Genomic DNA, 121,896 nt, shown 5'->3' on the forward strand with positions numbered 1-121,896 from the left:
AAAATGGCGGACAGTGCCCCCGCACCAGTAGTATCAGTAATTTGGTGGGGAAATTCAGTAAGACCCAATATGAATGCCCCATTCATTCACAACACATCATTTGTGCTGGGACGTAGGAGCCTCTACACAATGGTGAGAACGTTAACTGTTTCTGAGATGTATGTTGGAAACAGGACATTATGATTTCCAGGAAGGGTAGCAGGGGATGTCTCGTTAGCACTATCAGGAAGAATGCATTCAGTGTTATTCTGAGCTATTTTCGTAAACAGCTCCTGTTAGGGAAAGAATTTCCATGCAGATAAGCTGTGTAATATCTCTTTATATTCTACTAATTATCCCTGCACAATTTTATGAGTGAATTACGTTTCCTACTTGACCATCTATATACTCGTAGAATTGATGCGCAAAGTAGTACAGTATTATACTCAAAAAAATATATACTGCGCATTTACATCAGAGGTATGTAAGGAATTTCATTATATATATATATATATATATATATATATATATATATATATATATATATATATATATATATATATATTCTCTAATTGGAAATTTGCACGGAGGTGTCGTTTCGTTGGTAATCAGAAGGGAACTTCCGATGAATTGGAAACGAACCTGCAATTATTTGATTCAAGAGCTCCATTATTTCATCGGATAATTAAACTCTATCAAAGCAAACTTTCCGCTTGATCTGAGGTTTCCTGACTGACTACGCAATGCAAGAAAACCAAGAGATTTTATTTACACGGGATTGCAGATCGCTTCGAATCATCGAGACTGTGGACAAGGAGAGTAATCGTGCGATTCTGATTAAACAAGTAAAGCTTAATTATAACTTTCTTGAGCGACTGTGATGACTGTAATATGGCTGCTTATGAATGAGATCATTAATAAAATATAAATAACAACTTTCCTCCTTACCAGCAACCAGTATAAACACAATATTAATTAAAATTATAACTGAGATATCACGGAAGCTCCTACAAAAGCGTCTGTCAACTATTTCTGTGGCACTTTACTATTTCCGAAAGGTAGACTTGGCTCTTATTTACATAAACATTTGACATCAGTGTAACACTGAGAATCTTTTAGCTGCACCTGTACAGGTGAGTCGCTACACAAACATCTCATGCTTGGCAATTAGACCTGCACTGGACAGGCAGGTACATGTGGTGGCTGAGTAAACACGTATGCGGCTGGAGCTGTCTTGCATGTCCCATTAGGATCGCTAGAGAGAATGCACCCTGTGTTATTCTGGGAAGCATTGCAATACATTTCTATATAGCGTACAGAGGAAGACTTGGCTTTTATTTACATAGACATGTGGCATCAGTAGTATAACATTGAGAACCTTTCAACTGCATCTGCGAGGGTGAGCTGCTATCCAAGCATCTCTCTTGGCGCTGGACTGGCAGGTACGCCTCATCCACAGTGGTTAGGCGAACATGTGCACTTCCAGGGGGTGACTTTGCTCTTATGCACCTAGACATCTGAAGGCAGTATAACATTCGAAGAATTCTAACTGTATACCCGAAAGTAGACGCAACTTTCACCTACTGGCTGTAGGTGGCAGCGGCCAGAGAGCAATGGCTTGCACCCCATCATTTGTCTCTCCAACTGTGGCTCGCGTCCGGAGTTGGCGACGTCAGTGCGTGCACATGTTGGAATCATTGTAGGGGACAGTTTGCTGATACGTTGTGATGGATGATAGTTTTGATACAAAATTGTTAAGGCTTTCGTGGCCACTTGTTGACAAACTGCCTATTGGCTTCTGTCTCGGGTTCTTCGGCCGACGTTCATTTAATGATTTTTCTGACGTTTCGTGACGACATCCTGGTCGACATTCTGGTCAGTTTTGATGTTGTTTCATTATTTACGAAAGTGCCACTCAGCGACGCTCTGGAGCACATCGGTTCCATGTTCCCGCAAGACATCAAAAAGCTCTTCCATGCACGTCTCACCACGAGCTATTTCACGTGGAATGGGACTTCTACGAACAGCTGGAAGGCGTCGCCATGGGTAGTCCTCTCAGTCCAGTGGTGGCCAACTTCTTCATGCAACAATTCGAAGCACAGGCACTGGACGCGGCGACTTGCAAACCTAAGGTGTGGTACAGGTACGTCGATGATACTTTCGTGGTGTGGAGCCATGGTGAAGAACAGCTCGGTGAATTCCTGAGACACTTGAACAGCGTCCATGCCAACATAACATTTACCATGGAAGTAGAAAAGGACAAGAAACTGTCATTTCTAGATGTGCTGGTCACAAGGGACGGCGAAAACCTGGGACACAGCGTGTATCGAAAACCGACACACACGGACCGATACCTGCACAAACTGTCAAACCACCACCCGAGCCAGAAAAGAGGCATGATTAGGACGCTCGTAATGAGAGCAGGACGAATATGTGAGCCTCAACACCTCAAACGAGAAATGCAACACCTGGAAACTGTTCTGAGGAGCAATGGGTACTCCACAAATTACCTTAGAAGTGTAACAGAGCCAAACACTCGGTGAAGTAAGGAACCAGAAAAAGAAATGTCGGGTACGGCCTTTCTGCCATACATTCCCAGAGTGACGGACAGAATCGGCCGTATATTGCGCAAACACGGCGTAAAGACGATTTTCAAACCGACAAGGAAGATCAAAGTGTGTTTTAGATCGGCGAAGGAGAAAAGACACCCACTTGCAATGTCGGGAATATACCGTATACCTTGCACATGCGGAAAAGTTTATGTCGGAATGACTGGACGATCCATTAACACCAGGATCAAAGAGCATAAGCGACATTGCAGGTTGGGGCAGGTGGAGAAATCGGCCGTGGCAGACCGACCACGTAATAAAATTCACCGACACGGAAGTTCTGGCTGTAGAGAAGCACTATCACAAGCTGTAGAAATCCAAAAACACGCGAACAGTTTCAACAAGAAAGAGGAAAGCCTTAAGGTAAACGGATCCTGGCTTCCTGCACTGCAGCGAACGACCGTCGCAGGTAGCAAGAGGAGAACCGCACCGGAAATGACCGCGGAGAAGCCCTCGGACGTTGGCGCGCCAGGTACATATAGTCTGCGGCCGCGAGCTCGCCTCCAGTTCACCACCGGCAATGGAGGGTGAAGCTTTGACAATGCCAGCCACTCGTGCTGGCGAAACGTCAGAAAAATCATTAGATGAATGTCGGCTGAAGAACCCGAGACAGAAGCCAATAGGCAGTTTGAAATAGTTTTGATAGTTTGAAAGCATTTTCCACGTGCACTGAGTGTTTGTGCACTGCATCATTCTCGCCTATTTAAGCACTGTGAGCGTGTTTGCAAAGCCCTTTAGATGCATTTTTTGACAATTTACGAGTTGTTTGCCTGTCTGTACATCAGTATACTACATTATTTCGGTAATTTACGATTAGTTTGCAGGTCTGTAATCTGATAATTGCATTATTTGGACAGTTTAGAATTAGCGACCGTCCCTGCAGAGCGTTTTACATGCGTGTTTTTGATCATTTACGAGTTGTTTTCGTGTCTGCACATCAGTGCACTGCATTATTTTGTTGATTTATGAGTAGTCTGGAGATCTTAGGCTATGTAGTGTGACCCCAAGCATGCCAGAGCGAGTGTTTTGTTTCAGTGTAATAAATATACCATGTCAAATCCATCGTTAAACAAATTGTTCCAAAATAAATAAAGTACAGTCCTTTATATCCAGCAGCCCAGAATAGGCTTTTCCTGCCATTTTCCCCCAGAGCACCATGGGATGGCAGTACCCTCTGGTGGCAGTATTGTGTACTAGGTCAGTTGGTCTCCAGACCTTATGGTGAACACACTGGATGGAGCTACTGCCTATGATATCTCAAATTGTTTAAATAAAGCGTGCCTGCAAAATAAGACCTATGTCCATCCTGTCCAGCAGCCCAGCACAGCCTGAGTCCTTTTCGCACCAATTCCAAGGAAGATGAGGCAGTCATATGACTTAAGTTATTGGAGGTAGCCCAAGTGACCTATTTTCCTGCCATTTTCTCAGGTTAGTGGAGGAAGCCAAACTGCCATTTTTCCACCAAATTTGAACTTCCGGCCACTTTCTGGGGGGAGGAGACTGGGAGGGGAGGGTATTGTGTTAGGTTAGTGGATGTAGCCCAATAGACCTATTTTACCATCAAAATTTGAACTTCCCACCATGTCTTCATTGCAATGTTGCCACATCTATCGCTGCCATCTTGGATCCGTCATCTTGAATAAATTTGGCAACAGTGCAATACGGGATGGTACTTATGTTGTCCTACTACTTATATTGGGTATATATGTACTGATGTGTGTGTGTGTGTGTGTGTGTGTGTGTGTGTGTGTGTGTGTGTGTGTGTGTGTGTATGAGGATCGTTATTCATTTTGCTGCCGATAGGCTATACATAAAATACAAGTTCATAGAAAACAATTATTTTACTAACAAAAGTAAGTTTTGTTCATTTATGGTTACTTTTCAACATAATCACACACACATACACAAATATATATATATATATATATATATATATATATATATATATATATATACTTTAGCTTCGAGATCTATCACCCTGTCTGTTACCATATTAAATTATTCTATTGTGTTCCTTTTACACGTATTTTGTGCTTCATATCAATACATAATATTTTTTGTAGATCTACAAGAACATTAATTGAAGGTTAAGTAAATTAGCTTGCATCATTCGATCGTTGTTGTCCATGGTATGTTAAATATTGATGCACTTATATGTTGCTGTGTTACCTTAAAGAAAAACTCCTAGAATTTTCATATCTAATGTCTATCAACAGCTGTCACGTTTAGTCAGTAACAAAAAACACATACTGTGTGTGATTTCAGCACTCTCTACATGTAGTTCTAAATTCGTTGAATGTCATGTCAGTTCCTACGTGTGCTTGATTAACGAGTGTTCAATTTATATTCTCTTGTTTGAATGAGATAATGAGGATTGTGTTTCACCTTGTTTTAAGATCCTTAAGTACGTTTGATTCGAATGTAAAACATCTACCACTATATGATGACTGAAACAGAAATACGTTTGTACCTGTTGTTGGTTTTCTACACCGACCATGTCAAAAATACAATATTCAGCTATACACTTTGAAGTGATGGAATACATCTCTTACTTTCATGAAATATCTTGTATGTTACAATATCAGTGTGTGATAATGTCTCTTGTAATAGTCAGTACCTGTGCTGAAATAAAGTATTTGAAAATATGTGTACATGCTAAAGTGAACTTCGTGATGATGAGTAGCAATGGCACGATAATGTACATCCACCACAATGTGATAGTCCCTCAATTACAAACTGTATATTGCTGGGCAGAACTGGGCAATTTTTTTTTTTTTTAATACTGCAGGACCAGTGCTATGAAGTCCTGTGATGTGAGTGTTCCACCCATCCAATCACAACATTAACTATTGGATTACAGTTGCAGAAAACTGCTTTTATAGAGAGAAAAAAGGGAAAAAACATGATTTACACTTTTTTATATACTGTGCATAGATACTTTATAAGCTTTCACCTATAGCTGGATATGTGAACATGCTTAAATATGATTATAGTTCGTGACTGCATTTGGAGTAGTGGATTCATTCATATTATTACATACTGATGCACAACATGCATCAGAATGATAGCTAATGGCCTCTTTTGTTGGTTGTATATTCTGATATGCAATCTCCACTAAATTCCTCCTTGCTTTTCATAGTAAGCTATTTACATATGGCTGTTATCGGATGCCTTATCAACAGTGTACTGGACTGCATAGCTTGCATATATTAAATTCTTAAATTGTGTTCTTGTGAATGCGCACATTCTGTGTCGTTACATATATTCACTGTCCACTGGACGTCGACTCTGAAGACACTTCGGTCATCTAATACAAGTGAGAGACATATTGTCAGTTGGCTTCGGTCCTGGTTCTTTGGCCCCATGGGGATGCCTTCCAGCTGTGCATAGAAATCGCCATTCCACACTAAGAAGTTCATAGTAAGATATGTCTGAAACAGCTTGGTGATGTCATGTGGGAAAAAAGGATCTGATGTGCTCCGAGAATCACAGAGCGACACTTTGACAAAGATAGAACACCAGAAAATGCCTCACACAAATGTCGGCCAAAGAACCAGGACCGAAGCCAACTGACAATATGTCTCTCACTTGTATTAGATGACCGAAGTGTCTTCAGAGTCGACGTCCAGTGGATAGTGAATCCAGAGGTGATCAATTTTTTCATGGAGCATTTCGAATGACACGTGCTGAACTTGGCACTTTGCAGCCCTAAGGTGTGGTAGCTTTGTCATGCGGAGCCATGGTGAGGAATAGCTCGGTGACACCCTAAGCGACCTCAACAGCTCCATCCCAACATAAAATTTACTTTGGAGGTAGAAAAGGACCAACAGCTACCATTTCTAGATATGCTGGTTACGAGGAATGGTGGGAACCTGGCACACTGCGTGTTTCAAGAACCAACACACACGGACTTATACCTGCACATCCTGTCAAATCATCAGCCGACCCAGAAAGTGAAATGATTAATAAGCTCATAATGTGTGCAAGACGAATATGTGAGCGGCAGCACCTCCAATGCCAAACGTAAAACTTGAAAAGTATTCAGATGAACAATGTGTACGTCACCATTTGCATAAGGACTGTCATGAGATCTAGCAGTTGGCGAAGTGACACGTCGGAAGAACAAATATTAGGTACAGCCTTTCTGCCATACATCTCCAGGGTAATTTAAAAAATCGGCTGTATATTATGCAGATACGGCGTAACGGCTACTTACAAACTGATCAAGAAGATCAAAGAGTGTCTCGGATGGGTAAGGGACAAAAGGGGCCCACGTTCAATGTCTAGAATATATTGCATACTCAGTACATGTGGAAAAGTCTACGAGAGAATGACTGGACGATCCAACAACACCAGGATCACCAAATATAAATGATATTGCAAGTTGGGATGGGTGGAGAAATCAGTGTGGCAGAGCATGCGCTGTGTGAGGCTAACAACCGACATGGACGTTCTATCTGTGGAGAAGAGCTACGACGTCCACTTGTTCAGAGAAGCCTTACAAATCCACGAACATGACAATAGCTTCAACAATAGAGAGAGAGAGGGAGAGAGAGAGAGAAAAGCCTCAAGATAAATGAATCCTGGATTCCTGTGCGACAGTGAACGATTGTAGCAGATAGCAATTGGAGAACCACAGCGGTAACGCCAAGAGAACTAACGTTGAAACGACAGGTATATATCATCTCTGGCCGCGAGCTCGACTCCAGTCCGCCACCAACAGTGGAGGGTGAATCTTTGAAAATGTAGCCACTCATTCTGGCAAAACGTCAGAAAAGTCAAACAAAAATCGGCCGAGGAACCCGAGACAGAAGTCAAGAATTGGTTAACGAAAGCCTCAAAAATTTTATGCTGCTGAGGAATTTCGAGTATCCTTGCTGAAGGTGGCTCTAATTAGCATAGAATTATTGCATAGATGGAGCCACTCAATGTGGCATAATGTCCCCTTACTTGCGCAATACCAAGGATTTTCTAAAACCATTATTGGACTGAACAGGCGTTCTGATGCTATTCTGACATGAACTCGTTTATTCTTGTTGACATTCAAATTGTATGTTATATTAAAGAGTTATACTTTTCACCACTGAAGGTTCATAGTGTGGTTTCATCAGAAGATACTCAATGTTGTCACCTGCAACAACGACAACAATGAGCTAAACACACGCAAACACACACACACGTCGACAGTCATTTATTAGTCATTTATTACAATTCATGAACTAATATTTTCATTCTGTCTGAAGCTTCTTTTTTTTTGCTGATGTAATATGACAGATGGAAATGATGCTGCTGCCGCACATTTCATGCCTACAGTTTGGCTGCTCATATGTAACTGATAATGTTTCATTCTAGCATGTTATTATTATTATTATTACTCCATAGCACATCCACCTTATTGTAACTTTAAAAAATTCGGAGCAATACAACCTTGCAATTTATCACTGGGACATCTCATTATTATGCATCCTATTCACAAGACTCACACCTCAAGATCACATCTAACTAACTGTATGTGGAGACATGCAACATACACAAGGCCATACCACACTGTACCGTTTTTCTTTCAGCTCATGTTCATGCTCATGTGGAAAAATGTAGGACATGTTCCCGGTATTTTTAGCTTATGCAAGAGTGCTACATAGTCGTAGATCATCCGAATAAAAATTGTCCTGGATCCTGGCCACAGAGCGCTGGAGTTATGGACAGAGGCCCTGACCACGCTCCCTCTAATGCTTACCCGGCCGACTGCTGCGTCCCTCTTGTAGTAACCCAATCGACTGGAAGCTTGTGCTTCGGATGCTGCCTGCTGATGCACATCTACTCCAGCTCTCACAACAATGTCTGCTCCAGCGTAATTTTTTAAAAAAATTATAATAATAATAGTAGTAATAATGATGATGGCGGCACACAACTCCAAACACACAGACAGTGTGTGGAATGGGAGAATGGTGCAGGTGAGGGAATTTTGGACAATTTTTAAGTAGCTCAAGTGAGATCTAACAACAGCAGCAACTATACACTCCCAGAAAAAAAAACAGCGCACCATGAGGAATTATCCAAGGGGTACATGGTATGGAAATTGGTAGAACTACGTTACAGAGAAACAAATGGTTACATTTTGAGAGAAACTGGATGATTTATTGAAGAGAAAGAACTTCACAAATTGGGCAATTCAATAACTCATTGGTTCACCTCTGGCCCTATGGAAGCAGTGATTCGGTTTGGCATTGACTGACTGAGTTTTTGAATTTCCTCCTAGGGATATAGTGCCAGATTCTGTTCAATTGGCTAGCCAGACCGTCAAAATCCAAAGCTGGTTGCAGAGACCTGCCCATAGTCCTCCAAACTTTCTCAATTGGGGAAAGAACGGGCGACTTTGCGGATCAAGCTAGGATTTGGGAAAGATGAAGACAAGCAGCAGAAACTCGCGCCATATGCAGGCAGGCTTTTTATTGCTAAAATGTAAGTCTAGCTAGGCTTACCATGAAGGGCAACAAAACGGGGCATAGAGTGCCGCCGACGTACCGCTGTGCTCTAAGGATAGCGTGGATTACAATCAAAGGGATCCAGATATGAAAAGAAGCGGCACCCCAGACCACTCCTGGTTGTTGGGCCATGTGGCGGGCGACAGACAGGTTGGTGTCCCACCACTGTGCAGGACGTCTCTAGACACGTCCTCGTTAATCACCTCACAGCCCTTCGTGGTAAGCCATCCTGGGCTTAAGTTTCAGAAAGATCATGACCATCCACACACGGCGAGTGTTTCTGCTGCTCGTCTTCATGCTTACCAAACCCTATCTTGGCCAGCAGATGTAGTGGTTAATTAAAAAAAATGATGAAAAATGGGAGAAGAGAGACCGTGAAAAAGGGAAAGAATGAAAGAAATGCAGATCGGACTTCGTATTTCAGAATAGCTATAGTTGGGGTGGTCCTTGTGGCGTTTTTGAGCAAAAGTTAAACCAATTTCCACTACAAAAAGTATTGAAAAGAAACAGAGAATAACAGAATGTAACTGACAGGGGGAAGTGGCGTAGACGAGAGATCATCCTTTACCAGATTAACTTATCTTCTTTCGGGCGGCGTCCACGTCTTCAAAAATCTCCTTCATTTCAGCGTGAAAAAATCTGCTCCGAAATCTTGCAATAGTCCAGGGATCACTAATTTATACCAATTAAAATCATCTTGATACTGTATGCAATTTAATTCACTTTGCTACTTCCATCCACCGAATTTCTTAATAACTTCCACAATGTCTACACATTACAATCAGATCAAGATTAGCCATAAAGTTTTTACGTCAGCATCCGATCACGCCTGCCTTAAGCTACCGCTAACAAGAGACAACTGAAAACGGATAGAAAACAAAAAAGGTTACAATTTTGGTATTTTCTCTGCCGTCGAGCGCTCATACCGCTGCGACGGGATATTTTTATCTGAGGGAACGAGTGTAGCGCGGCGAAATTTAAAGCCCCGCTACACAGAGTCGCCGTGTATCTCCCCAATAAAAAACGTTTGGAGCATTATGGTAAAGTCCCTCAAACCAAGTCGGGTTTCTGACGGTCTAAAGCGTCAATTGGGCAAAATTTTACATGATATCAGTCAGGAGGAATCTAACAACTCTGTCAATTAATGCCAAGCTGAATGACTGCTTGCAAAATGGCCAGAGGTGGACCAGCGCGTTGTTGACTTGCTCAGTTTGTGAACCTCTTTCTCTTCAATAAATCATCCAGCTTTTTTCCGAAATTGTAATAGGTTGTATACCTCTACAAGTACATCTATCGGATTCTGTCCCATTTGAATAGTTCTTTCGTGGTACGTCGTTTTTTTTATGTTAGAGTGTATCTAAAATCTGACAGTGGTGTATGGGAGGAAGCAGAGGGAAATGGGTAACAGGGGAGCTGCGAATTGGAGGGGATGTCCTTGAGGGGTGATACTGAGGGTAGGTTGGGGACGGGTCGGACCCTTATGACACTGATGTAGCTGGATTCCTATTGTCTGTTCTGGATACTGCTTTCATCCACTACTTACACCTAAGATAGTTTGCGGAGTATACGTGTAGCTGAAATGTGCAGCTATGTTTACCATTCGCCATAAAGAGATATTGCTCTATGAATTTCATTTGGAAAAGGGGTACAACTTTAGAAAGGCCGACAGGAAGATATTTTCTTATATGCTCATTGAAAAACAAAAAAAGAGTACATTCCCTCCAAACTCTGTTGATTATAAGTGCTTTAAGGAAACTGAAAAAAAAAAAAATCACTCAACGAGACATATGCTAATAGGTTTGCAGGACAAGTACGCATTGAAAGATGGCATGTAATGCCGAAGTCATGCTATAGGAGCACATTTGACTTTAAAATGAAGGCTCCTCTAGCCAAAAAGGTTTGTAAATAAGGTATACTCTCATCCATCTTTCAGAGTCAGTAGAATGTATTGCGGAAACTGGCAAGAGCAGGAACAGCCAGCAAGCTTGGGGGTCGTTTTCTGTACTTAATTTTATTGGGATTTGATGTACATACTGTACAGCCAGCACCTTATTCCTCTGATGGTTAAAATAAATCCATGTTGGTATTCATACAGCACACATTAAACGTTCGGCTTGCAACCTCTCAAAATATCCATGAAATTCTGTACATTGCATTTTCTGGTGCGAGGATAGACGTCATTCTAGTGGACAATTGATATTTCATCTTGGATAGTCTTTTGAACAGCCTTTCAGTTATCTGCGTTCGGACTTAGGAGATACCTTAAAAGCTGTTCTTCGAATCTCTATTAATGAATCTTTTATTTAGGTAATTCGCATCTCGATCATATTCTTCTTCATTCTTAAAACCTCTAACACTGGTTTCTCAACGGAAGTTAGCATGTTATTACATGAATATCTTTAGCATTATCCTTTGTTGGTGAATTTGATACGTAAGAACTTTATCCTTTCCTCTACGAAGAGATGTACTGGGTGGTTATAATTAAAATGCAGCAACTGACAGAGATCCAGTGGGGACTGTAATTATCTTATAACAGCAAAGCTTAGTAGAGATTCTAATCGGTTAACGCGGAACCGACAACAACGGGAAAATTAATTCTAATTTTGCCACTAGGTGCAAATCTGACGCTGTACAACATCTCGTCGACGTCTCGTACTGAAAAAATTTTTTAAGTGGCGGTTAATAATAATCTCACTGGTTTGAACTTTTCTACCCACATCCCGTTCCTAATCCATTACAAACGGAAACATTTCTATTTGTCTTTTTTTGCATTCATAGTGCCAGATTTGAACTGATGGCCAAAATTGGAACTAACCTTTTTCCAGTGTAAATCGGTTCCGCATTAACACGAGGCTGCTGACGCTGTTGCCAAGGCTGCAGTCCTCGTATCTCAGCCCACTAGCTCTTATATTCCCTCCGATGGTCTCTGTGTTGCCGTCTGTCAGGAGGTGGTGTCACTTTGGTGTCGCCACTGGTCCTCCCTTCATAGGAATAAGCTCCAAGTTACTAAGCCTCTCCCAGAGGCTTGGACGACCTCCACTCGGCCCTCCCGCCGAGGATGTCATTTTAACTAGGTAGCATATTGGGCACTGCCTTTTTAGTCATCGCCATTTGTTAAGTGGCGCTTTGTGCACATTGCGCCCAACTTTTAACTGTCCGCCATTTCGTGACGGAATACCCATATTTTAACAGTTTAAGTTCCCGCTTGGCTTTGGCGTCTGAGTTACCGGCCGTTTTAACGAACGACGCTCGGGCTGCCGACCGCGTTTTACTTTTCATCCGTTGTAGCAGTGTGGCGAAGACCACTTAAGTTTTAGTTCCGGACCTCCGCTTCTCTAGGGCGTATTTTATGGGCCTTTCTCCGCGTCACTGGTTTTAGCTGTCTTCTCTTCCGTCGATTCGGACTGACGTGCAGTCGTTTTTAGCGCCTCTCTTTGTCTTCATGTTTCATAGTTTTGACATGGGCGCGTACGACTCTAGTTGTTTTTGCGTCCTAAAACAAAACAAAATAAAAACGCGTTAGAACATGTGTTAAGTTCCGCTTCCATATGGTAATTACAGCCCACACTGGCCCTCTGTGAGTAGCAGCTGTATTTTTAATTATAACCGCCCTGTGCTTCGAATACATATTCCGTAGTGTTTTTATTTGCCGGTCGAAGATCCTTCCTTCTCGTCAGTCACCTTATAGTCACCAAGACTATGAAGCCAACATTGCCTTTGTTTTTAGACTAGAGTACCTTGGATTATACACAATAATTTTTCATAACCACAACATATTCCATACTTGTACATTTATTTATTCAAGTAGTTTTGTGAACACTGTATCAATTCGTTCCATATTTCTTTATTTTATAGTTTACATTTTCTCATCCACTTGGGTTTACCTACACCATACTTTACTTTGTTGGTATGATGCCTGCACTGAATACGATGAGCAATGGCTGATCGATTTGTCTAGTCTCCCTCAGTGCATAAATAAGTACCACATACTGCACTTGTTTTTAAGTGTGTAAATCATTACTGACATGCTGATAAAACCAAGTATTCAGTACTGTTAGTAAAAATATGCTCAAAGGAATACGGCCAATAGATGCAGTGATACGTAAACGATAAGAAACGAAATGTACACAGCGTGGTCAGAAACTGTCTAAAATACCTGTAAGGGTGTTGCAGGTAGGCTGTGCTGAGAAATAACTGTTAAGAAAAAATTCGATACGCTGAGCCGTTTTCGAGTCAGTTAGCACTGAAGTTAGCCAATCAGGCGGTTGCACGAGGAAATTCAAGCGGCCCGCCGTGACGGTGTCGCCAAAACAAGTTATTCGTTTGGTTTCCTAAAACCGAACGGGAGAGCGATTGCAAATTCATTTTCAGCTACTTCGATCTCTGCATAAATTATCCACTGCAAGGGCAAGTTATTGTTAGCAGGCATCAGAAAGTTCAGATTTAAGTGAGTAGAGCCTATTGATGTGAGAAGAGAAACATTGTTTTGAGTATCATTTACAAAATCAGATACAGGCTCCAAATAATTTCGCGTATCGTAAAATATTATGATCTATTACGCATCACAACGAAAAACCATTCATAAGGCATACGAAACACAGTATATCAAAATAAGGAACCAGAAGAGCCATATCTTTATCCTAGACGTCACGTAGGAAACAAATACGATAGTGTCGTCTGCAACTAAGCTTCTCATCGGCTCGTATTCAAGCGTCTTTCTTGTTGACTGTAGCGTACGTAAGACAACTCTATGCAAATTTACATTTGCTTATCAGAGAGTACATAATTTTACCATCTCATAAGCTTAGTACTTCGTGACCTATGAATTTAGGCGATTACCTCATGTTGACTCTCCGACACCACCTGGAGGTAGCAAATAGAAGCTCGTAATAGGACGTATTACGTGGAGGAAAGTTGCATTTTGACATGTGTCCAGATAAAGACGTACTGTTCCAGCTATTCTTCTAATCTTACCTGATAGCAGCAGGCCTCTGACGATATGAAGCCCGACTACATGCTAATCGCTGCATTGTTTCGTAGAGCCAAAGAAAGCGTTGTAGAACGCTGGAATGCATAAGCAAAGACGTGTTCATACGAGTGTGAGAAGAAGCTGCGGACAGCAATGTGATCTAATGGAAACCAATTTAGTTCGTGTCAGTTTTTCTGCCGCTGCTGATACATCCGTGTCTACATCATCTACATCTACGTGATTACTCTGCTATTCTCAATAAAGTGACTGGCAGAGGGTTCAATGAACCACCTTCATGCTGTCTCTCTACCGTTCCACTCTCGAACGGCACGCGGGAAAAACGAGCACTTAAATTTTTCCGTGCGAGCCCTGATTTCTCTTATTTTATCGTGATGATCATTTCTCCCTATGTAGGTGGGTGCCAACAGAATGTTTTCGCAATCAGAGGAGAAAACTGGTGATTGAAATTTCATGAGAAGATCCCGTCGAAACGAAAAACGCCTTTGTTTTAATGATTGCCACTCCAATTCACGTATCGTGTCTGTGACACTATATCCCCTATTTCGTGATAATACAAAACGAACTGCCCTTCTTCGTACTTTTTCGATGTCATCCGTCAGTCCCACCTGATGCGGATCCCACACCGCACAGCAGTACTCCAGAATAGGGTGGACAAGCGTAATGTAAGCAGTCTCTTTGGTAGACCTGTTGCACCTTCTAAGTGTTCTGCCAATGAATCGCAGTCTTTGGTTTGCTCTACCCACAATATTATCTATGTGATCGGTCCAATTTAGGTTATTTGTAATTGTAATCCTAAGTATTTAGTTGAATTTACAGCCCTCAGATTTGTGTGACTTATCGCGTAATCGAAATGTAGCTGATTTCTTTTAGTACTTATTTGAATAACTTCGCACTTTTCTTTATTCAGGGTCAATTGCCACTTTTCGCACCATATAGATATCTTATCTAAATCATTGTGCAAGTCGTTTTGATCATCTGATGACTTTACAAGACGGTAAATGACAGCATCATCTGCAAACAGTCTAAGACGGCTACTCAGATTGTCTCCTATGTCGTTAATATAGATAAGGAACAATAGAGGGCCTATAACACTTCTTTGGGGAACGTCGGATATTACTTCTGTTTTACTCGATGACTTTCCGTCTATTACTACGAACTGTGACCTTTCTGACAGGAAATCACGAATCCAGTCGCACAACTGAGGCGATACTCCGTAGGCACGCAGTTTGATTAGAAGACGCTTGTGAGAAACGGTGTCGAAAGCCATCTGGAAATGTAAAAATATGGAATCAATTTGACATCCCCTGTCGATAGCACTTATTACTTCATGAGTATAAAGAGCTAGTTGTGTTTCGAAGAACGATGTTTTCTGAATCCGTGCTATGTGTCAATAAATCGTTTCCTTCGAGGTACTTCATGATGTTCGAATACAGTATATGTTCTAAAACCCTACTGCAAATCGACGTTAGTGATATAGGCCTATAATTCAGCGGATTACTCCTACTTCCGTGTCTGGGTATTGGTGTGTCTTGAGCAATCTTAGAGTCTTTAGGTACATATCCTTCTGTGAGTGAGTAGTTGTATATAATTGCTAAATATGGAGCTATTTTATCAACATACTCTGAGAGGAACCTGACTGGTATACAATCTGGACCGGAGGCCTTTCCTTTATTAAGTGATTTAAGTTGCTTTGTTACACCGAGGATATCTACTTTTATGTTTCTCATCTTGGCAGTTGTTCTTGATTGGAATTCAGGAATATTTACTTCGTCTTCTTTGGTGAAGGAGTTTCGGAAAACCGTGTTTAATAACTCTGCTTTAGTGGCACTGTCATCAATGACTTCACCGTTGTTATCGCGCAGTGAAGGTATTGATTGTGTCTTGCCACTAGTGTGCTTTATGTATGACCAGAATCTCTTGTGTCCGATATGGACACATTACGGACAAAGAAGGTACAGAATTGACACACGCTTGCCAGTGTAGGCAAGTGTGCGTTCGTTCTGTATGTTCATTCTCTTTTGGAATTGTCTACAAAACAACATTACTGCATCCCAGAAATAAAGATTACTTTCTAATACAAAATTAAACATTGCACTGTGGAAACCGATTCTGAGAAGTCACTGGTTGATGTGTAACATTTTTCTATCATTTGTTGATCACTTCTGCGCTCTCAGGTCCATATCTTTCAAGTCTGGAGAAATTTCAGCGTACGTGACAAACCGATGATGTACTTGGGGGAATTGGAAAATAAGTTTCTCCTGTCGGCAGAGTTGTGTGATATGGGCGAAAGACAACACGGCAGGTGAACACGCACGCGCAAGACACCGATACACCATTGGGTAGAGGTCGACCGCGATCAAGCAGATGGTGCTGTCGCGGTGCCTGCGCAAAGCGGAGGCCAGCCGCTCAGTCTTTTCCCTGAGCTATGGAGAGAAGGTGCGTTTTGGAGTCGTGGTCAAAGGCGGAAGTGAGAGCTGTTATCCGCTATGAATGGGCACGTGGAGTATCAGGCACAGAAATTCATAACCGCCTTGTTGACGTGTATGGGTCAGGAGTGATGTCGAGGCAAATGGCGCGGAGATGGTGCCAGCAATTCAGTGATGGCCGTCAGCAAGTGCAGGACATACCGAGACCTGGACAGACGGGCACGACCGCTACAGATACAAATGTCAGGAAGGTGGATGGCATGATTAAAGCGAACCGGCGTATCACCGTCGATGGAGTAGCGGCAGAACTTGGAATCGGACATGAGCGAGCTCACAAGATCATCCACAACATTCTTCGATACAGGAAGGTGTCAGCACGAAGGGTACCCCGCCAACTGACCCCGACACACAGGGAACAACGCATGGCGTTCAGCCTGGAACAGCTCGTGCATTATCATGAGTCTGGCAATGACCTGTTACGGATTGTGACGGGGGATGAAACGTGGGTCCACCATTACATGCCCAAATCGAACGCCGCATCCATGGAGTGGAAACATCCGTCATCACCTGTCCGAAAGAAGTTCAAAAGCACTCCGTCTGCAGGTAAAGTGCTACTCACCGTTTTCTGCGATGCCTAAGGGGTTTTGCTGCTGGACTGTCTGGAGGATGCAACGTGGTACTGTGCCACTCTGTCGAAACTGAAAGAGGTGATTCGGAAAAAGCGGCCTGGCCTTCTCAGATCTGGCGTTCTGCTGCTGGATGACAATGCGAGACCACACACGGCGACGGCAACGCAAAACCATATTGCAACTCTTGGTTGGGAGCGCCTACACCATCTGCCTTACAGTCCGGATCTCACGTCAAGGGCTTCCATCTATTTCCTGCTTTAAAGACGACTCTAGGCGGAAGGCACTTAGGCAGTAATGCTGATGCCAAGCAAGCCGTTCAACACTTCTTCCGTACGCAACGCCCTGATTTTTTCTTGGAAGGCGTTTTGAAGCTTATAAAGCGGTATGACAAATGTCTCATTGTACTTGGAAATTATGTAGAAAAATAAAGATAGGTCTTATCTTTAATGTCTCATTCTCTTTTTTTCCTTTCACACACAACTCTGACCACTGTCGACAGGGGAAACTTATTTTCCAACTCCCCCACGTAGTAAGAACGTGGCAATAGATATACCGGTGCTTGGCTATGATGAGCAGGACGTAACAATGAGTCTGTTGATCATTGCTGTAACGTCCTTCGGATCTTCGGTCTTGGCTAACACTCAGCCGTAGAGCAATGAGATTGTTATTTCTTATGTATTGGTATCGACGTTACAAAAAGAACATTGATGAACTGAACTCGCGACTTGTGCGAGATATTTACTTCACCAAATGTCGTAATTAAATCGTTTATAATCAATGGTTTATCAGTTGCTATTTAAATAGTAATGATAAGTTGAAATTAGTTCCAGCGACACGAAATTCCCTATAGACTGGTTGTAATCTCAAATCTATAATCAGTAGTAACAGTGTTATTAATTCCTAACGTCAAAGAGTTTCTATATAAGTGCCGAGCGCTTCAGTAAAATAATGTCGCAGCACGTTATCTCTATAAATAATATTGTAATACTTGAATGATAATTGAGTGAATTGACATGATATGCTGGTTTATTTTACAATATTAGCCACTTCCTAACAGAGCCGTGAGGAAGAAGCTTTCCCAAGTGTTGGGTGGAAATATAAATTATATGCTTCGTAACTATCGCCATGTTCCATAGTACATTAGTTATTACGAATGAAATTGTCTATCTGTGTTCACTTCCTAAATAGTGCTAACTTCAGGTTATCTAACTAAAAGTAACTTCTGTCTAATATATGCAAGTCCTCTATCTGAATTCTAAATAACGTAATATTTGAAGTCAAAGTATCGTTTCACTGCGTCATAGTAGATCGCAATTCTGAAAAAAACAATCTAATTGCGCCTACATATACGAGCATTCAAAAGTATGACCCGCTTCGGCTAACTCTCGTAACATAGTGACAATGGATTGAATTATCCTTAGCCATTACTCACGAATCTCAAAGAGTACTCGCACGGAGTATTCTTTGGGAACGTTGGTTCTACTTTGCGAATTTTAATTATAATGATTTTGGGATTTACTATGATTTTGAATTTTGAGTTTGATTTTACTGCAATCCTATCTTTCTTTCGTATGTTAATAAATTATTAAGTATTAGATTCCTGATTTAATTACTGGTTAATATCCAAATAATAGTGTTAACTGGAAATTTGTTTGCTTGTTCATTTTTCATGGAATTTGGAACTTGTTTTGGGGAAATATTTGGGAATTTTGGAACTAATTTTTTTAGTTTTTATGAAAAGATTTCAAAAAATAGGTTGCATGTTATTACGACAGGCCATGTCACTTTTTGTTCAATGCTGCACTACACTTCAAAGTCACACCGATATTTTACAGCATAGTCACCAAGTCTCTGTGGAAAGCGGCCGTTCAGTTCCTCGACGTTAGAAATCCACTTCTCGGTCACGGAATCATTCGAGAACCGCTATTTGTGAACGTCCCCAATGTCGGGAAAACTCTTTCCCCAGATGTTCTTTCAGCTTTGTGCGACCTTGGTCAAATTGCTGCTAACGTCAATTCATTACGGCTGGACGCGACACTGAATTTGATTCATGTGCTGCCACAGTTTCACGGTATCTGTATGCAGTTTGGACGTTTTGCCACCAAGAATCGTACTGCCCCTGCTACGGTTTGCGTTTCCGGTAGCAGCGCCCTTTCAGTCGTCCAATTTGTGTTGTACCTGTCGTCCATACAGCAGCAGAGGTGTTCCTGCAGGGAACTCGGGGGAAGTACTCTCTTCCGACACTCCGCCATTCTCATTGCGCAATCATCTTAACGTGAGGCTACATGAGTAACTTCCCTTCTGAACTCCTTACTGATATGCGAAGCATGTTATAGAGGGTGTTGAGTGTGGATAGATGAAGAGAGCCAACATAAAAGCTGCGGAAAGGCTGGTGACCTCAAAACAATTAACTTCGTGTGAACACAATAACAATCCTTGTAACACTGATTATAGTTAACAACATATCATTGTGTTCGATACGTGTGTTGTACGAAGGCCTGTAACAAATTTTCCCACCGCTATTAGGGAACTCGTAAATTTGTGCCCCCGCGACCATTAGCATGAGACGCTGCCAACAACGTGTTGCTGTTTACCGCGGAGCGAGCTTGCCTAGCAACGCGAAAGTTGGCAGTGATCCAAATTGTTAATATGTTTCTGATGTTGACCCATTATCATAAAATTAACACATTATCAACGCAACTTACGTTAACTCACAAGTAAGTGGCAATGAGATTAACACTGGAGTTAAAATTGTGAATGGTATGCAACCCACGTGACGTAAGAGGTTTCAGTTTATTGTACAACATTGTGCAACAGGTAAAATAACTGTCTTACAATGACACTGCGTACCAATTATGACGATTGTTAAGTGTTTAAAGAAAAAATATCCGATACGTCTAAGAAACTGTGCTTAAAGATTTGTTTATTTACAAATTATAAGCTGTCAACTAAATTTCTACAATAGGTTGTATTTTCCGTCTATAATTATATTTCTAACTGTACTTCACCTTATATGTATAATAAAGCCTCCACGGTTAAAAACGCAGCAAAATATTACAGTTACTACTGCTAACAGTATTGCTGGGTTCAAAAAAAATCCCGTTTACTTATCATTCTTGAAAAAATTCGGTCTCTAGCTGGAGAACATTGTTGTTTTTTCTGTATTGTAATTTCATTGCCTGGCCGCTCACTGAAGGCGGGACCTGCTGTGCCGTTTAACGCGCAGCTAGCTATGGTTCGGGGCAGGGAGATGGGCTAGGTGCTTATTTTATTTTTTACAAAAATATTTGGGGTATGAATAAATGATTGATACATGCCACCACTATAAACTACTCATAATGTGATTATACCACTACAGTAAAAAAAGGAAATATAACATACAAGTATCCACACATGATGTACACTCTGTGTCTAGGTCTATACTGTACAGTGTGATTCACGAAGATATGCAAATATTTTAATGTTATTCTACAAGTAAAACTAAAGAAAAATGTTCATACAAAGATAGGTCCGCAAATGTTTAGTTACGGAGTTATGGCTAATGAAATATTTTGTCTGAAATTTAGCAGCTTCGCTAATATGAAGCCATCGCAAAACTGTTCGAGGTTAAAGTAAAGCACTATTTCCATTTTTATTTATTTTTTGTTATTGAACTGGTGAATCTAATAAAACATGTTCCGGACGTGTATCTGCAGTAGATTTTCCAGAACATGCAGAGAAGCAAAGACGTAGTTTTGTAAAATGTTTAGTTTGTTAACTACTTGGCCCAATTTGTTTTTTAATTTCCAGACAATTTGCACAAAGTTTTCAACAGAAGTTGTACAGAATTTAATTTGGGAAAAATGGTATTAACGTTAACTGAAACTGTATGAGTGTGTCAGATAATCTGCTTTTATTAATACCATAGCACACGTGAATTCATGTTAAACCGGAAAAAACAAAGCTCATTGTTAAGGAAGTTGTATAGTGCACACAATAATTGTTCAAAAATGTCTCCACCGATTTCAATGCATTTAGCTGCACGTGTATGAACATATTTTGTTGCTCGTTTCAGTTTCACAGGATTGTTATTAATTTCGTCTATTGCATTCATAATGCGAGCAAGTAATGCCTCGCGTGTATTGACTTTGTCCTCATAAAATATACACTATATCGGCGTATTCCTCTTTCGTAAATTTGAAAGGCATCCCTATTTCATAAATAATCTACAAACTACAACAGTTACTATGTGTGATTCTTGAGTTTTTCCCGGCGTATTTGATAATCAAAATATTCACGGGTGTGCTGCCGGTCTATAGTGTCCAACGGGCATGTGGTTTCATTCAAATACACTATAGTTATTATGTTCTTTCACTGAACAATACAGAAAACTAACTCAATTCAAGGTTAGGAAACGACTGAAACAATTCACTAACGTTTGCCAACAATGACATAAACGTTTCTACATTCTTAATGGAAAGTAAAAAAATTTACTTGTATAATAATCTTTGCTTCTTTAAAATATTTGTATATCTTCGTGAACAACCTCTGTAATCACGTCACATGTATTTAGGAGGTTGACATCACATTTGAAAACAGTGCCCTCTTTTGGGTCGATAGCAACGCTGCAAGGGGAACCTTTGCATTAACCGACACTCTGATTAAGGAGTTTTGTTGTCTCCTGTATCTGGTACACGAGAACAGTAGATGATTCACATCTCCTTCGTCACTGCATAAATCGCATTATAGAGATTCCTTCAGTCCTATTCGGAACTTGTGGTTTGGGAATTTACCATGATTTAAGCGCGTGCGTGTCATCGTTATTATGAATCGTCTGCTCCTATTTCAATCAGTAAACCAAGTGGGGCTAACACCATTTTAGGGTACAGCTAGCCGTATTTACTCCTTTTGACACCACGAACGAATCCCATTTCGTCTGCCAGTCGTTCCTCGCTTTTTCATTAATTAATCTCAGAATTTCTTGATAAGGAAATGTCTTATTTAGCATGCTCGCTTCGCTAAGCTGTCTGCTATTTCATTATGAAAGGTAGCACTGTGGCCTGGAATCCACAAGAAATTGTTACTGTTCCTCTTGCTCATTTGTAACGACTTCTTTAATAATAATTATAATTTTAGACGACACACTTTTGATCCATTTTAGTTTTTTAAGGCTGTTTAGTACACTTAGGGAATCTGTTAACATCACCGTACTGCCTCGTCTGCAAGATCTACCGTGTTTTACTCTAATTGCAATGGCTCCCGCGTAATATATTGTTGTCTCCTTAGATAGAGAAATAAGAAATGATAATTTTCTGCAGTGTTGTATATTGCACATCCCAGTTAATCGCTGTCGATGGTCTTGGAGCCATCCGCACAAATCTTCGTCGGATTCAGGAAGATAATACTGAGCGAAACGTTTATTTCAGTCTTCAGATCTGGAGAATCTGGGCTAGACGTTGGTCGAAACCCCATGTCGGATTAACGACCTTCGTTGTGGTAGACTGACGAACCAGAATGTGCTTCTTAGGCTCTTTCACACTCTCGTTTACACTAATGCCGCGCGGGTCTCTGACATATGGCTCAGAAAACATGATAGAAAAACAGTTAAAATATGATAACAAGCAGATTGAAGTTCTTGCGATTCACAGACTCATGACGCATAAGACTTTCGTCTTGTATGTCAGCTGTCTATAATTTTAAAAATCAATAAATAAATGCTGCCCAATAATGAAACAGGCGAATCCCATAACCACAGGAGAGAAGAAATACAAAAATAAATTTGAAATATTTCGCAAAATTTATTATGTGTTTACATGTTTAAAACCAGTAACCTAGAAATGTCAATGTGGCGTGAAGGACGTAAGAGATGATCAGCTGGAGAAGGATGATACAGCAAATCGGAAATCGGTCGTAGTACACCCCCCCCTTTTTCTCTTTTTTTAAGTGTCTTCCCGCCGTTTGCCTAATTTGCAACAAAACCACGAAAAGTAGCTGTATGTATATGGATGGCTGGATGAGGATTTGAACTTTGTTTCTCCACTGCATAGTTGCCTTCAAGACTGCGCGGCTTAGCTTGATTTTGAATGTGCTGGAAAGATGGTAATCTTAAATGCTACTAAAAACTGCTTTGAACCGCTAGTATTTTATAAGAAAACCGGAGTTCAATAAATGAGGAACATGAATATGACGACTGGAGCACTGAAGGATGATTTGATAGAGAAGAGGTTGGTCGCTTGTATGGAGCTGTAGAATGTGAGACAGAAATGGACCAAGCAGGTTGGGTTATGAAGTTGGCGGTAATGCGAACAGTTGATGGTCAGGGAAAGATGGGTTCCGCAGCAGGCAAATGCCTAATGCTCGAAGTGCAGACGAAATAATACTCTCTGATGGGTCGTTGCCTAGTTCAGTCTTTAGTGTTGTAGTTGAGTGTGTTGACTGCTTGTGGATTGCAGTCTCGTATGTGTGTTGTTGATGATGAAGATGAGAGGGAGCGGAGGGTGTGTACCACCACTCTTCTGAAGCAGCACCGTCAGGCCTAACGATCTCATTCGACATTCGTCTTATCATCTTCTTTCTCACATACTTTCACTCCCTGAGAAACTACAGAGAGATCTGGATGGTAGCTCAGCACATATACATAGTATGAAATTTTTTTCTACCAGTGGGATTCGAACGATCTGCTACCGAGTGTATCATCACCGCGTACTTTGTCAACGTAACATAGTTACCCTCTTATGATAAATGGAGGTAATTACATCTTTAATGGGAATGTGGAGAAAATATTTGATCTCCGCTTTAAGACAGCACGAAGAGGGCTGGGGAAGTGAAAATGAGTTAAAATTGCGTGAGTGATGATTTGCAAGATGTTTTCGGGCAAGGTAGAGGGGATGTATTGATGCTGGCTCGACATCGTACAAATGTTTGAAATTTCAAGGGTAATAACGTCTTGCTACATCTGCATCTGTACTCGTCAAGCCACTTTGTGTTGTGTGGTGGTGGGTATTTCTGATACTAATATCATTTCTCCCTTTCCTGTCCGTTTCAAGATAGCGCACGGAAAGAAAGACTGTCCTCCAGCCTCAGTAATAATTGCTCCTATTTCCCTGTCATGATCATTTAGCGACACATAGATGGGAGGAGCCCCGCCTGCGTCGCCAACGCATGCCTATGTGGAGGAAACGTGGTGGCGCAAGGTTCCTGACCAACAGTTCGAGAAAAGAAGGCTATGTGCTGACACCAGATTCCCCTCTCCCTCCCCTTCATCCACAGAAACACGAACCCTACACTGTACAACCACTCACTATTATCATCCACACAACACAGACACACACATGAAACTGCAACAACACAACAGAGGAAGGCAATGGCAAACTACCTCCACAAGGACCTTGCCTAGCACACGATGCAGAATATTACTGGATCCCTGGATCGGCTCCCCTACGCTCGTTCCCCGACTTCTGTGACTTTTTTGAGATGGACGAAGGAATACATTAAAAATGCAAATTGTTCACAAAGTGATATTCATACAGGTATCGTCGGAAAATACGAAACAGTAAACTTTGGTGGCCGATGGATGAATTTGTGGCGCTGCAGTGCAGTTTCACCGCGTAGCTGGCAAGGTGATAACATCTTTGCGAACTGCATTCCGTGAACTCAGTTAGACAATAACTACGTCTCGCAGACAGGCGCATGAACAATACACACAGATGAAACTTCCTGGCAGATTAAAACTGTGTGCCCGACCGAGACTCGAACTCGGGACCTTTGCCTTTCGCTTCTGTAAAGTTTGGAAGGTAGGAGACGAGGTACTGGCAGAAGTAAAGCTGTGAGTACCGGACGTGAGTCGTGCTTCGGTAGCTCAATTGGTAGAGCACTTGCCCGCGAAAGGCAAAGGTCCCGAGTTCGAGTCTCGGTCGGGCACACAGTTTTAATCTGCCAGGAAGTTTCATATCACCGCACACTCCGCTGCAGAGTGAAAATCTCATTCTGAATACACACAGATGTCATCATTTTAGAGACGATGTGTAGCTGGGTCCAAAAAAGCTGGTTGGAGTAATCGGCGAATAGCTCGACATTTGAATAGGAGCAATGCCACTATTCGACGATTTTGACCGGAATGGGTGAATCATGGCCGAACACTGCGGCATGGATACTCTGCAAATCACATTTAAGTGCCTGGCAGAGGGTTCATAGAACCATCTTCGCAATTCTCTATTATTCCAATCTCGAATAGCGCGCGGAAAGAATGAACACCTATATCTTTCCGTACGAGCTCTGATTTCCCTTATTTTATCGTGGTGATCGTTCCTCCCTATGTAGATCGGTGTCAACAAAATATTTTCGCATTCGGAGGAGCAAGCTGGTGATTGGAATTTCGTGAGAAGAATCCGTCGCAACGAAAAACGCCTTTCTTTTAATGATATCCAGCCCAAATCCTGTATCATTTCTGTGACACTCTCTCCCACAGTTCGCGATAATACAAAACGTGCTGCCTTTCTTTGAACTTTTTCGATGTACTCCGTCAGTTCTATCTGGTAAAGATCCCACATCGCGCAGCAGTATTCTAACAGATGACGGACAAGCGTAGTGTAGGCAGTCTCATTAGTATGTCTGTTAGATTTTCTAAGTGTCCTGCCTATAAAACGCAGTCTTTGGTTAGCCTTCCCCACAACATTTTCTATGTGTTCCTTCCAATTTAAGTTGTTCGTAATTGTTATACCTAAGGATTTGGTTGAATTTACGGTTTTTAGATTAGACTGATTTATCGTGTAACCGCAGTTCAACGAGTTCCTTTTAGCACTCATGTGGATGACCTCACACCTTTCATTATCAGAGTCAACTACCACTTTTCGCACCATTCAGATATTTTTTCTAAATTGTTTTGTAGTTTGTTTTGGTCTTCTGATGACTTTATTGGTCGATAAACGACAGCATCATCTGCAAACAACCGAAGACGGCTGGTCAGATTGTCTCCCAGATCGTTTATATAGATAAGGAACAGCAAAGGGTCTATAACACTGCCTTGGGGAACTCCAGAAAACATTGCTGTTTTATACGATGACTTTCCGTCAATTACTACAACTGTGACCTCTCTGGCAGGAAATCACAAATCCAGTCACATAACTGAGACGATATTCCATAAGCACGAAATTTCACTACGAGCCGCTTGTGTGGTACAGTGTCAAAAGCCTTCTGGAAATCCAGAAATACGGAATCGATCTGAAATCCCTTTCAACAGCACTCAGCACTTCATGTGAATTAAGAGCTTGTTGTGTTTCACAGGAACGTTGTTTTCTAAACTCATGTTTAGGTGTCGGGCACATTCGGCCTGGAATCCCTTTGACTGAATTAGAAGTGTCTTCAGTGTCTTCGAACTGAGACCCGATTATCAGCGAAGACGCGTCTGGAGACGCCCTGGGCAGTGGTGGGATACCAACCTGACACTCACCCACCACCCGGCCCAACAACAAGGTGCGATGACCTGGAGTTTATTTTTTTTATTTTTTTTTAAATAGCAGGTTTCTTTTGGTTGTCATCCATGGCACCCTTACAGCACAGCGGTACGTAGATGATATTCTACGCTCAGTTTTGTTGCCCTTCATGGCAAGCCATCCTGGGCTTAAACTTCAGCAAAATAACGCCCGTTCGAACGCGGCGAGAGTGTCTACTTCATGTCTTCGTGCTTGCCCAACCCTACATTGGCCCTCAGCGTCGGCGTATCTCTCACCGATTGGAAACGTTTGAGCATTATGGGCAGAGTCATCCAACCAGCTCGGGATTTTGTCGGTCTATCGCGCGAGTTGGACAGAATTTGGTACGATATCCATCGGTAGCAAATGCAACAACTATCAATCAGTGCCAAATCAGTGCCAAACCGAATAACTGCTTGTACAAGAGCCAGAGGTGGACGAACGCGTCATTGCCTTACTCAACTTGTGAAGTTCTTTCTCTTGAATGAACCATCCAGTTTTTTTTGTGAAATTGCAATCATTTGTTTGTGTGTACATGTAGATCACATCTACCGATTTCCATCACTTTCGGATAGTTCCTTCGTGGTGTGTCTTTCTTTCCCTCTCTCTTAGTAAAGCCGACTCTTGATTGAATATGAACTCTCGGAATTTCAACAGCAAATCTCTGCGTTATGCCAACTCCTCTCTTAAGCCTTTCTGTATCGCTGTCGTGCTTATTAAACAAACGTGTGACTAACCTAGTCGCTCCCCTTTGGATCTTCTCTATTAACCCTACGAGATAAGCGCCCAAAATTATTGAACAGTAGTCAAGAATTGGTCAAAAGAGTTTTTCATTAGCCAGCGCATTCTTGCGCGAGTTTTTTCAGGACTCTTCTAATCAATCTGCCATTTGCTTTTCCTACAACTAGTTCTGCGTGGGTTTTCCATTTTTGGTCATTTTGGACGGTTATTCCCTGTTATTTTACGTTTAGGACTGTTTTTCATGATTTACTGTCAATAGTGTAATCGCACAGTATTGGGGCTTTCCTCGTGTTTCTACTCAGTACGTTACTTTCATTTACTCCAAGAGTTAACTGTCATTCCCTGCACCAAGAGTCGATCCTTTGCAACTAATATTTCTTATAGACAGTAGTACCATCTGCCAACATCCTCAGGGAGCTTGCAACGTTATTTAAAAGATCGTTTTTATATATTGTAGTTCATTAACAGTCAGGGCCCTGTCTCCATAGCGAAGCTTCTGCTTTTATTTTTAGATCTGACGCTGTCGCCTGGTCAAGCACGACTACATATGGTCCGATACTCTGAAGTTCATTAATCGAACAGTATCCATTGTATTCCGAAGTCAAGGATAAAGCATCAACTTGAGTGCCTGTATCTACGGCCCTCTGTATCTCATGGACGAACGGAGCAACTTGAGTTTCTAAGATATCTGTTGCGGAATCCATATGATTTCGATGGAACAGATCTTCGTTCTCCATAAAGGACAAAACACGAGAAAGTAAAACTTTCAATGCAATGAATTATATACATTGTCTGAGAGAAAAAAAAAATGTGAAGCACTCAGAGGACATGGCCAGGTGTCAATGTAGCTTCTTACACATATACGCACAGAAGCTATTCTCTGTGACCGGAAGAATGATCACTAGAATGCCTTGGTGTCTTCGTGTTCAGTGTTGTTACTAGGCCTGATAGTGTTTATAAGGGTCGTCAACAGCGTCAGATGATGGGTGATCACGTTAGAGGACACGAAGATGTCGCGTAACCCTGTGAGATAGCGTTACCAGCACTTCACGGAGTTTGGAAGGAACCTCAGTGTTGGTCTCCATTTGACAATATCGAGATCTGAGGGACATTCGAATGTGACAGTTGCCATTGTCGTACTGCGCGGGTACGTTAGGGCAGACATCCTCGTCGTCGAGCTACTGGTCGATAACGTCCAGGAAATAATCACTCTTCTGTGCACAAAGCACATTGACACCCATTCACAACAGCTCCTGCCATCCGAGAACAAATAGTGGACGGCAACTGTGGCCGAGCGGTTCTAGGCGCTTCAGTCCGGAACCGCGCGACTGCTACGGTCACAGTTTCGAATCCTGCCTCGGGCATGGATGTGTATGATGTCCTTAGGTTAGTTAGGCTGAAGTAGTTCTAAGTTATAGGGGACTGATGACCCCAGATGTTAAGTCCCATAGAGCTCAGAGCCATCTAAACCATTTTTGAACAAATAGTGTATTCTGTGCAATATTCAGTGTCACTCTGAAACATTGTTCAGAGACTAATAGTAGTCGGGCTGGGGGATAACAGTCCCACGTGTAGGCTGCCGTTAACACCACAACCCAAACAGGCTGGATTTGGAATGGTGCCGTGACTGGGTAGCACTGCCTTTTGATGAATGACAACGCTTTGTGTTCATTGACGAATCTTGCACCACCCCGAATGACCTTCATCGGCGAATATGGCGGGGGCTTTCTTCCAATGTTTTGACTACTGCTGCCGTCTTGTTGTGGAGAACTATCGGGTACGACTTCAAGTCGCGACTGATAGTGACTGAGGGGCCGGCTGGTGTGGCCAAGCGGTTCTAGGCGCTTCAGTCCGGAACCGCGCTGTTGCTACGGTCGTAGGTTCGAATCCTGCCTCGGGCACGGATGTGTGTGATGTCCTTAGGATAGTTAGGTTTAAGTAGTTCTAAGTTCTAGGGGACTGATGACCTCAGATGTTAAGTCCCATAGTGCTCAGAGCCATTTGAACCATTCAAGTGACTGAGTGAACTCTGACGGCGTGACAGTACCATGGTGTCACTTTTCAACAGGACAATGTCTACAACATGGCGTGTGTCTCTGAACTGTTTGTGCGACCATTCCCATGCCCAGCGAGATTCGCACATCTGTGGGACCACCTAGGACGTCAACTCCCCCGTTGTGCCAATATCCAGGATGTCGAGGGCGAGTTACAATAGTTGTGGGCCAGCTTGCTCAGGAGTGGATACAAAGGCCTTATGGTAAGCTTCCCAGGCGAATCGTGTGTGTATCCAGGCCACAGGGTAGTGCAATTCAAACTGATAAGTGGACTCGTGCTATCACGTTCTTTGTAAATGTGACTCGATTTTGTAATCTACATCTACATCTACATCTACATCCATACTCCGCAAGCCACCTGACGGTGTGTGGCGGAGGGTACCTTGAGTACCTCTATCAGTTCTCCCTTCTATTCCAGTCTCGTATTGTTCATGGAAAGAAGGATTGTCGGTATGCTTCTGTGTGCTCTAATCTCTCTGATTTTATCCTCATGGTCTCTTCGCGAGATATACGTAGGAGGGAGCAATATACTGCTTGACTCTTCGGTGAAGGTATGTTCTCGAAACTTCAACAAAAGTCCGTACCGAGCTACTGAGCGTCTCTCCTGTAGAGTCTTCCACTGGAGTTTATCTATCATCTCCGTAACGCTTTCGCGATTGCTAAATGATCGTGTAACGAAGCGCGCTGCTCTCCGTTGGATCTTCTCTATCTCTTCTATCAACCCTATCTGGTACGGATCCCACACTGGTGAGCAGTATTCAAGCAGTGGGCAAACAAGCGTACTGTAACCTACTTCCTTTGTTTTCGGATTGCATTTCCTTAGGATTCTTCCGATGAATCTCAGTCTGGCATCTGCTTTACCAACGATCAACTTTATATGATCATTCCATTTTAAATCACTCCTAATGCGTACTCCCAGATAGTTTATGGAATTAACTGCTTCCAGTTTCTGACCTGCTATATTGTAGCTAAATGATAATGGATCTATCTTTCTATGTGTTCGCAGCACATTACACTTGTCTACATTGAGATTCAATTGCCATTCCCTGCACCATGCGTCAATTCGCTGCAGATCCTCCTGCATTTCAGTACAATTTTCCATTGTTACAACCTCTGGTTATACCACAGCATCATCTGCAAAAAGCCTCAGTGAACTTCCGATGTCATCCACAAGGTCATTTATGTATGTTGTGAATAGCAACGGTCCTACGACACTCCCCTGCGGCACACCTGAAATCGCTCTTGCTTCGGAAGACTTCTCTCCATTGAGATTGACATGCTGTGTTCTGTTATCTAGAAACTCTTCAATCCAATCACACAATTGGTCTGATAGTCCATATGCTCTTACTTTGTTCATTAAACGATTGTGGGGAACTGTATCGAACGCCTTGCGGAAGTCAAGAAACACGGCATCTACCTGTGAACCCGTGTCTATGGCCCTCTGAGTCTCGTGGACGAATAGCGCGAGCTGGGTTTCACACTATTGTCTTTTTCGAAACCCATGCTGATTCCTACAGAGTATATTTCTAGTCTTCAGAAAAGTAATTATACTCTAACATAATACGCGTTCCAAAATTCTACAACTGATCGACGTTAGAGATATAGGTCTACACTTCTGCAAATCTGTTCGACGTCCCTTCTTGAAAACGGGGATGACCTGTGCCCTTTTCCAATCCTTTGGAACGCTACACTATTCTAGAGACCTACGGTACACCGCTGCGAGAAGAGGGGCAAGTTCCTTCGCGTACTCTGTGTAAAATCGAACTGGTATCCCATCAGGTCCAGCGGCCATTCCTCTTCACTAAAGCAATCTTTGAACCTGTAAAGTTTCACTTCGTTTCCTCCTCCACTTTTGGGTGCTTTACCTTTTTTGTCACGCAGTGTAAAAAGACGGCGGTGTTTTCCCAAAGAGTACTTGAGTGAAACCTCCGGAAGCCTAGAGCATAGCCGAAATTTTTATCGGCCCTTTTCCGTCAGCAATCGTAGTGGAGGTGGTGGCCTCATCTTCCCTGTTAAGGGACTGTACTTAAGTATTGGGCCGGGTTCCGAATGTTTCAGCAGTCTCTCGTGGAGTGACAGCACGTGGTTTTAATGCTTATGTCGGTTAGAGTCGTGAAGCTCAGAGGGCCCTCGGTGCTATTTCAGAGGAGATTCTGCACTTGCTGCGTCACCGCAGCCGCACGAGGTGCACCCGGCCGAGCGCATAATAAAAGCAGGCGGCAGCGACGGAAGGTGGGTCACGCGCATCAGGACGCCGGCGACGCACGAGGCAGTTAGCGCGCGCGAACACAGCATGTCGGCGACCGCACCGCCAGCCAAGCCGCAGGACTGCGACGGTAAGCGTTAGCAGCGCCTACACACTGCACGGCGACCACACGCACTGTGCGTAGCCGCGCCCGTTGTGCAGGAGCGAGGTGTCGAGATACGACGCTCTCAGGTGCAGCTTTGTCTTGGCCCTTCTAAAAAGTTGCAAATATTATTTGTAACTGAAAATATGCCTAGGGAAAGTGAGCGAATGAGCTACGAATGTACGTTTCCCGACGTAGACATTGCTCTCGTATTAAGTTGGTAGAAAATCCGAAGAAATTCTGGTCGTATGTAAAGTACACAAGCGGCAAGACGCAGTCAATACCTTCGCTGCGCAGTGCCGATGGTACTGTTACCGACGACTTTGCCGCTAAAGCGAAGTTATTGATCGCTGTTTTCCGAAATTCCATCACCAGGGAAGACGAATGGAATATTCCAGAATTTGAAACACGAACAGCTGCTAGCATGAGTTTCTTAGAAGTAGATACCTTAGGGGTTGAAAAAGCAACTCAAATCGCTTGATACGGGCAAGTCTTCAGGTCCAGATTGTATACCGATTAGGTTCCTTTCAGATTACGCTGATACAATAGCTCCCTACTTAGCAATCATATACAACCGCTCGCTCACCGATAGATCTGTACCTACAGTTTGGAAAATTGCGCAGGTCGCACCAGTGTTTAAGAAGGGTAGTAGGAGTAATCCATCGAACTACAGACCTACATCATTGACGTCGGTTTGCAGTAGGGTATGGAGCATATACTGTATTCAAACATTATGAATCACCTCGAAGGGAACGATCTATTGATACGTAATCAGCATGGTTTCAGAAAACATCGTTCTTGTGCAACGCAGGTAGCTCTTTATTCGCACGAAGTAATGGTCGCTATCGACAGGGGATCTCAGGTTGATTCCGTATTTCTAGATTTCCGGAAAGCTTTTGACACCGTTCCTCACAAGCGACTTCTAAAAATGGTTCAAATGGCTCTGAGCACTATGGGACTTACATCTATGGTCATCAGTGCCCTAGAACTTAGAACTACTTAAACCTAACTAACGTAAGGACATCACACAACACCCAGTCATCACGAGGCAGAGAAAATCCCTGACCCCGCCGGGAATCGAACCCGGGAACCCGGGCGTGGGAAGAGAGAACGCTACCGCACGACCACGAGCTGCGGACGAAGCGACTTCTAATCAAGCTGCAGTCCTATGGGGTATCGTCTCAGTTGTGCGACTGGATTCGTGATTTCCTGTCAGGAAGGTCGCAGTTCGTAGTAATAGACGGCAAATCATCGAGTAAAACTGAAGTGATATCAAGTGTTCCCCAGGGAAGCGTCCTGGGACCTCTGCTGTTCCTGATCTATGTAAATGACCTCGGTGACAATCTGAGCAGTTCTCTTAGGTTGTTCGCAGATGATGCTGTAATTTACCGTTTAGTAAGGTCATCCGAAGACCAGTATCAGTTGCAAAGCGATTCAGAAAAGATTGCTGTATGGTGTGGCAGGTGGCAGTTGACGCTAAATAACGAAACGTGTGAGGTGATCCACATGAGTTCCAAAAGAAATCCGTTGGAATTCGATTACTCGATAAATAGTACAATTCTCAAGGCTGTCAATTCAACTAAGTACCTGGGTGTTAAAATTACGAACAACTTCAGTTGGAAAGACCACATAGATAATATTGTGGGGAAGGCGAGCCAAAGGATGCGTTTCATTGGCAGGACACTTAGAAGATGCAACAAGTCCACTAAAGAGACAGCTTACACTACACTCGTTCGTCCTCTGTTAGAATATTGCTGCGCGGTGTGGGATCCTTACCAGGTGGGATTGACGGAGGACATCGAAAGGGTGCAAAAAAGGGCAGCTCGTTTTGTATTATCACGTAATAGGGGAGAGAGTGTGGCAGATATGATACGCGAGTTGGGATGGAAGTCATTAAAACAAAGACGTTTTTCGTCGCGGCGAGATCTATTTACGAAATTTCAGTCATCAACTTTCTCTTCCGAATACGAAAATATTTTGTTGAGCCCAGCCTACATAGTTAGGAATGATCATCAAAATAAAATAAGAGAAATCAGAGCTCGAACAGAAAGGTTTAGGTCTTCGTTTTTCCCGCGCGCTGTTCGGGAGTGGAATGGTAGAGAGATAGTATGATTGTGGTTCGATGAACCCTTCGCCAAGCACTTAAATGTGAATTGCAGAGTAGTCATGTAGATGTAGATGTAGAAGGACACGTTAAGCACTGTGTGCTTCTGGTCTACCTCTACTACATGTACATATTAACTCCGCATGTCACTTTACTGCGTGTGTCAGAGAGTACTCACCTTTCCAGTTCCGTTCTCGAATGGTGCGTGATCCATATAATTTCTTTGATTTTTCCTGCCATGTTTATATCGCGAGATGTACGATGGAGGAAGGAACATGTTCGCTGACTCAGAATGTTATCAGTAAATCTCTCCGTGACGTACAACGCCTCTCTTGCAGCAGCTACCGTTTGAGCTCTTTGAGTATCTCCGTAACACACTCGCGTGAAATAAATGAACCCACCTATTAAGTTTACATGCTTCGGGTCATAGACCCACGAGCAACACTCAAGGGTTTACCGAATGAGTGATTCCTAATCTGTTCTTCCGAAGGAGAATACATTTCCTTGTGATTCTTCCAATAAATTCCAAATTGGCGTCTAATTTTCTGGACCTAGGTTTATATGGTCGCCACTTTAGGTTGCTCTGGAGGAGTGTTTCTGAATGTTTTACTGTTGTCACAGTTTCTGTCCACGGCATGACATAAGGAATGGACAACTTTCAGAGAGCTGGAGACGGATGGGAGGAGGAAATTGGCAGTGACCTTTTCAAAAGAAATGTCCCAGTATTTGCCTTGACGTTTTAGTAAAATCACAGATAGCCTAAAATGTTCTACCAAACGATAATACGAACCACCACCCTCCCGAATTCATTGGTCTTCTGCCGACTAACGTGAACGGAAGAGTGAATTTTTATGCTTAAAGTATGTAATTACTTCATTCCACTGATTTATAGATAATTTTGATAAATCGATATGGGTGTTTTTTGCATTGTATTAAAGTGTGAGATTGTAACAGTATTGCCTGACTACCCTCTAGACATTAGTGCAAGGCTTGAGCGATCTCTTAATTATCTGTAAAAAGGTGCCAGTTATTTACTGATACTGCAGAAATACTCACAAGTTTAAGCCTTTAAGGGAACGCCAGATCACAGTGTAGAATGCCGAAAGTGTACCAATAAGAGTTGAAAGTATTGGTAATTAGAGTAGATCAACAGTTGTGATCGGCAACTTTATTTCCTGAATTAAACTAGCCCAAAGCATGCCATGTAGATTAAGGATAAAAGTAAAGCTAGAATATTGGTTTGAACGCCATAGAGCATTCCTAGGTATCCTCCGATGGGAGGCGGTATGTCCTTCCAGTCCCATGACTGAACTGACTTACCCAGTTATGTGAGATCCCACAGTTTTACGTGAACCGTAACTACATTCTTAATTAGGCATTTTTGATGTTAAGAAATCATTTGACACAGCTGAAAGAAGCTGTACTTGAGAGAAAAAAAAATCCCGGGACAGACTGTGGAGTGAATACCAGACATTTTAATCTTTAGTCTGATACTTACTTCCGATCCCCAAACTCTAAAACAACTGTGGTGGAACGTTTAGTGTACTCCCAGCGAAAACGAGTCCTTAGATATTTGCTTTCAAAGTGTTACTCTTGGCATGGATGCAGAATTGAAATTAGCGACAATAGGACAACCGTAATTTCACAAAATAGCCGAGGGGCAGTCAGTATTATTGGCTTGGTTCAAATGGCTCTGAGCACTATGGGACTCAACTGCTGAGGTCATTAGTCCCCTAGAACGTAGAACTAGTTAAACCTAACTAACCTAAGGACATCACAAACATCCATGCCCGAGGCAGGATTCGAACCTGCGACCGTAGCGGTCTTGCGGTTCCAGACTGAAGCGCCTTTAACCGCACGGCCACTACGGCCGGCTAGTCAGTATTATTATTATTATTATTAATATTGTTGATATTATTGTGGTTTTCAGTCCGAACACCGGTTTCATGCAGCTCTTTACCATAATCTGTTCTGTGCAAACCACTTCATCTCTGCATAACTACTGCAACCTACATTCTTCTGAATCTGCTTAATACATTGGAGTCTTGCTCTCCTTCTACTATTGTTACCCGCCATCCCCCCCCCCCCCCCACGCCAAATTTCCAAATTTGCCTCAGTTACTAAACTGATGATTCGTTCAACACCCTACCTTGATATATCCAAAAATCGATTGCTTCTTATAGTCAAGATGTGCCATAAATTCCTTTTTCCCCATTAGGCTCAATGCCTCTTGATTATTTATCTCACGTACTTACCTAATCTTCAGTATTGCTCGGTAGCACCAAATTTCAAAAGACTCCATCCTCTTCTTGTCAGCACTGTTTACCGACTCCTTTTTACTTCTGTACAAGATTATACTCCAGACAAATAACTTCATAAAAGACTTTGTAACCCTTAAACCTATATTCGGTTTATTTCAGCAATGTTGTTCTTGCTACTGCCAGTCTGCATTTACATTTTGTGTACTCCTGGTAAAATTTAACTGGCGGATTCCGCGTCAAATTTGTTATTCGTGCTGCAGACGCAGAAAAAAAAAAGACTGCTAAGCGGCAACTGTATTTTCACAAATAAGTTAAGGCGTAGTCAATGTTTTGTTATTATTATATTATTATTATTATTGTCGTTATCGTTTCATGTCTTTCCATAATTCTGACAATCTGTTAATTTTTTATTGCTCTGCTGTTTCTCCTGTCTGCAATTAAATCTCACTTATTGTTACTAAGCTAACTTGTGATGTCTTATGGTCCTTGTGTAATCCATCAAAACAACGTAATATACACTCAAATGGCTCTGAGCACTATGCGACTTAACTTCTGAGGTCATCAGTCGCCTAGAACTTAGAACTAATTAAACCTAACTAACCTAAGGACATCACACACATCCATGCCCGAGGCAGGATTCGAACCTGCGACAGTAGCGGTCACGCGGTTCCAGACTGAAGCGCCTTTAACCGCACGGCCACACCGGCCGGCAATATACACTCAGCAAAAAAAGTTTTGATCACCCCAGTTCCCATGACTCCTGAAGATAGACGTTGACTATGGATATTGTATCACAGATACAGTCCTTGTGACTGTTCAGAAATGTCACTAAACCCGCCCAGAGATGTAAACAACCACGAATGAGCAGCGCCTATTAGACGGAGGGGGTCCGACAGCCGATCAATTCCAGTCTTTCCCGGAAGGACGTACACGGTTCGTGTTGTCTGTAGTTCAACCATGCCTAGACGGTCAATACCGCGTTGTTACTTAAGGGCCAGGAAGGGCTCTCAACAAGAGAAGTGTCCAGGCGTCTCGGAGTGAACGAAATCGATGTTGTTCGGACATGGAGGAGATGCAGAGAGACAAGAACTGTCGATGACATGCCTCGCTCAGGCCGCCCAAGGGCTACTACTGCAGTGGATGACCGCTACCTACGGATTATGGCTCGGAGGAATCCTGACAGCAACGCCACCATGTTGAATAAGGCTTTTCCTGCAGCCACAGGACGTCGTGTTACGACTCAAACTGTGCGCAATAGGCTGCATGGTGTGCAACATCTCTCCCGACGTCCATGACGAGGTCCATCTTTGCAACCACGACACCACGCAGCGCGGTACAGATGGGCCCAACAACATGCCAAATGGACCGCTCAGGATTGGTATCACGTTCTCTTCACCGATGAGTGTCGCATATGCCTTCAACCAGACAATCATCGGAGACGTGTTTGGAGGCAATCCGGTCAGGCTGAACGCCTTAGACAGACTTTCCAGCGAGTACAGCAAAGTGGAGGTTCCCTGCTGTTTTGGGGTGGCATTATATGGGGCCAACGTACGCCGATGGTGGTCGTGGAAGGCGCCGTAACGGCTGTACGATACGTGAATGCCATCCTCCGACCGATAGTGCAACCATATCGACAGCATATTGGCGAGGCATTCGTCTTCATGGACGACAATTCGCGCCCCCATCGTGCACATCTTGTGAATGTCTCCCTTCAGGATAATATCGCTCGACTAGAGTGGCCAGCATGTTTTCCAGACATGAACCGTATCGAACATGCCTGGGATAGATTGAAAAGGGCTGTTTCTGGACAATGTGACACACCAACCACTCTGAGGGATCTGGGCCGAATCGCCATTGAGGAGTGAGACAATTTGGACTAACAGTGCCTTGATGAAAAAATGGCTCTGAGCACTATGGGACTCAACTGCTGAGGTCATTAGTCCCCTAGAACTTAGAACTAGTTAAACCTAACTAACCTAAGGACATCACAAATATCCACGCCCGAGGCAGGATTCGAACCTGCGACCGTAGCGGTCTTGCGGTTCCAGACTGCAGCGCCTTTAACAGCACGGCCACTTCGGCCGGCTGCCTTGATGAACTTGTGGATAGTAGGCCATGACGAATACAGGCATGCATCAGTGCAAGAGGACGTGCTACTGGGTATTAGAGGTACCGGTGTGTACACCTCTGAAATGTATGTGAATGTGTACTTTTCATGAGCAATAAAAACGGCGGGACTGATGTTTATGTTGATATCTATTCCAATTTTCTGTACAGGTTCCGGAACTCTCAGAACTGAGGTGATGCACAGATACCGAACAAATTTCGAGTTTAAGGCACCAAATACTTAGTTCCCGCCTTGCAAGGTCGTAGTCTCGGATGTCACTGCATAATGTTCACAGGGTGCTGGAAGACGCGCTACACTATGCTGCTGTTAAATCTTCTGGGGCTGGCCGTCAGCTACGCGACGCGCGTCAACTTGTCAATGGCCATTGTGGACATGGTCAACAACACGGCGCTGCTCGAGTACTACACCGCCGCCGGCGTCGATGTCGTCGCTGTCGACGACTCCTGTCCGAGAGAAGTGGTGCCTGCGGCCTCAGCCGCTAGAAAGGTACGATGCTGCCTGCAAGATAGTGGGGTAACTCTCCTCTCCACTCTGCATGGTTTTAGGAATGCAGTACGACGTCGAACATACTCTATCACTTCTTTCTTTACATTTCTTGCTTTATTTTCTCACGGTACCGTACATAATAAAGTTATTTCCAGTTGCTTCTTGCAAAATCGTGTCCAGGATTGTTTTGTTTTATTTTCTAATGGAAACATGACAGTTATTCCCAGTTGCAACTAGCAACGATCGAGTCCAGGATTAAATCTTTGTATTACAAAAATTCGTTTGTCAACATACATTACTTACCTATTTTAAGTCATAAACGATTTGTTATAAATTTTTTCTTTTATTAAGAGAAAAAATATTTCAGAATTATATAATCAGACGAAATGAGAGCATATTGTATGTGGTGGAGCATGTCATTTTATTAAATGCTTCAGATGACTCTGAGCACTATGGGACTTAACATCTGAGGTCATCAGTCCCCTAGAACTTAGAACTACTTAAACCTAACTAACCTGAGGACATCACACACATCCATGCCCGAGGCAGGATTCGATACCGTAGCGGTCGCGCGGTTCCACACTGAAGCGCCTAGAACCGCTCGGCCACAGTGGCCGGCTTTAATTAAATGAGCCGATGTTTGCGAACTTCTGAAAGGTATGATATCAGTCACAATATCATTAGCAGTGTTAACAATTACTTCATAGCTGAGTGTTCTCCGTAATTAATGGCTTCGAAGTTTAATTAAGTCCTCATCTTCTCCCAGTCGCCGTGAAAAGACTCATATTGCATTTAAAAGTGAGACACAGAGCATACGTTTGTCATTTAACCCAGCACATTCGCCCCGTTTACATGAGGCTCCCAAAACTGGATTTCGTAAAACGATTTCCCAATACCGCTTCTGAATGCTCATGTAAACACTTCAAAATCGATTCTGGCAATCCACTCCTAGTTACCGGTTTTCCAATTCCGCAATCGATTTTCACTTCCATGTAAACGCAAGCGGTGTTGAAACGTGCTTGGGTTGTCAAATTAAGTCTTTTTTTAGAATATTCTGTAAATATGGACTTGTTGTGTAGTGAAGGAGAAGCATAAATATTAGAATGAGCATAGAGCTGCCTACCTGTAATATTTAAGTGAAGAGAAATAACGATTGTGTTGACCGTATCAGGAACTTGATCAGCTGTTTTCCAGGCGTCATATTTAACTGGGGTAGCAAATCAGCTTCAGACCTAAACAGGTAAACGCGACAGCGAAAAAAGGTTTCCGAAATTCCGTTTTCGTCTCCCGGAAGATGTGTCGATGGAAACATAGTGATTGTCTCCCAGGTCGGTGATATGCAACTTTAAGCGGCAACCCTTGACTACCAAATGCTACTGATGATATTTTCTTGCAGTGACAGGACTCAAACGTGATGCGTCCGGCACGAACGACGCGCGCTCACGTGCCTCGCCAAATGGTTCAAATGGTTCAAATGGCTCTTAGCACTATGAGACTTAAATTCTGAGGTCAGTGCCCTAGAACTTAGATCTACTTAAACCTAACTAACCTAAGGACATCACACACATCCGTGCCCGAGGCAGGATTCGAAGCTGCGACCGTAGCGGTAGCGCGGTTCCAGACTGTAGCGCCTAGAACCGCTCGGCCACGTGCCTCGCCACATCGGATGTTGTACTGCTGAGTGTTTCTAATACTAATACAGTTCATGAAGCAATGTGAAGCATCGAACATCCGCTTTTGTTCTGATGACACTCGGTGTTATAGTCATCATGACACGACAAATGGTTCGAAAATCCATGCTGTTTGATGACGATTCGTCGGATCCTCATGTGTTATGGAAATCGACCAAACTGAGCACATACCTAACGCCAGTATGCAATAATGATTAATATTTTAGGGCGATAGTTTGGATACACAGTAAGTACTTCTTTTCACTGCACTGTAGTCGAACTAATATAATTCTAGAACGATGTAAGGGTACATTTTCTTGCTGCACTTTCTGGGCTCCAGCAGGGTCCGCTAGATGAGCAACGCAGAGTTTGAGACACAGTCGGGAGATGTAGGGATTAGACCCTGTTCCAGTCATCCAGACATCTAGTTTTTTGGCGTCGCTAAATCTTATTGGTGTGCAAATCTTGAGGACGAAAGTGATTTTCGCATGGAGTGTGACTACCAAGTAACATAGATCGTTACATAGAAAGCACTGCTACAGTACACTATTGTACAGAATGTAACCGAAAGATAACCGAAAGAAATTCGCAATAAAAGGACAGAAATAACACTTTTGTTCAAAGTCAGTAATTAAACTGAAGTAATCGCAATTCATGATGGTCCCCTGGACATTACAAAAGGCGGACACGGTTCTTGATAGGGTGTGTGATCACCATAGACAGCAGTGCATTCTCTGCAGCGTTTTCCCACACTGACCACGAGTCTGGTAATGAGTTGTTTTGTTAGGGTGTTCCATTCCCCCACCAGCGCTGTTGACACCTGGTGGAAGGACTTTGGTGCAAGTGGACGCTTTGCAGTACGTCTCCCCAAAGCAACCCAAACGTGTTCGATGGGATTTAGGTCGGGGGAACGGGCAGAGCAGTCCATTCCGTGAATATCCTCTCGTTCCAGGATCTCCTCCACATGCGCTGTCCGATGTGGTCGCGCGTTGTCATCCATAAAAATGAAGTCAGGGCCGAGGGCACCCCAGAAAATGCGTGCATGGTGAAGGAGTACAATGTCACAATAGCAATGACCGATGCACATATCGTGTTCAAAGATGCAGAGGTCAGTGCGCCCATACAACAGTATGCCTCCCAACACCACATCACCTGGACCACCAAAACGATCGTGTTCGACAGTGCTGGACGTACCCTGTGATAGCGAGAGGTGGGAACAAATAATGCACCCAAGAAGATTATCGAACATTCAGCTTTAGCGGTCCAGATGTTACGGTGCGGAGAGCAATTCTCAACCGCACTGTTGTCTGAATGGAACGCCCTAACACGAGAACCCACTACCAACCTCGTGGTCAGTGTGGGAACACGCTTCTGAGCATGTACTACTGTCTGTGATGACCACACACCTTATTAAGAACCATGTTCCACCTTTTTTAATTTCCAGGGAACCATAATGAATCGCGGTGACTTCAGTGCAATTATTATTTCTGGATAAAATGTCATTTCCGTTCGTCTTACTGTCTATTTCCTTCAGTTATCTTCTGTACCATACTGTAGCAGTTCTTTCTACGTATGGCCCAAGTTTCAACGAGCTATGTTACTTGACAGCAGTCCGCCCCGGATAGCTGAGTGGTATGCCGGCACGGTAACTCAGCGTGTTCGGTCAGAGAGTTAACTGCCCTCTGTAACAAAAAAAAACTGAGTTAATGGATCAACCACGAACTGAAACGGGTGTCTTGCGACGTCAGCGCGACAGACTGTCAATCCCAAGGGCCCGGGTTCGATTCCCGGCTGGGTAGGAGATTTTCTCCGCTCAGGGACTGGGTGTTGTGCTGTCCTAATCATCATCATTTCATCCCTATCGACGCGCAAGTCGCCGAAGTGGCGTCAATCGGAAGACTTGCACCCGGCGAATGGTCTCCCCGACGGGAGGCCCTAGTCACACGACATTTTTTACTTGGCAGCAACACATCATGTGAAAGTTATTTCGTCCTGAGGGTTTGCATACCGTGTTTTTTTTAAACATACGTCTCCAACATCTACGTCATGTCTCCTTACGGTTTGTGGTGGACTGTCTATTTCTTCCCTCTTTCTCGCCCAGTTACGCGTAAATACTCCAGTATTAATGATCTCTGTGTATATTTGTATTTTAATTGAGTGTTGCGTTTCAAAATCTAAATGGAGTGTTGTTTACTTTTTAAAAATGATACTTTGGCGTGCCATCGTCCAAATCTTTTGTCGATAATTCGTTGGTCGAATTCGATGAGGAACTGACTCCACCACAGGTGTATCGAGCTAACATCCAGCGTCTTGCTTGGTCGGCAGTAATAAAGAATATAATATGATCTGAACCGAGTACTACGCCAATAAAACACATACAGTTGGCGAGAACTACAGATCTACCGAAGAGGAAACACAGTGTTTACTTTAAATTAATTGAAAAGTCTCAGAGAATATCTACAAATTGCCCTGATTCGTCCAACTTCTCCATTTCTGAAAACATGGTAAATGATACTGGAACTTTTTCAATTTCCTTCCGTTGTTTGTTTATATTACCTGTATGGCTCTTTATTAATTTTTATTAATTGATCACTTAGAATTCGATTAGCTGTATTAGTGGCAGGAAAATCAACAACCTACGCTTTGCTAAGGATACTACCTTCATTGCAGAAATGGAGGAACAACTTAGTGATGGAAATGCCGGGTAGACCGTTCACCTGGTGCAAGTTGACGCCACTTCGGCGACTTGCGTGTCGATGGGGATGAAATGATGATGATTAGGACAACACAACACCCAGTCCCTGAGCGGAGAAAATCTCCGACCCAGTCGGGAATCGAACCTGGGCCGTTAGGTATAACATTCCATCGTGCTGACCGCTCAGCCGCCAGTGGCGGACAACTTAGTGATTTGTTCCCCAGAGTGAAGAGTAATAGTTACAGTTTGGATCTAGAGATCAACATGAAAAGATCCAAACTAATGGTTACAAATCGACAAGCATTCTTAAAGGATCAGGAGGTAGTGAGTGCTTGTGTGTATCTGGAATCTCTGCTCAATGACGCAGAAAAGTGTGAAAAAGGAATACGAGGGGCGTCCCGTAGTAATGCAACACATTTTTTTCTGAAAGCAGGTTAGCTTTATTCACGATTCTAGTACACCATATTATCCCCTAATCTTTTGGGTACAAAACCCTTTTTTTCAACATAATCTCCGTTCAATGCGACGGCCTTACTCTACCTTACTGCGAGGGCCTGTATGCCCTCTTGGTATTACTCTAGTGGTAGACGTCGGAGCGAACGTCTTGCTGCATGAATAACCTCCCCATCATTCACGTACTGCGTCCTACGGAATGTATCCTTCATTGGAACAAACTGATGGAAGATGCGAGATCCGGGCTGTGCAAAGTGGATGAGGGAGAACAGTCCAATGAAGATTTGTGTGCTCCTCTCTGGTGTGCAGACTTGTGTGAGGCTCTGCGCTGTCATGGAGAAGAAGTTCGTTTGCAGTTCTGTGGAGATGAACACACTGCAGGATGCACAACCGTGTGCAACCGGCCAGCACGCGGGAGATCGGACAGCTTTGCGTGACCTTGTTGCGATGATGGCAGACGAGGCGCCCAACGACTCACCGCGCTTTTATTCACTGCCAGGTCTCCATAGATATTCTGCAAGCGCCTACGACTATCTGCGATGCTCTGGTTTTCCGTCAAAAGAAATTCAGTGACAGCTCTCTGATTGGAACGCACCTCCGTTACAGACGCCATTTTGAAGGCAACGTAAAACGCTGCTACCTGTCGGAAATTCATGAAACTATAGGGACTGAAGCGGGAATATTCCACGATGTCCCACAACAAATTCTGCATTTTTTTCAATAGATATTGGCCGAGGAAAAAATGTGTTGCGTTAGGTATTGAATGCCCCCCGTAAAAAGACGAATCATCGTTGTTCGAACAGCAGCGGTTAAACTCACTAGGATATGGCAGAACCAGGTAATATTCAAAACAACGGGAATGTTCTTGTTGGAATCATTGGTTTTCCCAGCGTTCTTGTATGGCTGCGAGACTTGAACTGTCTCCCTCCCCCCTTCCATCCTCTTTTTTCCCCACCTCCCCTCTCTCTGCCCCCTTCTCTCCCCCAAGTCCTTCTGCATTTCCGTCCTCTGCCTTTTCCCATTCCCTCTCGCGTCTGCCCTGCCCCTCTCCCCCCTTATGAGTCCTCTCCCTCCTTTGGTTCCCCTCCCCTTTTCGTTTTTTCCTCTCCTCCCTCCTTGTTTTCCCCCTCCTCCAGGTCCCCCCCCCCCATCTGCCCTTGGCTAGGGAGTGTCATCTTTCTGCCGACGTTTTCGTGTCGTGTTTTATAGTGAGTGTTTTTAGTGAGTGTTCCGTGTTGTGTGTCTTTTGGGAAGTGTTGCGAACGGGCATCATACTGTCGCTGGGTGCGATTTTTTATCTCTTGCGAACAGAAACCAGACTGTCGCCATGTTTTTTTAATTGTGTGTCTACTATGTTACTTGTCTGATTCCTGTGTATTTTATTAACATTGCCAACCCCTTTGCTTTCTGTTTTAACTTACCACAATTTTCCACCGCTTTACTCTTTAAGTCACCGTTTTATCGCCTGTTTTTCTTGTTTCTTTTCTTCTTCCGTTTTTAAAAGAGTCTGCAGGCTGTAGAGCAGCGTACTAAGCTGCTGCCAGCCCGCCCCCTTCGGGGGGAATTGAAATTCAATAAAGGAAAAAAAACAAAAACTTGAACTGTGAAAGCTGTTGACATGCTGGACTGATGCCTTCGAGATTTGGTACTGGCAGAAGATGTTACAGGTGCCATGAGCAGAAAGAAAACCAATGCTTCCATTACAGAAAAACTTTACAACACAAGAACTTTATCTTCTCGTGACAATCAAAGATACTTCCAGTTCACTGAGCAAATTTTGAGAAGAGACGAGGATAATTTAGAAAAGACCATCTTGCAATGCAAAATCGAAGGCAGAATATCACAAGGAAGAGGAACTTATAGATCAGGCATAGGCAGACATTGGTGACGCAATGGCCAGTTTACGTACTTACGTAAGCTTGTGGGCCGCCTCGTCACGTGAGACGACAGCAGCGCTCCTACCGTATAAAGTCAAAGCTATAGCGTCCGTGACGTTACTGTTTATGGGATAACTCACCCATATCAATGGCACCCCTTTCCCGACACGCCGCGCTAACAAATTATGCCTCAAAACAGTATATTCGTTTTACTTTCAGCCGTCTTCAGATGTTTCATTAATTTACGCGTCGTTCACATTGTTTCTTTCAATTTTAAACATTTTGTTGGCTGTGAGCTAGCAACCGTGGATGTATATACAAGACGTATATACAGCCACTTCGGTTGCACAAAATTATGTCAATTCATCACGGTTTCGATTGCACTAGGGCAATCTTCATCACAATAAAAAGTTGCCTGGAATACATGTAATCGCACCATGGTTTTGCTCAGACGTTAAAAACGTGGCGTGATTACATGTATTCCACGTAACTTTTCATTCTGATGAAGATTTCACTAGGGCAATCTTCATCAGAATAGTCCGCCTGCTTAGGTGAGTAGCGTGTTCGGTCAGATGGTTAGCTGCCCTCTGTAATGAAAAAACTGACTCATGGATCAAAGATGAACTTGAACAAGCGGCATTGGACGCCCGCCCCGAACAAATGTGACGAAAAATAACGAACGAAACGAGATAAAAAAAAAGAAAAGCTCAGTGGTTACGTTCTTGCCTCCCATGCAGCAGGCCGGCGTTCGATTCCCGGCCGGGTTGGAGATTTGGCTCTGCTCGTGGATCCTCTGTTGTGTTGTCCTCCCCGTCATTCCATTCTCATCACCGGAACGCGAGGCGCAGTGTCGCATCGACTCTAATAAGACGCGCCGCACTCGGCGGCCGAACTTCCCCGGATGGGGCCTCCCGGCCGGCAATGCGGTACCATCATTTCATTTTTTTCATCGGAATAAAAAGTTACATGGAATACATATAATTTTGCTCAGACGTTTTAAAACATGGTGTGATTACATGTATTCCATGTAACTTTTTATTCTGATGATTTCACTTGTATATTCGTAGTCGTGGTCAATTGACAGAATTTTGTGCAACCGAAGTGGCTGTGTATACGTCTTGTAATCGTTTCTTTACTTACGACGTTTTGCAGCAGTACCTTAAATGCTTCCGTTGCAAAATTCTGCAACGCCGTTAGTAAGGAAATAGTCTCCATTTCAGATGGTTATGATGCTAAAAATTCATCGATAAACTTACTTGTGCGAACTCGTTTTTATTTGTCAATCATTGCGCACCTGCAATGTCCAAGAAACACGTCTTTACAAATGCGTCTTCAGCAAAAGACTTTAATGATTTGGCAGTTTTTCTATGCACTATAAAACTAACTTTATTGAACTGTCACACTGTGTCCCCGGTTTGAGAAACATATGCTATTGCTTGTCCAAATGGGAAATTAATACTTTAATTTTGTCTTCCCGCAATTGTCCTCTAAGCTGTTGCTGAGCAATGTGTTCTGTATAAAAGTGCCTTTTCACGTTATATTTTTTCACAGTAGATAGTGATTAACTACACAACAGTCAAAGAGGTTTATCTTTCTAGACGGTAAAGAAGTAATCCACCATCCATTTCTCCTGGAACTGGTGACATTCAGCATCTACTTTTCTCTTCTTATTGCCAGACTTCTTGCGAATAAAGTCAGTAAAGATAAACGGAAACACTAGAAATTAACAACCAACTAGCACAGAACTTTACACGAGAACCAACTGATAACCAGTTTGTTCACCAAGTTAGTGTCCATGCTGCCGCTGTTCAAATCTACATCTACATCTACATTTATACTCCGCAAGCCACCCAATGGTGTGTGGCGGAGGGCACTTTACGTGCCGCTGTCATTACCTCCCTTTCCTGTTCCAGTCGCGTATGGTTCGCGGGAAGAACGACTGCGGAAAAAGGCTCCGTGCGCGCTCGAATCTCTCTAATTTTACAAATCAGCACAATGGAGAATAGTTGATAATTTTCGTGGCACTGTCGCCTACTACCAGCGTCTGCAATCTATCAGTGTGCAGCTGAGACGTAGGCAGTAAATAAGGTTTGCGTGTGTGTATGTGTTGTTAGCACTGATCTAAGAGGCGAAAATACTTCCCGTACCCTTCAAAGTAGTGTGCTTTTTCCATCACTCTCCGCACGCACATATACACTACGCGCTCAGACTGGAAAGTGTTTCAATTTGCTGTTCAAATCCCATGGCGGCGAAATAGCATTGCGCATGCGCAAATTAATAAAAATTTTCAATTCTCTGTGTAATGAGCTGCAATCCCGAGGCGAGCCGAGCGTCGGCGGAAATATGGAAAATGTGTCCCGGGCGAAGTTCAATGCGAACCCAACGCTTTCTCTCCTATGAATTACTTCCGCAGGCCGGACTGAAAACAGTCGTGGGTCTGATCCGGTCTGTGGCCCGCCAGTTGCACACCCGTGATGTAGATGGAGAGTTGGATCGAGTGAAGAAGATGGCCGGTCTTCCTCTTCACATTATATGACGTAAGAAGAGCTGAAGATCGCTGTGGATGGAGATGTCTAGCCCAAGATTCAGTTTCTTAAGAAATGAATGAAGAAATAGGGTAACGACACTAAGCAAAGAGCAAACCAGCTTATGATGATGATACTTTTTTTACAATACTTGTTATAATATCTCTTTCTTTATTGTTTGTGGATGAACATCATACTAAAATTTATGTTAGCGGTCATGACTTGATATCATGAACTGATTTCAGTTGCTACTACTCACATAAAGGATGTTCCAAACTTTTAACGTAAACAATATACAGATGGCAGAAGGTCCTTGATGTAATTAACTAAAGGCCGAAAAGGAATATCGTTTTTAAATGACAATTATTTCTCGTACGAACAGCTTAGGCTCATACAAGAGTTCAAAGTGACAACCGCCAGTAATGGGGTGCATAACATTTCACCAAACTCTCTCAGCATCACGAGACTGACAGCTTAGATTCTAACAACCAGTTATTCATATTTATACTGGTGTTTCATATACCAACGTATCTACATACTCGAAATGTAGAAATCTGCAGGAGTGAAATCCGACGATCACGTTGACTAAAGAAGAGTGCACCCTCCCATCCTTCCAATCCAAATATGGAAGCTTCTCTTGTTCGGATGCGAACCGCCATCTGTTCCTTTGTATGACACTGATATCTTTGTTTAATGATAGCTGTTGGTTTTGAAGGAAATTTGTTTTACTCTCTGACAAGTGTAGTGTACTTCACTATCGTAGGATATGGCTTAGAACTGTAATCAGTGGCTCAGTGTTGATCTAATTGTGCACGAAAGGAAACTATCAGATGTTTCAATTGGACGACCTTTTTTGTACGTGATCTAATCAGCCACACAGAAGCACAATTTTCTACCACAGAATAAACCAGTCCCAAGGCAGAATAGCGAACCATGGCAATGAAATCACCATGCGAAACATCTCCTAGTTTTTGCATAATGTTTATTTATCGTCTGAAGATGTGTGGCAATGTTAGTTAGGTGTCGCTTAAAATACAGAGTTCTATCAAGCGTGACTTCAGAGAAGTTGGTATCGATTGTGGTGCAGGAGCCTGTTGCTGTAGTTCACACAGATTCTCTATTAGTCATGAGGTTGTTTAAATGAAGCATGCCACCTGCAAGTCACTCTCACTGGGTTAGGGGCTCCTGTTGCAGAGGAACTGTATTTCTATATGACGTTCAAGGCATCAGCATTTCCTTGTTTCTTCCACTAATCTGGTTGCGGTTGCTCTTGAAAAATCATCAGTATAGCCAAATTTGGTGGATCTGGTTATGGGAATACCAGTAACGTAGCAGTTGAGCAGAAGAGTTGTTCAAATTGAGCCTTGAAGAAGGCCATTATCGAGGTTTTTTTCAAGGCGCTCCATGTATAATCTATAAAAACGCAAAATTATATTACTCAAAATATTGTCTATTTACCTGAGAGTTGTTTTACAGGGTATTTGGCGGAGGAGTTCATAGAGCAGTTGTTTTTCCTAGAAAGTGTCGTATGTTGCAATTTGTTCGATGAACGCAACGCAGGTTTTTAGCCGCTTCTTATATCCAGCATCAATATAGATTGTTGGTGCCAGGAACTGACCGACGTAGCTACACTTTAACCTGAAACCAGCTTGCTCCAGTGGTATACTTTCATGGATCCTTTGGCATACTTTTGTTGCATAAGTACTCGAGGAAATATATTAAAAGCACCTGATGTTTAATGTTCAAAGTAGCGAGGTTATCACAAGTATTGTCCGCAGGCAAGGCACCACAGCGCTCTGCTCAACACGGTGATAGAAGATCGCTTTTCAGTTTGTATCCTACAAAAACCACATAAAAATCTGTAATTCACTTACGGCATAACTCGACAGAGTCTTTAAATACGCCAAAAATTATTAATTTTGTTTATGACCAGGCATGTGGCAGTTTTTGTGAAATTTTCCTGTTCAGAAGACAGATCCAAACTTATCTCGTCATCTCGAAAACAACTGAACGTACCGAAATCCTTTCCTTCCATTGTTTACAAAAGTACCTCGCTCGGCAACGAATATTTCCAACGTCGGGTATGGCATTGCGTTTGCTATGAATAAGCTACGGAAATCAGCCTTTTGTGCATTTTTTTCCAATATTTATATCATAGTAAGTGTGAAACTGACGGTTTCCATCACGTACAAAAACAACATAAAAATTATGAAACGAAGGGTGTAGATCTCTACAGCGCCTGTAAGTACGTTGAGAAATCTGTTCTCAATTTTAGTTAGGGTCGGAGCTACGTTTGTTCATCAGATAGGAGCAGTTTTCACAACAGGAAGCCGCGCGGGATTAGGCGAGCGGTCTACGGCGCTGCAGTAATGGACTGTGCGGCTGGTCCTGGCGGAGGTTCGAATCCTTCCTCGGGCATGGGTGTGTGTGTTTGTCCTTACGATAATTTAGGTTAAGTAGTGTGTTAGCTTAGGGACTGATGACCTTAGCAGTTAAGTCCCATAAGATTTCGCACACACACACAACAGGAAAAGGTCCTACCTACTTTCGGAGTCGGGACCGATAACATACGCTTGTGAGGTGTGGCTTTCGACTCTTGAGGCACGCCGATTCCAATCCTGGTGGTGAAAAATTTTCACAGTCAGTATTTGGCGGATATTGGAAGGAGTGGTGGTGATTCAAAGTTCCCGAAAATGTGGAAACGTGTGTGATCACCTATGGGACCAAACTGCTGAGCTCATCGGTCCCTAGACTTTCACACTATTTAAACTAACTTATACTAAGAGCAACATACACCGCCATGCCCGAGGGAGAACTCGAATCTCCGGCGGAAGGGGGTGCGCAATCTGTGACAGGGCGCCTCAAACCACACGGCCACTCTGCGCGGCAAAGTTCCTGATCACCAGTCATTGCACTAATGTCCTGGATTAAATTCCAAACCTTTCAGTAGTGTCTCATGAAGAGAGGGCGTGTAATGCTGTTTATGACGATCCGTTCATCGGACGCGAACGTTCAGCTTGATGGCTCGATAGCTTGCCTAGAACACCGATGCTGGAGTTCTGCATGTCTGCGTCTGCTCTGTTATTCTCTGAGTATGGGACGACTTTGACTTGACATGACTCGAGAAGTTCCTACGTGAGAGTTGGATGCACTACGCGTTGCGCAGTGGAAGAGACAACACAGAGGGAACCGACAACGCCAGCATTACACTCATTGGTGCATTGCCGGCGGGAACCTGTCTTGCCCTCTCGCTCTTAAATGCTGTCTACTTTAAATCAGGTTATAGAAGTGCAAAGGGACGATAAGCCTCTAGCCTGTCAGTTAGCTTTCCTGGTTTTAGGACCGATATTGGATTTATTAGTGAGGGACTTAGTCAGTTACGGCCATAATATCACAGGTTTATGAGAAACTCTGGTTGAATGCCGTGAAAGCATACAGCTATGCCTGACTTGACATCCTATAGTGGCTTCGTATTACCTTCAGGGATGAAGAGTCGAGAGTACTTCAATTGTGAATTGGTAGCGGATTTTAGGTTATTAAGCTGCAGCTCTGGTAGTAAGCTCTCGGTCTTTTGGTTCCCTAAAACTAGACAATATGGCTAACGGGAGAGTTGTAATGGATTGGCGCGTTTGTACTTCCTAGTTTTCGTTACTTTCCTGCTATATTGCGTGGAGTCCGCAAGCTTAACAGTTTCATTTCACTTTCATCTGCATGTGCCATCTAGGACGAGTAAAAGGTCATTCGCTATTTCCTGTTCATCATTCTGGAGAAGTTCTTGTTATAGCTTTTCACTTGCGTTGCTCCAGCCGAGAATATATTTTCGTAACCTTTGTGTATCACGATGGGTAACTGCACAGGAAGCCGTGGATATTCCCAAAACCATACAAAAGAAAAGTGTGAGTTGGACATGCGCTCTGAAGGTTCGTACAAACTTATATATGTATACAAATAGTTCATCTATAAGTTTTGATGAGTGAATTTGCGAGTATCAAAATATATGGCATGAATGGCCATGTCTTTTGACTGCGTTGACTTAGAGTTTTAATTTGTAACACCGTCAAAGGTCCGTAGACCTCGGTATTTGACATAAATTTCAATTTGATACCTCTACCCGTTCCTGATGACCGGCGTGCAGACCGTTCGCCTGGTGCAAGTCTTTCGAGTTGACGCCATGTCGGCGACTTGTGTGTCGATGGGGATGAAAGGAATTATGATAAGGACAACACAACACCCAGTCCTTGAGCGGAGAAAATCTCCGACCCAGCTGGGAATCGAACCCGGGCCGTTGGGTATGACATTCCGCCACGCTGACCACTCAGCTACCAGGGGCGGACACCCGTTCCTGATAAAAAGGATCATAACTGAAGGACAAACAACAAAGATATACTACGAGGTGCATTCAAGTTCTAAGGCCTCCGATTTTTGTTCTCCGGACTGGAAAGAGATAGAAACATGCGCATTGTTTTAAAATGAGGCCGCATTCATTGTCAATACGTCCCAGAGATGGCAGCACCGTACAGCAGATGGAATTTTACCGCCAGCGGCGAGAATGAGAACTGTTTTAAATACTTAAAATGGCGATGTCTTCCTTACTTGAACAGCGTGCAATCATTCGTTTTCTGAATTTGCGTGGTGTGAAACCAACTGAAATTCATCGACAGTTGAAGGAGACATGTGGTGATGGAGTTATGGATGTGTCAAAAGTGCGTTCGTGGGTGCGACAGTTTAATGAAGGCAGAACATTGTGTGACAACAAACCGAAACAACCTCGGGCTCGCACAAGAAAGTCTGACGACATGATCGAGAAAGTGGAGAGAATTGTTTTGGGGGACCGCCAAATGACTGTTGAACAGATCGCCTCAAGAGTTAGCATTTCTGTGGGTTATGTGCACACAATCCTGCATGACGATATGAAAATGCGAAAAGTGTCATCTAGGTGGGTGCCACGAATGCTGACGGATGACCACATGGCTGCCCGTGTGGCATGTTGCCAAGCAATGTAGACACGCAACGACAGCATGAATGGGACTTTCTTTTCGTCGGTTGTGACAATGGATGAGACGTGGATGCCATTTTTCAATCCAGAAACAAAGCGCCAGTCAGTTCAATGGAAGCACACAGATTCACCGACACCAAAAAAATTTTGGGTAACCGCCAGTGCTGAAAAAATGATGGTGTCCATGTTCTGGGACAGCGAGGGCGTAATCCTTACCCATTGCGTTCCAAAGGGCACTACGGTAACAGGTGCATCCTACGAAAATGTTTTGAAGAACAAATTCCTTCCTGCACTGCAACAAAAACGTCCGGGAATGGCTGCACATGTGCTGTTTCACCAAGACAACGCACCCGCACATCGAGCTAACGTTACGCAACAGTTTCTTCTTGATAACAACTTTGAAGTGATTCCTCATGCTCCCTACTCACCTGACCTGGCTCCTAGTGACTTTTGGCTTTTTCCAACAATGAAAGACACTCTCCGTGGCCGCACATTCACCAGCCGTGCTGCTATTGCCTGAGCGATTTTCCAGTGGTCAAAACAGACTCCTAAAGAAGCCTTCGCCGCTGCCATGGAATCATGGCGTCAGCGTTGTGTAAAATGTGTACGTCTGCAGGGCGATTACGTCGAGAAGTAACGCCAGTTTAATCGATTTCGGGTGAGTAGTTAATTAGAAAAAAAAAAATCGGAGGCCTTAGAACTTGAATGCACCTCGTATAATTATTCAGTGTTTACCGATTGAAGTATGGACATTAATATCGAAGTCAGATGGAGGGCCGTCGCATTGAAACCACATCTTCTCACGGGCAAGAGGAGACACAAACTCCAGAAACTGACAGCACACCCCGAACGAACGCCAAGTAATCTGGACCGCTCAAAATGCACCAATTCGAAGTTCGGTTTGTTGATCTCGTACCTTTAAAGCCCAACTCTACGACGATCAAAGATATTGTACTGTTTTTCAAGGTAGCTCCACCAACTTCAGTTCGGCCGGCAGACGCTTGTTACGAAACATTATCAGTTTACAAACACGTGTTAAATTGCATTGCACACTCAAGATCTCGTATCGTCGGAATTGTTCATTTCCTACCAGGACTTTCTTATCGAAAACTACTCATTTTGGGATCCACTACTGCCCCTAATACACTGATGGCCATTAAAATTGCCACACCACGAAGATTACGTCCTACAGACGCGAAATTTAACCGACAGGAAGAAGATGCTGTGATATGCAAATGATTAGCTTTTCGGAGCATTCACTTAAGGTTGGCGCCGGTGGCGACACCTACAACGTGCTGACATGAGGAAAGTTTCCAACCGATTTCTCATACACAAGCAGCAGTTGACCGGCGTTGCCTGGTAAAACGTTGTTGTGATGCCTCGTGTAAGGAGGAGAAATGCGTATCATCACGTTTCCGACTTTGATAAAGGTCGGATTGCAGCCTATCGCGATTGCGGTTTTTCGTATCGCGACACTGGTGCTCGCGTTGGTCGAGATCCAATGACTGTTAGCAGAATATGGAATCGATGGGTTCAGGAGGGTAGTACGGAACGCCTGCTGAATCCCAACGGCCTCGTATAAGTAGCAGTCGAGATGACAGGCATCTTATCCGCATGGCTAGAACGGATCGTGCAGCCACGTCTCGATCCCTGAGTCAACAGATGGGGACGTTTGCAAGACAACAACCCTCTGCACGAACACTTCGACGACGTTTGCAACAGCATGGACTATCAGCTCGGAGACCGTGGCTGCGGTTACCCTTGACGCTGCATCACAGACAGGAGCGCCTGCGATGGTGTATTCAACGACGAACCTGGGTGCACGAATGGCAAAACGTCATTTTTCCGAATGAATCCAAGTTCTGTTTGCAGCTTCATGATGGTCGCATCCGTGATTGGCTACATCGCGGTGGACGCACATTGGAAGCGTGTAATCGTCATCGCCATACTGGAGTATCACTCGGCGTGATGGTATGGGGCACCATTGGTTACACGTCTCGGTCGCCTCTTGTACGCATTGACGGCACGTTGAACAGTGGACGTTACATTTCAGATGTGTTGCGACCCGTGGCTCTACCCTTCATTCCATTCCTGCAAAACCCTACATTTCAGACGGATAATGCACGACCGCATGTTGCAGGTCCTGTACGGGCCTTTCTGGATACAGAAAACGTTCGACTGCTGCCCTGGCCAGCACATTCTCCAGATCTCTCACCAACTGAAAACGTCTGGTCAATGGTGGCCGAGCAACTGGCTCGTCACAATACGCCAGTGTTGTGGTGAACTGTGGTATCGTGTTAAAGCCGCATGGGCAGCTGTACCTGTACACGCCATCCAAGCTCTGCTTGACTCAATGCCCAGGCGTTTCAAGGCCGTTTTTACGGCCAGAGGTGGTTGTTCTGGGTACTGATTTCTCAGTATCTATGCACCCAAATCGCGTGAAAATGTAATCACATGTCAGTTCTAGTATAATATATTTATCGAATGAATACCCCTTTATCATTTGCATCTCTTCTTGGTGTAGCAATTTTAATGGCCAGTAGTGTATTTTGACCCTAAAACGGAACTACGATAGTCCCTCCCAGTGGTATTGATTGTTTGCTCTCGTGTTTTAGGACGGGGAGTTCGTGTGGGAGAAGCAGAAGCAGGGCGAGATCCTGGCGGCCTACTACTACGGCTACACTGTCGGACACGTGCCTGGAGGCGTGCTGGCCGATCGTTTCGGCGGCAAGCTCGTCTTCGGGTGCGGCATCTTCCTCTCGTCTGTCCTCACTATCCTGACTCCGGTGTCAGCCTGGGCTGGCGATTATGTGCTGTTCGCCAACAGGGTCGGCCAAGGACTAGTACAGGTATGTATATCGTCCTCTCGTTTATTTTCTTACTTTCCTTTAGCTAAGCATAGACTAGGGTATAATGTGAGGCCAGCAAGATATGAGATGAGCAAGCTAACACTGAGTTCTCATTGAGCGTCAGTGAGTACTACCTTTGACAGTTTACAAAAGCTGACGAATACGATCTGGATTCTTTACCTACGACGTTGTAGGAAAAGATTGTGGTAGACCATAATCAATACCACTTTTTTATCTTAGGGCAAAATCTTCTGTTGTTTTACAGGGTCTGTATCCTCTTATTTTCATTTTCTGATTGTGTTTATCGATATTATAAAACGGTTAAAAACTCCAGTTTCATGATGTCTATATAGTGACTTCCACGGAAAAGAAAAAAATTGATTTTCTATACTTTGCACAATCAGTGACCAAATTTAAAATACTGTCATAATCTACTTATGAAGAGATATAATCTTACGTTAAAGGTTTAATACGATGTGTGAAGTATGGGTTTCTTTCAAAAAGAACGACCTGATTTCAGAACTCAATAGAAAAAATCACATGGGGACATGTCTGGCGCTCTTGGAGGACAAGAATGCACGTCAGTGTCTCGAGGTTTCATGTGCCCTATCCAGCGTTGAGGCAGAGTGTCATTGAGAAACTGACGTACTTTGTTGGCCACTGTGGTAGAGTTCCATCCTGTTGTAAAATGAAGTTCAAATAGTTCAAATGGCTCTGAGCACTATGGGACTTAACATTTGTGGTCATCAGTCCCCTAGAACTTAGAACTACTTAAAGCTAACTAACCTAAGGACTCCACACACATCCAAGCCCGAGGCAGGATTCGAACCTGCGACCGTAGTGGTCACCTGGTTCCAGACTGAAGCGCCTAGAACCGCACGACCACACCGGCCGGCGAAAATGAAGTCCTCAGAGTCCTCCTGAAAGATGTAGAGTCCCCATATGCACACGTTGAACGGTTTACTTTACGCTAACATAAAAGTTTGCTTCGTCGCTGAAAATGAACCGTGGTAAAAATGTATCGCGTTCCATGTCCTGTATCAGAGCGTTGCTGAAGTCGATCCGTTTCCTCTTACCACCAACTCGAAGACCTTGTACTAATTGTTGTCTGTATCGTTTATAGACCAAACGACGCCTTAACACTCACCCTTTGTCGTATGAGACATTGCCAGTTCTCTGCTTATGCGGCGAGTAGACCCTGCTCAAATGTTTGCCGAATTCTTTTCACCATGTCATCAGCAGTTCGAGGTCGAATTGGAGACCTTTGCACAACCATCCTGTCTCTTCGAACTGGCGATTCCAGCGACGAATGAGCTTGGCTGTAGACAGATGAATGCCAAAACGCCGACAAAAAGCACGCTGCACCGATATCACTGACTCACTCTCTGTAAACCGCAACACACAAAACGCCTTCGGTTGAGAGGACGCCGTCTTGCTTCTGACTGACTGCGAACTGAGAAGACTCACTGCTGACATCTTACGACAATTTTCTGAATCTTAGGCAACACCCATTCGAATAACACACATTTCGTTTCCGCCACGTCCCATTTTTAGTAATTATTACCGCCCAATATCAGGTCGTTCTTTTTGAAACACCCATATTAAAGTTTAGATCTGTGTATATGTCTTGAAGCAGCTTACAGATTATAGTCGTCCAGTATTTGAGAATGAGAGGATTTAGCAATTTCCAACAAACTTTGCATACAATTTCAAAGCTTTTCGAAAGTTTGTGTCGGTAACGCCCCTGTAAAGTACTTTGGAAAATTTTTTATTGCTCACTACATTTTCGCTGTTCATGATTTAATTTGTTACTTCATTACTACTAAATCTATTCACATCACATTTTGCAGACACTATTCATACACACTACTCAATGTGCCAGCGAAATTATATTACTTTACGACACATAATTCAGGAGATGTGGTCACAAACTTTGAGATGCACGTAAAACTGTTCTTAAGAAAGAGTGCAAGTCTGCAGAGTGTACTCATCCAGTGAATAAAATGGTTCAAATGTCTCTGAGCACTATGGCACTTAACATCTGAGGTCATCAGTCCCCTAGAACTTAGAACTGATGCGCCTAGAACCAATCGGCCACGCCGGCCGGCTTCATTGAATATTTAGTGTAATCTAATAAGGGAGACAGATCAGCTGGAACAGCTGAATCCGAGAAAAATTATTTTAAAATACGGAGGTGTGCCTTTCTTCCACCTATCTGCTATTTTTTTTAATTTTTTTAAATTCTGACTTGTTTGATGCTGCTGGCCATGAATTCCTTGTTTCCTTTCCACTTCACTTCACTGACCCCGTACTGAATCTAGATTGTGCTTTATCATTTCCCTTTTCGTATTTTATAGGTTCCCTAACATGTTCAAACTTCTGACGTTCCACGCCCTGAATCGTAGAACGTCATCCTTTCGTTGGTTATTCGATTTTTTTCTCCTGGTCACCTACCCCTTGTCGTTTCCTCATGATACCTACCCCTTGGCAGTCCCCTTCCGGAGATCCGAATGCGGGACTATTTCGGAATCTTTTGCCAATTGAGAGATCATCATCACATTTTCTCAGTTACAGGCCCCGTGTCTTGTGGATACACGTTGTGTGTCTTTAATGCAGTGGTTTTCATTGCCTTCTGCATCCTCACGTCGTTGATCATTGCTGATTCTTCCGCCTTTAGGGGCAGTTTTCCACCCCAAGGGCAAGGAAGTACCCCGAACCTCTGTCCGCTCCTCCTCTGTCTTTTGACAAGGTCGTTGGCAGAATGAGATTGACTTCTTACGCCGGAAATTTTTATTCAAAATGTAAGCGGGACCGAGGACGTTTTGATTACTAATCAGAGACGCTACTCCTAGACCACTGGTGTGATCCTCCTGTACAACTCTCATTGTGGTGAACTGTCGATGTGTGAAAGTTCCTGTGGGATCCTGCCCATTCGTGTAATATAAGGTGCCTAGGATGCTGCTTTCTCGGATGGTTAAACAAAAGCGATTGGAGTTTATTACGATAAGTTAAATGACAATACTTAGCTTGTGTTTCTACAAAGATGGGTGACAAGCAAATGGCGACGTGGAAATAATCATCGCAACCAAATGGCGACATGCAAATAATCAGTGTCCTTCGAGATATACAATTTCTATGCAAGCAAATTACACAAGTTCATGTCGCTGCTCTATGTACTTTTACATATTTGTACAGCCGGCCGGTGTGGCCGAGCGGTTCTTGGCGCTTCTGTCTGGAACCACGCGACCGCTACGGTCTCAGGTTCGAATCCTGCCTCGGGGATGGATGTGTGTGATGTCCTTAGGTCAGTTAGGTTTCAGTAGTTCTAAGTTCTAGGGGACTGATGACCACAGATGTTAAGTCCCACAATGCTCAGAGCCATTTGAACCATTTTGTACACAATCGTGAGGTCATCAGAGACTAAGTTTAACGGGGTTGGGCAAAGTTCGCCGCTTCTTTGGGGGTGCGGGTGTGTAGAGTACCTGCTGGAGGAATGTGTGAGGGTCAGGGGAGGGAGGCCTCTCCACTCGTTTCCCGCGTCCTGTCTCATTTACAGATATGACCGCTAATGGACAATGCGTGGACTGGCGCCGAGGAGGCAATAATGTACAAGGTGCATTCAAGTTCTAAGGACTCCGATTTTTTTTTCTCCGGACTGGAAAGAGATAGAAACATGCGTATTGTTTTACAAAGAGGCCACATTCATTGTCAATATGTCCCAGAGATGGCAGCTCCGTGCGGCAGATGGAATTTTACCGCCAGCGGTGAGAATGAGAACTGTTTTAAATACTTAAAATGGCGACGTTTTCCTTACTTGAACAGCGTGCAATCATTCGTTTTCTGAATTTGCGTGGTGTGAAACCAATTGAAATTCATCGACAGTTGAAGGAGACATGTGGTGATGGAGTTATGGATGTGTCGAAAGTGCGTTCGTGGGTGCGACAGTTTAATGAAGGCAGAACATTGTGTGACAACAAACCGAAACAACCTCGGGCTCGCACAAGCCGGTCTGACGACATGATCGAGAAAGTGGACAGAATTGTTTTGGGGGATCGCCGAATGACTGTTGAACAGATCGCCTCCAGAGTTGGCATTTCTGTGGGTTATGTGCACACAATCCAGCATGACGACCTGAAAATGCAAAAAGTGTCATCCAGGTGGGTGCCACGAATGCTGACGGACGACCAAATGGCTGCCTGTGTGGCATGTTGCCAAGCAATGTTGATGGACAACGACAGCATGAATGGGGCTTTCTTTTCATCGGTTGTGACAATGGATGAGACGTGGATACCATTTTTCAATCCAGAAACAAAGCGCCAGTCAGCTCAATGGAAGCACACAGATTCACCGACACCAAAAAAATTTCGGGTAACCGCCAGTGCTGAAAAAATGATGGTGTCCATGTTCTGGGACAGCGAGGGCGTAATCCTTACCCATTGCGTTCCAAAGGGCACTACGGTAACAGGTGCATCCTACGAAAATGTTTTGAAGAACAAATTCCTTCCTGCACTGCAACAAAAACGTCCGGGAAGGGCTGCACGTGTGCTGTTTCACCAAGACAACGCACCCGCACATCGAGCTAACGTTACGCAACAGTTGCTTCGTGATAACAACTTTGAAGTGATTCCTCATGCTCCCTACTCACCTGACCTGGCTCCTAGTGACTTTTGGCTTTTTCCAACAATGAAAGACACTCTCCGTGGCCGCACATTCACCAGCCGTGCTGCTATTGCCTGAGCGATTTTCCAGTGGTCAAAACAGACTCCTGAAGAAGCCTTCGCCGCTGCCATGGAATCATGGCGTCCGCGTTGTATAAAATGTGTACGTCTGCAGGGCGATTACGTCGAGAAGTAACGCCAGTTTAATCGATTTCGGGTGAGTAGTTAATTAGAAAAAAAAATCGGAGGCCTTAGAACTTGAATGCACCTCGTAGATGAAATTTGCCTTTAATTATGTTGGTACATGTTGCATGATACGGTATGCTAAGTGTCAACTCAAGCTGTGTTAAGAGAAGGAACGGTTGGAATCGAGAGCCACAGTGTATATAAAAAACCGAAGCGCACTGATCTCTATCTCCACGCATCGAACCACCATCATTCGTCACAAAAAAATTCAGTGCTAAAGACCCTTTTCCACAGAGCTTGATCGTTTTCGGACAAGTAGAGCCTCACTGAAGAACTTCTCTTCTGAACAGTGAACAGTGTTCCGAAGGAACGGGTGCTCAGATCATCAACACTGAACGGGCGATGCAATAAAAATCAAAAACGCCTGAGAAAGAAGCTGAGACTGACACCGAGGAAGAAAAACAAAAAACCGTTTATTTACCTTGTGCTGGTCTAGTACCCGGAAAGATCGGTAGACTCCAGCGGAAACATTGTATCCATTGTAGTTCGTTCCCTTCAACTACTCGTAATATAAAACGTATTCCTCGTAATGTTGAAATAACTTGCGGGAACGCAGCCGGGTGACGTCGTCGACAACCGCCGATTTTTCGATAGCTGCACACCCTGCCATTTTCAGGGCAAAACTGCAGCAAGTAAGCGCCATGCAAGGGAATTTAAAACCTCGGTTTCCAGAGAAACTCTTGAAAGATAATACGCACGATAGCGCTACGACAAACCAAATGTGACCGACGTCAGAAGGTGTAGATAGTGAAATTAATAATTATTAAAACTTGGAAAATTGATGCTCTCTCTTTCTATACAAGTATATGCTGGTTCCAGCTGCCAATAAGTTCTTTTCTTTTAATCTAGAGCCAAGTAATTCATTTTTTTCTTTCGTTAAGCCCAGATCGCTAACCAAATCGTCAAGCTCGGTCTGAGTAAACAATTTGGGCTCTAGACTTTCTGTATTACAATCGATTCATCATCATCTGCTTCATCTAAATCACATTGTACATCAGAAAATACTTCTGTTGGAATAGAATTTAAATCATCTGGTGGTTCAGGAACCGGCAAATCTACACCATGCCCTACTGGTCGGATGGCGGACGGAAGGTTAGGGTAGCTTATTACCTTCTTGCTTTTCGAATTATGACCAGTAACATCAACACTGCAAAAGAAGCAATCATCGGAATGATTTCCTGGCTCCTTCCATATCATAGGAACAGCAAATCTAAAGTGTTTTTTCTCTTTTTTGGACCATTTTCTCAGATCTTCAGCACACACATAATATACCTTATGTGGAGCCCAAGATTTATCTTCATCACAAAGTTTAGATCCAAAGTATGATAGATAAACCTTTTTCACAAAGTCTGTAATGTTTCTTTGGTGTTTTTAATCACAAATTCACCACAAATATAACATAAATTGTCAGCAGAGTTTTTACAACCACGATTAGACATTGTACTGAGCATATGTACAGGAAATGGGAAAATGAGGTTAGGTTGACAGTAAACAAAACACCATCTGTTAACACAAAAATAGAGTCGACCTTCTTTTGCCTGCAAATGTTTTTCAGCATTGCTACCAACGTCATCTACATTCATTATACCACCTTTTAAAATTATTTTTACTGTATGAAAGCTGTTAAATTTTTTTAAAAATCGTTAATTTAATAAATTTAACTGTAAAATATGAAGAAAAGGTGGGTGATTCAGTTTTTTAAGTATCATATTTGCATTTGCCACCCTAAAAAACACAAGAATAAGGCAATTTCAGCAAAAACGTTTTTCCATCGTTGGCCCGTGTAATCAACGGGTGAGGTAGCATAAACTGTAACCCTCGGCTTTTGGATAAGGGAGAGAGCGGGATTCCTTGCAGAATTTAAACAAAAACCACTGTCTCTATTTATAAGGATACTTGCTAATTTAATTTCAACAGCTTTGTTAATAACTCTATCCCAATAGGTGGAAGTGCATGTCAGAATCTCAGTGTTGTTATACTGCATAGGATGACCGGTACCAAGATAATGTTCTGCATTGGCACATTTACTCGGCTGCTGTAAGACTGTGTGCCCCTTATGCTCCACAGTCCTGATAGTCTGACCAATACATGACCTGCCATAACTGCAGGGAATACGGTAGACACTCGCCTTACGCATACCAAGATCATCCTTTACGGAACCTAAAAGGACCTCGATGTTAGATGATGGTCAGAAAACACTTCATACCATATTTCTGCAAAATACGACCAATCTTGTTCGAAAAGAAGACCTAGACTTTTGTGCCAACTTGGTATTATCATCACTCATCTGGTGCATAGTTGGTCGGTGGTGCAACGCAGGTCTGATCTGTCTTCCACTGTAGCCATTCTGACGAAAGGCATCTTCGAGATGGGCTAACTCAGCTGACAATTGCTCAGGGTCCGAGATAACATGGGCCCTATGAACCAAGAGACCAAGTAGGCCTTCACGTTGAGCCGGACGTGACTACTGTCTGCCCGCAGATACAAGTCACTGTGAGTAGACTTCCTATAAACGGCATGTCCCAACGTACTAGCCACCTCCCTCCTGATCAACACATTAAGAGAGGGAAGATAGCCTTGCTTTTCCACCTCTATCGTCAAACAAATATTCAGGTGGATTGAATTCAGATGTTCTAAAATTCGTTCAGATTCTTACTTTCATGAGATCAAACAACAAAAGTATCGTCCACATACCTGACAGAAAAAGAAAGAAAGAAAATACGCAGGTTTCAAAGCCGCCGACTCCAAGGGACGTTTCTCGAAATTTTCTGTAAGCAAATTGGCAATAATAGGTGACAATGGACTTCCCATTGCAACTCCATTTGTCTGCTCGTAGTACTACTCATTGAATAAAAAGTAAGTGGGAGTGAACACAGGTCAAAATAGATTCGTTAGTTCCTCACCAAACCTAATCTCAGTCTGCCGTAAAGATCAGAGGATCACGAGAAAAGAGACAGACCACCTCAAAACATACTAGAGTATCAGAGTCATTCAAACTCATTCCCCCTAACAGACCTAAGGAATCCGCCGCGATCTTAATGTGGTGCTCGCACCGACCTACGAGTAGTACTGGGCTCAAGAGAGTGGCAAGGTGTTTTGCTACACGATATGTCGGAGCGCCAATGTTATTCGCAATCTGACGAAGAGGAACCCCTTCGTTGTGGACTTTAGGGAAGCCATATAGCCTAGGAGGAACAGCACAATAAGAATTAAGACCCTTGGTAGTCTCTTGCGATAAGAAACTTTTGTTCAGTAGGCTGTTGGCCTTTCTCTCAACACTTTTTGTGGGCTCAGCACCGATCCCGTGATACGCTGAATCAGACAGTAAATACTGCATCCTCCGAAAGTAATCATGTTCGACCAAGACAAACGGTAAAATTGCCCTTCTCCGCAGGTAAAATAACAGTATCCGGATCAACTCTAAGTAAATTTAATCCAGCCTTCGCAACAACTGTGACTCAGGACTCATATTATTTGTAACGTTAAAGAGGATCTAGCTCTCCGAAAGTTGGGTGTCTATCGCATTCCATGCATGCGGCAGACTGTCAGGACAGTCTAGGAGAGATGCAAGGGTTATCAGAGACACGTCCGACTGAAACAACCGAGCAAATCAGCTGTCGCCCAGCATTGCCTCGAGTATAACGACGAAAATTCCACGATTCATTTAATAAAATGCGTGGTGCAAACGCCATGTTCTTGACACAGCGTAATTAAGGAGTCTATCGAAATAAAGATGTCAGAGAGCTTAATAAACAGAGATCACGGTTTCAATTTAAGTAACGCTTGGGGTCCGTCACTCAGTTTATTAAAATCTCGCCGGCCACCACACCCATCGGAGAGAATTTGGAGTCCGGGCAGCGAGTGCACATTAACAGTAAAACTCGCACCTGAAGCAGACGGCTGTGTCGGCCGCCGAAATATTGTAAATAAATGGGACAGAACGCCCGGAAGCTTAGGTTTAATCAATCGCGCAGAGAAAACCTGAGAGATCACAGGTAACAGTACAGTTGTTTTGCGCATGTACTGAGATGACAGAAGTCATGAGATACATTATGTGGCCAAAAATATACGGACACCCACAAAAACATACGTGTTTCATATTACGTGCATTGTGCTGCCACCTATTGCCATATACTCAATATCAGCTACCTCAGTAATCATTAGACTTCGTGAGAGAGCAGAATGGGGCGCCCCGCGGAACTCACGGACTTCGAACGTGATCAGGTGCTTGGGTGTCACTTGTGTCATACGTCGGTACGCGAGATTTCCGCACTCCTAAACATCCCTAGGTCCACTGTTTCCGATGTGATAATGAAGGGTCACGTACAGCGCAAAAGCGTACAGGCCCACCTCGTCTGTTGACTGACAGGGGCCGCCGACAGTTGAAGATGGTCGTAATGTGTAATAGGCAGGCATCTATCCAGACCATCACACAGGCATTCCAAACTTCATCAGGATCCACTGCAAGTACTATGACAGTTAGGCGGGAGGTGAGGAAACTTGGATTTCATGGTCGAGCAACTCTCATAAGCCATATATCACGCCGATAAATGCCAAACGACACCTCGCTTGGTGTAAGGAGCGTAAACATTGGACGATTCAACAGTGGAGAAACGTTGTATGGAGTGACGAATCACGGTACACAATGTGGCGATCCGATGGCGAATTCCTGGGGAACGTCATCAGCCAGCGTGTGTAGTGCTAACAGTAAAATTCGGAGGTGGTGATGTTATGGTGTGGTCGTGTTTTTCATGGAGGGGGCTTGCAACCCTTGCTGTTTTGCGTGACACTATCACGGCATATGCCTACATTCATGTTTTAAGCATCTTTGCTTCCCACTGTTGAAGAGCAAATCAGGGATGACGATGACATCTTTCAGCACGATCAAGCACCTGTTCATAATGCAAGGCCTGTGGTGGTGTGGTTACACGACAATAACATCCCTATAATGGAGTGGCCTGCACAGAGTCCTGACGTGAAACCTATAGAACACCTTTGGAATGTTTTTGAACGCTGACTTCGTGCCAGCCCTCACGACCGACATCGATACCTCTCCTTACTGCAGCACTCCGTGAAGAATAGGCTGCTATTACCCAAGAAACCTTCCAGCACCTGATTGAACGTATGCCTGCGAGAGTGGAAGCTGCCATCAAGGCTAAGGGTGGGTCAACACCATATTGAATTCCAGCATTACTGATGGAGGGCGCCAGGAACTTGTAAGTCATTTCCAGCCAGGTCCCCGGATACTTTTGATCACATAGTGTACCTCTCACTATTGCGTCGGACATTTTTTTCCGGTGTAGTGCAGCAACTCGAAGTGGAATGGACTCGACAGGTTGTTGGAAGTTCCGTGCAGAAATAGTGGCTCAGACTGCTCCTATAGCCTTCCATATTTGCGGAAGTGTTGCCGGTGCATGATTCTGTGCATGAACTGACCTCTAGATCATGTTCTATAAACGTTCGATGGGATTCATGCCGGGCGAACTGGGTGGCCAAATAATTCTCTCGAATTGTCCAGAATATTCTTCAAACCAATCGCGAACAATTGTGGCCCGCTGACGTGGTGATTACATGAAGTCCATGAATGGCTGCAAATAGTCTCTAAGTAACCGAAATAACCATTCTAGTCAATAATCAACGTAAACACAGCCTACGCCATTATGGAGCCACCACCAGCGTGCACAGTACCTTATTGACAACTTGGGCCCATGGCTTCGTGGGGTCTGCGCCGTGGCTGAACCCTACCATCAGCTTTTACCAACAGAAATAAGGACTTAGCTCACCAAGCCACGGTTTTCCAGTCGTCTAGGGTCCAGCTAATAAGGTCATGAGCCCATGAGAGGCGTTGCGGGTGATGTCGTGCTGTTAGCAAAGGCACTGGCGTCAGTCGTCTGTTGCCATAGTCCATCAATGGCAAATTTCGCCGCTCTGTCCGAAAGGATACGTTCGTCGTACGTCCAACATTGAATTCTGCGGTTATTTCACGCAGTGTCGGTTGTTTGTTAGCACTGACAACTCTAAGCAAACACCTCTGCTCTCGGTCGTTAAGTGATGGCCATTGCGTTGTCCGTGGTGAAAGGTAATGCCTGAAATTTGGTTTTCTCGGCACACTCTTGACACTGTGCATCTCGGAATGCTGAATTCCCTCACGGTTTCCAAAATGGAATGTCCCATGCGTCTAGCTCCAACAACCATTCCGCGCTCAGAGTTTATTAATTTCCGTCGTGCGGCCATAATCACATCGGAAACATTTTCACGTGTATCACCTGAGTACGAAAAACAACTTCGTCAATGCACTGTCCTTTTATACGTTGCCTACGCGATACTACCGCCATCTGTATATGTTCATACCGCTATTCCATGATTCTTTCAAATGCATAAACTGGACACCGCGCCATCATAAAATTCTTTGGTTTGGATAGCTGATCTCCAAAGAAATCTATGTCTTTATTTTATACAATTAAGAAAAGAGATGCTAAATTCAAATCTATTGTACTTAATGCACGCGAAGGACGTCTCAATATGTAACCACACTTGGAAACACCGAGCAAGTGCAAAACATGATTTTGAACGATCAGCAGTTGCCTAAACGTCAAGTAGTTGACGCTGTAAACAGAAATGTTGCATTTAACATGGCGAACTATCAGAAATTGTTTGTATACTGCAGTTTTTCAATACTCGCAAGAAAAAAGTTAAAAAAAATTTTTTCAGCAATGTTTGGACCATTTTAAGAGGAATCAGTCTTATTCTGTTAATCGGCGCGCTATTGGTAAAAAAAGGGAAAGATTTTTAAAAATTAAAAAAATTATATTTTATCACTAGAATACACCTGTCTACACAGGAGATTTCACAATGGGAGAATGGCTATTTGTTGGAATAACCATTTAATTTAGCAGATTTGGCGCTCTCAGACTCCTGTCAAGTATCACATCTAAATATATTGTTGGCCGGAATGTTTTGGCTCTATTGAAGGAATCACAGTGGACCTACTGAAAGCGCACTTAAAAAGATCAATATATACTTGTTTTAATAACACCAGGTAAAATTGCAGGATCTTGTAAGGAGACCATAATAAACGTATTGTTAAATCTATATTTCTTCAGACCAGATCAGAATGTTTCACTTTGTAATAACAGTTAAGCACCTCTGTATAGGTCTGTTACGACAAGAACACCGTGCCGAGCCTGGGTGTGTACAGCAGCCTTAGGATAAGGAATTAATGTCTCTCACTGCTTTCAAAGCAGAGAAGCCCGAACATTAAACGTCCGCAAGTTCCACATTAAAGATATGAAGTACGTTGATAGTAGTATGCCAAGTGGCTAAATGTTTGAAGTCAACAGGCTGTTTACGGATCTGATGCTCTCTGCAACCTTAGCTCCTATTTTTAACGGCCTGGCAATGAAGAGCATCATCACTATCCCCGAAACGGATAACTACAAGACTTAGTTTAGTGCACCCCGGATAACTGACGAGATGATTCACCGACACTCACACAGACGACACACATATGCACACACAAATTAACGGCAACGCGTTCCTAACTAGTCGACTGGACACTGCTAATTGAGCAGCGCCGGACTACAGTGTTTGGCGAGTCTACATGCTAGCACATCGCACACGGAGCCTCATGTTTATTACGACACAGTGGAACTAACGGGATACTTTCATCAAGATAATATTAAAAGGTTATTAAACTGAAAGAAACCTTTTGAACGGAAGTAAAATGATGACAAGAGACGACAGAGGCATTATGGACATAAGAAAGATGGAATATAAAAACTGATGCTGGACAGTCTAACAGGCATAAAATTTTCCGCAAGACGCAAACGAAGAAAATTATATTAAAAAAATAAGTGAGGTAGTCCTAAGGTAGACTTGGCAGAAGTTTGTGTTACTGTACTCCTGGAACACTGCGTTTTATGAAGGCTGATGAAGAAACGGAATATTTGATAATTTGTGCCACATTAGAAGATATTCAATATTAAGCAGAAAGATAAAGTGCAATACAAAGACATATGAAAAAGAATAGGTGAAGTGGTAAGTAGGCAAAATGGAGCGTTGTTAACGGAACAGTAAACAGTGTAACAGGGCTGGAAGGAGCAATAGAAGGGGAGAGATAAGTAGGACAAAATTTAGAATATGTGATTTAGTGTTTGACAGTGTAGACTGTAATATTCTCACTGGAATTCTGAAGGTAGTCGGTATAGTGAGCGAACGGTATCCACAACTTGCACAGAAACCAGAAAGCAAGTGAAATAGTCGGAGATCATGAAAGGGAAGCAGTGGTCGAGAAGCGAGTGAGAGAGGATTGTAACCTTTCCCGGTTGTTATTCAATCTCTGGAATGAGGAAGCAGTTAAGGAACTCAAAGATAAATTCGGAAAGTGAATTAGCGTTCATGGAGAAGAAATAAGAATATTGAGGTTAGTCGATGGTACTGTAATTCTATCAGAGACAGCAAAGAAATTAGAAGATTATTTGTTCGGAATGGGTTTTCTAAAAAAAGAAAGAAGAGATACTTTAACATGAAACATTAATTAAAATGATAGGAAGTATTTTCTGAAAGTATTTCTCTGCAGTATAGCCATGTATGGAAGTGAAATGTGGACGATAAGCAGTACAGGCAATAAGAGAATAATAACTTTTGAGATGTGGTGCTGTAAAAATGCCGAAGATAAGAGGGAAAATCGAATAACTAGCGAAGAGGTACCGAATCGAATCAAGAAGAAAAAAGAGCTTGATTGGTTGGTAGGACACCTGCTGAAGCTTCAAGATACACTCCTGGAAATTGAAATAAGAACACCGTGAATTCATTGTCCCAGGAAGGGGAAACTTTATTGACACATTCCTGGGGTCAGATACATCACATGATCACACTGACAGAACCACAGGCACATAGACACAGGCAACAGAGCATGCACAATGTCGGCACTAGTACAGTGTATATCCACCTTTCGCAGCAATGCAGGCTGCTATTCTCCCATGGAGACGATCGTAGAGATGCTGGATGTAGTCCTGTGGAACGGCTTGCCATGCCATTTCCACCTGGCGCCTCAGTTGGACCAGCGTTCGTGCTGGACGTGCAGACCGCGTGAGACGACGCTTCATCCAGTCCCAAACATGCTCAATGGGGGACAGATCCGGAGATCTTGCTGGCCAGGGTAGTTGACTTACACCTTCTAGAGCACGTTGGGTGGCACGGGATACATGCGGACGTGCATTGTCCTGTTGGAACAGCAAGTTCCCTTGCCGGTCTAGGAATGGTAGAACGATGGGTTCGATGACGGTTTGGATGTACCGTGCACTATTCAGTGTCCCCTCGACGATCAGCAGTGGTGTACGGCCAGTGTAGGAGATCGCTCCCCACACCATGATGCCGGATGTTGGCCCTGTGTGCCTCGGTCGTATGCAGTCCTGATTGTGGCGCTCACCTGCACGGCGCCAAACACGCATACGACCATCATTGGCACCAAGGCAGAAGCGACTCTCATCGCTGAAGACGACACGTCTCCATTCGTCCCTCCATTCACGCCTGTCGCGACACCACTGGAGGCGGGCTGCACGATGTTGGGGCGTGAGCGGAAGACGGCCTAACGGTGTGCGGGACCGTAGCCCAGCTTCATGGAGACGGTTGCGAATGGTCCTCGCCGATACCCCAGGAGCAACAGTGTCCCTAATTTGCTGGGAAGTGGCGGTGCGGTCCCCTACGGCACTGCGTAGGATCCTACGGTCTTGGCGTGCATCCGTGCGTCGCTGCGGTCCGGTCCCAGGTCGACGGGCACGTGCACCTTCCGCCGACCACTGGCGACAACATCGATGTACTGTGGAGACCTCACGCCCCACGTTTTGAGCAATTCGGCGGTACGTCCACCCGGCCTCCCGCATGCCCACTATACGCCCTCGCTCAAAGTCCGTCAACTGCACATACGGTTCACGTCCACGCTGTCGCGGCATGCTACCAGTGTTAAAGACTGCGATGGAGCTCCGTATGCCACGGCAAACTGGCTGACACTGACGGCGGCGGTGCACAAATGCTGCGCAGCTAGCGCCATTCCACGGCCAACACCGCGGTTCCTGGTGTGTCCGCTGTGCCGTGCGTGTGATCATTGCTTGTACAGCCCTCTCGCAGTGTCCGGAGCAAGTATGGTGGATCTGACACACCGGTGTCAATGTTTTCTTTTTTCCATTTCCAGGAGTGTATTAATTGAGCAATGGAGGGAACTGTAGTTGTAAAAATTGTTGAGGCGCCCAAGGCTTGGTTACAGTAAAACAATTCAAGAGGATGTAGGATGCAGAGGTAAATAGGCTTGCGCGACGTACGAGGCGTGTGTTTTTTTAAGTAAGTACCGTTTTGAAATAAAAATAAAACAAGTAGACTTTCCTTAGCAATTTATTTTTACATGAAAGCCTGTACTTGAATCTACTTTTCTCCATAATGCCTACCCATATTAAGGCTCTTACCGTACCGTACAACCACGTCTGCATACCATACTCGCAGAAATCTGCCGCCTGAGCATAACTTTCGATGATGATGAGCGTATGGCATTGGTGGCCGGGAGACCACTCGCGGGGCGGTTCGGCAGAGAAAATCCCTGACCCCACCGGGAATCGAACCCGGGACCCCATGCGCGGGAAGCGAGAACGCTACCGCAAGACCACAAGCCACGGACATAACTGTCGATAATTTGAACGTTGTGCAGCAACTGCATAAAGTACACATCTTGATACTTTAAGAGTCATGGGATGGTACGGAATATGTGAGAGCTTTTAAAGGTGTTCGTACGAACGTGCATAATGAGGAACGAAATGGGCGACCTTCAGTCATTACTGACGATTTGGAGCAGAAGGTTGATAAAAACTGAGACGGAACAGACGCTTTGCGATTACGACGTTGTGTGATGAGTTTCCTCAAGTGTCAAGACGTGTGCTTAATGCAACTGGTACAGAACGTTTGAATTATCGAAAGCTACGCTCAGGTGGCAGATTTATACAAGGATGGTATTGAAAGCTGGTTGTACTATACGATAAGTGCCTTACTATTGGTGGCAGCTATGTAGAAAAGTAGGTTAAAGTACAGGCTTTCATGTAAAAATAAAACTGGTAAGAAAAGTCTACTTGTTTTATTATTTATTTCAAAACGGTACTTACTAAAACAAAAGTGCGACTCCAAGACTGGAGTGGAGAGCTGCATCAAACCAGTTTTCGGACTAAAGACCTCAACAACAGGACAGCATAGCCTTCAGAGGACATTACGTGTAGTATGTGTGAAAAGACGACGAGGTAAGAACAGATGGAAGACGCCGTCAAATCTAGTGAAACACTGATGACTTGTACAGAGCGAACCACATTTATTTATTTATCTTATTATAGCACATACACAAAGGTAACAAAATTACTACACGTTAACATGTAAGCACAGCTCTCCGGCATAAAATAACACAAATGACAACAGCTATATACGGATATTAAGGTCTTTTATGTATTTTATAACATCATTCGTCGCTGTCAAGAAATCTTTGAAAGGACCTTTTTAGGCACGTTTGGGACATGTCGATATAACACGAGCAACTGTTTGTCGTTCCGCACCACAGTCATACGACGGTGATGAAGATTTGCTCAACTTGTAAAGAGCATCTGTTTGCGTCCGCGACATACCATACGTCACGCGTGTACTCTGGGTGGTGCTAAAGAACAGTCAGTTCATAGCAAATATCAAAAGCCGAGAAACAGAGACAGCCAGATAATCTCAAAGATCTCGTGGCTAAAATGAATTTGCCACAAGGCATGGAGTGAACCGACAATTTTACACTGAGCAGGTTTCTGACGGAAAGAGGCGCCGCGCATTTGCCTGCAGTGATGTCAGAAAACTGCAAGTAGATTACAGTTTCCGCACACAAGAGAAATGGGAACTAATGTCTTCGTCAGCCTCGTCTGTAAATATGCTCGTATAAATAAAATAAACAACAGTGAGCTTCACATTTACGTTTACTAAGGTCGCTAAAAGGAAGCTTATTAATAAACTACTGAAGATACATTTCAATAATGTAACAACAGCATCACCACACAAAAGCTCACATTTCGGCATGAACAACAGCGCGAAGAAATGTGAATAGCAAACAGTACGGTTATTGAAAGAATGCCGATAGGTGAAGGCAGATAATGGAAAAATTTGATTCTGTGTTTAATATGCTCAAGTGTGCTGCAAAAGGACGTAGATAAACGGGCAAGGGATTAAAGTGAAGCTTCTATGAGGTATAGCGTCTCTAACGTAGTAATCAGGATAACTGTACAGTAAGGTTGTTTACTCCCAAACTAACACTAATATAGTTATCAGGATAACTGTACAGTAAGGTTGCTTACACTCATCACACAGGAGTTGGCAGTTGCGTTACGGAATGTTCTGATGTGTTTTCTTCTTCTTCTTTTTTTTAAAAATTTTTTTTGAGTAGTCTCGACAGATGCACGAAGGAGGGCAATGGACTCTAGAGGCAGTGAATTACATAAACTGGATGTCAGTTTTACCAGACACGTTGCAATAAAGAACAGTAGCCCACCGCATTTGATGATCACACACTTGAATGCTTTTGTGGATCGCTGTAAGAATAAAACTAACTCCTTTTACAAATTTTACCTTTGGATCATCGACGTCACTTGGTATCCTTTGAACACTTCAGTTAGAATAGAAACTGGTGAAAGGAACAGTGAGACAAAATGTTTTCTTTAAGCTTAATGATTTTGCTTTTGTGCACTAGATAATTCCCTTAGGGTTTCTCGCCACAAATAGTGGTGTAATAATTGTTCATTGCACTCAGTACTAGGCCCCTGTAACATTGTAGGTCGCAGAACTGTCCCTAATGCGCAAGAAGAATATTTCTTATGTCCATACAGCTGGCGCACAACCAAGAAATCCTATGAAGTGTTGTTCCAGTAGCTCGGTCGTTAGTTCACTTACTTAACAGTATTACACACATGTTGGCGTGTGAGCCAACTGCTTCAACATGCTTTTAGATGGTATATAACAATAATTAAAAGCCCTATACCTTGAAAGGCAATGATTCCGTTTTTCGGGCAATGACACAGTTGCCGCAATTCTCAAGTCCGAGAGTTTACAGCTCCTGGAAGTACCTCTTTTATATATCACTGTTTGTTACTAAACACACAGTCTGAACACTTTTTGCAACACTCTGAGAACGTCTTATATCTCGAGAACACAAATGGTCGGAAAGTTAGCTACACATCTTCGACGCACCTCGACAATCTGCAGAGTTCATCTTCAAAATTCAGTTCTGGTAAAAAAAGGTCTACCACGAACACTAACGCCTATTACTCCGTTAACTACATTGTAATTCCTTACAATGCCTAAACTTAACTTATTCTTATATTACCGAAAACATCGTCTCAAAGATGAGATCGACAGGAAGTGCAAAATGGCTAAGCAGGGATGGTTAGAGGACAAATGTAAGGATGTAGAGGCTTATCTCAGTAGGGGTGAGATAGATACTGCCTACAGGGTCTATACAAGGGCGATGTACTTGAGGACAATATAATAGAAATGGAGGAGAATGTAGATGAAGATGAAATGGGAGATACGATACTGCGTGAAGAGTTTCACAGAGCACTGAAAGACCTGAGTCGAAACAAGGCCCCGGAAGTAGACAACATTCCATTAGAACTAATGACGGCATTGGGAGAGCCGTTCCTGACAAAACTCTACCACCTGGTGAGCAAGATATATGAGACAGGCGAAATACCTTCAGGCTTCAAGAAGAATGTAATAATTCCAATCCCAAAGAAAGCAGGTGTTGACAGATGTGAAAATTACCGAACTATCAGTTTAATATGTCACAGCCGCAAAATACTAACACGAATTCTTTACAGACGAATGGAAAAACTGGTAGAAGCCGACCCCGGGGAAGATCAGTTTGGATTCCGTAGAAATATCGGAACACGTGAGGCAATACTGACCTTACGACTTATCTTAGAAGAAAGATTAAGGAAAGGCAAACCCACTTTTCTAGCATTTATAGATATAGAGAAAGCTTTTGACAGTGTTGACTGGAACACTCTCTTTCAAATTCTAAACGTGGCAGGGATAAAATATAGGGAGCGAAAGGCTATTTACAATTTGTAGAGAAAGCAGATGGCAGTTATAAGAGTCGAGGGGCATGAAAGGGTAGCAGTGGCTGGGAAGGGAGTGAGACAGGGTGGTAGCCTCTCCCCGATGTTATTCAATCTGTATGCTGAGCAAGCAGTAAAGGAAACAAAAGAAAATTTCAGAGTAGGTATTAAAATCCATGGAGACAAAATAAAAACTTTGAGGTTCGCCGATGACATTGTAATTCCGTCAGAGACCGCAAAGGACTTGGAAGAGCAGTTGAACGGAATGGACAGTGTCTTGAAAGGAGGATATGAGATAAACATCAACAAAAGCAAAACGATGATAATGGGATGTAGTCGAATTAAGTCGGGTGATGCTGAGGGAATTAGATTAGGAAATGAGACGCTTGAAGTAGTAAAGGAGTTTTGCTATTTGGGGAGCAAAATAACTGATGATGGTCGAAGTAGAGAAGATATAAAATGTAGACTGGCAATGGCAAGGAAAGCGTTTCTGAAGAAGAGAAATTTGTTAACATCGAGTATAGATTTAAGTGTCAGGAAGTCGTTTCTGAAAGTATTTGTATGGAGTGTAGCCATGTGTGGAAGTGAAACATGGACGATAAATAGTTTGGACAAGAAGAGAATAGAAGCTTTCGAAATGTGATGCTACATAAGAATGCTGAAGATTAGATGGGTAGATTACATAACTAACGAGGAGGTATTGAATTGAATTGGGGAGAAGAGGAGTTTGTGGCACTACTTGACAAGAAGAAGGGACCGGTTGGTAGGACATGTTCTGAGGTATCAAGGGATCAAAAATTTGGCATTTGAGGGCGGCGTGGAGGGTAAAAATCGTAAAGGGAGACCAAGAGATGAATACACTGAGCAGATTCAGTAGGATGTAGGATGCAGTAAGTACTGGAAGATGAAGAACCTTGCACAGGATAGGGTAACATGGAGAGCTGCATCAAACCAGTCTCAGGACTAAAGACCACAACAACAACAATAACCAAGAACATCACAAAAACTTTCATCGTCTCACTTACCATTGCTATGGCAGTGATATTAGTTAAGTGGAGGTTAGGATATTGACTGTCCGGTGTCTGAGATATCGAAAACATTAAGAGTAGGCCTATTACAGTGTTCTCGTGCGCACTATCAATGACAGCCATTTTATGTACGCGTATAAACCAGGTGGTTATAATTAAACTGACGGTGTTCCGAATGCTGCAAAGTGAGCTGTGTACATGGCAGAACACTGAAACACCGCAGGTATGTTCATCGGTCGGTGCGCTCATCGAGTACGCTGAAAGAATAATGCTTCCGCTTTCTGCCACCAGGTGAAAATAGGGCGCTGTAAGCAGTCAGCATATGAAATATTTTCTGTTTTCCCATCAGTATGCTGTCTGTCGGTTGGCAACGCTTATTGATTTCTTTTGTGAAGTGACTACTGGTGTAACGAGTTAAGAAGGTTGAAGTTTTCCGTACGAAGCGCAATACCTGCCGAGAAGAGAGACAGTGCACTGTTGATGAAGGTTTTTTTTTATCAGAACAACAGCAATAGCAGCGCTGCAGTACTGAATATCGTTGTCAGAAACAGCTGCCAATGTCAATAACGGGCTAAAGAATATGATTAAATAATTCGGAGAAATAGGTGAATTAGGTGGTGTAGCAGGGAAAGGCGGTGGCCCATTCCCCCGACAGTTCTCGATGAAGCAGTTGTAGCTATAGTCGACTGTGCAGAACATGCCTCAAATTCTGCTACCAACGCTCGAGATTTGTCCCAAGAATTGTTTTTCCTGTGGTCAACAGTTCAAAAAATTTTGCAGCGCGGTTTATACTGGCATCCCTACAAGATTCAGAACGTGCGCAAAATGAAGCCCCAGGGCAGGCTACAAAGCCATGACTCTTCCCTTCGTTTTGTAGCACGCATGGAAATGGATAACATGTGGCTGGGGAATATTCTTTTGATGAACGCGGCACATGTTACTCTGCGCGATGCCTTGAAGCACAGAACTGTCGCATGCGGGGTTCTACTCCGCCATATGGCATACAGGAACATCCACTGCCCTCAGCTTACGTGACTGTGAGATGTGGTCTCACAAGCTCCTTCATTCTCGGTCCATTTTTCTTCCAGGAGATGACTGACACATTGTGGACTAGTAAGATGTACAGTGAAATCTGCACGTTATAAGGACCTTCTTGTGCAACATCTGATTCCAGCGCTGCAAGAATGCAACCTTGTTCACATCACTGTTTTCATGCAAGATGGGGCGACACCACTTTTCGCTTGCCACATGAAAGATTTGCTTTGACAGAATCGTCGGTAATGACTGCATCATCTATAGGCAATTTTGAGACGTGTGGCCTTCCAGATCTCCCTAAATCAATGTGGCTTCTAGTTGTGGGGATGTTAGAAAGATCGTGTCTATCAGGAATGTACCTGGACTATTCCTGATCTGAAGGCTGGCATACGGCGACATATCGCTCTGATTACACTGCATATACTGCAAGCAGCCGTCGACCGTGCCGTGTTACGGTGATGATGATGTTTGGTTTGTGGGGCGCCCAACTGCGCAGTTATCAGTGCTCATACAAATTCCCAACCTTTGCTCAGTCCAGTCTCGCCACTTTCTTGAATGATGATGAGGACAACACAAACACCCAGTCATCTCGAGGCAGGTGAAAATACCTGACCCCGTCGGGAATCGAACCCAGGACCCCGTGCTCAGGAAGCGAGAACGTGACCGCGAGACCACACCTTGTTACGGATGCAGCAGGTTGCTGAGTCGGGAGACCATACTGCACACATGTTGTAGCTTGTGACCATATCCTAATAAACATTCCACCATCACCGTTATGATGTATTTGATCGTTCCTCCAATTTTCCTGCAACCACAACACATTCTGCCTGCTTACAGCGCCATATTGTCACTTTGGAACTATTATTTTTTTCAGCATACTCCGAGAGCGTGCCGGTTAATGAACATTTCCACAATGTTTCAGCGTCCTTCGACGTACACCGCCCACACTGTAGCACTCGGAACACCGTCAGTTTAATTATAATCACCTAACACTTCAAATTCCTCCTCTTCTATTAGCTGACCTTCGTTTAAGATGAAATTCTCTCACTAAACTTGGGTGACTTTGCTGTAACACGGAGATGTTTACCTAGCATTTGCCAGAAATTATAACTTGCTAATTATTTGGTGATTAATTACTTGTATTTTCTTCATCTATACGCACAAATCACTAAACGCCGACGTACTATTGTTCATGAAACAAAAAATCACATTAAAAGTTTAAGCAAGTTGACGATGCTGAAATATATCAACAGCATGTGACACACACGAGAAGCTATATTTTATCAAAGATATGTAAGTATACCGTTTCGATCCATCAGGACCTCTGTCAATGACAATACCATTGCACTCTATTACCTTCTCTGTTGGGGTTGTCCGTAAACCCGTACTGTTTTATGCACTCCAGTTATCATAGAGCAGAAATGGCTGGAGAATGTTAATGAGGTGAATAAGTGCAGTCTATATTGTATTAACTCCGTCTAAGAGTTGAGGTGCATATCCTCTATTTAGCTCAAGTAATAGCTTCACATTTTTTGCAGAGAAAATTCATAAAATACTTTCTTTTTATTTCCAGGGTGGTATTATACCGGCTATACAAACAATTATATGTAGATGGGCGCCTGATCACGAGAGAAGCAAGTTTTCTGTCATTTACCTTGGTAAGTTAAATATTTTACATATGACATAATAGTAATTGTGGGATTGTGCAGTATAGAATACGTCGATCAGTGCTGAACTTTCAGCGAGGGTTTCATATGTACAGGTGGTTTTGCAATTTTTAAATTATTTCCCAAATATCCTCTCAGTTTCTCTAACAGTTTTGCCATGACTAGCTTCTGTTACTTTAGTCACTGTTGTCTGATTTCCATGGACGCCTCTATACTCCAACTGACTTAACGAAACATTTTCACTGGTATTCTTCGCTAGTCTGTTTTGCTTTTACCGTCGGCACTTTCTCTCATTGTGAATAAGTGGGATTCAGATAACTGTCCGACTACCAGAGTTAAGTTTTTCGTGGCTTCTCTAAGGCGAATTCAGAGCCTGTTCTCATCAGAAGGGTAGGTACAGCAGACTTCTTTTCCCATCCTCGCCCTCTCTGAGGTCATGGTCGCTTCTAATGACATCGCTATCGACGGCGTTTTAAACACTAATCTTCCTTTTTCTCCTTATAGTTTCTTCGTATCAATTTTCACTGTGCGTGCAAAGAGTCAACGGTCACACGAAATTCTAAAGAGGTTTATAACCATCAGATGTATTCATTGTTTCATAGGATACACTCAACATAATTTTTAATTTAATTTCGTCCTGGTAAGACTTCTTTCATTTTTATTTCGTCTGTAAGAATGTGTTAAGGTCAAACATGTTGCTATTCACAGAAAGTTCTACTACGTCTAATCTATGTCGTTTCTCCTACCATACCTGAAATTTTCCTATGATAAATCGCTCTTTAGATTCTCTCCAATTTTCGCTTTAAAATATCTAATTATCACGTGGCGGACAGATTTTATGTCTTCCATCAGTTTCTGTAACTCTCTGCATAGGTCATAGTATTGTTTACAATATTCTTATTTGTAACAAAGTATAAACCAGAATTTCCTCCTTGCTCTGTCCCTCTCTTTTTCGCCGCACTTGTAATGATCAAATTACATCACACTGTTTTTCCGACTTCACTATTTTAGGAGTTCGAAGTACTTCATATCAGACAAAACTGAAAAAAAGCAATTGCATTTGGGCGTCTAAGGTCCATGTTATTATCTGTTTTTTAGCCAAACTTAATGTAGCAAGCTATCAGTGCGGAAGTAGTATATGTAGCCTGTGTTCCCTCTTAACATCACTCGCAGTATTCTTTCATATTCGCACGCGTCAGTAAGATCTCGAACGAGCCCATCCAAGGTGCATTAGCCTTGCAGGGTCCGAAGAGAAGAGTCTGGCGAGACGCGACAAGACTGCTAATTCTTGCAGCAGTTTCAACCTATACCAGAGTTCTGAATGACCAACACGACCAGGTAGGATGTCGATCATGTACTCTAAAGTTTCCAACCAACATCGTGTGGCAGTCAGGAGTGCAGTTTGGTGAGCAGCTTAACCTGTGTAGCGACCCGTTATTTCGTGTCCTTGTGGATGCTAACAGCTACAAGCTGTGAGCCTCTGGACAGGACACTGGGGTCTTCTCTGATTGGTTCCATTAATTGACACTACGACGTAACTTAGCCTCTACCTCCAGGTCCTAAGAATTAGTATTTTATTACTATTTACATATCTTGCACACGTTTCTTAACGTTACTTGACGTTGTTAGACTTATCATACTTTATCTGTTTGCATTTGGTTACTCAGAAAGACAATAGTGTCGATAATGAACTGTTGGCACGGGCTCACTTTTTATGCAGTGACAGCCTCACCGATGCCTCATCCAACGCTACACCTGCCTCTTACGTCCCTTACATGGTGGAGGAGGGCTGCAGCAACGTCACACAGACACACAAAATTAACACAACTGAAATTAAATCTGACTGACTGGGCAATCTAGTGTTAACGTGGCATAGTGGTGGACCTTCCACTGTGTGGAAGACGAGAACATTGTGTCATTACTTTCTGGCCCAACTGGCTCCCTCTCGGGGTCGCATTTTAATACAGTGCCCAGTTGCGTTAATTTGACCACCTGTCAAAAGTCCGAATTACTGCCTTTTGCAGCGCGGACTGCTGCGAGACATGTAGGAAGAGAGTCAGTGAGGCTATGGAGGGTACCAACAGTTATGTGGAGCCATGCTGCCTCCAGTGCCATTTACAGCTGCATAAAGTTTCTCGGTTGAGAAACCACGACGCGAACAGCCCGATTGAAGTTGTCCTACAGATTCTCGATTGTGGTTAAATACGGGGAGTTTGATGAACAGGAGATTACTCGTGGTCCACCATAGTTGCTGCGGCGCCGTTTTTTGGTACAGCCATTTTGCCGTACACGGTATACTTTAATCATGGCGGCACATGTACAGTTTCCAAATTAAGCTGTTTTGGAAATGCTTCCATCCTTGGCCCGAAAGCCAATGATCGTGCCCGTTTGGACGTCAGATAAATCGCATTGGGACAACGGCTGCACTGTTTTCCATCCCCCGCCCCCGACAAGCTGCCAACTGCCGTCTGTGAGTGGGTGAAGCACGTTGACGTCGGACATAGGGGACATTAAGGGGACGTTTACTATCTTTGGCCCGAAAAAAGCATGTTCTTTGAGAATTTTTTTCTTGAGATGTGTTATAGATATCAATGTCAAATTTGCTCAAAATATTTATTGATATTTCCTCTACAAACTGGAATTTTTTCGACCGGAAATGTCGAAGAGCAAAGGCGGAAGTGCCGTCGGAACGAAACAAAATTTCGATGTAGACCTCCACGCGCGGTATGTCACAGGTCAGCCTGCTCGTCTGAAATCAAAATTGAGTTGACGTTAGCGAAGTATATAAGATTCTTTAGGAGCTGTACCTCGCTTAAGTTATTTGGACCTTAGGAAACGAAATGGCGGCCATTTGAAAAAAAAGGGTTTTTTCATCGATTTTTCGACTTCGTCGACCAAGTAAAAATATTTATACTTGATGGATCGGAGTAAAAGTGGTACAACTCCTAGACAATTTAGTTAGCTTCGTCGGAAACAAAGAACCATGCCAATCGGTTCAGTAGATTTGAAGTTACCATATCGCACGATAAAAAAAGTCATTTTGAGAAATACGCGTTTGAACTTTTGACTACATATAAATGCAATATTATGCAACATACGTTCAATCTGCTATTCCGGATCCATAAACTAGTCCTTCCTCTTCCTCCTAGAGGGAGTTCTGCTCGATCTGGGCCATCCTGCGCTGCTCCAGAGCCGCTCGTACGGCCGCTTGAATCTGGTGGTCGTCCGAATGCATCGGCCAGCCTGAGTGTGGTTTTTAGGCGGTTTCTCTCTCTCGTTTAGTCAAATACTGGGTTGATCCTAACTTCCAACTCAGAGGACGCGACAATTAAAATACGACAGCACACAGAACGAAGCTTACACATTCGAAGACAGACGGCGCACATAATTTGCCTTCCTTAGGTCGCCTTGACGGCGGTAGCGTCAGGAAGAGCATCGGGCCACGAAGTTAACAAAAATAAAACTTGCCAAATCCTAAAAAAGCCGACCTCATAGAGGGGATAAACTTTAGGGCAAACAAAAAGAAGACACAATGGATCTAAAATTTCAAGAGTTGGCTTTCTGCAGAGACGGTGATGCTATCGCTCTTTGTGGACCCAATCTGGCATATACTAGTAACGAATATTTATTTCATGGCACATGCACATTTGTGCTAGACGGGGACTCGATAACGGATCTCTTGCTTTACGCAAACAGTAGTCTTAACCTTTAGCCTACATGAACATGTCTCCAGGCATTACTCAAACTTCTATGGCCGCTTATGTTTGCTGCTATTACTTTGGAAAACTACAGTCAGATACTCCCTCAAGCGATATGTTATAACAGCACGAATATGTGACGTATTTGATGAAACACCGTGACTTACCCTGCCACAAAAGGATGTATTCCAATTAAATTAAAGTGGAAATGAAATCAATGACGATGCAAAAGTATCGGATGACATCAGAGAAAATGCTTCATTAATGCAGTGCAATAAATATGTCGTAGCTAATGGAAATGTATACCAGATTGAGACTCTAACCCAGATCTCCACTTCATCGGAGGAAGTCGCCTTAATCACCTACGCCGTCCAAGTAGGTCCTTAGGATAACATATTCATTACATTATAGGTTTAGCATTACTGAATAAATTTTCCGATTTCATTTCGCGTCATTTTGTTTTCATATATTTCATTCAGATCGTTTATAATCATTTTATTTAGTGAGTTTAATGCTGCTGGTATATATTCCTGCAGTAAGGTAAGCTGCAGCCCTCCATACAATCTGTTCACCCATAGGTGCTGTTCTCACAACATGGGAGAGCCTCCGGATTTAGTATTCACGAGCAATAAGCGGAAACGTCAGTGACAGCGGAAACTTGAATGAGCCTTGAAACAATACTCAGTAATTAAGGCGATTAGTCATGATAAGCAGGGAATTCGAGCTAGAATCCTAGCTGACACGAATTTTCTTTTGTAAGTATCATATCATCGCATTGCAGGTTCAGCATTTCTGGACGCATTCAGTGATATCATTTTATGTTATAGCGTCTTTATTGATTCTGGATTCTATTTCGTTTAACTGAATTTAATTCAATTACTGTATATCCAGATAAATTGCCTTAGAAGCAGAGTACCATCAAAACTGTAAATTTCAGTGCTATGCCAGCCAATAACCGGAAACAAGAAATTCAAGCGCCAGATTTCGAGATCTGTTTTTAAGAAAGTCTGTTTTCGAGAAAAGAGCTGTTTCTGTTGTATACTGCTTCAGTCATTTTGCTGAATCCATTTATTAGCTTTCTGGTGGTACTTTCGACGACCATAGCTTTGGACGAATCAATGGCGTCGAGGTAATAGTTTCCCCACAGCCACAGAGAGATTGAAGTGGTCATTATTTCCACTCACTCTTCGAGAGTGGAACGATAGAGCAATACTCTGTAAGTGGTTCTATGAAACCTCTTCCAACCTCTTAATCGTGAGTAATCATGCAGATGTAGTTGTAAATGAAGAACGAAAAGCAGTGCCTACATGGTTGTGTGACCAGTGGGACGCCTTATGATGCGAAACAACACAAAAGATTGTCGGGAACTGGAGTATGAGCATCGAATGAAGGCTACCAAACAGGCAAATGATGTGCTTACCAGATGATTGCTTTAGTGTAAATATATGAAATAAAAATATTAGAATTTTTTTATTTGCCTCGTATGTTTCTACAGAGCCTACAGGGTGTTACAAAAAGGTACAGTCAAACTTTCAGGAAACATTCCTCACACACAAATAAAGAAAAGATCTTATGTGGACATGTGTCCGGAAACGCTTAATTTCCATGTTAGAGCTCATTTTAGTTTCGTCATTCCAACGTGATCAAATTGTAAACTTTCACAATCAACATGTGTGGGCTGACGAGAATCCGCACTCAATTGTGCAATCACGTGATCAACACAGATTTTCTGTGAACGTTTGGGCAGGCATTGTTGGTGATGTCTTGATTGGGCCCCATGTTCTTCCACCTACGCTCAATGGAGCACGTTATCATGATTTCATACGGGGTACTCTACCTGTGCTGCTAGAACATGTGCCTTTACAAGTACGGCACAACATATGGTTCATGCACGATGGAGCTCCTGCACATTTCAGTCGAAGTGTTCGTACGCTTCTCAACAACAGATTCGGTGACCGATGGATTGATAGAGGCGGACCAATTCCACGGCCTCCACGCTCTCCTGACCTCAACCCTCTTGACTTCCATTTATGGGTGCATTTGAAAGTTCTTGTCTACGCAACCCCGGTACCAAATGTAGAGACTCTTCGTGCTCGTATTATGGACGGCTGTGATACAATACGCCATTCTCCAGGGCTGCAGCAGCGCATCAGGGATTTTATGCGACAGAGGGTGGATGCATGTATCCTCGCTAACGGAGGACATTTTGAACATTTCCTGTAACAAAGTGTTTGAAGCCACGCTGGTACGTTCTGTTGCTGTGTGTTTCCGTTCCATGATTAATGTGATTTGAAGAGAAGTAGTAAAATGAGCTCTAACATGGAAAGTAAGCGTTTCCGGACACATGTCCACATAACATATTTTCTTTCTTTGTGTGTGAAGAATGTTTCCTGAAAGTTTGGCCGTACCTTTTTGTAACACCCTGTATAATCGATTTTGCAGTCGTGTAGTACAGTTTGTCATTCATTTGCCGACAGGAGTGTTTGGAGGAACTCTGGTGTCGATGGCTGTGTCGGGCGCGCTGTGCGAGACGGCGGTCGGCTGGCCCCTGGCCTTCTACTTCTTCGGCGCCGTTGGGTTGCTGTGGTGTCTTCCGTGGTGTCTGCTCGCTCAAGACTCGCCAGCGCAGCACCGGAGGATCGATCCGGCGGAGCGTCGCTACATTGAAGCTACAATCGTGTCTAGTGCCAAGGTTTCACTGCCCTCTACATTATTTTGAATGGTTCTTCTGTTATGACAGGATTGTTCTCTAAAGACTGAAAAGAAACTGACGGCACATTCCATGGTACATGTAACAGTATGACGTTGAGCAAGCAAAGATAATACACTACTGACTATTAAAATTGCTACCCCACGAAGATTACGTGCTACAGACGCGAAATTTAACCGACAGGAAGAAGATGCTGTGATATGCAAATTATTAGCTTTTCAAGCATTCACACAAGGTTAGCACCGGTGGCGACACCTACAACGTGCTGACATGAGGAAAGTTTCCAACCGATTTCTCATACACAAACAGCAGTTGACCGGCGTTGCCTGGTGAAACGTTGTTGTGATGCCTCGTGTAAGGAGGAGAAATGCGTACCATCACGTTTCCGACTTTGATAAAGGTCGGATTGCGGTTTATCGTATCGCGACCTTGCTTCTCGCGTTGGTACAGATCCAATGACTGTTAGCAGAATACGGAATCGGTAGGTTCAGGATGGTAATATGGAACGCCGTGCTGGATCCCAACGGCGTCGTATCACTAGCAGTCGAGATGACAGGCATCTTATCCGAGTGGCTGTAAAGGATCGTGTAGCCACGTCTCGATCCCTGATTCAACAGATGGGGACGTTTTCAAGACAACAACCATCTGCACGAACAGTTCGACGACCTTTGCAGCAGCATGGACAATCAGCTCGGAGACCATGGCTGCGGTTACCCTTGACGCTGCATCACAGACAGGAGCGCCTGCGATGGTGTACTCGACGACGTACCTGGGTGCACGAATGGCAAAACGTCATTTTTTCGGATGAATCCAGGTTCTGTTTACAGCATCATGATGGACGCATCCGTGTTCGGCGACATCGCGGTGAACGCACATTGGAAGCGTGTATTCGCCATCGCCATAATGGCGTATCACCCGGCGTGATGGTATAGGGTGCCTTTGGTTACACGTCTCGGTCACCTCTTGTTCGCATTGACGGCACTTTGAACAGTGGACGTTACATTTCAGATGTGTTACAAGCCGTGGCTCTACCCTTCATTCGATCCCTGCGAAACCCTACATTTCAGCAGGATAATGCACGACCGCATGTTGCAGGTCCTGTACGGGCCTTTCTGGATACAGAAAATGTTCGACTGCTGCCCTGGCCAGCACATTCTCCAGATCTCTCACCAATTGAAAACGTCTGATTAATGGTGGCCGAACAACTGGTTCGTCACAATACGCCAGTCACTACTCTTGATGAACTGTGGTATCGTGTTGAAGCTGCATGGGCAGCTGTACCTGTACACGCCATCCAAGCTCTGTTTGACCCAATGCACAGGCGTATCAAGGCCGTTATTACGGCCAGAGGTGGTTGTTCCGGGTACTGATTTCTCAGGATCTATGAATCCAAATTGCGTGAAAATGTAATCACATGTCGGTTCTAGTATAATATATTTGTCCAATGAATACCCGTTTATCATCTGCATTTCTTCTTGGTGTATCAATTTTAATGGCCAGTAGTGTATATGAATACTTCTAAAAAGGAAGAAGAAAATTCAATGACTAGAAAACCATGAAAGAATGAGACTATGTTAAATTCCCCTAGCCAGTGATCAATAGCACAAGTAACTGTTGAGAGTAATATATTAGAAAGTTGGTACGTAAAACCAAAGATAATAACTAAACAGAGCAGACTCCTACCAAAGGTATGGTTCAAATGTCTCTGAGCACAATGGGACTTAACTTCTATGGTCATCAGTCCCCTAGAACTTAGAACTACTTAAACCTAACTAACCTAAGGACATCACACAACACCCAGTCACCACGAGGCAGAGAAAATACCAAAGGTATAACGGAAACAGAGATGACGATACTTTCAATAACTCAGGAAACTATCTTATCGATAAAAAAAGAAAATAAAAGAAAATATAAAGGATGGACAAGCGGACGAAATGAAATTAACAGAAAGTGTTAAACTTTAACTGATGAAGTATGAGACAGGTATGTAAAGAAATTGAGACGAATATGGGCAGAACAATATCAGTGCCGCTTGGGTGAAGTTGAAATGTAATTCAGCTGCAGAGGGGTAATCTATCTCAAGCGTAGAAAAAAGAGAAAATAAAAGAGAGCTGTAGATTCAAAGCCTGCTTGGAGAAGGAAGGAAAGAATTTTTATGGCTGAACGTCCTTTTCAGAGGAACCATTCCGGCATTTGACTCGTGAGATCTAGGGAAACCACTAAATCAGGATCGCGGAACACGGAATTGAACTCTGCTCTTTTCGCATAAAAGTAGAGTGTCCCACCTGGAGAATACTGCCGAAATGTAACAGAAGAGCGGAAGAAGGTTGAAAAGTAAGAAATCGTTATTAGTGTAATGTGTTACTTATTTCATACAGCATTGAATTATCAAAGCTAAAATAAATCAAAAGGTGCCTACGATACACCTTCGGAGTTTCGTTAATCAGAACCCTAATAAGAGTAATGTGGAAAAGAAGGGAGTGAAAAGCTGAAGATACACTGCACAAAAAGCAATGAGGTGTCAAAACAGGCGGAAAAACGTAAAGGAGAAGCAATTCTTTCTTTGCGTTTAGTAATGGAAGTACAGAGAAACAAAGAAAACTCACAGTCCGTTCCTAGCCTTTGTGAAAAAGAGAAAGCCTTCGAAAATATGTGGTGGCGTCAAATGTTGGCGGTATCGAAACGAATGGAGATAAAGTGGTGAGATGTATAATTGTAAAAAATGTTCGAAGGTGTGTGAATTTCTAAGGTACCAAACTGCTGAGGTCATCGGTCCCTAGACTTACACACTATTTAAACTAACTTATGATAAGAATAACACACACATCCATGCCCGAGGGAGGACTCGAACGTCCGGTTGAAAGGGGCCGCGCAATCCGTGACATGGCGCCCCAACCACGCGGCCACTCCGCGTGGCTGTATAATTATAACATATACAGGAAGCCAAGAGGGCATGGTATAAGAGTGTTTCACAATTCTTATCACAGGCTCCTAGGGGTTGTGCATATTGTGTATGGAGCCAGGGACCTAGAAACGACGGAGAGGCTTCGACCCGCCGTTGCCCACAGTGGTCCACAACCCTACAACAGGCCACAGCAGTCCACCCACCCCGCCGCCTCCCCACTTCGAACCCTGGGTTATTGTGCGGTTCGGCCCCCAGTATGTTGAGCCCGTCCTTCCGGCAATCATTTCTTTTTCGATTTCTTAATATCTTTCAAGCAGCCATTTTGCCTTAGCTTACCTGCCATTCCTACTTATTTCAGTCCAAAGTGACTTGTATTCCTGTGTTCCTGAATTTCCCTGAATACTTTTGCAGTTTCTTCTTTCGTCGATCAACTAAAGTATTTATTCTGTTATCCATGATTGCTTCGCTGTTACCTTCCTTGTACCTACAGTTTTATTTCCCACTTCTGTGACTGCCCTTTTAAGGGATGCCCATTCCTCTTGAACTGAACTGCCTACTGACCTGTTCATTATCGCAGTATCTATAACCTCAGAGAACTTCATGTGTATCTCTTCATTCCTTAGAACTTCCGTATTCCACTTCCTTGTTCATTGATTGTTCGTGACTATTCTCTTAAACTTGATCCTAGTCTTCATTATTACTGAATTGTGATCTAAGTTTATATCTGTTCGTGATTAAGCCTTACAATCCGGTATCTGATTTCGGAATTTCTGTCGGACCATGATGTGATCTAACTGAAATCTTCACGTATCTCCTAAGCGTAAAGCTACTGAAATGTGGTTATGTGGCCATTTAGTATGGTGCAATATTGGAGACTATCACAGTGAGGTATCAGTTAGAGTACATAGGCTAATTAAAAATTTGCTGACACTTCTGGGGTCTTAAAGGCGACAATCTAACACCTAGCTCAGAGTTGATGTAGATGAAAGTTCCCTCAGGATAAAAGTACAAAAAAAAAAGAAAGAAAGTCTTAGATTCGGCTAGAGTGCTCCCACTTACACACGTAAATCAAGGCCTTGTGTCTTTGTCACTTGGCTATCAAGCTACTATGAAAAACATGGTATGTAAGGAACATGGACGTAAAACCAGTCTATAACCAGTTAACAGTGAAGTCAGCAACTGCGATAGGTTCCAGCTGTGTCCAGCTCCTTTCCCGATCTGAAGATGGAGGCGTGGGATGATGCGACCAAAGTAGACTGTGCTCACACGGGCGACTACCTCCGTCAATCACCAGCTCCATCCTCTTCGTCTGATCGAAGCTGGGCTTTTGTTGAGTTTATAATATTTCCTCCGCCTCACAACGTGTCTAAAATCTGCTCCTAGAGTGCACGATTTTATTGTCTGAACAATGCTCACAATACTCAGTTCTGCATGACGATAATACAGTAGCAAAGGGAAATAGGTGGCAAAATTTCTGGACACGGCGTGGCCTCGTGCGTCGCAGGTGTCCTAGCAGAGATACTAAGGAGTATTTTTCTCCTCAGCTTATATCGGCCTAAGACTCCAAAAGAGACTTCAGGGCTCTAAACTCACCTTCAGATTGTTATCTTGGCTCTTTGTTCACTAGACTTGTCCTGTAATTTTGCACAATGAAAGGTGGTAAGATAATACGTTGACAGTCTCCGCTTGTCCTATTAAAGTCGTTCCCTTCACGAGCATATTAATTAAAATTTAAAGCAGCCCTCATATTTTAATAATATGTTTGCAAGGCTATGATTCCACAGTTTGAATAAAAACGGTTGTTGTTAGATTAGGAAGTAATGGGGGAAATACATGTATGTCTGGCTCAAGCGTTGAGTCAAATCAGGTGAGTGAAAGTGTTCCTCTGATGTTACAGAAGAAGCTGCCTGTGCCTTGGAAGAGAATCCTGCTGTCACCACCCCTGTGGGCTTTCGTCTCACTTATGATTACCTTAGACTGGACGTACTACCTGCTCATCACTTCGCTGCCGCTCTACATAGCCAACATTCTGCACTTCGACGTGCGAAGCGTGAGTTGTCTATCATAAAACCTGGCTAAAACATTCTACAGACATGTCTGACAATATTGTTTTGTTTTTTAATTGTCTTGTCAGTCTATAATACCACAAATAATTATTCGGCAATAGTAGTTATCATTTTTGTCGGTCTACTTGGCTTCCTTAACTAAGCGCTAAGCCAAGAGCCAGAGGATCGTTTGAAACATAGAAACTATTGTTTATATGCAATTCAGTATAAAATCAGTTCTCTATTTACTATGGAGTACAAACTTCTAAACGCTTTCTATCAACTGCAACTCTACGTTGCTTTATATTTCCACATTCTGACAAATTTTTCGGATAATAGTTGTGTTGTATTATTGAGTACGTGGGCTGTAGATATCTGGCATTATATTACCCTAGCAAAGATACGTAATGTTCTAACGCAGAGTGTAGAGTACCTCACGAGATCTGTCATTAATCATTCGCGGATACAGATTCAGAAAACCGCATAGCACACAGTTCGACTCTCTTTGGCGCAGCGCAAGTCACTGTTAATAGCAGAAACGTAGACCACAAATCCAGAAAGGAGACTGACCAGTCGTACCGCACATTTTTTTCGTTCGCAAACTACAAATTCCTTTTTAACAGAATAAATAAATTTCCGTTCTTTTCACTCTGACCATTACAATCACTAAGCAATTACAGGACGTTAATGAAGAAAACTTATTTCTCAGTGGACCCTTGAGAGAAATGTAGTTACAGCCCTTCTTCAAATAGGATTACCGCACTGATCGGAATACAATGAGATGATTACATATCAGCACAGTACCACGACCTCTCTCATTGAATTCCTTACATTACTAGTTCAAAAAAAAAAGTTCAAAAGTGTGTGAAATCTTATGGGACTTAAGTGCTAAGGTGCTGAGTCCCTAAGCTTACACACTACTTAACCTAAATTATCCTAAGTACAAACAAACACACTCATGCCCGAGGGAGGACTCGAACCTCCGCCGGGACCAGCAGCACAGTCCATGACTGCAGCGCCTTGACCGGTCGGCTAATCCCGCGCGGCTTACATTCCTAGTCCTCACAACCCATTCAGATTTCTCATTTATAGATAGTGGGAAGAAGGAAATTAAGAAGATTAGGGTTTAATGTCGGGTCAACGTCGAGGTCATTAGAGACGGAGCATAAACTCACACTGCTTCAAAGGTGGGGAAGGAAGTCGGTCGTTCCCTTTCAAAGGAACCATCCCGACCTTTGTCTGGAGAAATTTAGAGACATAACGGGAAACTTAAATCTGGATGGCAGGATGAGGATTTGAACCGTCGTTTTTCCGAATGCGAGTCCAGTGTGCTAACCACTGCGCCCTCTCGCTCGGTAGGTACTCGGAGTATATCTTGAGGCATTAGTGAATTGTGTCTAGAAAGAATCTGTTAAATATATCACAGGCTGTGTGATATGAGTGCTCTAACTAAACTAGAAAGTAATACATGATGCACAATATTAGTGATGTATGCGGGCACTGGTAACAAATCAGGGATTTAATTTTTTTGCCTGGAATTGAAGGAAGCATGTTGTAATGACTGCGGAAAATTGCTGCTTAATAAAACTGTTCTTCATAAAGTTCCTACACATTATTATAAGGAAACTGTTATTATAATGGACGATCAAGAAGTTTCTGCTCAAACGCCGTGCAGACCAGGATCGGTATGCCAATCAGACAAAATCGCCGTAAATATTGAGGCAATCACGCCATCAACGCAGCAGTTTGAAGATACCGATTGGCAAAACACCGTGTCCTGCTGCGTGAAGAAGTTCGTAATTGCCTGCTCTACATCCTCGCCCGACTGGAATCGTCGACCGTTCACAGCCTTTTTTAAGGGACCAGTTGCGTGATAATCTCACGGGGAGAGGCCAGGACTACAGGGTGCATGCTCCAGTGCCTCCCACTTAAGTTGTCATAATTCTGCGTACGACATTTGAAATATGAAGACTTGTGTTATCATGAAGCAGCAGCATTCCGCAATGGTGGTTTTCAACGGAGATACTGCTCCATACACATTCTTCACTCTCCGATGGATGTCTACAGGTGTTTGTTCGTCGACAACGAAGAAAAGAATAGCAGCACGTTGGTTCTGTTAGGACACATTTGGTAATAGCGTCATCATAGTTTACGTTCCACCATTTACCACACTCACGTCGGAAAGTCACGAATGTCATCCTAATCCGTTGCCTATACGTCGGTGCTTATATACACTCATCAGAATCGCTCTACGTTACATATATACTGCAGCAACGCTCTTATAAGCAAACTTTTTGATCGCTTCTTACAGTATCTGCCACTTGCTGTAAATGTTATAAGCACTAATAAGAATTCTTGTCAGTTATATTCAAAATGGCTCTAAGCACTATGGGACTTAACATCTGGGGTCATCAGTCCCCTGGGCTTAGAACTACTTAAACCTAACTAACCTAAGAACATCACACACATCCATGCCCGAGGTAGGATTCGAACCTGCGACCGTAGCAGCATCTCGGTTCCGGACTGAAGCGCTTAGAGCGGCTCGGCCACAGCGGCCAGCCAGTTATATTCCCTTAGCATGTAGACCCTACTTCTTTATTCCTTCAGTTTGTTGTCTGATGCTTCTGACATGAATTTAAGGAATGAAAATATTAATCCATCAGTATGACAGGCTAGCCATAGCCACCAGCTTCCTTCCCTCTAATTTCAAATTATGTACCTAGTCACATTTTATATCAGGTGGCTTGATTTTAATTAACAAATATTAAACGTAAGACACTTGCTGTAAAATTGTAATTGAAATAATTTCGGATTATCTGCTCACCCACATTTAGTAACACGTTGCTTATTTCTAATCTTCATCAATTAGAATCAAGTCACCTTATTTGGAATGTGAGGCATTAGAAAATGTTAAATAAGAGAGAAGGAGACGGATGGCTTTCTTGTCTTTTGGAGGAAGCATTGAGAAAAAGGCAGACTGAATACAATTAATTACAGAGCAACATCACGAAAAGTACGTATTTTAAACATTTGTGTTATTAAAGTGTCGGTTAAAGCTATAAAAAGAAATCTAAAACTTGAGAATTCGATCCCCAGCCGGTTCAGTAATCATTCACCTCTCAAAATGGTTTTTCTGTCAAAAAGCCGAGCTGTACCGTGGTCGGTATTCCACTTTAAACTGTAAATCCAAATGTAAGAGACTAAATGTGTCGAAGGAAACAAGTGAATATCATCTCCAGAAGAATTCTGGCTAGAAAAACACTGCGATAAAACAGAACTTCAACTTTGAGTATTTAAGACGTTTTCGAAGTATCACTACAAATCAGTTTTCTTATATGTACACCCACCCCTTACTTTTAATTGAAATATGGGAAAAAATTGCACAGGACGCTACGAGTAGTTTATAAGCGCAATTTTACAGTCGAATTTGCCAAGTACATTTCCGATGTCTTCAAATGTCTGTTGTTTCCGCAGAACGGTTTCCTGTCCGCCATTCCGCAAATCACCGGTGTGATTGGAAGCCTGCTGTTTGGTTGGGCTGGCGACGTAGTGTTTCGCAAGGGCTACATCTCCAAAATCAACGGACTCCGCGTCGTCAATGGGCTGAGTAAGTTCTTGAAGGTGTTGCGTTTTTATGATGTTTGGTTGGAAATCTTGGATATTTTTCGTAATTTTCAAGTCCTGAAAATCTAGTACGATATATTCACAGATGTGTCACGTCATTTATGCACTCTGTAGTTCTCTGTATCGAAGAAAGAACATATCGTTAATGCAGACTGTGTGATTGACTAACTATATTCTTTCGTTCTTTCAACAGCAACCACCAAAACATTCCTCTTTTATTTTCTTACGACAACAATCACAAAAGCGTTTTAAGTGCCATAACCAATTTGGACCAGCCCGTGCTCATCGTCAGACTGAAGTGCATGCTACAGGTGGTGACGTCAAGTCATATTGCGTTGTAAACACAAGGAACCTTACGTCACCATTCGCAACATGCGCTATTAGTCTGACAATGAGTACTGGATGGTCACAATCGGTTGCGATACTGTGATATGTTTTTTGTTAATGTTATCATAAGAAAACAAAATTAGTGATCAGTTTAGTTCGTTATCCGTGCAGTAGAACACAGGTGTTTCACCCTATTGATAGTGTAACACAATCTCTTTTCTGTCTCCTCCACCCCCCTCCTCCCCCCACTCCTTTACATCATGTACACTTCCGACATTCCCAAGTTTCCACCCCCACAACCTCCTGAAGCTGATAACACTGCCTACATATCTACCCGCCACAATCTCCACTTGATCTTTCTGACTAAGTGGTACAAGAAAAAGGGAACTTTGAGTACTCGTAAATCCACAGAAAAGCCAAGCCGCTGTCTTTGGCCGCAACACACAGCGAGTCCATCGTCCTCGCTATCCACAACCAACACACTCCTCTCACTGACACAACAAAGCATTGATGACTATCCCTTGACAGAAAACTATCATGGAATGCACACCTCCTTACAGTCCAAAAACAACTACAACTACTCACAGGCCGCACTCGTGCTTTACACGCTTCTACTATTGTCCTCACCCATAAATATCTAATCCGCCTCTCTTAGATCACACAAAGCTCTTGAAGCCCTAGAAATACATGCACTCCACCTCCACTTCCGCATACGACTTCGTCCCTCCTCTCGCATCCTATACCAACTCATCCGTTTACCACACATTCTTCTCTTTTTGGAGCTCCGTCCCAAGCAATAAACTAACTGGAAAACTCATTCCCAGCAGCCAATGTCAGCGAAAATCATATCCAGTAATCATCAATTCAGGTACGTCGCTACACCACTGCTCCCCTATCGAACTTTCCATACTCTTACGTGTCTATCGTCTCGCGCCGAAATTCCAGTAAACGTGCACTGCCAAACGGTGAAATTCGCTCTGAGATAAAACATTCCTTCTGGCCCTGCACAACACACCCCATCTCACTTCGTCTGTCGTTTTCTCATTTTTCCTCCTCCTCCATCAATAACATACCGTGGTTCCACAGGATCCCATTGTAGTACTCATTTCTATATCTGCATCTGCTCTTCGCAAACCACTGCGAAGTGTATAGCAGAGGTTATATCCCACTGTACCAGTTATTAGGGTGCCCCCTCCATTCACGTGTGTAGTGCGGGGAGGCTGACTGTTTAAACGACTCTTGAGTGAGCTGTAATTGATCTTATCTTGTCCTCGCGGTCTCTACGGGAGATCTTGAGGTACCTTTGATATCTCTGGTACGCGACTCTCGGGATCCCTCCCAGCACCGCCACCCGCAGTAGCTTCCAATCTCTTGACAGAAGTCAGGGTGATTTCCAGCTGCTTACGAACAGACACTAACTTATCCCGTGTTCTGGAACAGCAGCCATAGTGCAGCCAAATCGTGGCTGGTGCAATCTTTTACAGGGCGGTAAACAAATAACTCTAATACAAACTTATTGATTCCATTTTAGTGAATGGACCTGATACGCCACAAGTGTTACCAGTTGCCTTTAACAGCCAAAACCAGATACCTATTATGACAATTGAAAAACATGGTGTAAAATTTATTGCCTGTGACGCGATATGATAGTTACTTACAATAACTGCAAAACACAAACGCATATTTTTTACGAAATCAGTTATGCACAACACCCTTAACTTAAGAAAATCCTCAAAATATAAGTTTAGCCACGTGTGTGTGCACTGAAATACACCAGATAATTAAGAAACGATTGTTTTTGAACTGGGTAATGTTACTAAAAGTTTCCGAAAGGAAGAAATTAAGTTTACAGTCGACGATATAGTAAAATTCTTTCACGATGGTGTTCGAAAATACACGATATATTCTGATGTACATGAGTACCGACACAATCAATCAAAGATTACGCGAAAATGACACAAACAGAAAAATATTAGAATCTAGTATTCGAATCGGACCTACCTGGCAAACGCAGGCTCACACAATGGAAAATTCGGAAGTCGGTTTGTATATGTAAATAAACGCGTAAATTGCCAGCATCAGTTTATCACTGCCAAACTTACTAAAATTGTGGAGCACAAACAAAGCACATGTGTTGCTTGGAATAGCTAACAAACATCATAAGTATGATCAGTTCTATGCACCACCAACATTACCATTATATCAATATAACTGAAATAATTTTAACCACAATGTTAAATCAACTCAAAGTTCTTTAAAAATCGTGTAATATAGCATAAGGTATATTTTTCAAACACTACTGTTTTAAATACTTAAAACTTTTGTTACACATTGAGGCGTTTTCTTATTGTGGTTTGATTTTAAGTGGATCGATATATTTCGACATGGCAAGTCTTTACTCGTCCCCTGTAATAACAGTTATCTTCTTTTCCGAATTTCCCGCTCGCCGTCTTGTTTTCTCTTGATGTTGTGACCCTGCTATGCAGTGCCACATGTTTGACCGATGACTTCTTTTCCGATTGTAGAGTGTCGAGGGTTATAAGAGAGCTTCTACTCACTGCGAAACCACAAAACACGGTTTGCGTAATTCTTCTATATTCGAATAAGTTCTCAATTCACAACAACCGAAAATAATTAATACAGTTTTTCAGACAAGATGTTCATAATGATGCTTCAGTATTCGACCAAAACCATAAGTTCGTACTTAACTTGAGATAGCATAGCCTAGAGTCTACATAACAACATTAATTTTTCTTTAGTGTTCGACGATTGTCATTAGGCCCCTTTCTTTTTTTAGAGTCCACAGCGTTCCCAAAGTGCGATTGCAAAGTACAAGCTACCCATCACTGGCCAGTCCAAATTATACATCCGTTGTCGCTTTCTGCGCTGTGACTGCATTTTTCTTTCTCATATCTGCACATAAATTCCAACAAACCCGTGCACAGTAGATGCTCTTTACGCAACTACTAATTACGTTTTCCACAAGCGTATCTTCATCAGTCTAGTAAAAGGAAAGTGATACTTGTTGTCATGCGTTATAGTAACACGTACCACTACAACATGTTAAACATTTGACTGAAGAGTGAAGAGTGGCTTGATCCGTTGCCAACATCCTCGCCCCCCCCCCCCTCCTCCGTTTCCCCCATCGTCGGAAACTGGAGTAAAAATCATCAAAAATGGTTCAAATGGCTCTAAGCACTATGGAACTTAGCATCTGAGGTCATTAGTCCCTTAGACTTAGAACTACGTAAACCTAACTAACCTAAGGACATCACACACATCCATGTCCGAGGCAGGATTCGAACCTGCGACCGTCGCAGCAGCGCGGTTCCGGACTGAAGCGCCTAGAACCACTCGGTCACAGCGGCCGTCTAAAAATAATCAGTTTGTTGCTGTACCAATCGTTCTGTCTACCTAATTCTTACCATTTGGTTGTGGTTGATGCAGTTCAAAAAATGGTTCAAATGGCTCTGAGCACTATGTGACTTAACTTCTGAGGTCATCAGTCCCATAGAACTTAGAACTACTTAAATCTAACTACTCTAAGGACATCACACACATCCATGCCCGAGGCAGGATTCGAACCTGCGACAGTAGCGGTCGCGCGGTTCCAGACTGTAGCGCCTAGAACCGCTCGGCCACTCTGGCCGGCTGATGCAGTTCGTTCCACTGACAACATGTAATGGAGATTTTATGGGCTTGTCTCCTGAGTTTTTCCCCAGGGTTTTACCTTCTAAGACGTTTTTTATGAAGTTGTTATGTCGAATTTGGTGTTCAATTAATTTTGCTGTTCGTACCTGTATCATGCTAATTGATTTCTTTTAGTATTTATTAATTGGATTTTCTTCCATTTGAGTATGTTTTTATTGGTCTCCACATTCAGGTTTCTACTACTTCTAATTTTTTCTTTGCCTCTGTCTTCAGAACCCATCCTTCACAACCACAGCTTAAAATGCTCCAAACCAATGTCTTGACGAATTTCTTTCTTGTTTCTGTATTATGTAGTTGTTTGTTAATAAATTACTCTTCTTTCTAAAGTCTCGTTTGGTCATTGCATTTCTTCTTTTAGTATTCATTATATGAGGGACTTTCAATAAGTAATGCAACAGATTTTTTTCACGGTCGATTTCGGTTAAAAAAAATCCGAAATTTTTTGTGGGACATCGTGCAAGATTCTCGCTTAAGCCCCTACAGTTTATTGAAGTTGGCGGCGCTATACGTAGCCTTCAAAATGGTGTCTGTAAAGAAGGTGCATTCCAAGCAGAGAGCTGTCATTCAGTTCCTTTTGGCGGAAAACCAGAGCATCGCGGATATTCCAAGGCGCTCGCAGAATATCCACGATCTGGCAGTGAACAAAAGCACGGTGAGTTGCTGGGCGAGGGTTCAGTCATCATTTCAGTAAGGCGTGTATGTCTGTTCGGCATCCCGCGTGCTGGCCGGCCACACACAGCTGTGACTCCTTCAATATTGGAAAGTGCGGACACTCTGGTTCGAGGTGATAATGGATCACACTCAAACACCTCACAGTACAGCTGTCCTCACACAAGTCTGCGCGCCTGAGAGAAGCTCACGAAACTTCATTGGACTGTTCTTCCTCATTCACCTTACAGCTCGGATCTCGCACCTTCCGACTTCCAACTGTTTGGCCCAATGAAGGATGCACTCCGCGGAGAGCAGATAGTGTGTTATGAGGAGGTTGCTGATGCAGTAAGTCGTTGGCTCCGACGTCGACCACAAGAGTGATACCATGCGGGCATATAGGCCCTCTCAGTAAGGTGGCTTGAGGCCGTCGTATTGAAGGGAGATTATAAGATTCCTTTAATTTACGTCTATGGTCGCAAACTTCTTGTTAACAGATTACCGGTATCGGTCTATAATGACCATCATCAGATCTGTTTTATAGAAACAAAGTCCTATAAACAGATCTGATGATGTTCATTATAGACGGAAACCGGTAACCTGTTAACAAAAAGTTTGTGCCCATAGACGTAAATTAAAGGAAACTTATTGTATATACGGGCCACTGTTTTATTCGCGACAATGTCGCAACTTGGGAAGGGAGATTATGTTAGAAGATAGGGTTTTGTAGCCAAAAGAGTGGAGAATAATACGATGCACTGGAATCCTAAATAAAACCAACCTGCCTTCAGAGAAAAAAGTGTTGCATTACTTATTGAACGCCACTCGCACTTCTGTTGTAATCTGTTGTTGTACTTCAGAAGCAGCAAAATTCATTTATTTGCATTGTATTGTATTAAACCGAGGACCTACAAACGACAGAGAGGCTTCGTCTCGGCGTAGCCCTCAGTGGTTCACAACCCCACAACAGGCCACAGCAGTCCACACACCCACACCGAACCCAGTGTTATTGTGCGGTTCTGCCCCCATTGGACCGTCATGGGTATGTCTCATCCCAGAAGAGTGTAACCCCAAATTATGGTGTACGCGTACGTGGAATCGGTGTTTGCGCAGCAATCGCCGACACAGTGTAACAGAAGCGGAATAAGGGGAACCAGCCCGCATTTGCCGAGATAGATGGAAAACCGCCTTAAAACCATCCGCAGGCTGGCCGGCACACCGGACCTCGACACTGATCCGCCGGGTGGATTCGTGCCAGGGACCGGCACGCCTTCCTGCTCGGGAAGCAGCCCGTTAGACCGCGCGGTTAGTCGGGGAGGGGGGGCGGGCTATTTGTTATTTCCTATCTTAATGTTTGCCATTATAATAAAGAGAAAAAAAGGAGTTACAAGAGTGAGCTGCTCCTGATGAAAATTTGAGGAGACTTAGGGAAGCGCTGAATAGGTTACTACAATGAACTAGTCACTTGTTTCTCAAAATTTATTCATATTATGAACACTTTTTGGACGCAGGCCATCGTCAGAAAATCAAAAAGGAAAGTCTTCATATGAAGTATGTAGTCACAAGTGTCTGTCCTCAGCGTCAGTACCGTTTACAGCATCATGATGGTCGCATCCGAATTTGGCGACATCGCGGTGAACGCACATTGGAATTGTGTATTCGTCATCGCCATACTGGCGTATCACCAGGCGTGATGGTATGGTGTGCCATTGGTTACAAGTCTCGGTCACCTCTTGTTCGCATTGACGGCACTTTGAACAGTGGACGTTACATTTCAGATGTATTACGACCCTTGGCTCTACGCTTCATTCGATCCCTGCGAAACCCTACATTTCAGCAGGATAATGCACGTCCGCATGTTGCAGGTCCTGTACGGGCCTTTCTGGATACAGAAAATGTTCGACTGCTGACCTGGCCAGCACATTCTCCAGATCTCTCACCAATTGAAAACGTCTGATCAATGGTGGCCGAACAACTGGTTCGTCACAATACGCCTGTTACTACTCTTGCTGAGCTGTGGTATCGTGTTGAAGGTGTATGGGCAGCTGTACGTGTACACGCCATCCAAGCTCTGTTTGACCCAATGCCCAGGCGTATCAAGGCCATTATTACGGCCAGAGGTGGTTGTTCTGGGTACTGATTTCTCGGGATCTATGCACCCAAATTGCGTGAAAATGTAATCACATGTCAGTTCTGGTATAATATGTTTGTCCAATGAATACCAGTTTATCACCTGCATTTCTTCTTGGTGTAGCAATTTTAATGGCCAGTAGTGTATAATCTGACTGTCCGTGCTAGTGTTAGATGGTCATTAGGAGATTAGACATGTGTATTGTGGCAACCCTGGCCCCACTTGCAGGTACCCTGGTGCCCGCCGCGACGCTGCTGGTGGTGACTTTGGTGGGCTGCAACACCAGTGTGCTTGTGGCCATGCTGGCCATCAGCGGCTTTTGCATCTCCACGTACTGCGCCGCTCCCTACATGAACATGCAGGCCATCGCGCCCAACTACTCGGGCACCATCGCCGGCATCGTCAACAGCATCGCCAACCTGACGGGCATCGCCGTCCCTTACGTAGTCGGCGCCTTCACCAACGCCAATGTATGTAATTGCGCTCTGCTTTTAGTTGGTGTACTCAGCCACAACAATACATCCTTGTTATTTGGTTTACACATTCGGCATTAACACCAGCCGCGAGACACCTAATCAGATGCTTTACAGGGAATCAAACTCTGCTTGTGGGCCTCATGGGCTTAACTTTTTCTATTGCAGTTTCCGCGTTTACATTATTATTAAACACAAATACGAGTGTTGTCCATGAATTTAAAACCGTCTGTCATTTGCGGTGGAATGCACGAATTTTTCATTAGTTGGCAACACTAGCTTGAAGTATGGGCATCCCCCACCACAACGGGCTGTCTCGTGGCTCGGTGCTTTGTTGTCTGACTGATCGCTGCTAGAGGTGGACACACTGCGAACGTTTCCCGCCAAATGTGAGGTGTGCGCGGTTTTTCGCTTTCTTAAGGGGAGGACCCCTTATTATTTTTTATTTAATAAAATTCTGATTCTAAAAATATAAATTTTATGTATATTACCTCATCATTCCCTGTTTAAACGCCTTTCTAAAGCAGTTGCGGCGTGTCAATGCCTAACTGTCACAACAGTGTCAAAGGCAAATACCTTGCCTACGGTGTCTCATTACTTAACGTCCCGTCGACAATGAGGTCATTAGAGACGGAGCACAAGTTCGGATTTGGGAACGATGGAGAAGGAAAGTGGCCGTGCCCTTTCGAAGGACCATCCCGGCTTTTACTTTAAGCGATTTAGGGAAATCAGGGTAAACCTAAATCAGAATGGCCAGACGCGGGTTTGAACAGTCGTTCTCCCGAATGCGAGTCCAGAGTGCTAACCACCGAGCTACACCGCTCGGTCCTTGCAGAAAATATCGACAGTACTATCAACACGGATTTACTGCAATCGATCTCTCTGTCGATACGAGAATTACTTGAGCTGACTTACGTTTTTCGCGTGCGCTCGTGTTGTAAACTTGTAGTTGTGACTGCATATTTCAGTTATTTTTCTTCCTAAAATGTCGTAAACGAAGAAGTTTAACTACAATCGGAAATTTCACAATAATCAACACAAGCGTGTTGTTGGAAACCATAAAAATGAAGAAACTGTTAAGCCACAGCGAAATTATGTTAGGCCTAAAAGTTCGCCAGGTAGTGCTTCAAAACGCAAGATGAAACATCTTATCGGAAATGAACAATATGTTGGTGATGTAAAAAATGAAAATAATGATTACGTTTTGACTAGTAAGTGCAAGCTTCCAGAATTACTTTTGTCTGTTGCTAAATGTAAATACTGTAATAGTGAAAAATCCCTAAACCTTAGTGAGGACGTAAGTATGAGAAGAGGCATATCCAGAAAAATTGTAGTAGAATGTCAAGTGTGTAAGTACCGAAATGATGATATCTTCTGTAACATGCACAAACTATAGTGAAGTGCATGTTCGGCTTGCTTACGTCATGAGGTGTACAGGTGAGGGAAGAAAAGCCGCCCAGATATTCTGAGCTATGATGGATCTCCCACCGCCACATGTCATTTCTGAGAGGTGTTATAAACGTTGCATAATGTCGTAAGAGAAGTCAGTGAAGCATCTAAGCAGAGGGCAGCGAAAGAAACTGTAGGTATTTGTCAATCTGCTGACTTTTTGCTGCATTGGACGGTTTCTAGCAGAGGAGAGGCCACACATTGCTGAATGGAGTTGTCACAGTCACCTCTGTAAACACAGGCAACGGGCTCTACTATGAATATCTGTCAAAACACTGCCGTGGTTCAGCCAATAAGGTAAATGAATACAAATATGACAAACTTCGAAGGTTTCAGGGATGGCACGGAAAGCAAGCGGGCAGTCTCTATTTTTAGTAGGTCAGTTCCTAGACGTGGTATGTAATACGTTCACGACGTTTGTCATATTAACTCTAAAGGCTTCAACAGTGTTGTGGCTGCTAAATCATATGGTGAAACTGAAATTAAGGAAATAGAATGTGTAGGACTGCCGGCCGCGGTGGTCTAGCGGTTCTAGGCGCGCAGTCCGGAACCGCGTGACCGCTACGGTCGCAGGTTCGAATCCTGCCTCGGGCATGGATGTGTGTGATGTCCTTAGGTTAGTTAGGTTTAAGTAGTTCTAAGTTGTAGGGGACTGATGACCTCAGATGTTAAGTCCCGTAGTGCTCAGAGCCATTTGAACCATTTTTTTGTGTAGGACTGGTGCAGAAGAGATCGGATGCAAGACTTACGAAACTATGCAAGGACATGACAGGGAAAAATCTCTTTAATGGCAAAGCAATTGATGGACAAGGCACACTCACCAAATCAGAAATAGAAACCCTGATAAAGTATTATGGTCTACTCATCAGGAGAAATAACGAAAATGTCAGTGAGATGAGAAAAAGAAATTTGGGCAACTTTGTTTTACAGAACATCCACTGATGAGCATCCACCGTAGGGCCTCTGTCGAATAGAAAATACTTCATGGCGCAAGTATACACCACATTCTAGAAACTATTAAGGTAGAACTCAAGCCAATATGTAGAGATAGTTTAGATTATAAACCCGTGGAAAAAATTTTTAGATGGCACGACACAGAATCCGAATTAAAGCTTCGATAGTTGAATTTGAGAACGATTTCCAGAAACTATTTTTATTGGCGTTTCAGCTTTTTAGATTGGTGTGATGGATGCCCTAATACTTTTCAATGATCGAGTACAACGAGATTAAAAACCGTGTGCAGAGTAGGCATCAAAACTGGGGACAACATGAAAAGCGGACTGCTACAAGTGGAAACGCAACGTGTACCTCAAGCTGAAAAAACTCCTGAAAGCATAATAAAGGAGGCCAGACTAATAAAGAAAAGAAAGAAAATTAAAGAATATGAAAAGGACAACCAAAATCGACAAAATTACGGAGCTGGAATGTTTTGACAAGTCATCACTGAGAAGAAAATGACATGCAAATCTTTAGTCTGAATTTCGCATAATCAACGTTTCTTCATACTCAGACATCAGTACCTCACAGAATATTAAAACCACAAGAACAAAATTTTGCGTGAATAATAATATAGTGCTTACCTACGCAATGAACGACATTATTCAGCAACGTATTAAATATTTTAAGCTGCAGCATTTCATATGTTCTTAATTATTAGGAGAAAAAAATTGACTTTTAAGAAACATTTTTTTTATTAGACAGAACGACAAACTGATAAATATCTCTGATTTACTGTTTCAACAGGTTCATAAGTAAAAGAATTAGATTTGTTTTGACCTTTTATTTTGAATAGTATGGAAATACAATGTACCTAAAATAAAAATTACATGTAATTCAGTACGTGAGTTAACAATCAGTATTCACTCCACTATTGTATTCCACAGCTTTTAAATATTTTTCGCATAGAGGTCACAACATACTAATTATTTGGTTAAAGTTTTACACCAATACCTACCAAAGTTTTTGAGTTATTAAATTTCAAAGCACTAGTTAAGACTACAGGCCATGACGCTTAGGTCCCTTTAACGTGGAGAAAATCTGCCCAGTTGAAATTCATCGTCGTCTGACGGCCCTTTATGGTGATTTGATTAGCCAGCGTAATGTCAGGAAGTTCTGTGCTGAGTTTTCGAGCGGTAGACTCAGTGTGCATGACGAGGAAGGAAGTGGGAGGAGGTCTTCAATATTGATGACGCATTGTTGGAGAAAACTGAAGCTAAAATTCGTGAAGACTTCTGTCTGAAAGTCCGCGACCTCGCAGTTTCGATGGCAGAAGTCTGCAGACCGACGACCCAAATCGTTTTAACGAAAAAGCTGGGGCACAGGAAGGCATGCGCTTGCTGGGTGCCGAAAATGTTGACTGGTTCACAAGGAAAATCGTGTGGAGTGTGCTCAAAAAGTTTTGGGCCGTTTTGAATGGGAAAGGAACGAGGTTTTGAACTCGGTCATTACAGGTGACGGCGAAGAAAAAGGAGCACTCCATCATACGCCTGAGTCCGAAAGGCAATCAAAAAATGGCGCCACACCATTTCACCTCCCGTTTGAAAATTTCCTGAGGTCATCACTGGCAAAATAGTTATAGTCAGCGTGTTTTTGGATCGAAAAGGAGTTGTTCTCCCGAATTTTTGACAAAGGGAAACACAATGAGTGGTGACCGTTCATGTGAAACGGTAAAAAACTTCGATGAGTGATATAAAACAAGCGAAGTGTCAAGTTGGTTGCGGACAGGAGCGGGAGATTGTTTCGATAAAGGGATCAAGGACCTCGTTCCCCGATTCAAGAACTGCGACGAACTGCCGGCCGGTGTGGCCGAGCGGTTCTAGGCGCTTCAGTCTGGAACCGCGCGACCGCTACGGTCGCAGGTTCGAATCCTGCCTCGGGCATGGATGTGTGTGATGTCCTTAGGTTAGTTAGGTTTAAGTAGTTCTAAGTTCTAGGGGACTGATGACTTCAGATGTTAAGTCCCATAGTGCTCAGAGCCATTTGAACCATTTGCGTCGAACTTGCCTGGTTATGTAGAAAAATAGTGTAGCCATGTACGAGCAATGCCACGCGCAAATTTTGTACGAATAAAATGTTCCCGATTTTTAAATAGAGAATGGTATTTAATTTGTGGACAAGCATTTTAATTGATGTCATGTCAACCTGCTTGAGATTAACACGAGTGAAGTAATTATGACAGCCAACGACCTTGCCGCGGTGGATACACGGGATCGCGTCAGATTAACGAAGTCAAGCACTTGGATGGGAGACCGTCCCATTTGCGCCGTGCTGTGTCGGCAAGCGGGGAGACGCCCAGCCCTGGTGAGGTCTGCTGAGGAGCTACCTGACCGAGTAGTAGCGGCTTCAGGTGACGGACACTGACATATATCAGCAAGTCGTCTCACTTTCGGAGTTGATGAAGGCGTATTAGGAAAAATGGAAAAATAGTTAGTACGACTATTTCAGTAAGTTTCTGAGTCGAATCTTGCCAACACTTCAATCTCCCCCTTATCCACACCCCAGCCCAAGTTAAAGCACAGCTTTATACATTTACAAACGATGCAATTTCGAGGTTAACGCACTCTGAAGTCAAGAAAAACCGTAACTTTCAGTTCTCTCTACTGGAGGTCAATGTTATCGTTTCGAACGTCACGTTCACCTCGCTTGTTGCGAACCAAACGATCGCGACTGCTCTTTTCGCTTTCGATACAGTGTGTGGCGTCAAACTGACGTCATGTTTGCGGGAAGTCACGTGTACTGTATAGGTTACCCCTTATGCTGCGTCACGAAACGAGCCGTCACCGGAGACTAGCAGCATTCGCAGGCGAAGCTGTCCGACCACTGTCGCTAACCAGGCTCTGTGGCAGGAGCGCCACAGTTCTCTATCAGCAGGGGGCGTTGGTACCCACTCGCGGTATGCCTTCGTAGACAGGCGCTTGCTAGTACCACGTTGTGGGAACAACGGCTAGAAAAAATGGCCGTAATGGCTGTCAGGTGTTATGTTAGTCAGCGCTATCTAGTAGCCGACCAGTATATTATCACAGGTGTTCAGTTGTTTGCACTTCCTCTGGTTATCAATTATAACTAATAGCTTTGCCGGAACATAATCGCATAGCTCCTACGTTACCGATACTTGTGTTATGGAACTCTGGTCTGTGTGCACGCCTCCACTAAGATTTCTAAAATAAATGGTTCAAATGGCTCTGAGCACTATGGGACTTAACTTCTGCGGTCATCAGTTCCCTAGAACTTAGAACTACTTAAACCTAACTAACCTAAGGACATCACACACACCCATGCCCGAGTCAGGATTCGGACCTGCGACCGTAGCGGTCGCGCGGTTCCAGACTGTAGCGCCTAGAGCCGCTCGGCCACCCCGGCCGGCATCACAGAAGACACGAAGTCACTCAAACACTGAACGCTACAGATGCTGGCACATAAACGTGTATGGCCCAAATTTCAAATATGACTGTTAGCATGGTTCGCGCAGTCGCGTACTTCCCACGCTGATTTTTCAGAAAGATGAACACGATGCCGTTGATGATACTGTGACGATATAGCGAGCGGTATTTTTGAAACCGATTCATAGTCTTTAAAGAGTAAACGCGATCGATTATACCTTGGAACTAACTCGAACAGCGGAAGAGTCGAACTCGGATATTCACTGCATCCTTCATTACACGGTGCGGCGGCGTCTGGAGCAACCGGTGTCGCGGCTTCCCTCGATGCGGCTGCGGAGAGTGGTGCGCCGGTATCCGTGTTTAGAGGCACCGAGGGGAATAAACGTTGCCAGACTGCTTTCGTCATCGTCACATCGGCCCAGCACCTGGCATGATGGTATTGTGTGCCATAGGGAACATAACACGATCACTTCTGGTTGACTTGCCACTAATTTGGACAGCAGCTGTTATACTTCTAACGTGTAAAGTCTTTGGGGGGGGGGGGGCGTTGTTTGGGCGAGGGGACCAGACAGCGAGGTCATCGGTCTCATCATCTGATTAAGGAAGGATGGGGAAGGACGTCGGCCGTGCCCTTTCAAAGGAACTATCCCGGCATTGCCTGGAGCGATTTAGGGAAATCACGGAAAACCTAAATCAGAATGGCCGGACCCGGGAGCGGTTGACTACGCCCTATCATCTAGGTCTTTCAACAAGATAACGCAGTGCTGCTTGTTGCCCGTGCTGTACCGACCTACCTCTACCTCTACATCTACATACATACTCCGCAAGCCACCTACGGTGGTTAACGGGGGGTAACCTGTACCACTATTAGTCGAGTTCCACTCGCAGATGGACTCAGGGAAAAGCGACTGTCTAGACGCCTCCGTCTGAACCCTAATTTCTCGTATCTTATCTTCCTGATCCTCACGTGAAATGTACGTTGGCGGCAGTGGAATCGTTCTGCAGTCACTTGTAAATGTCGGTTCTCTAAATTTTCTGAATAGTGCATCTCGGAAAGAACTTCCTTCCAGGGATTCCCATTTGAGTTCCTGAAGCATCTCCACAAAACTTGCATATTGTTCGAACATACCGGTGACGAATCTAGCAGCCCGCCTCTGATTTGCTCCGAGGTCTTCCTTTAAACCGACCTGATGGGGATACCAGACACTCGAACAGTACTCAACAACGGGTCGCACTGGTGTCCTATATGCTCTCTCCTTTACAGATGAACCACACTTCCCTAAAATTCTCACAATAAACTGAAGTCGACTATTCGTCTTCCCTACTACAATCCTTACAAGCTCATCTCATTTCAAATCGCTTTGCAACGTCACGCCTCGATATTTAATCGCCGTGTCTGTGTCAATCAGCACGCTACTAATGCCGTAAGCGCACATTATGAGTTCGTTTTTTCATCTCATCTACATTAACTTACATCATGTACATTTAGAGGTAACAGCCATTCATCATACCAAATACAAATTTCCTCTAAGTCATCTTGTATCCTCCCATAGTTACTCGACACCGACACCTTCCCGTACACCACAGTATCATTAGCAAACAGTCCGCGGCTCGTGGTCTCGCGGTAGCGTTCTCGCTTCCTGCGCACGGGGTCCCGGGTTCGATTCCCGGCGGGGTCAGTGATTTTTCTCTGCCTCGAGATGACTGGGTGTTGTGTGTCTTTCATCATCATTTCATCCTCATTCACTCGCAAGTCGCCGTAGTGGCGTTAAAGAACTTGTGGAGCGGCGGCCGAACCGCCCCGCGCGGGGTCTCCCGGCCACCAATGCCATACGCTCATTATTATTATTATTATTAGCAAACAGGCACAGACTGCTGCTTACCCTGGGCGTCAGATCGTTTACGTATATAGAGAACAACATCGGTCCTATCACACTTCCCTGGGGTACTCCTGACGATACGCTTGTCTCTGATGAACACTCGCCGCCGAGGGTAACATGCTGAGTTCGTTACTTAAGAAGTCTTCGGGCCACTCATCTGTCTGGGAACTTATTCTGTATGCTTGTACCTTCGTTAACAGTCGGCAGGTGGCAGTGTGTCAAATGCTTTATGGAAATCCAGCAGTATGGAATCCGCCTACTGCTCTTTGTCCATAGTCCGCAGGATAAGTTACAGAAGGTTCTCCAGATTCCTCATCCACTGAAAGCACCTAGAATAAGTTACCACCCAGCAACGGAGTGTGCGCTGATCTGAAACTTCCAGGAAGATTGAAACTGAGTGTGAAACCGTGACTCGAACCTGGGATCTTTGCCTTTGCCGCACACTTTGCTGCAGAGTGAAAATTCATTCTTGAAGCAGTCCCTCAGGCTGTGGCTTAAGCCATGCCTCCACAATATCTTTTCTTCCACGAATACTAGTCCAGCGAGACATAGAGCTTCTGTGAAGTTTGGAACGCGGGAGCTGAGGTCCTGCAGGAAGTAAAGCTTTGGGTGCGGGGGACGGGGGGTTTGGAAGTCGTGCCTGAACAGCTCAGTCGGAAGAGCACTTGCTCGCGAAAGGTTCGAGTGCCGGTCAGGCATACTGTTTTAAGCTGCCAGAAAGTATCTAGTCATCTGCAACCGCGGTATTGATACGTCACAACTCTGCTCTCAGAAATGCTGTCGTGCTATCCAAGATGGAAACAGTGAAGGGAAGTAAGAGTCCATAGTGAAAAATATAGAAACTGGTGCTCATGTGTTGAGGATAAGTACAAAAGAGGCGAGTGGCGAGTGGAGCGCGATATGTGAATATTTATGGGTCTCATACGGGATACATACTTCTGTATGTATCAGATGCGTCGTGTGTTACAAATCCCTACAAAAACATTTATTCAGTATTTCTCACGACATAGAACATTTGATACAGTACAAATGTGAGAGTCTGAGCAAGCTAACTAGCAGTAATGTTACAAGGCAAGGTACTTCATGGTGCCTTCACGGCATGTATCTGTCTATAACGGTAAATACTCGCAATTTGTACAGTAACTCGGCTTTATCTGAACACTACAATAAGCACCATGCACACAGAGTGGGCCCCAATTGAGGACCGCATTCATAAACCTTAAAAACTTCAAAATTTGCAATTATGAGTTATAGATGTATTCGTGTGCTTCTAAATGAGACGATTCATTCTAGTACATGGGTTTTATGAAAACCTATTAGTTGCCTGTTTAATCTTGTATACAAACAGAGTCAATTGGAATACATTGATGAACACCCTTAAGGAAATAGGAATCAACTGGAGAGATCGGAGACTTATAAGGAACTTGTACCTGGGGCAAAGGGTAAAGGTACGACTGTGCTATGGAGAAACGAACAGTGTGGAAATAGGAAGGGGAGTGAGACAAGGATGTTGTCTGTCGCCAAGTCTCTTCAACCTGTGTGGAGAAATGCTGGCGAGAGAAGCGCTGCAAGAATGCGGAAACTTCAAAGTAGGAGGACGTCTCATCAACACCATCAAGTATTCAGACGACCTGGTAGTGCTCGCCAAAAATCAGAGACAGCTGCAACACATGATGGACAGTTTGGTGGAAACGGGAAGAAAATACGGCGTGGAAATCAACATCGGAAAATCAAAAGTGATGCGCATATCAAAACGTGAGAAATACTTGAAGATAACTGTTGACAATCGGGAACTGGAAAATGTGAATCAGTTCAAGTACCCGGGAAGTTTTATCACAAAGTATGCCCACTGCACCACCGAAATCCGAGCAAGAATCGCCATGGCCAAAGCTGCTTTCAACAAGAAGAGGACTCTGCTAACCAGCAAGTTGAGTTTGGCATTGAGGAAAAAACTGATAAAGTGCTACATTTGGAGCATTGCACTGTATGGAGCAGAGACATGGAGCATGAGAAAGAAGGAGAAAAAATACTTAGAGAGCTTTGCAATGTGGTGCTGGAGGAGAATGGAAAAGATCAAGTGGACAGATCGCATAAAAAATGACGATGTACTGCGAAGAGTAGGAGAGAAGAGAAGTATTCTGCGTACAATTCTTCAGAGAAAGGCCAACTGCATTGGACATGTACTTACACACGAGGGACTCATACGTGATGTCATCGAAGGGAAACTCAGAGGAAACGCAGGACGAGCAAGAAGAAGAATTCAACATCTGGACGACGTGAGAGATGGAAGGAGATATAACAGACTGAAGAAAGAAGCTGAAGACGGGGAACAGTGGAATCAGAAATTCTCCGTACGAAGACATGGACCTGCCACTAGGCAGAACTACATAATAATAATAACAAACAGTGAAGTGTTTCAAGTGTTTCTGAAGTCAACATCTACAAAAACGAGTTTACCAAATGAGAAAATCTAAGGTGTATGATAGACACTAGTTTTCGACAAAGTAGATCACTACTTCCCGATCAAGGATCACAGATACGTGGTCGCTGCTAGGATATTTTACACCATTAAAAAGGAACTGAGACAATTTGAAACCATAACCTTAGCATCACACTATCATGAGGTTCTGAGCAACCATGGTATCTGTATGGTTCTGGGCGGTGACTGCCATACTGTATGTACGATTAATAGAGCACTGCGAACGGATTAACAAAAGAGAAGCTACCGTTCTACATGTCTGATGCTAGAGTTCTTATTCATAAAAAAAACCACGAGAGTGCCTCCTGCAAAGCCGAAACAACACATTTTTCCTCTCCGATCACTGTTGAAGTGAAGATGGTTTCAAGGACATTGATCAATAACCTAGAAATTCATCAAAACCTAGAAACTATGTCGATGTCAAAAGAGCTGACGATGTGAAGAAATTAAAGAGATTTTTTCATACAAGAAGAAGCCAGAGAGGTCTATGAGATGACCCTAGTGTGTTGCAGTGAACGTGAAAATGAAAGTAATTATGTACAGTACTGTAATGAACCAGTTTATTAAATTATTATTTGTTCAATAGGTTAAAACAAACTAGAACATTACTGCTGTAAAATAATTAATCTGGAGATGTTCTGTTTTGGAAAAAAATTTATGATTTTTACAATATTTTATTTACGACTGAAAGCTCATAGAAATGTATTTCCATCGTTGTATTATGTGTCTACAATTTATTTGTGAAATATCATTGTGTAAGACATCAGCAGCGTATACTGTTCAAGTAACTTAATAACAAGTGTTTCCTGAAAATTTTGTTTTTTGTAAATGTTGACTTTTGTGAAATGGTCCTCAGTTATGGAGAGCCTTGTCGTGAGCCTTGTACATGGAAACCTTCGGCTCCTTCGACTAAACCACCCTGGCTCTAAATGTTGTCACCAAAATATGCCATCTGACAATGCATTTGGACACAATATGTACTTCAAAAGGAATGACAAATCATAACTTACATGTCTAATGTTCGACCCTGGCTATGAGCAAGAAGTTTCATTTCGCCTTTGTATATGATAATACTCTTTTAGAGACCTGCAGTTTTATCCAGGTTACTGTCTGACATTTTTGTCGTGTTCACAGCAATCACGCTCAGCCTGGAACTCCGTCTTCTACCTGTCAGCGGGGCTGGCTGTCGTCGGATACCTCATCTACGCCGTCTTCACGACTGACGAGGTGCAGACTTGGAACGAGCCTGCCTCAGGTTGGTCTACTGTCCAACGTCACTTGTGAAAATCCAAAGTTTGCAAACAAACCGTTACTTTTGCACCACTCACCACAAAAATCTTACCACTGTCATCACTCTGACACGTCTCAGAATAAAGTTCACTTTAATCGATAGGCTACATCCCCAACAACCAAAAAGATTTCTCTGCAACTATATCTAAACATTTGACAGTCTCTCAGCAACTATATATATATACACATCTGACAGTCTCTCAACAAATACAAGTAATTAATATATATGTGTCTATTGTTACTTTCAATTATTTATATGAATCTGAAATGAACAGAAGAGGAGAAAAATAGTAGGGCCAGAGACCAAAATATGCAAAACATTATAGAGAATGTCACATGGAGGGGAAAAGATTTGCACAACGTAACAAACGATGGAGGACAACATTCAATCAGCCGAAAGACTGACTACCTACCAACAGAAAAAAAGTTTCGAAAAACCAATGAAATACTTCCTGCATGATGTCAACATAGGCGTGACACAACAAAATGTATAAAAACCAGTTCGAAATTAAAGTATTCATATTGTGTGATTTTGTGGGCACGATCAGCTATCATATGAGATTGATAAGCATTCTGTTTAATGGTTTATCATGCTAGTTCCGTGAAAGAACAGCATTTAATCACAATTCATTGAGCATTATATATAATATACAGGGTGAGCCACTAACTATTGCCACCTAGAATAACTCCGGAACTATGAAGGTACCTGAAAAGTTTGTGGGACAATTGTGGCATGGAACAACACGGTCCATAATATGTAGTTGGCTTTTTGTTACTAGATGAGTTCGCGGCAGAGATATGAAGGTCAACTTTGTTTTTTTAAATGGGATGCTATAGTTTGGTACTGTTTTTTGACAGAGGCTATCGAGACGAATCCAATGATGTGTAACAGTAAGGTCTTTGAAGGTCGACGAAGGTCAAAAAGCTGGCATGTACGTCCATTTACAGAAGGCGTTCGAAGTGATGACCATTGATATCAGTGGAGTGCTGCAATCTTTTCATCAGGGATTGAGTGGTATTCCTTATCACTTCTGCACTTATCGAAGCACATGCACTGACAATTCTCTCTCGTATATCGTGCAAATACAGCGTATCCATCTAACGTGCCATTGACATGTAAACACCATTCGACGGTTTCGCAGTACAATACTAATAGGAACGGTAAGAGTATCGTTGAATCAAGTGAATGTGATGATGTATTCCTTCGAAGAACGAGGCGATATGCTTCTCATTTACGGAGAATGCCAACGAAATTCAGTGAGAGCTAGAGACTTATACTCTGAAAGATATCCTCAACGTACTCACCCTACACCTTTTACATTTAAATATGTGTTTGATAAACTGAGAACAACTGGATCTTTAACGCATCGGAAACATATCCGGCAAAGGAAAGTTACTAACGAGGAAACGGAAACCAGTACTCTTGCCACTGTGGTTCGAGATCCTTGTGTTAGTTCGCGTCAAATCGTAAGGGAATCTGGCATGAGCCAGAGCATTCTTGTTCGTGTTCTGCATTGCCATAAATATCATCCTTACCATGTCAGTCTCCACCAAGAATTAACTGGTACGGATTGTATGCTTCTTATTGAATTCTGCCGATGGGATAAACTTCAGATTCAGAGGAATGACACATTTATTAATTTGATTTTATTTACTGACGAGGCTACATTCACGAACCATGGAAAAGTTAATTTGCATAACATACATTATTGGGCAACTGAAAATCCATGTTTTCTGCGGCAAGTTGCACATCAATAACCGTGGTCGGTGAAAGTATGGCGTGGGATTCTGGAGGACAGAATTATAGGCCCTATCTCATCGAGGGAAATCTTAATGACAGGAAGTACACCACATTCCTGCAAGAAACATTAGGTCTGTTATTGGAAGAAATACCTTTAGGAACAAGGAACAGAATGTGGTATCAACAAGATCGGTGTCAGGCACATTTTTCGCTGATGACTAGAAATGAGTTGCACAGACAATTCCAAAATCGTTGGATTGGACGCGGAGGAGATTTGTCGTGGCCGGATCGTTCGCCAGACTTGACGCCTCTGGATTTTTTTCTTGTGGGGATTCGTAAAAGACATTGTTTTTAAAGACGTTCCAACTACACCTGAAGATAAGCGAGAGATAAATGTCAGAGCAAGTTTTCCAATAACTGCCGATGTGATAAACAACACCACTCAATCCATGATAGGAAGATTGCAGCACTGCATTGATACCAATGGTCATCACTTCGAACACCTTCTGTAAATGAACGTGCATGCTACCTTGGTGACCTTCGTGACCTTCTAAGACCTTACAGTTACACATCATTGGATTCGTCTCGATAGCCGCTATCAGAGAATAAGTACCAAACTATAGCACCCCGTCTTTTTTTTTTTTTTTAAAAAAAAAGTTGACCTTCATATCTCTGAAGCGATCCCACCTAGCAAAAAAAAACCAACGTCATATTAAGGCCCCCCTTGTCCCATGCAACTTCAGTTCCACAAGCTTTTCAGCTCCTATTATGCTTTCGGAGTTATTCTTGGTGGCAATAGTTAGTGATTCACCTAGAGGTAATGTCAGCAATTGACGTTCTTTCTTTTTATGTTTCAGATATTGAAACCAAAGTACATAATGAGAGAGGTGTCGACAACGTCGCTTTTGACAACGACAACGACGGCATTCAGCCTGGTGGGCAGAGGTCTCAAGATCCGTAGCACGTAGTCTTTATAGCTAGCGTCTGCTCAGTTTGTTACTTAGACGCTTTTGTATGACATACAGAATGGTGTATATGGTCACGACCAATACACAGATTTGCAAGTCTTGCACACACTAAGATTAGACGATAACATATTTCCTGGTCAATCAATCGTCTGAAACGCTTGGTAAATTGTGTTGTCTGTTGTGAAACAAAGGCCTTCTGCACATCCATGAACTACACCGAAAGAACTCATTAATCTGCACACTATACTTTATTAAGTATCTTCTGACCGTATTTCATTAGTCACACCCAACCCAAAAAGTGTGTATCATCACAGTCCTTCAACGTCACATCCAGTACTTCCATTAACAACCACACTGGCAAACTTTTGCTGGCAGTACGTAAATAAAATTTTATAATAGACGTGATTCTTTCTTATTTAGAACGAATGCCTTCAGTACTGGCGTGACTCAGACAACAATATTAACGATTTTGGAGGTCTGCGCTCAGTATGATTACCACAATTCTAAGGACCATTATCGATAGACATTTCATTATAAATATTGCAAGTGTTTTTGTCACCATCGTTTCATGAACACGGTTATCATGCACCGTCACACTAGTGTCATCGGTGTCGTCAGTTGATATACTGACATTCAAAATAACTCAGATTACACCCTCGAAGTTCCAGTCATCGCTTTTCCAAGGCTAGCGGAACTTGAATCAATGGCACAACTGCTATCGTCAGTTAGTCAGAACAACCAGCTTTGAAAGAGGTGATTTCGAGAAACGCAGTTACGGCTGTCGGATGAAGCTGTTTACCATCAGTTACAGTGGCATCAGCTACGACCACCTTTGAAACTATCTACCACTAACATACCGACTTTATCGTAGCTGAAGAGCAAGAGTTGTCATCTGCAATACAGTTGTGTACATAGTTTCCATTGACTTTATCATGAGCGATATGGTCACTTCGTGGAACACTGCACTTTCTGTCCTCTGTAAATAAAATGCATACCGTACATATTTGTGCTGATGTGTCCCACTGTCGAAAAACGAAAAAATCTTTTTGAAAAGCATTTTGAAAAGCATAAACCTGAGCATAGTCGCTCACTCCCATATAAATCTCTATCTTCGCTAGCACAAGCAGTGTCTTCCGAAAATGTTAATGTGAATGCAGTTAGATGCTCATAAGACTGTAACGATATTATCTAATACTTAATGTAATTGTGAAAAAATGCATGAATTTCACTACGGTTATGGGATACAAGCAATCGATGATGAGTAGAACTTTCTTAATCAATATAGTCTCTTCCTCAAAGCAATGAAAAAGGAAATACTGACGCTCTATTTCCCTTTCTTTACCTATTCGTATTCTTGTACGAAATTTGGATTGACATTCTTATCGTTCTTTGCAAAACAAGAAGTTTTCGATTGAGTCATCCCTACCAACTCAATAAAGGTCCACACTTTCAAAAATGTTTATGCAGACTATCATCTATTGGTGGTTTTCTATTTGTATTCAAAATTGTTAACTTGTATCTATCGATTTCACTGTGAATTCAGTAATAATATAAAAATGTGTTTTAATGTTGTAACAATGGTAACAGTATGACGAAATATTTAATTTCAGAAACACTGTTATTTAAATAATATTTCACGATATTGTCTTGGATTTCACGAAATTTCTGAAAATATAGTCCATTCTCTAAAATGAATAAAAATTTTTTATCACTGTTTAGAGTTAGAAAGCTGCAAACGTGCTGATATATATTTTATAAATGAAATTCTTGTAAAAATCTTGTATTATTTCACTGTTATTTTGTAACTGTTTGTCCTTGAACTTTATAGATTTCATATGGATAATATGTCAGAAATTTATAACTTTAAAATAACAGAATTCCAAACACAGTTGACAGAATCCTTTATCTTTGTACCAGTTTATGTGAGCTCATAGCGTATACATGCAATAATGATACCCAAATGGGCTGTCTTAGTGGGATGGATTTGCAAACAATAAACTCACATTTATTTACTTTTTCATTCTTTTAACCATTATTTTAATTACTGTATTGAATCGAAACGTAATAAGCGTCTAAAGATTTCCATATGAAAAGCTTATCTGGCCTTGATATTCTCTCGCATGCCCCTTGCGAATGTAACGTACCATAATTTGAGTAAAGTGAATATCACCAACATAATTTATTGCACCACACGATAAAATTCACTATTTTTCTTAGAGACACGTTTATCTTTCTTTCAAGAAGGTGATTATTGCCTTTGTTATTCCTATTCATTAAGGTAAAAAGAACACAGTATGCTGCTATTTTTCGTAGGTGAAAACAGAAAGTCACCTTAACATCTGACGATCTGAGTGATTAAACAATGGAAAGGATAAATGAGAAATTTTAGTCTTAGGTAAAAATGTGCAGATTTACATGCTGACCAGATACAAAAGTTATGTTTAAGAACGAAATTGGATTTGTAATGGATCTCCACTCATTGCTACCATTTCTTTCTAAAATGGGCACCTTATCGCTTCCTGTCCTGTTCCAGCTGTCAGCTATCTATCATACCTGCAGGCGTTGCTAATTTTTGTCTCTCGCTTAATCACCACAATTTTAATGAAATTATTAACAGAAATTAGGCACAATTGAGAAGACTACAAAGCTACGTAAATAAAGTCATACATGGATTCAAATAAACAGATTATTGAATAAACCCCTCAATTACAGATATAAGGAACTTGCTACTCAGGTAATGCGACAGCACTGAAATGAGTGGCAAATCGTGCTAAAACTGTTCTATCTTGGTTGTTATATGAGGATGTTGGACCTGCAGTCACTTCCAGAAGAAAGAGAAACTCACACACAATAATAAATAAAGATTTTCTATCAAATGATGATACGACATCAGAACATTTAGCGTTACTTCAACCGCAGCTGGATGACTTGGTCGTCAGGTTACGGTCGTACTGCCGTGTTACGGCTCCGTTTCTCAAAAATTAGTAGCTGAATCCCAGGCACTGTAGTTCGGATAAATTACATTATTCCAGCATGTCTCGGGTGAAACAGCACTATAAGATCCCCAAAATAAAAATCACATGGAAAAGTTAATTTACCAGTATAAAAGTCATAACTGGGGCACAAGAATTCACATTTGACTGCCTTCTACACGCCGTTCCGGGCGCCGACAACTACCAAGGACTTCTAAATGACAAAACAAAGAATAAATAAAGACCCCAGCTTCACTCAGCAATTACAAAAAACTGTATACTCTGCAACTGACTGAAAATAAGTAACTGCTCTGTCAGATATATTCACTCAGTAAAGCAAACTATCATCACTGAACTGAAGATCTCCACATGCGGGTACAGTTATAAAATTTCCTTCTTTCTTTGCGACAACAGTGGGTTGTGGATTCCGTGCCTTTTGGTGTATTGTTCTGCGCCTCCACCGCATAAACATCAGTTTTCCGGATACTGTGTCCACAGAACACAAAGAAGGAAGCAGGACCGTGTTACTGTATACGAAAACAGAGAACGACAGTAGCGCTCCGAGTGGCTTTGCAGTTAACTTTGAGCACGAGAAAATCCGACATATGCGATTTGGATGATAATGTTTTTCAGTTATCCTTCATGGTTGGCTCTCGTTGTCTGTCTCACTTTACAAAGTAATATTTTCAAGAAATATCAATCAAGAACTAAGATTAAGTTCTTGTAGCCCACACTCATGTAAAATTTTGTAAATGACGTAGTGGCCGCCTTCTGAATATAATATTATTTATCTGTGGAACCCAGTATTGCAGTTTCTCTCGTGTGGCCACTATCGAATGGAAAGCGCAGTTATCCCCACTTGGTAACGAACAAAATTGGAAAGACGGTTGTACAAATAAATAATTTTACAGTCAAAACTCGACTATGTTGTCATTTACAAAACCGAAAGTAAGAGTCTATAGTGCAAAAGAAGGATGTTTTCTGATGTCTACTATAACTGATTTATTTTAATTTCTATTGATTAATATTTACGTATAATCAATCACCTGAAATCATCCTACTGTACAGTCACTTTCAACGAATTAAATTTACGAAACTCAAAAAATACTTATCCACATCAACTGAAAAGCAAGTTGGGGATAGAGGAAGTACACATTGCGTGAATGTAGTAAAAATTTTTTGTTGGTGACAAATACGAAGAAAACGTACTACATAACAAATTTTTATCGATTATTTATCATTTTACCTCAACTGGTCAGCTTTTATTCCTAAAAATATTTATTTCTTCCTTTTTTAAACTTTGTTCAGTACACTACTGAAAATGAACACACGAATACCTGTCACCATTGCCCTTCACAACTCTACCAGGTTTTCATCCTTAAGTTCATGTATTGACAGCTACACCTGGAACTGAGAAAAAGTGAAGACAACAGCAGAAACATTCTCCTACGTAGAGCTACACTTATTATAAAATTAAAAACACACTAACCAATACCATGAGTACTTCAGGTTTTTTATGGTAGAAACAATACTAAAGAAGAATTTTTTTTTAAAAAAAGTGCTCTGAAATCCCTTTCCTCCTCCACCTTCTTGTTGCATACTGCCAGTGTATTATGAAATATGACACAAATGTGACAGTCAATTGCAAAGTATACAGTTTTTCTAATTGCTGAGTGAAGCGGGGGCCGTTATTTATTCTTTGTTTTGTCATTTGGTAGTCCATGGTAGTTCTCGGCGCCCGGAACGGCGTTTGACTACAATCAACACCACACATTTATATATATTTGTAGGGAGGTTACTGTAATTTTTCATATGATGAATAGTGAAATGCAAAGTTTACGTAAGTGATTTAAATTTCTTTCTCTTTTGAAGATGTTTCACACAAAACTTTCGTTTGTTCACATTTTTCCGGTTTTTCATGACAATTGGCATACATATCTTTAGAAGTGCCTCTTCTGTTGCATGTTTATTACAAAATATTATATGCAGAAGAGAGAATATTTATTTTTAATCTCATAGTGCATTGAGAATATAGCTATTTAGATAGTCACACAGCAGATCATGGAGAATCCCCAGGAAAATTATAATATTTTCACTTACATATTTCAGATGAGAAGACACTTCATTCTTATCTTTGAATGATGTAAGTAAATGATTCTCAGTTACAACAAATGAGCAGAGAGTGGTTTTACATATTTCACAGTCATCTGCACATCTATATTTTTCACAATATAGTCTACTGATCTTCTACAGACTCAGTTACATCATCTGAGTAAGAATTAAGAAGTAGCTGAGGCATATCAGAGTAATTACAATTAGTCAGCTCACTTTCATTTAAATGTTCATTTCTAGCATTACTTCCCAAAAAGTGACACAATTGACCATTGGAGTGTAATCATCATTTTCACAATTACTTACGCTCTTGGTTTTGAAAGGCAAAGATATATAATTCACAGTAAAAGTTTTAAGAAGTTATACAAACAGAAAGCAAGTTCGATTTGTACTAACATTCTCCAGAGCTTCAAGGCTGAACGCCTCTAAATGTAATTATTTAAGATCAGCTTCTTTTAAGGTCATTAACAGAAAGTAATAGATTTGAATGTAATCTACTATCCTTTTATAGAAATACACATTTCAGTCAGTTCGAAATAAATTCGCTGAGTGCGAATATCTTCGCATCGGCTGTATATGCTAGATATTAATGACATACGAAAATTTGTACTGGACCGTGTCTCGTACCCAGACTTTCCACTTATCGCGAGTGAACACCTTAACTAGTTCGGCTATCTCAGAATGCCTCCAGGACAAACCCAAACTTCAACATGTCACACTGCTACATCACATTCAGAACGCGTGCACGGATAGCCAAAGCAGTTAAGACGACCGCTAGCGATAGGCAGGAAATCAGGGTTCGGATCCCTAACCGGCACAAGTTTTCCTATATGTAAAATATTTATACCTAACACAGCTGATGACAAGATATTTGCGTTCAGCGAATTTATTTCACAAGAATTTATGACGGCTGTCAGTCACTATTAATGTCTTTTTATCCAGAGATGCAAGTGAGTAATACATAGTGAGGTGGACACGAGGGTCTCTATTCCTCACTGGTGAGGGAATACAGCGCAGAGTTGCGAGCATCAACCGATGAATATCGATGACTATAATATAGGGATGCAGACAGAGTGACATGCGGAAGTTTGGGTCCGTCATGGAGGCGTCCACAGATACACGAAGTGGTTAGGGCGACTGTTCCCGATAAGCAGGAAATCCGGGTTTGGGTCCCGATCCGGCATAAATTTTCATATGTATCTTTTAGGTAATGCATCTGTACCTAACGCACGTGATGCCAAGATACTCGCATTCAGTGAATTTATTTCGAAATAATTTCGAACGGCTGTAATCGTCATTTATTTCTGTTGCAACTCTGTGGCTCAGTTGTGCAGCAACAACTTGTACCTTAGTTTTTGACACAGGAATCAGGAATGTTACAGTGTTCTACTTTTAGTTTCGGTAGAGTATTGAACCGCTTGTCGTTATCCAAAAAGAAAAATATACTAATGTAGTCAATCTTTGATTCCTTGTAATGTTCAAATTGGATTTTATTACCTTCCAAAGCATTTCTTGTGTTTTTGAGTAGATGTGGTTCTTCGAAAACGATAGCATTAGGCTGATTATTTAGTAGAAAATGAAATATAGTGGGCTTTGACAAATTTTCTTCACACAGTTCTTTAAGGGCATTCTGGCTTGTCATTTTCATGCAAGTTACTTATTTCCATTGTTCATGTTTAAAAAAGCCGAATTAAGCGCTGTGTGATATGGCATGTGGGAAAGCACAGACCTGAGGAATTGGACATATGGGACAAATATGTGTTCAAGTATTTTTACAATCGAGGACTACGCGTATAAAGAGATAAAGCAAATGCCTTGTCTTGTATAGACTATCACACTGCTGTGGATG

General features: G+C 42.9%; 1 protein-coding gene across 1 annotated transcript; it reads left to right on the plus strand.

The window, feature by feature from the left end:
- The first annotated feature begins 31,620 nt into the window (after nt 1-31,620).
- On the plus strand, nt 31,621-116,956 carry LOC126176709 (sialin-like). Its single transcript, XM_049923876.1, has 10 exons — nt 31,621-31,698; nt 38,478-38,689; nt 55,521-55,754; nt 78,412-78,496; nt 84,681-84,895; nt 89,716-89,868; nt 93,338-93,470; nt 100,533-100,774; nt 112,099-112,219; nt 114,853-116,956. The coding sequence occupies exons 1-10, from the start codon at nt 31,656-31,658 to the stop codon at nt 114,954-114,956; spliced, it is 1,542 nt and encodes a 513-aa protein (XP_049779833.1). The 5' UTR covers nt 31,621-31,655; the 3' UTR covers nt 114,957-116,956.
- Nucleotides 116,957-121,896: the final 4,940 nt, after the last annotated feature.

The sequence above is a fragment of the Schistocerca cancellata genome, chromosome 3 (assembly GCF_023864275.1).
Source record: "Schistocerca cancellata isolate TAMUIC-IGC-003103 chromosome 3, iqSchCanc2.1, whole genome shotgun sequence".
NCBI classification, from domain to species: Eukaryota; Metazoa; Arthropoda; class Insecta; order Orthoptera; family Acrididae; genus Schistocerca; species Schistocerca cancellata.

Coding starts and splice junctions, on each gene's coding strand:
- LOC126176709 (XM_049923876.1), top strand. CDS start 31,656: ATGTCGGCGACCGCACCGCCAGCCAAGCCGCAGGACTGCGACG. Junction 89,869..93,337: donor TGCACTTCGACGTGCGAAGC/GTGAGTTGTCTA, acceptor TTGTTTCCGCAG/AACGGTTTCCTGTCCGCCAT. Junction 112,220..114,852: donor TTGGAACGAGCCTGCCTCAG/GTTGGTCTACTG, acceptor TTTATGTTTCAG/ATATTGAAACCAAAGTACAT.